Source organism: Mytilus edulis, chromosome 1 (assembly GCF_963676685.1).
Source record: "Mytilus edulis chromosome 1, xbMytEdul2.2, whole genome shotgun sequence".
NCBI lineage: Eukaryota > Metazoa > Mollusca > Bivalvia > Mytilida > Mytilidae > Mytilus > Mytilus edulis.
In genome coordinates, this window is record NC_092344.1 from 50827829 (window position 1) to 50972007 (window position 144179).

General features: G+C 32.4%; 5 protein-coding genes and 3 long non-coding RNA genes across 8 annotated transcripts in view; 3 read left to right on the forward strand and 5 right to left on the reverse strand.

Annotated features, from left to right (window-relative positions):
* Nucleotides 1-15433: 15433 nt before the first annotated feature.
* Nucleotides 15434-18390, forward strand: LOC139521155 (uncharacterized). The gene is made up of 2 exons (XM_071314497.1): nt 15434-15623; nt 17345-18390. Exons 1-2 carry the CDS (start codon nt 15434-15436, stop codon nt 18388-18390), a joined length of 1236 nt encoding a protein of 411 aa, XP_071170598.1.
* A 12890-nt stretch (nt 18391-31280) lies between these two features.
* On the reverse strand, nt 31281-44789 carry LOC139484686 (uncharacterized). Its single transcript, XM_071268553.1, has 4 exons — nt 44647-44789; nt 44310-44441; nt 32850-33707; nt 31281-32275 (listed from the first exon to the last, which is right to left on the reverse strand). The coding sequence occupies exons 1-4, from the start codon at nt 44756-44758 to the stop codon at nt 31302-31304; spliced, it is 2076 nt and encodes a 691-aa protein (XP_071124654.1). The 5' UTR covers nt 44759-44789; the 3' UTR covers nt 31281-31301.
* A 2600-nt stretch (nt 44790-47389) lies between these two features.
* On the reverse strand, nt 47390-52292 carry LOC139484693 (uncharacterized). The gene is made up of 3 exons (XR_011655138.1): nt 52029-52292; nt 48340-48427; nt 47390-47475 (listed from the first exon to the last, which is right to left on the reverse strand). It is a non-coding gene; the product is annotated as an uncharacterized lncRNA (long non-coding RNA).
* Nucleotides 52293-58675: 6383 nt separating this feature from the next.
* Nucleotides 58676-62947, forward strand: LOC139484697 (uncharacterized). The gene is made up of 3 exons (XR_011655139.1): nt 58676-58820; nt 61008-61206; nt 62561-62947. It is a non-coding gene; the product is annotated as an uncharacterized lncRNA (long non-coding RNA).
* Nucleotides 62948-66142: 3195 nt separating this feature from the next.
* LOC139484703 (uncharacterized) lies at nt 66143-70193 on the reverse strand. The gene is made up of 4 exons (XM_071268579.1): nt 69962-70193; nt 69198-69285; nt 67461-67618; nt 66143-67005 (listed from the first exon to the last, which is right to left on the reverse strand). The coding sequence occupies exons 1-4, from the start codon at nt 70011-70013 to the stop codon at nt 66689-66691; spliced, it is 615 nt and encodes a 204-aa protein (XP_071124680.1). The 5' UTR covers nt 70014-70193; the 3' UTR covers nt 66143-66688.
* An 18554-nt stretch (nt 70194-88747) lies between these two features.
* Nucleotides 88748-94119, reverse strand: LOC139484713 (uncharacterized). Its single transcript, XM_071268592.1, has 4 exons — nt 93460-94119; nt 92076-92160; nt 90083-90240; nt 88748-89599 (listed from the first exon to the last, which is right to left on the reverse strand). The coding sequence occupies exons 1-4, from the start codon at nt 93509-93511 to the stop codon at nt 89283-89285; spliced, it is 612 nt and encodes a 203-aa protein (XP_071124693.1). The 5' UTR covers nt 93512-94119; the 3' UTR covers nt 88748-89282.
* Nucleotides 94120-97015: 2896 nt separating this feature from the next.
* Nucleotides 97016-129242, reverse strand: LOC139521210 (uncharacterized). Its single transcript, XM_071314641.1, has 25 exons — nt 129205-129242; nt 124234-124443; nt 123407-123748; nt 122600-122965; nt 121687-122167; nt 121003-121170; nt 120201-120388; nt 119043-119202; nt 118242-118353; nt 117665-117818; nt 116959-117100; nt 116450-116627; nt 115897-116087; nt 115195-115248; nt 107312-107538; nt 104918-105173; nt 102679-102846; nt 102270-102457; nt 101319-101478; nt 101024-101135; nt 100448-100601; nt 99953-100094; nt 99225-99402; nt 98395-98585; nt 97016-97141 (listed from the first exon to the last, which is right to left on the reverse strand). The coding sequence occupies exons 2-25, from the start codon at nt 124435-124437 to the stop codon at nt 97083-97085; spliced, it is 4575 nt and encodes a 1524-aa protein (XP_071170742.1). The 5' UTR covers nt 124438-124443; nt 129205-129242; the 3' UTR covers nt 97016-97082.
* Nucleotides 129243-141616: 12374 nt separating this feature from the next.
* LOC139484729 (uncharacterized) overlaps nt 141617-144179 on the forward strand; it is a 3741-nt gene continuing 1178 nt past the window's right edge. Inside the window, exons 1-2 of the long non-coding RNA XR_011655143.1 lie at nt 141617-141689; nt 143120-143262. This is a non-coding gene — a long non-coding RNA (uncharacterized lncRNA). The remainder of the gene's footprint in view (nt 141690-143119; nt 143263-144179) is intronic.

The window sequence follows — 144179 nt, forward strand, 5'->3', positions numbered from 1 at the left end:
ACTTGAAATGGCCAATGCCGTATTGGACTACGATGCTGCAAAGTGTTTTTGAGGGTAAGGCAGCTGAAATATACTCCGCACTTCCATCAGAAAAAAGTTCTGATTATGACACTGTGAAACAGGAAATTTTGAAAGCCTATGAGCTAGTACCAGAAGCATATAGACAGAAATTTAGATCTTATAAAAAGTTTGATTCGCAAACCTATGTGGAATTTGCTCGGGAAAAAGAAGATCTATTTGATAAATGGCTTACTTCAAAGAAAACAAAAAACAATTTTGATCAACTAAGACAATTGATGTTATTAGAAGAGTTTAAACAATGTGTTCATTCAGAATTAAAAACACATTTAGACGACAAAACTGTTGAGTCAATACATGATGCGGCTGTAATTTCAGATAATTATACTCTTTCACATAAAAGAAGTTTCAAGAGTCAAAATGTTAATACTTCCAGTGGAAATTACAAAGCACTGAGCGTACTGATAGTAAGCCTGTTCCACAGAATAAGAGTCAGTCCAGTTATAATATGTCTAGTCCAAAATTTGATACTTTTGAGAAGAAGTCACTGACTTGTGCTTATTGTAAGAAGATTGGTCACCTGATGGCTGATTGTTTTAGACTCCAGAAGAAGAATGAACGAGATAATAAGCCGAATACCAGTGCTTGTACGACACCTTATATTACCAGTACATTGGAATGTCCTGCGAGTCAGGCTTTTAAGTCCAGTTTTTGTGATTATATGGAGGAATATAAACCCTTTATGTCTGATGGGTTTGTTGCTATTGTTGATGATACCACTCTTCAGCCTATTAAAATTTTACGGGACACTGGAGCTTCTCAGTCTTTATTGTTAGAAGGTGTGTTGCCTTTGTCCGAGAAGACTTCTGTTGGTGCCTCCGTTTTGTTACAAGGTGTAGAGTTGGGTTGTATAGATGTTCCTCTCCATCGTATTTATCTGAAGTCAGATTTAATAACTGGACCAGTTGTTGTAGGTGTTCGTCCTAATCTCCCTGTTGAGGGTGTTACCTTATTGCTATGAAATGATCTAGCTAGGAACAAAGTAGTTGCTGAACCAATTGTTACCAGTGAACCGGTGGTGGATGTTAAATCACCTGAAGATGATGATGAATTATATCCAGCTTGTGTTGTTACTAGGGCGATGGCTAGAAAACAACAAGATAAGAATTTGCAAACAGACAAGTTTGATTACATGGACCTTTCTGACACTTTCATAGCTGACATTGAAGGTCCTGGTAACTCAGAAAAGGCAATTATAAAACCACCTAGTGTTAACAAAAATGTTATTATGCCATGGCCAGATGTAAACAGCCATTCATTAGACCGAAAGAATTTATCTGAAGAACAACATAAAGACCCTGAGGTTCTTAAGCTCAGCCAGAGAGCTCAACCACAGGAGGAAGCAGACAAAGTGGCCGAATGCTATTACCATCAGGACGGCATTTTAATGAGAATGTGGAGGCCTCCTGATGCTACCCCAGAGGAGGAATGGAGAGTGGTGTACCAAGTGGTGGTGCCTAAAGTTTATAGACAAGAAATTATTGGTCTTGCCCATTACACCCCCTTGGCTGGACACTTAGGTATAAGGAAGACTTGCCTTAAGATCTTGCAGCATTTTTACTGGCCTAAACTTAGAAATGATGTTGCAGAATACTGCAAATCATGTCATACATGCCAGGTTGTTGGTAAACCTAACCAGAAAATACCACCAGCACCACTTCTGCCTATTCCAGCCTTTGACGAACCTTTCAGCAGAGTTCTAATTGACTGTGTTGGACCTTTACCAAAGACCAAGACTGGAAATACATATTTATTGACAATCATGTGTACATCTACCCGCTTTCCTGAAGCTATTCCGCTCAGAAATATCAAGACACCTACTATCGTCAAAGCTTTGATCAAATTTTTCACATTAGTAGGACTTCCTAAGTCTATACAGTCCGACCAGGGATCAAATTTCATGTCAGGTTTATTCCAGCAAGTCGTGTACCAGTTAGGGATTGCTCAGTATAGATCAAGTGCGTACCATCCAGAATCTCAAGGTGCCTTAGAACGTTTTCATCAAACATTGAAGAACATGATTAGAACTTTTTGTCTTCAATTTGACAGAGACTGGGATGATGGAGTTCACTTTCTACTTTTTGCAGTCCGAGAGGCTGTTCAAGAATCCCTTGGATTTAGTCCCTTTGAGTTGGTATTTGGCCATACTGTAAGGGGACCGTTAAAATTGATTAAGGAAAAGTGGCTTACTGAACATACTGACTTGAATCTTTTAGACTATGTATCTAGATTTAAAGAAAAATTGTATACTGCTTGTCAAATTGCTCAGAAAAACTTAAAAAATGTACAGAACAAGATGAAAATATGGTATGATAAAGATGCCAGGGACAGAGTTTTTGAGCCTGGTGATAAGGTACTTGTATTTCTGCCTGTCCCTGGACATCCTTTACAGGCTGAATATTGTGGTCCTTATACAATAGAGAGTAAAATTAATGATTTGAATTATATTGTAAAAACTCCAGGTCGGCGCAAACAATATAGAGTGTGTCATATTAATATGTTAAAACCATATTTTGAGCGTACTAATGTACTATGTGATAGTAAACCAGTTGCCACTTTAGGCATGGTTAAATTTGAGAACAATCATGACAAACCAGATGTAATTGAACCAACTTTTAGTTGTAAAACTATGGAAGAGACAGTTAGATTGAAAAATTCAGAAATTTTGTCAAATTTAGATTCAAAACTTGCACATCTGTCTTTTGATCGTAGAGAAGAAATAAAAACTTTGGTATTTTCTTTTAAAAATCTTTTTCCAGATGTGCGAAACAAAACCACTGCTGTTTGTCATGAAGTTGATGTAGGAGATGCTTCTCCAATTAAGCAACATCCTTACAGGCTCAATCCACTCAAACTTGAAGTTATGAGAAAAGAAATTAAATATATTCTTGACAATGATATTATTGAGCCGAGTAACAGTCAATGGAGCTCTCCTTGTCTCCTTGTGCCAAAACCAGATAAAACTTTTCGTTTCGTGACTGATTTCAGAAAAGTAAATTCAGTCTCAAAATCTGATTCCTAACCGATTCCAAGGATAGACGATTGTATTGACAATATTGGTCAAGCAAAATTTGTGAGCAAATTTGATTTATTGAAAGGTTATTGGCAAGTTCCATTGACACAGAGAGCTCGTGAAATATCAGCTTTTGTTACACCAGATGGCTTATTTCAATATACTGTAATGCCATTTGGCATGAAAAGTGCTCCAGCTACATTTCAAAGAATGATCAATAATGTTATAAAAGATTTAGACTGTTGTTATGCTTATATTGATGATCTTATTGTATGTAGTGATAGCTGGGAACAGCATTTAACACATTTATATGATACTTTTGATAGATTGTCAAAATCAAATTTGACTGTTAATCTTGGTAAAGGTGAATTTTGTCAGGCCACTGTAGATTATTTAGGGCATACAGTTGGCCAAGGTCAAGTAAAACCTATTATGGCTAAAATGGAAGCTATTTCCAAATTCCCACCTCCTACAAATAGAAAACAACTTATGAGATATTTAGGCATGATTGGATTTTACAGAAAATTTTGTTCAAATTTTGCTACTGTTGTTCAACCATTGACTCATCTTTTACGGAAAGATTCTAAATTTATCTGGAGCGGAAATTGTCAAAAAGCTTTTGAAAATAGCAAATCACTTTTAATTAATAGTCCAGTTCTGATTACTCCAGACTTTGAAAAACAATTTAAACTTGCCGTTGATGCAAGCGATGTAGGAATAGGAGCTGTTTTATATCAAGAGACAGATGATAATGTTGAAAAACCTATATCATATTTTTCTAAGAAATTAGATAAACATCAGAAAAATTATTCAACTATTGAAAAAGAGTGTTTTGCAATGTTGTCAGTACTTCAACATTTTGATGTATATTTGAATCCCACTGTATATCCTATTCTTGTTTATACTGATCATAATCCTCTCACCTTCATGCATAAAATGAGAAACAAGAATCAGAGGTTGACTAGGTGGAGTTTATTGTTACAGGAATATGATGTAATTGTAAAACATATTAAGAGTAAAGATAATGTAATAGCTGATGCTTTATCTAGAGCTTATTAAATCACTTTGTATATATTATGTATTTTTGTTCATATTATTCATGATAAGTTTTTGTTACACTAAAACTTCTTTTAAGGGGGGAGGTGTTATGATATTGTAATTATTATGTTTATTTATGTTGGCCTAATTTGTGTTGTATGGCCTGATAGTTGTTTACCAAATAATCTTATAACTGTGCAGTTTAGGAATCACTGGAACAATCACAGAATGATTGGAACTTTCTAGAATGATCCTTATAAAAGATGCGAAATTTAAACTTCTACGTTATTCCAGAAACTTCCGTTGTAACTTTCCAGGATTTTCCACAATGTTCCATTATAGAGTGTTCTAGAATTTTCCATGACAACACTATATATACAGACACTAAAGTTAAACTCTCATAATTAAACTTGGACTTAGACATTGATAGACATTAGTATTCACGGCATTTGGATTGACACTTTTATTCTACAAACAACATCATACTGGATTGTGACCTTAGTAGTGAACATAATATTCAGATTGGATTCCGAAAGATTTCCGGATACAGATAAAGATAAAAGAGTGGACTCATATTTTGACAGTTAAGTTATCAGTAATATTTGTAAAATACTTCTTGTAAACTTTTGTATAATAAATATTGTTAAATTTTAGTATTAATTTGTGTCTTTTGTTGGCTACAATTTAAAGGCGATTTCTGGCCGTAACAAGATTTAGATCCCCAAAATAGATCATGAAAATAGTATTCGTCAAAATAGTATGAATTGTGTAGCTCTTTCACTGCACTCACTCTCAAAAAATCTTTATATTATGACTCGAATCTGAAATCTAGAAAGGTAGGTATATTATCGATAAGTTCATTAAGCCAAAAAGTAATATATTACTGTACAACATTCCTTTATATACTAAAAGTGTTTTGAAGCGATGAATTAAATGAATCAAATATTTACTCTCACCTGGTTATTTTCTGCCGGCTTCCATGTTATAAGGCCCCCACGAAAGTGACTGCTCTCTGCTATGTAAAATATATAAGTACACCAAACTATCGAAGAAAAATACATCTTGTGAAAGGCTATATCTTTTATAATTTGGTATGTTGAATTAGCATCGAATACCTGGTGGTTTACTTCGATTGTGTTATATACTCTTTGTAATCATAATAACTTGTGTATTGCTCAATTGATTTGTTGAAATAAAACGGGTTAAAATGAGTCTTGACATCACAGACAAAGAAGTACTAAAGTTAAGTTAAAGTGGGTAAAACAAAAGATTCTTTTCAATATGCCAACAAAAAGTTCTAACAGAAAAGGGATCGATCTGTACTCAATTACATTTGCACAAGCTATTTGTTTCGCCGAAATCACACGAATAAGTTGCATACTAAAAATTTCTTTTTGTAATGTAAATTCGAACTTCAATTTTCAATTTACACTTATTTGCAAAAGTTCAGAGGTTTCGCATTTATTTATCTAATGATTTAAATTCGCTGTGAAATGAGATTCATTTTTTTTTTCAAATTAAAAACCCACGAAGTTGTAGTCATCTAATATTGTTTTCTTTACACTTGAGTTTTAAAAATTCTTCAAATCTAGATAAAGTGTGTATAAACATTCAATTTGTATACTTTATCATACTTGTTATTAGATGTAATGTATGTACCTATGGATTTATGCATCTATGAATATATCTACGACTGACATTCTCCATAGGATAACCTTCATGTAACACGATTATAATTATACAGGATTCCATTTAAGAATTGAATGCCTCTTTTATAAATACATTGGGGGTGTAAAAGCGTTGACCGAAGTACATTTTGTATGAAGCGCGGTTTCATTCTAAAACTGTACGCATGATCAACGCTTTTACAACCCCTTGTGAAATTACTAAAAGAAGCTTTCAACACTTATACTTACATTTTATTAGAACATATTACCCGTGATATCGCGGGTCCGTAACTGAAAATTGAAGTATATAACTATGCGTAAGCCTTATTTTAGTATTGGGATTGTCATCTGATAAATTCATGCCGATTATAAGATGCACAGTTTTTTTCTGCTTTCAAAATCTTTCTGTTTGAACCCGTCGACTGGAACTTTTCAATTATTTGGAACACTAAAGGGCCTGGAATGGAGTATTTTTTAATCAACAGCATTGTCCTATATTGGTTATAAATAAAGTTGAATTATTTGATTCACTGTTTTACGTCATGCCGGCTAACAAATTGAAAACTGTACCTGTACGCCTTATTTTAAGTCAAGATTTTTAGTATTCGTATTGTCATTTAAGAAAGTCATACTGAATAAAATACTAATATAGGGAACAATGTGACGATGATTGAATTAGTAGTGTCAACCCTGTGATTATGACCCGTGTATATAGCAAAATCATAAATACACCGTTTGGTGGTGCGCCTGTCAGATGCGGAACGTACAGATAAGGTAATAGGTAACAGGTGAATATACTATTGGTATCGGTATCGGATTCGACCCGGAACTTGTTAATTATTGGCAATATTGATTATGTGGAAAACAAAAGGGTCTGGAGTGGTGTAATTTTTAATCAACACCATTGTGCTATATAAAATTGAGAATGGAAACTATATAATAATGTTGAATTCTTTGATTTGTCGTTTTTACCCCAATGACGGCTGACAAATTGGACCTCGTTATTTTAGTATTATAGATTCGCCGTGATCATGAAAACACGATTACAATCAAGTCTTTGTTTTGTTTGCCTGTGCACTTTATTATGGAAACGTGAGTCATCATGAATGTAACAATTGATTTCGAAATAATTACATTAGATATATGTTTCATTATAATACGTTATTCTGATTGGCTACACTGCAGTCTCGCGTTATTCCTTAAGCAATTGCATTACACAATAAAATTTATCATTCATGATGACATGAGGTCCAACAATAAAGTGCACAGGTAAATCAAATAAAAATCGTGTTTTCGTGATCTAGCTAAAAACTGTAGTTATAAGTATTGAATGCTTCTTTTTGTAACTTCAAAGGGTTGTAAAAGCGTTGACCGTGTGCACATTTTTATAATGCAGGGCTTCCGCGCTTCAAATAAAATGTACTTCGGTCGACGCTTTAACACCAAAATGAGGTTACAAAAAAAGCATTCAATTCTTAATTGACTGTTAATTTCAGAATAAATCGTGATTGATGTTATCCCAATCAAAGTAACGTATACAATGAAACATAACTCTTATGTAATTATTGTATGACAGTCGCAGAGAATTCCATCATAATTATAATTATGTTAATTATAATTATTATAAAATAGGAATATGCCAGTAAACTGTTGTTTTCCATTTGTTTTATGTGTTTGAGCTACTGATTTTGTAATTTGATAAAGAACTTTCCGTCTTGAATTTTCCCTTAACTTGGAGTTCGCATTTTATTTTGTTCCTCTACTTTTTTATTTTCAAAATTCTAGATCTTTTTTTAAGATTTCATATGACCTATAAAGGGATGAAACTTCAAACAGAATAGCATTTAAAGTAGTTTTTGTGTTAATACTGGTACAAGAAAAACATGCCAAAGAAACCCAAACCGAATTATTATGTTGGTTAAGCAAATTTAAATATTCAGATAATATACTTTTTTAAATGTGGATATGTATACATCAGTAGTTAAAATTAAAGATTGTTTGATTGAATCCATCTTCGCTAGCCAAGGGTTACGATCCACTCCCGCTCTGAAGATGGATTGAATCAAGATCATAGTGTATTTATACACGAAAAACCCGATAAAGCATGTTAAAACCATACATCATAACAAAAAACAATAAATATGCCAGCTCCTTAAAAAGTGCTATTCAATACCCAAAACACAAACAGTGACATAATTTCACCAATTATACAGTATTAAAAAAAGATATAACAATTTCCGAAATTTTGCTAAAATAGACCAAATTTCAAACCGTCCTCCTTTAATAGTCCAATATAGCTGCCATATGTTTTACAAATTATTAAATGATTTGAAAAGTACTACCACCAGTACTTTTACACAATAATTAACACTTTAAACAAAAAGTGGACTCCTGCTAAATGCTAAATTGAGAGTTTGAACTAACCTTTTCCTGTAGCGGAATCACAGAATGCTCCACATGGATCTGCAAGACTGACAGTTTCTGTAAAAAAAAATTCAACATATTTCTCAAATTTCACAAATAATGTGTTTTAGTTCTATTTTTATCATCTTTAGAATATTAGGTAAACCGAAGAACAATTAATGTATCACGTACAACTATAGAAATTTTTATTTCACTCAGAGAGTGATTTTTCTTTGATTCTCAAATTTCACATTCTATAAGTAGACGGAAATACAATAAATACAACATGAACAAATATGGAAAGTTTTTCAGGTCAATGTTTCTTACCTTGAACGAAGATAACAGCAACAACAAGAAGAAGGGTAAATACTACGAAAATAGTCCGACCCATTCTAAAGACGTTATGTAAAGTTACTGATAGAAATGATGAATACACAAACTGTTACCTCTCAATGTGTGACAGATTCAAACATGAACATGTAGGATTCTGATGAAGGAAAAGAGGGTCCATATGATAAACACATCAATAGCGAGTATACTTTAATTTTTGTTTCTTAAAAGAGGGACAAAAGATACCAAAGGGACAGTCAAACTCATAAATCTAAAATAAACTGACAACGCCATGACTAAAAATAAAAAAGACAAACAGACAAACAACAGTACACATGACACAACATAGAAAACTAAAGAATAAACAACACGAACCCCACCACTTAAGCTACAATGTAGGAAAAGTAATTAAAAAATGGAAGATGAAGTTAAATCAGCGAATATTACAGTATACTTATACTATTATTGTCGTTCTAGCGAGTACACTTTAATTTTTGTTTCTTAGCTAGGAAATGTAATTAAAAAATGGAAAATGAATTTAAATCAGCACTTATACTATTATTGTCGTTTTTTTTTTTTTTTTTTTTTTTTTTTAAAATCGAAACAGCTAAACTGTCATTTCATCAAAATGTATATGAATTATAATACTATTGGGCACTAGTAGAACCTGGACTGCTGACCTTCAGAACACTAGAATAAATCCACTTTTTCGTAGGATTCGTGTTTTTTTTTTTTCTTCTTTTCATTTTTGTTGCCATGGTGTTACTTTTCTTTCTATGACCAACGCGGTTTCAGTTTTATTAATCATACATGTATGTTTACAATTAGAATATGATGAGCGTTTTAAGTGGAAGGCGCTTCTGATTTATCTGACTGAACCCGATCTATAAATTGTTGTTTCAGTATTTATTAACACGACCGGTCTTCCCTCATACATGTATGTGCCAGGCTCAAATCAAAGTCAACTAACAACATTATATGTCAGAATGATAATTTGTATTAATGTAGAAAAGATAAGGAATGCGTGGTCATCAATTAAATCAAAATACTCCTTTGCAGCATCAATGCTAAAGACATTTAGATGTAACATGTTGTAGCATCTGATTATCCCATATGCTTTATACAATCATTTACCTATTGTTTTAATCAACATTGATTTTTATTTACATTGTAAGATGTTTAAGAAGTTATCTTTTGATTTTTGTATATACTATACTCGGCATTCTTTTGGTAAAGCAATAGGGCACCGATAAATCTCGATTTTGAAAGTTTCCGCTGGTCACGATTTTAATAGCTATAAAGCAGAATTTTTAAGACAGCCATGAAAAATAGTATTATTAAAAAAATAATAAAATGGTATGGTAAGGCCAGGTTTTGCCATCATATATTGTTTGGGTCGGAAATATGTGCCAGTCGACGTCACACTTTACATAAAAAAAAAATGCAACCACTTAAATTCAATTATATTTTCAAACTGTTTTTACTTGTGACTTACACGTCTTGCATTATATGCAAAATTGTATAAACCATTAAAATAGACAATTTTACTATTTATATTTGACCTACTCCCATCCTTATTAAAAAAATAATGGAAGTTCATGGATTACTCGTTGTTCCTCAATCTCTATCAAAGTTTATTGTACAACATTGATAACGATTGAGAAATAGATTGGAATCATTCGTCACAACTCGGTCGATTCCGTACCCTCATCTAGATAGAAGGAGAGTAGCGGATTCTACCGAATATTGCCGAATGAGATTGAATAACCATATTTTGACAATGTCGAAGATTTTTTTTGCTTTTACAAAATGTGTATAAATAATGTCAGAACCAAAGCGTGATTGATACTACCCTATTTGATACTACCCTCTACACAGGCACTTGTCTCAGAAAAAAAACCTGAGACAAGTGCCTGTGACCCTCTACTCTGGGACTTGAACTTACCACCAGTGTTCTTTAAACAATTGATAAGTAGATTAGCGTTTAGGTCCACTTTCAGCACTTTTGTGCTATTTTTACGCAGTCATTCTTTATTGATGGAGAAAGCCGGAGTGTACGAGGAGAGTATTACAAAAATCCTTTTAAGGGAATGCAGCAATTTGAGACAGATTTCTTGTTCTATACAGTGTACTATATTGCTAAAAACTATTCAGCAAATGTCAAGATTAAGAACAGCAATAAGAGCTTATCTGCTTCCACATCAAATCATGTCTGATCTCAGAATATTTTTACGAGTATGGTATCATTGGTAAGAATACAACTCAATAAAACATGGTAAAAGACTGTCAATCTCTCTGTTTCTTAAAAAAACTTGTTAAATTACGTGTTTTGCACTAGCAAAAGGATCCATACGAAGATGTGGTAAAGGAGTAGGTCCGGTAAGGGCCGTTTTCGGCCTCAATTTTCAAGTTCACCTAACGAAAGATTTTAGACACTTTCTAAACACTTAAGTACCTATTTCAATTGATTCAATTAGTTAATGTGAAAGATTTTAACTTAGTAGGTCATTAAAAACGCTCCGATTCAAGCTTAAATATGAAAAATCTATCAAATATGCCAAAAATCGTCACTTTTCAGATGGTTTTTGTCAAATGAAAGTGGCCGCATCCGTGTTCATCCTCAACCTTTATATATATTATGTATTATCATCAAATACAACTTACATTTCAATATTATGAATGAACACGAATGCGGCCACTTTCATTTAAGACGGAAACCGTCTAAAATGTAACTAGAATGCTACAATTGTGAAGATTTCAGTAATTTAGCATGACTTAATGTTGCTAGTACCCGATATATGTCCATTGTATTGTCAAAAACAGCCCATATTTATGTAGCAGAAGCATTCTACTTTTCAATAAATATCTAAACGATTACATTTTCACAATTTTCTAAAACTGCTATATTTTGGGGCCAAAAAGGGGTCTTACTGAACCTACTCCTTTGTTAATTCAGAACTTACATTTAACCATCATCATCGATTACTTCTATTAAAAATTTTAAATAAGATTAACTTATTTACGGATTTCTGCAATGCCTTTTTAACCAATATTTTAAAAAACATAAATGTTCTCTTACTTTTTTTAAGTTTACGATCATTATGTTTACTTTTTTGTACACATTTAACTTTTAGCTGGTGTCTGTTGTCATTATTACATCTATTTCATACCTTATAATTAGCCTTGATCATCTCATATCTTAATTTTAAATTTCTTAGTATTATACCCCCAGGGTTACTTATTCCGATATTTCTTTTGGGATTGATGACCGCCCACAAATAATATTTTGCACATGTGTACTTGGTGTTGTATCAGACATCCCATCTTCGATAGTAAGAAAAAATCATTTCAAATACAATTTACAAAATTTTGCTGTTACTCAACACTATTAAAGTTTTCTATAAATGAACATATTTTTAGAATATGATATAGGAATTCGTGAAATTTGAAAGAATATTCCTGAAAGGAAATTTGTCAAACTGAGAAGGAAATATTATATCCACTTTTTCGACAGAAAAGGAGGGCCCTTTATTTTGATGTTCACCAACTAGTGCTATTTTAATTTTGTTCAATTTTCTACATTTATTTATTAAAGATTATCTTCAATGGTTCGTCTAATGATATGAAGTAAGTTTGATAAAAAAAAATATGTTAAAGAGACAACAACCTGACCAAACGAACAGCACAAGGCCACCAATGTATTCTAGATATGAAAAGAAAAAAACATCATCTATGTAGAAATCAAAAGTACAAACACGGAGAGTAAGTCTGTGTTCGACTGTCTTTCTTTTAGTAGAAAATCAACTTAGATAACTAAAGCACTCCCTTTTTTTGAGATAGAAAATTCTCTACAAAAACTGTTTTCACCTCAGGTGACAAAGAAAGGTCACTTGAACTTTCATGTAAGATTATTGGTGAAAGTTCCAAGTCTCCACGGCTTCTGGTTCTTAAAATATATTGTTTCAAAAGTTGTGTATAAAATATTTCAATCGAAATACTCTTAAAAGAGTTGATAACAAAATAATTGTTTATGTTTATTAACATTGTCATCTATTACTGTACATTCTGACATTTTGAACTGATTATATCTGTACTCTCAACTTTTAGAGGAGTGTAGCATATCACAACGTCAGAACTAAATGAGATTGCATATCCAATGATTTGTTTCAAGGGGACATAACTCTCAAAGGGGATTATAAATTCCTACGCAACCTCACCTGGTACATTATAATATATATATTATATATACTACATGATGACATCTACTTTTTTTCCAAAAAATCATGATATCCTCAAAAACATCGAACGGGCCATGTCGAAAAATAAACAAATAAAGGAGATAACTTCTAAAGAAGAGGATGAAATCTTACACAGGGTCATCTGGTAATAGTCTTTGATGCTGTCTATCCATGGTACAATTCTGGTTATCATAACTTCAAAAGAAATGAGGGATGTCATGTCAAAAAAATGTTGGAAGAGAAAAAAAAATTAGAAAAACAATACGGTATATCCTCACGTAGGCAAAAGACTCCTAACAGACGTAGTAATAGGCTATAAAATAACAGATAAAGAGTAAATTATATTTAACATAATACTGACAATTACATGATTTTCCAATCTACAAATCTTACAATGTGCCAAGATTTATAACTACTAAACGTCCTTGTATGTGTCAAACCAAAGAAATAAATCGACAAATGTCTTCTTTATCTTTAAATCGGAATTGGATGCATAATTTGTAAAATCGCTAATAAGTCGAGTGTTTCAAAGTGTAATCACAAAAATCAAATTAGGAAATATTCTTTTAATCTTATAAAATCTGGTAACATGGAAAGTACATGTACCTAGTAGATAAATATTCATGGTCTACCTTACAAATAATATGAGGTGGTCTTGAATCATAGACTCTGGGTGCTGAAAGTGTGTACCTTTTTATTCACCTTTCGCGTTTTCTGTAATCAAACCTGCTATCGAGTTTTTAATTTTAGACAATCCTGGTGTAGGTCGATCCTGAGGTTCGATTCGGACACAAGAGGGTTTGACAGTATTGTTTCAATGTTGTTTACCTAGGTATATTTATTAAACTTAATTTGTACTTTTCCGAGAACGTGTATTATATATTATTATATACGGTATGTATTATCAACTACATCTTTGTCAATATAATATCAAGTGAATTAACCTCTTTGCGTTTTATGTAAGATTTATTTGTATGTGGTTGAATAGTCAGTTGTTTTGTAATGTCTGTAGTGTATGTTTACATAGGTTTGGCAACCGGTTCTTAATTATTATCACATTAACCTATTATGTCTGCTTGGGTTCCTCACCAAAATTTGTTAATATAACAGAATTGTCATACAAGTGAGAATTTAGCAAGCTATGAAACCAGGTTTAAACAACCATTTTCTCCGAAAGATGCCTGTACCGTCAGGAATATGAATTTTTTCTCAATCAATCCGTTGATTGAAAACGATTAATTTTGACAGTTTACATTGAATAACCCCTGTTTAGCTCACCTGGCCTAAAAGGGCCCAGTGAGCTTTTCTCATCACTTGGCGTCCGTCGTTCATCATCGTAGTCGTCGTCCATCTGTCGTCGTCCGTTATCTTTAACAAAAATCTTCTCCCCTGAAATTAGTAGACCAAACGAAACAAACTTGGCCGTTTTTGGTTTTTATCTTGAATATATTATAAAGGGTTATTTATATAGGTTCACCTAAATAAATTGGTTTTATACACACAAAACTATTTTTCACGTGCACCTTATGGTGCCTCATGCATGAAGAGTGAAGTCATACAGCACGTGACCTATGCCATTATTAAATTGCAATGGAGTAGTGTGGTCGATTCTATGTAGACTAAACTCAATATCATTTCATTTTCATTCATGATTAACTTTATACACAAATTCATATTTACTGGACTATCAATATCTTTCCACAATGAGTAGTCGTAAGCGGCCAGCGCGGCATGATCCAAATGATCCAATGCATTGGACCAAAGAACAGTATGTTACCCATTTGAAAAGTATGGGAATTACAGTAAAATCTACTTGGAGATTAGACATGATTCGACAACTGTATTTTGTCAATCAAAAGGACGTTGCAAGTTCAACAGAAAGTGGTCAAAATGGTTCTATGGAATCAAGTATTAGGAATATTGATGAAGTGACAGTTGCTGCCGATGACCAACCTAACGTGGACACTGACCAACCAGTAAATGAAAACAATACAATGTCACGTACAGCAGACATGCTTAAGGATTCTACTTCCGCACTAAAGTCGGCAAATAAAGCTATGTCGGCTATGTCATCTATGGTTGTAGGACTTCTAGCCAATAAAGATGCTTCATCAAACAGTAGACTATGACTTTGCCTCGGCATATTAAGCCACATACGGACACATTACCCCAATCTCTTCTGTAAATGCGGAACAAACCTTCCAAAGACAAGTTGACACTTCGAAAGGGATTGTATTTGTAGAGGACTTACCAAAAATGGACTACGTGTCTACTTCTTTAAGAAAGCAAATTCTAGAAGGTAAGGGTATAAACCTTTCTCTTTTATTGTATCCAAAAAATGAGGTTCCCCAAACACGCACTATCTTTTCTGAAGGCTAACTGTAGAGTTATCTGCTCATAAGGATCCTCGTCTAGAGAAAACATTGACCCTTGATGAGTTCAATAAGGCCTTCAGGAAGTTCAGGAATATCATCTGTAAAGTATATCCTCAACGGCGAGATGAATTAGATCAATACGAGGCCGATATAAATGATATAACCTATAACTACGGACAAAGATTTTACAAATACCACAAATTGTTTTCGGCTAAGGCCGCCACTGCTATCATTGAACATAATATTGCAATTAACTGGGGAAAGGTAGACGACCGTCTATTACATCTAGTTATGAATGGGTTACAAAGTAGAGAATGTGAATTATGTGGAGATTACGACCACGCAACGAAATTCTGCCAAAAACAAGTTTATCAAGAAACTCCTCCATGCGCTCCACAAGCCACGGCGAACGGTCGTGTTGTAGATAAATCAAAAGATAGGCATGGGAGAAATATCATTCAAGCAGAGGGTCATGACCTTTGTAATAATTTCAATTATGGAACATGCAAATGGAAAGAATGCAAGTTTACACATGCGTGTCTTAAGTGTAAAAGTAGAGGTCACGGTTTTAAGACATATGGTAACAACAAGGATACCAGTACTAGTAATCAAAACAAAACTGCTGATAAGCCGAACGTAAAAACATCTAGGTGACTCGAAATGAATGATGATTATCAACTTTCTCACATAAATATAAATAACCTTGGAAAAGAATTAGAAAAACATCCGGATAGACATTTTGTAAAATATTTATTAGACGGTATAACAAACGGTTTTGATACCATGGTGTCGAAAACAGAATTACCAACAGTTGAATGTAAAAATCTACAATCAGCTTTCCGAAATCAGACAGCGTTGATATTATAATTAAACCAGAGGTCGATAAAGGTTATCTAGTTGGGCCATTTAAAAAGCTCCCTTTTGATAGGTATCGTGTGAGCCCAATAGGTATAGTGGAAGGCAAATATTCAGGAAAAAAGAGGTTAATAGTTGATCTGTCGTCTCCACATGAAAGTCAAGATAATTTTAGTATTAACGATTTAATCGATAAAGAGCAATGCTCGTTGTCATACGTTAAAATAGATGATGCAATCAACGCAATTAAAGAATTCGGACGATTATCAATACTAAATAAGGCGGACATTGCCGATGCATTCAAGCAATTAGGGATCAAAAGGGATCAGCATCATTTATACTGTATTTAATGGAGAAATTTATATTACTATTATGTGCGTCTTTGTTTTGGCTCACGATCATCACCTAAAATATTTGACAACTTGTCAGTGGCAATTTGTTGGATAGCCAAGAACAATTACAATATTCCAGTTATACTTCATCTGCTTGATGATTTTTTAACTGTTCAAGCATCAGACACTTCAGGAGACAGAACTATGGCACTTATCACTTTAATTTTTAATAGATTGAATATACCATTATCTAAGAAAAAGACTGTAGGTCCACATACCACACTAGAGTATCTCGGAATTACATTAGATACAGATACGATGGAAGCTAGACTTCCACAAGATAAAGTTGAACGCATTATTTATTTCATTGGAACATTTCTACGTCGACATTCTATTAAAAAACCAAAACTTTTACAACTCTTGGGACATTTCAATTTTGCCGCGAGAGTTATTATACCTGGACGGACTTTTGTAACTTATCTCATTAACCTATCGACTAAAGTTAACAATCTCAATTACTATGTGACACTGTCAGCCGAATGTCGAGATGATTTAAAGATGTGGTATATTTTTCTGAAACAGTGGAACTGCGTCTCCTTTTTCTATGATACTTTCACTACCAATGCAGCGGATTTCGAATTGTATACAGATGCTGCTTCAACACTTGGCTTTGGGGGGTACTTCAAGGGACATTGGTTTTGTAGTTCTTGGCCACCAGAGTTACAAAATATACTTGATTCGGATATGTCTATGGCTTTCCGAGAATTGTATCCAATTGTAGTGGCGGCAGTACTTTGGGGGCAAACATTGGACGAGAAAACGAATAGTTTTTCATTGTGATAATGAATCTACTGTTAATATTATAAACAAAGGACGATCAAAGGTGCAAGATATTATGAAACTATTGCGTAAACTCACTTGGTTAGCTGCAATTAACAAATTTACATTTTCAAGTAAGCATATCCCTGGTGTTAAAAATGTGATTGCAGATTCACTTTTTCGATTTGATTTTCAGACGTTCCGGAAAGAAGCGCCGGAAGCAGATGTACAAGCCATGATTTGTCCGCACTTCTCACTCGTAATGTGGAATTGACTAATAGTGTAAGTTGTTTACTCAAAACTTCTATAGCTCCCAGAACACGTTCACAGTATGAGTGTGGGTATTCTGCCTATGCAACCTTTTTACGAATGACTGGAGTGATTTGGCTTAATTCAGACATGCCTCCGTTAACTGAAGAATCTCTTATCCATTTCGCTACGCATTGTTTTAAAAACTTGCATTTGAAATGTTCAACTATTAAAATGTATATATGTGGGATACGATATAAATACTTAGAGAATGGGAAGACTTCAATATTTAGCGACAGTTCTGATAAACTTTATCGACTCGATGCGTTATATAGAGGAATAAAGAAAAATGAGAAAAAATCAACAAAACCTAGACTGCCAATTACCTTCACGATACTCAAGGACATCTGTCAGTTTTTGAGGAAAGGGTATTATACGCCGTATGTAGACATTCTTCTTGAAGCAGCGTGTGTCACGGCATATTTTGGATTTCTTCGATGTGGGGAATTTACAGTATTACATTCGTTTGATTCAGAATGCAATGTGAGTATCGAAGATATCCGGTTTCTTAAGGATAAAGTGACCTTTCATTCAAAAGCTTCGAAAACAGACCCATTTCGTGAAGGTGTTGATATTCATTTATTTGCGTCGGGAGCTTCTGTTTGTCCAGTCTTATCTCTGGAACGTTACTATCGTACTAGGAAATTCAAAGATAGTAAATCACAAGACGCTTTCTTTGTGATGGCAAATAGGAAAGCTTTAACACGAAACTACTTCATTGCTTCTCTAAAAAATATACTTGCCGTACTTGGATACAACTCAGACTTATATAATGGTCACAGCTTTCGCATTGGAGCAAGTACCACAGCAAGTTCAAAAATTGAAGATCACCTTATTCAGACACTCGGACGTTGGAGTTCACAGTGTTATACTCGCTATATCAGAACATCTTTATCAACGATACAGCAAGCTCAACAAGCATTAGTCGAGTGAAGATTTAGTGTTTATTGTACATAGGAATATTTCAATCGCATACGTTTTTATCTTGATTTAATATTGTTAGTGCCTTAGAGTATATATAAACTGTTTCATTACCACATGTCAGTTCATCGTGTTTATGAGGTCAACACAACGACATCAATTGCGTTTTTGATCAGTGTTTCAGGGACATAATAATCCCCATTGTTTAATCTAATATTGGTTTAAAGTGTGTTTCGATAGTGTTGGGGCATAATAATCCCCATATTATGTAAATATATTGACGTATCATTGTCTTCATTATGTCTACATTTATTATGTGTATATTAATTGCTAAACATATGCATTCGTTTATAATCGCTATCAGTGAAGTACCATTTTCAATGAATGAGACAGGGTTAAACATTTAAACCAAGTTGACTGTCCCTTTGGTATCTTTCGTCCCTCTTTTATAATAGATGGCTTTAGTACCGAATTAAAAGTTGAACAAAATTCAAAGGTAAGAAAGGGAAAAACATGGAATCAATGACAAACACAAACATAAGCAATGTACATCACAATCATTAAAAAAAACACACATAGTACTAAAAAAATAAAAGAACTGTCAGGGTTTCAAGATCTATATTGAAGTTCGTTTAACAACAGAATCACCACATTTTAAGGTCATGAAGAAGGTCAATCCATAGAATCATCTTCATTTCGTCAACGCCATCTACCGAATTATCATCACCATCATATTCATCATCTTCGTCGTCATCGTCAGCCATATCAACGATTTTGCTACAAGCATTCGTACGTTTGCAGCCATCTGTACAGGATAAATCTTGTCGAATAATAAAGGCAACAGTAGTATACCGCTGCTAAAAACTCGTAAATCTATGGACAAAAAACAAAATCGGGGTAATAAACCAAAACTGAGGGAAACGCATTAAATATAAGAAGAGAACAACAACACAACATTAAAATGTAACACACACAAAAACAGACTAAGCATTAGACAACATCGAACACATGAACATCTTTTGGTGGCACAACCAGCTTTACATAAACAGCTTATCAGTATCAATAAAGCATCTAACACTGGCGGTTGGTCTAGCCAATTGATGCTATTAAATCGTTCTTATCAATCTAACCATGGTTGTTTGGCGATGGAACAGTGTTGTGTTCAAGAGCAGATTTCCAAATCTTTGCCTGCAAGTTGGCTCGTTTCATGTGCTTTAACATTGCATCTTTTGTTGGAGACAGTAGATGATAATTGCACATTTATTAATCTGCATTTGGAATAATAATATTAGAACTGATATCATTCTGAAAATAGCAGGCAAATACTTCCACATCCGTGTCAGACGATTTTATACCAATGGAATCGTATCCTTTGTCAGCTACGTGTTTTGCATGAAGAAACATCTTTGTGTCGGCTTCTTCCTGTATGCTTAGAAGCTCAATGCATTCTATACTTGTCACTATTTCATTTTCAAAATATATTTTGTGGCACATACTTCCATATGATACAAATAAACTGGAACAATTATACTAATTGTATTAGTCTTAGTCTACCAACTGACAAAAATTTCTTCAATTGCCGAGGACAAGATTGTTTTGATCTAAACATTGTCGTAATGATTTTACCTCCCAAGGACCTGCGATCCTATTCTTAATTTTTTATGGATATTGTCGGATACTGATCAGTGACACAATCAATGCGGGGAGCTCTTATTGAAACTAAAAAGTCTTATTAAACAACAATTGCCAAATCAGAAAAAGTAATTGGTACCCTAGTAAAGGATTGAATAACTGCCGTACCATCAAATATCCACATGCTTTCCTCAGGAATGGCTTGCATCTGTTCAACGTCCTTTTCTTAAAGACCACCTAGGACAGATTTATTTGTTTTTACAGGTGTATCATCAACGTTTGCAAGAGACCATGGAAGAGGACATAATTCCAACTGGAGTACCTCTCGTATATCCAACTGTCTAGTCTGGGCTATGACATGCAGGCTACCAAAAAAGATTTTTATCTGCTTTCAATATGATACTGTTCTTATCACCCATTAACTGTTAACCTTTTATTTCCTTTGTTGAAAATGTAAGCAATGATTGTCTTTTGATTAGTTTGAAGATATTGGTTGACTTTTGAATAAGCCGTTCATTAATGACATTTTCTGATGCCGACTTTCCCTTTTCATACGCGTTTGGAAGGTCGCCTTAATTCCGAAGAAGCATTAGTACCCGAGTAAAAGCCAGATAACTGCTTAGTTCAATTTATGTTTGGAATCCACTGTTACAAACCCTCATTCAAACCAATACAAACTTCAAGCTATAATTTCGGATATTGCAAGTCACAGACTTTTCAAGCCAGTTCGCATTGGAAAAGATGAAAAAGAGAAAAGATCTTTTCTAAATCTTTCCTTTGCCAACAAAGGTCTCGATGGCGTCAACCTAGGCAATATCCTTCATCATAAATTAGTTCAATCGAAAATACCTCCTTATTTCAAAGACCAGTCTGTAGCAATAGTTTCTTATACCTATACCAAACCTATTGCAACTAAAATTTTCAATTACAAACGCGTTTTGCAGAATCTCGATATTGACGACTTCAAGTCTAAACCTCCTGATTGCACTTGTGCTAGTTCCCAATTCACATATAATCCTGCTGGCCACGTTATTACCGGTGACCTTAACATTGTTAATAACACTTCTCTACGAAATGTGTTATCGAAAGGTCCGAAATATCGTTAGCCTTAATCCATCAATTGGAAATACAACTTTAAAATTTTAATGGACTCAGTCGAGGATTATGCCAGGCAATGGGCTAAACGTGAAAAGGAAGACGTAGACACTCTATCCGAATGGATTAAGGCAGTGAGGTCGTCAATACAAATCAGAATTAAGAAACTGAATGGGTCCATCAATGCCCATGCTACGTCAATCTTTGTCCCCGCAGACAAAACCCCAAATAACATCGTTTTTGTCTGTACAAGTCACTACATTAATTGCTTGATAAACGAATTAGGTTTAGACAATTCACTTGGAAACTCAACATATACCCTCACGACACTTACCAAAGAGGAAATCCTGGATAATCATAGGTCTGTTCTTTGTTCCTTTGGTATTTCAACCAAAGATGAAGAACTGGATCTTTCATCACTGTATTGGATACCTAAACTACATAAGTGTCCTTACAAACAACGGTATATTGCTGGGTCTTCCAAGTGCTCCACGAAACATATTTCTAATTTATTAACATCTATTTTATCAGCAACCAAAGACGGGCTTCAAAGTTATTGTGAAACTGCCTATTCTAGAGGTGGCGTGAATCAGATGTGGATACTTAAAAATTCCAAAGATCTTTTAGAGTACATACAATCTAACTCTCTTTCATCTTGTAACAGATTTAAACATTTGACGTTTCTACTCTTAACACAAGTATTTCACATTCCAAACTAAAAGACAAACTGAAAGAGCTGGTATTACTTTGCTTCATAAAAAAGAATGGCCAACGTAGTATAAGTATCTTGTCTTAGGGAGGGATAAATCATACTTTGTAAAGAATCACTCTGATTCAAACAAAATATTCTCTGAAACCGATATTATCAAGATGCTTGATTTCTTGATTGACAACATATTTGTAACGTTCGGAGGACGTGTTTTTCAACAGACTGTCGGCATCCCAATGGGAACACTGTGCCCCTCTACTTGCCGACTTGTTTCCTTATTATTATGAGGCTGACTTCATGCAGGAACTTCTTAGGAAGAAAGATAAGAAGTTAGCAATATCCTTTAACTCTACTTGCCGCTATATAGATGACGTTCTTTCACTAAACAATTCAAAATTTGGTGACTATGTAGAACGCATCTATCCCATCGAATTGGAAATAAAGGATACTACAGATACAGTTAAGTCGGCTTCATATCTTGACTTACATCTAGAAATTGACAATGAGGGTCGGTTGAAAACAAAACTTTACGACAAAAGAGATGATTTCAGCTTTCCAATTGTGAACTTTTCATTTCTAAGTAGCAACATATCAGCAGCACCTGCATACGGGGTATATATCTCCCAATTGATACGATATTCCCGTGCTTGCATTTCCTATCATGATTTTTTTGATAGAGGGTTATTGCTCACAAGGAAGCTATTAAACCAAGAGTTTCAATAAAATTAACGGTATCAATTTTCTTGCACCAGATGCGCATTTCGACAATACATGTCTCTTCAGTGATGCTCGTGGCCATAATATTTGAAATCCAAAGCTTATATAAAAGATGAAGAGCTATTATCCAAAAGGTCAAAAAAGTATAGCCAAATCCGTGAAAGGAATCAGAGCTTTGCATGAGGGAGATACATTCCTTAATTTATAATAATTTCTATAATTTTGTAACAGCAAATTTTAATAACACAAAAAAAAATCCGTATTTTCATGCCAGTACCGAAGTACTGGCTACTGGGCTGGTGATACCCTCGGGGACTAATAGTCCACCAGCAGAGGCATCGACCCAGTGGTGAAGTTGAAATCATCCCTTCGTAAATTTTACGGACGCCATTACGAGTTGGTTGACCGTTATGGAATAACCGTTTCACAAATGATATCGGATATGTCCCTTACGTCGTAACTACAATCCCCTTCCCTTTGATGAATGTGACCTACCGAATTAGACTATTTAACGGATTTGTAATCACATAAGCAACACGACGGGTGCCACATGTGGAGCAGGATATGCTTACCCTTCCGGAGCACCTGAGATCACCCCTAGTTTTTGGTGGGGTTCGTGTTGTTTATTCTTTAGTTTTCTATGTTGTGTCATGTGTACTATTGTTTTTCTGTTTGTCTTTTTCATTTTTAGCCATGACGTTGTCAGTTTGTTTTGTGATTTATGATTTATGAGTTTGACTGTCCCTTTGGTATCTTTCGTCCCTCTTTTAGATGTTTCAAATGGATTTGTCCACCTTTGCAGTGTCTGAACCAATTTTAATAGTCAGTTTCTTCTCGCTTCATTTGAGTTTTTTTTCAAGTTCTTTTTGTGCGGATGTTTTGGGGTTAACAATTCCTGCCAAATCTCGACATTTTAATGATATTGTAGCTCTTTCATGTGCATTTAACAACCAACATTTAGTAAAACTTTGATTTAACTGAAACTAACAATGCCACCTCTTGTTTTTGTATCTCTGTTCAATGTTTGTTCGATTGTTTTGGTCAACTAGAAATCTAGAAAATCCATGAAAGCTTCTCTGAACACAAAAACAACCAGATGAAAGATATTCATGTGCATCAGGATGGATATTTTGCATATGAGGCAAATAGACTGACATGTATCGGGAATAGTTTTGACGGTCATATGCAAAAAACTGAATGCAAACAAAGTAACAAAATTATTTCACAATATGTACAAATTTAAAAAACAAGACTAAATTCATTGAACAGTGAAGCAATATATCCAAGCAAGAAGGACAGAAAATGGGAAAAAAAACACTATCAAATGAGGAACAATGTATACATTACGAAAAGCAAATAAATAGTAATACCAGACGGTATGTCAAATCGACATAGTGTTGTGCCAAAGAAAGTAAAAAGTCTTAACAAATTCCCCAACTGACTGTTTGACCTTCTTTCAAAGCAATGTTTGTCGATTAAATGACTTAACAATCTTTAAGTTAACTCAATCACAACATGAATTGTATAGCTAACTTGAACACAAAATGTAAACAAGCACACCTTTATTGAGTTCGATAGAGTGCACCCTTTCAGAACGCAAAAAAAATAACTTTTATTTGTCATTTTTTCATAAATACTTTTTTACACATTTACTTTATAAAATAATTTGTCTCACAAAAACAACATACTCGTCAATTTAATGTTTGTTTTCAGTTGCAAATTAATAAGCTAAAGTGCTTATGTGTGCACTCAGGTATGAATATATTATCGACTGAATCGAAGACGGTAATGTGATGATTTCCGGTATTTCACAAGTATTTGCACATACATATGTTTTATTGAATAATTCATATCTTAGACGATATATACAAACTGTAAATAGTTTAAACATTGCATACCGGTCAATTTTAAATTTCAATTCACAAAAACGGATAATTGCATTACGAATTTCTTTATGAAATGAAAAAATATGCCTTGATTTTAACCCAAAAAATCGGATTGTTTGTAATGTAAATAAACATTTTTTTTTAAACAAAAAATCTTCAGAGTTACATCAAATATGATAGTTTTATATCTTTTTCAGTTGCTTAAACCTATAATTTAATTTTTTTTAATCGCTTTATATTAAAAATTTTAATTAAAAATTGCTTAGTCGTGATAGCTAAATGAGGGGTCCATTGAAAGGGACGTTTTTAAATCTCTTTTGGACACTTTTTTTTTGTCTAACACCTTGTATTTTATTAATAAGATAATGAAGTTGAATTCTATCAAAAAAAAGTCGCGGTACCCTGGGGTGTAACACAAACTCCTTAACTAGAGCGCTTATGAAAACAAGCTGATGGACTAGGACGTTTTAATTGCTATTCATCTATTCGCATCTGATTCTAAGTTTATTTGTATATCAATTAACATATTCAGATATATTAACATAGTTACAAATCTTTGTTCAAAGATACTGTAAATTCAGAATTGATGCGTGCATTTATCATTGCGATTTTAGAAAATCTGTAGAATATAAGTATCATCTATTAATGCGAAATTTGTCATTGCCATACGCGCTCAGTACAATTTGAATTTACAGTAACCATCTTCATTTGGGGTTCAGTTGTCTCCTTTAAATACCAGTCATGACATCAACTGTATTTTGGCATATTTTCGTTATTATTAACTTAATTTCCCCAAATTTGATGCAGAGTTATTGATGTATAAGCTAAAGTTGCTTGTCACAGTTAATGGGACTTATAGCAGTAATTTGGTTAAATTTTAAATAGACCAGACACGTGCTAGAGGTTTCCGGACACTAACTAACAACAGATCCCTGTTCTAAGTCAGTCCTTACGTCAGTCCATGCATGGACTTCTATCACTGACGTTTTTGATCTACATGCTTGTAGTCATAAACAAGAACAGGTCCATCAGTAAGTTCAAGCATGAACTTAAAGTTAGTGTCCTATCGTTATCAGAAGTTCAAGCATGAACTCAGATCTTCCGATTGATATGATTCTCAAGCTTGGGAATTAATCAATCACTGTGACAACAACCGAGACGACTAAACGCCAAATGATGTTTATTTTATTGTATGTATATCATGTAGTATGTATCTTAGTTTATTATATCTTAATAAATATATATTCTATGTTTTGTTGTGTATAAAGGGTTATTTATATAGGTTCACCTAAATAAATTGGTTGTACACACACAAAACTATTTTTCACGTGCACCTTATGGTGCCTCATGCATGAAGAGTGAAGTCATACAGCACGTGACCTATGCCATTAATAATTTGCAATGGAGTAGTGTGGTCGATTCTATGTAGACTAACCACCACCTTCCCCACCGCCACCATTGTTTCATTATATTTAGAAATTTAAATGTGCTATTAAATTGCTGTCTCGGTATATAATATCATTTAGATCAGCATATTTTCGTTATTATTAACTCAATTTCCCCAAATTTGATGCAGAGTTATTGATGTATAAGTTGCTTGTCACAGTTAATGGGACTTATAGCAGTAATTTGGTTAAATTTTAAATAGACCAGACACGTGCTAGAAGTTTCTGGACACTAACTAACAACAGATCCCTGTTCTAAGTCAGTCCTTACGTCAGTCCATGCATGGACTTCTATCACTGACGTTTTTGATCTACATGCTTGTAGTCATAAACAAGAACAGGTCCATCAGTAAGTTCAAGCATGAACTTAAAGTTAGTGTCCTATCGTTATCAGAAGTTCAAGCATGAACTCAGATCTTCCGATTGATATGATTCTCAAGCTTGGGAATTAATCAATCACTGTGACAACAACCGAGACGGCTAAACGCCAAATGATGTTTATTTTATTGTATGTATATCATGTAGTATGTATCTTAGTTTATTATCTTAATAAATATATAGTCTATGTTTTGTTGTGTATAAATGTCTTTTTGTTTTTTGTTTTAATGTTTGATACCTTGCTATGCAAAATGTGTGAAAAATTATCAATATTTTTGAAGTTGCTGTTAGTTTTGATGTTTTGTTCTTGTTCTTGTCGTATTTGGCACCACTTTTTATAATTTTTGGTCATCAATGCTCTTCAACTTTGTACTTGTTTGGCTTTCTTTACTATTTTGATCTGAGCGTCACTGGTGAGTCTTATGTAGACGAAAATATTAATATAAATATTAGCCTGGTACTTTTGATAACTATTAGCATATCGAAATGTCCTATTGTAATGTTTATTTGTGTATTTCTATGTCCTGAATGTTCTTGCAGTTATTTGTACTGTAGTCCTGTCATGTTATGTTGTCATTTTAGTGTTATATTTAACATTGCCATTAAAGTGCGAGGTTTGATTAGCCACAAAACCAGGTTCAACCCATCATTTTTCTTAAAATGTCCTGTACCAAGTCAGGAAAATGGCAGTTGTTATCTTATAGTTCGTTTCTATGTGTGTTGCATTGTCGTTTTGTTTTTTTGTGTTTCATTTTTTGTTGCACTTCAGTGTTTCAGTTGTTTCGTTGTTTTCTTCTAGTTGATGTGTTTACTTCAGTTTTAGTTTGTAACCCGAATTTGTTTTCTCTCAATCAATTTATGACTTTAGAACTACTGTTGCCTTTATTTGTCCTCTTTCTTTTCTCATTTTGTTTTTGTGATATATAAAATAAACCAATATTGTGTGTAAAAGACAGTTTATAATTCGAAACCATTGAATGAAAAACCTGTTTGTAATTCAAAACCAATGTGTTTTAAAAAGGCAGTCAATTGTATTGAAAACCCTTGAATTTTGTAGAACTCCTGAGTCCCACTTTTCTTCAGAGTGATCTCTCCCTTATACAACCTTCACCTTCCTTTGTATCAGGAACGTTTTGAAGGATGTATTTTTCTGAGGTTTTATTCTCGATGAAATCTCGTTCGGAAATTATTCCATAAACATGCAATAAAAGTCGAAAATATAAATGAATATAAGACAATATAGCATGTTTTATACGGTAAAAGTTCAATCTTTGATTAGCATATTAGTGTCTTACTTGCTGTCTTTTGTACAGATTTTTCTACTGCATCTTTACATTTCACTTTTGTAAGTATGTTGTAGAATGATCCTGTTATGTGTCGTACCAGCCATTCAATGTCATTAAAAACCACCCAGTTAGTTATTAATGATAAAGACTTCACCACCAAATGTTCGTTGTCGTTCCTGTAAGTAATGTAAAACGAATCAAATAAGTGAAGTTCTGAACATCGGATGACCACAAGTTCTTGGGGATGGTCACAAACACTTGTCTCAGAACAAAATCACATCCCCAAGGGTGACTGGGGATTAGAAATATGGTCGCTTGTTCTTCTCCCGACCGGCAGTAAAACGCTTGCTAAGCGGGGCATCCGTTTGGCTGTGCGGGATGTATCAAGTTCACAGTCACGTCCGGTCGGAAAGGGGACGTTAAATTCGATGTCTCGTGAAAGGAGAGCGCCACGCTCTTTGCACGTAAAGAACCCTTTCAACAACTCTTTGAGGGTTCCGTAGGTGGCCTGTTGCAAGGCAAAATTTCTGTCCCTATCCAATAGACCCTCATTTTCCAGTGAAAGTCCAAATACCCCAGAACATCATCCCAGATGGCCTCCATTGTGACAAGACCTACCTATTGGATTTATTGTGAACTTGTTCTCATCCTGAATATGCATGAAATATTTGCCACTGGACGTTAAGGAACCAACGATCAATCAATTATCTCTATACCTGAAAGTGAGGTTAATGTACAGAGATCTGTTTTTTCTGAGACAAATTCGTGCGTGGATAATGAACAAATGACAGGGAATTCAACTTCCTCGTAATAGCTATTATATTGTAGTGATATAAATATGTGTACTCATCTGGGTTTGTTGTAATGTATCATGTATATTAATATATTTGTATATAAAAGAGGGACGAAAGATACCAAAGGGACAGTCAAACTAATAAATTGAAAATAAACTGACAACGCCATGGCCAAAAATGAAAAAGACAAACAGACAACAATAGCACACACAACATAGAAAACCAAAGAATAAGCAACACGACCCCCCCCCAAAAAAAAAACAACAAAAAAACAAAAAAAACTAGGGGTTTTATATGTATATAACAGTTACATGTATACATAATTTCCCTCCATTTCTATATCATTTATTCTACTATAATGATGATAGTGTAGGTCATGTGTATGGTGGACACTCTTCTGTAATATTCCGATTTTTAAAATTAATTGGATTTGAGTAGGCATTCATATTTTCCCGCAAAACGTTCTTGAATTATTCTTCCTAGTGCGTTAAAACAATTTTTCTGTATGTGTGCATAGATATTAATGATATATTTCTCACGACAAAACATTTTCATATCATTAATTTATGTTCTAAAAAAAATAGTTTTAATAAGTATTCATTGAAGAAATGAACATGCATATAACAAGCGATAAGGAATGTTATTTTGCACTCGATAATGTCCGCGTATTTATAGAATAATTAGTTACCAGTCAAAAACGAAAGTGCTGGCCCATATTTATTTTCCTTCTAAAAAAGATTTTGTTACATAGATAATACCAAGTTTTGTGTAGCTAATTGCTGCTTTAAATCCTAGTCTTGTCTTTTATGTGTTTGCAATCCACTTTTAGTATATACATATTTATATTTATATTTATGTAGTCTTGGGTTTGTTTTTGTTGTTGCTTAATTGACAGAATAAATAATAGCGGGATAAATAAAGATTATCGAGTCTTCGTATTGCGATATCGTAAAATATTATCCGCGAGCAACAATGTGAACCTTTTTGGCGAAACTGCTCTAGAATGTACGCCATCGGAATAAAACTTTCGTCTCGTCTTCAGAAAGCTCGCGAAATACTGACGACTTGTGAAACCCCAATAGGGGACATAATTAAAGCTATGCTTTAAGGAAAATAGAAATGAACAATATTTATCAATTTATCATATTCCTTATGTACTGCTGATGCTCATCGCTTTTCCTCAAATATGATGAAACAAAGTACAAAATACTTTAAAAGCATTCACAGCAAAAGCTCACCAAACATTTAAGGATGTACTTAGGTGAGGTTTTGGAATTTGTGTCAAATGTTCGGACTCCTTGGTGTTTTTCAATACAATACAATGTAAAATATTTTGCCCGATAACACCAATTTATTTTTTCATGTAAGACTTAATAGCTCATGAAAGGTCATTTACCAAAAATTCAGAAGATTCTTGATTTTCTTTCTTTTGTTTTCGGATCCAATAATACCAATGCAAATATAAGGTAAAAGTCCGAGTCAGCCTTTTCCCGCCATACTTAAAATCTCAAATATCTCGAAAAGGAGGTCCATGACCTAACAATATATTTAGCGTCTTTTTATCCTTAATTGATGCTCTACCAGCTTATAGTATCAAATTTAACTTCTTAATTTATTAATTTTCACCAAACCTCACCTAAGTACATCCTTAAACAGACTTATAGTTGTTAATTTTTGTGTTATTTTTTAGTCTCTTGTGGAGAGTTGTCTCATTGGCAATCATACCACATTTTCTTTCTTTTATATTATTCTGAAAGGATATAGTTACGATACTGTTGTCATTAAAGATGGCATATTTTGGTATTAATATAAATTCACTCGTAGGGTCTTTGCATCGGGAATAAACATATTTGGTCGAAAACTAGTTGTGGACATGATACAGGAATTTTTCTTCTAATATATGTTAGATGGTATGATACTTAAGGGATTGTGTTTGATTTTCAAATGATGAAGACATAATTTTTCAACCAGTTTAATTGAAGTATGGAGCTTGCATGTCAGTAACTGCTGGTTATCCTTTGTTGATTTATGTATCATTGTCATTTGCGTAGTTTCTTTTGTGACCTATTCTGCCATTGGACTTCTTTGACTGTGTGTATTGCTGTGTTTTGTTTGTTCTACATTGGCTAGAGGTATAGTGGATGTTCGAGACCTCATATAACATGTTTGACCCCACTGCATTTTTGCGACTGTCCTAAGTCAAGAGCCTCTGGCCATTGTAAGTCTTGTATGTTTTTTTTTCAATCTTTGTTCATTTATATGTTTTCGATTTTAGTATGACATCTATTTTCACTGAACAGGTATACATTTTCAATAGGGTTAGCTGAAGCCCGCCTTAGGATGCGGGATTTGTTTCGCTGCGGTGGTCTTCGGCTGTTTGTCTCTTTGACATATCCCCTATTTCCATTCTCAATTTTAAGGCAATATATTTTAGACAGGTTCACCTTAGAAAAACGCATTAACTAAAATCTCTGTATCATAGAGTGCATGTAACTTAAAAAATGACAACTTATTTTTTAAAGCTGATACTTAAAATGAAACCAAGTGACAAAAGTAAAGTGAGCAAACACTATCTCGTAAAGAAATTATATTATGTCGACTAGTCTATGAAATAGGTTCATGTCCAGCGACACATGCCAAATTGATATACATTGTAGACTCCTTCATACCTTTTTGGAAATTCCCCTAGAGAAAATTTACTCAACGACTTAAAGTACTTTTACGCCGATTTATCATAAATGTATGATATAGAACAACAAAAATATGGAAATGGCTCATTGATATATTACACTCGTATCATCCGGTACGACATAGTATCTACCGAATGTGGATATTTAAAATAGTACATATATAATGTATATCTATATCACACCAAAGCCGACAACGGTATCCTATAACATCAAAGTGCCTTGTAACACAGTTTAAAGAAGTTAACCGTGAATACAAAAAAGCTAAACTCGTTTTTAATTTATTTAAGTATTTTATAGGAAATATTCATCTACACCAAGCACTGATTCGTCATATTCATCACGTTGTGAATCACTGAGAAATGTTTGTAGAACATCGGCTTTTTTCAAAAATGATAAAATGGAGGACGGAATAGATTTTTCGTTATATCTTAGAAATCTAATATATTTGAATCCTTTATAATGTGAACACAAGACTCTCCTGCATATTTTCTGTAATGACCTTACATGACGATACCATTGTATATGTTTGTCAGGTGGAGTGTATGGAATCTTTTCTATTTCTAACCATTCCATTGTCGCTTCTGTTACAATATCTTGGACTGATGAAAGATCCATAATGTCAGGAAGTATTTCCAAAACTTCGTAATAGTTTAAAAGCCTGCAGGTTGTCCACCAATGCTTAACTGACAAAACTGAGTTCGATGTCACAACCAAATAAAAAAATAAGCGGCAACCTCTTCTGGCTGCATAATAGCCATGTTGAAGGGAATCGAAAGTTTCTTGAGGGTTTTCTCCTCGTAGAAGAAAGTATTTCATAAGGCGGTCATCTTTATTATTCCACGTGTGAGTCAGACTGGTATCGGAATCAAATAGCACGTGTCCGTTTTCATACAAAAGATGTACCACACGAACCTTATCAATCATATCGGTCCATGGGTGTTCAACGAAACCTATTGCTAAATCTATCATAGATTTTTTTTTCATCTTAAACTTTTTGTTTGGTACCCCTGCCTTTGACAATACCTCTGAAATTTCGTGCATGTTTAAACTCTCAACCCAAGAAAGCAAGCTTATTCCCAAATATTTTGCATTAATTTCAAAGCCGAATTCGATAAGAAGAGAAAGGTTCGTGACGTTTCCTTCAAACGCAGCAGCGGCTACAACTTCAGCCATTAAAAACCTTATACGTTCTTTCGGTCTTTTATTGATAAATTGGGCAAGAAAATCTGTTTTCTCAAGAATGATTCTCAGCTCTTTACTCCTTCCTGCAATTAAAACAAAACAGAAAGTTCTATAGCAATACATCATCGATTATCTATAAATAAACTATAAATTGGAAGATAGAGATAAAACAATTACTTCATTCCATCATCAAGTAAAAGTGTGGGTTTTTTAAATAATTAAGAATTGGATGCTTTGTTTTGTAATTTTATTGGAGTGTAAAAGCGTTCACCGAAGCACATTTTGTATGAAGAAACTTTCTTATGCATTGTTGTGATGCTGGCACAGGTTGTCATAATATTGCATTTTATTTGGAAATATAATCTAATTTTTGAATGCCTCTCTCCGCTAATCACATGAACTCAAAAAGGAGCGTTACCAGGTGCGTCTACAGGTTCAGGATCCTTTTCTATGCATGCATCAACCGCCGTTTAAAATACCAGTTTTTAATATACCTCTATAGGTCTAGTACGTTGAAAATGTATAGGGCAAAAAGAACGGACATCCTTACGGAGTGTAAACAAGACAACAACTCTTTGACCACAGGGGAAATCAAAATGATATGTTTCAAGTACCAGAATTGAAAAATTGCTTTTTATATGGTCTATTTAACCGTACCTGATTTCAGCAAGAACCCTATCAGAGTGTGATATCTATAAAAATCCACACCCCTCACACATGCAAGTGAGTTGATATCTCTGTCATTGCCACAAAGAATTGCATTTTTGATATCATGGATCCATATTGTCGAAACGTCTTCCCCTTCCAAACGATGATTGTCCACTAGGTTCAACAAATCATTCAATGTGTCATAATGCTTACATTTCATTGCCCATGTTATAGCATTGATTTTGACATGATTGATATTGTTTTCACTATTTAAAAAATTCATGTAAGTGCCATAATAATACTTCTGTTTCGTAGTCCATGTTAAACCATTGATTTTGATATCGTCCTCACTATTTTGGCCGAAGACGTCGATGTTTTCAGGAACAGACCACATTAAATTTGGATGAAATGTTGCTATAGATTTTGCTAAATAGGGTAGTTGATGTACGATGGCCAATAAAACTGGTGAAATTTTGTGTTTTAGAGAGATCAACAGATGATTCGGAATTTTTATATATGGACTTTCACAACAATATTGTATTAGTTTTTCTTTTCTAAATAATACTGCCAAATGAATCCAATAAAACCCAGCTGTGCTCTTTGTGGCATTACGCAAAGGATTGCTGTCTTCCAACTGTTGAGTATATTTATACAGTTCTGCCGTTAAAAATTCTTGATCATATTTCACAGACATGCCACAAAGCTGCATCAAAACATGTGGACACTTTCCATAACGAATACTCAATTCCAACCTTTCATTTATTTCCTTAAATGCGACATTTTGATTCCATGCAAGTTCCAGGTCGCTTGAACAAGAACATTCCCTTTGCTTTGAGCATCCATCATGTCCTTTCTCTTTAAATGTTTCTGAAATTTTCAAGCAAATTCTATGAATAACAAAGAAAATTTTAATATACATTATGACTTTTGTGTGTTGATATACATTTGTATATCTTATTAGAACAGATTATTGTGAAACGCATCAGCTGCCTTATTATAAGAATAACCATTATCATTAAGGTTAGAGATATATCATGAAGCAAATATTCTATACTATAACGACATTTGACTATAATACTCTGTCAATTTGCTATATCACTAATAGGATACATTTATATACTATAAAGACTTTGAAACAACATGGAGCTACCTTTTCATACTATTTTGTCATTTCACTTTGTTATGAAGATAATATTTCATACTATATTATATGATTGTATATAGTGATATGCATGTATAAAGACATCTTGATATAACACGAAGCTACATTTTCATACTGATTTGTCATTTTACTAAACTATTATGTGATATTGGTATGCCATAAAGATACATTTTATACTATATATATGTCTTTATGACATAGCAATATCACATAATAGTTTAGTTTAGTAAAATGACAAATCAGTATGAAAATGTAGCTCCGTGTTAGATCATAATGTCTTCCTAGTATGAAATATTATCTTCATAGCAATGTGAAATGACAAAATAGTATGAAAAGGTAGCTCCATGTTGTATCAAAGTGTCTTTATATAGTACATAAATGTATCTTAGTGATATAACAAATTGACAGAGTATTATAGTCAAATTAAATGTCGTTATACATGTAGTATATACAATTGCTTCATGATATATCTCTAACCTTAATGATATGGTTACCTGTATGAAATAGTCCATATGGAATGTACACGGAATATAGTAGGAATATTGCTCTGAATTCCTATTAAATAAGAGTGATATTCTAGTCGGATAGTGGTAGGAATCCACATGAAAAATAGCCGAAAAATTTAAATTAGCAGGAATTTCTTTAGTAGAAATATTGTATGTACAGTGGAGATCACTTCTAACCTCTCATTAGAACTGTCAGAATATTCTGTAATAGAACTGTTCTACCCTGTCCTAGAACAGTTCTACCTAGAACAGTTCTACCCTAGAACTGTTCTAAGTAGAACTGTCAGAATCCGTTCTAGGTAGAACTGACTAAATCAGTTCTAGGTAGAACTGTCAGGATCAGTTCTAGGGTAGAACTGTCTAAAATGATCAGTTCTAGGTAGAACTGTCCAAATCACTTCTAACCGTAGAACTGTCAGCAGAACTGACTAAATTAGTCAGGACTGTAGAACAGTTCTAAATGACGTCACTGCAGTAAGGGCACTTTAGAATTTAGAAGAAATAAATCACTTCCAATTACATTGGTATATATTAAATAGCAGATTTTCTATATTTTTTAACTGATCAAACGACTTTTATTACGTTATACATGTACAAATATCGAAGTGAATAGAAGGTTATCCAACTCATCGGAGAAATATTTTTATAAGATTGCATACGAAAACATCATTGTTTACGTTTCTTCGTTCCCCGTTTTTAACAGTCTCTTCCTAAATAAAACTCTGCATTTAATTCATGGAATTTTAATCGTAATTTACCTTGTTTGCCTTGGATTTACATTCATTTAAGATCCTGTTTTGACAAATGTTCAAACGAAATTTGTACAGTGGATGAATTATGGGATATTAATGAAAAAAGTGTTGTATAACGTAAAAAAACTATATATACATTTGCACCATCTCGTCAATTTAGCCAGACTTATCCATAACGATTATAAATGATATCTGGGAGTCTGGAACTCAGAAAAATATACTGGATCTGAACAAGAATGAAACATTTGCCCCTGGACGTTCGGCTACAAAAAAAAACATGCATTTTTCTTTGCCTTCTTCAAATTATATTAACAGTATACTATTCCAAGAAGAGAACTTCCCATACATGTACTTTTTATTCTATTTTTAAAATAAAGTATATGAATCAGTCATGTGAGTGTTGGATGATGCCATTAAATAGTTTTGATTAAAAAAAAACCATCACAAACTAACTGAATTAAACATGTTAAAAAGTCACTTTAGCATGTTTAATGATGGTTCATTATTATGGATACAGAGAGAAAATAACGGCGCGCTAAATTCTTAGATATGGTATAAATACATCTTGTCGCTATTTGTCTGCCATTACTGGATATCACACAGGTTCCCGTAAAATTTTGACGTCATAAAACAAAATATCTGACGCCACAATGGAAAAGTCATTGTTGTATGCTTCAAAAGTTTAAGAGGCCGGGTCAGCCAGGATTAGCGATAAGGTATATTGTGTTTCAAAGTTGGTGTCATTTTTATCATACGATCCGTCCTCACATAGAAATAATATTGGTTTACCATGTTTACAATGAGGTCATATATACATGTATATTTACATGATAAAGTGTAAATAAGTTCAGTTTTGGTTGATGCGGTCAAATAATTTTGTTAAAACAACTCTCACTCAGTCTGATATATCGAAACCACTGAAATTTGTTTACAATTCAATATTTTGAATAAAAAGAGGACTTGCTGATATTCTAAATTGATGTGGAAATTTTTTTGTAGCCAATGTGTTCCAATATTCATTGATATTACTGTCATTTGAATTAAAAAATCCATCGTAATATGTATTACTATAAATGATTTAGTATGCGGCTATATATATATATTAAGATTTACATAACAAAGTGTAATTATGGTCAGTTTTGTTGATGCTGTCACATATGGTCAGTTTTGGTTGATGCTGTCAAATATGGTCAGTTTTGTTTGATGCGGACAAATAATTTTGTTATATTCATGAGTCAGTCTGAGATATCAAAACTACTGAAATTAGTTTACGATTCAAAATTTTGATGAAAAAGAGGACATGCTGGCACTATAAACTGATGTGAGCATAATTTTATTTTCCAATATTGCTTTCATTTATATTAAACAATCCTTCATGATATAAAAATATACGTGATTTACTTTGCGGCTATTAAGATTGACATCATGTACATAATAAAGTGCAAATATGGTCAGTTTTGGTTGATGCGGACAAATTATTTTGTTATACCAGTCAGTCTGAGGTATGAAAACTACTGATATTTGTTTATGATGCAATATTTTGAATAAAAAGAGGACATGCTGGCATTCTAAATTGATGCAAATGAAATTAGGTAGCATTGTTTCCCAATATTTCTATCATTTGTATTTTCATGATTTTACAATCCATCCTTACATAAAAATATTACAGATTTACTATGCGACTATAAGAGTTACATAAAAAAGAGCAAATATGGTCAGTTTTGGTTGATGCAGTCAAATATGGTCAGTTTTGGTTGATGCTGTCAAATATGGTCAGTTTTGATTGATGCAGACAAATAATTTTGTTACATGATTACATGTTACTGTCAGTCTGAGGTATGAAAACTACTGATATTTGTTTCTGATGCGATATTTTGAATATAAATAGGAAATGGTGGCACTCTCAATGATGCGAGAGAAAAAAATTGTGGTCATTGATTTCCAATATTGTAGTTATTTATATACTACAGTCCCACTTGACCTAAAATTGTAACTGAACTACTGTGCAGCTATTTAGATTTACATAAAAAAAAAAAAGCAAATATGGTAAGTTTTGGTTGATGCGGTCAAAGGATTTTATGATACGACTCAGAAGTATGAAAACTACTGATATTTGTTTATGATTCAATATTTTGATAAAAAGAGGACATGCTGGCATTCTAAATTGATGCAAATGAAATTAGGTAGCATTGTGTCCCAATATTTCTATCATTTGTATTTTCATGATTTTACAATCCATCCTTACATAAAAAATATTACAGATTTACTATGCGACTATAAGAGTTACATAAAAAAAGAGCAAATATGGTCAGTTTTGGTTGATGCAGTCAAATATGGTCAGTTTTGGTTGATGCTGTCAAATATGGTCAGTTTTGATTGATGCAGACAAATAATTTTGTTACATGATTACATGTTACTGTCAGTCTGAGGTATGAAAACTACTGATATTTGTTTCTGATGCGATATTTTGAATATAAATAGGAAATGGTGGCACTCTCAATGATGCGAGAGAAAACAATTGTGGTCATTGATTTCCAATATTGTAGTTATTTATATACTACAGTCCCACTTGACCTAAAATTATAACCTGAACTACTGTGCAGCTATTTAGATTTACATTAAAAAAAAAAGCAAATATGGTAAGTTTTGGTTGATGCGGTCAAAGGATTTTATGATACGACTCAGAAGTATGAAAACTACTGATATTTGTTTATGATTCAATATTTTGAATAAAAAGAGGACATGGCAGATCAAAAGGGGGGGGGGTTCAGGAGTTGGAACCCCCTTTTTTTTGACGATCAATGCATTTGAATGGGAACATATAGTTGGAACCCCCCCCCCCCCCCCCCACCCCACCCCTTTTTAAAATGGCTGAATCTGCCCCTGCATGCTGGCACTATAAATTGATGCGAACAAAATTGTTTTCCAATATTGCTGTAACTTGTATAGTACAGTCCCTCTTGACATAAAATTAAAACTGAAGTACTGTGCAGCTATATAGATTTGCAGAAAGAAAGAGCAAATAATGTCAGTTTAGATTGATGTGGTCAACAGATTTTTGTTAAACAGGTCCGTCCAGGTATGAAAACTACTCGTAAACAGATATTACATTTGGTTAATGAGGTCAGATAATTTTTCAAAATTCCACCCAGAAAAAAATATTTTCTGGTAGGAATCTAAAAATATTCAAATGTAAGTGTATACTAACAAATACACAACTGGGTCAATGATTTAAGTTTTAATCTCAACAAGAAAGAACAAAGGAAATTCATGGAATACATTCATTTTTAAGAAAATGGACTTTTTAAATGTGTAAGGAAACTGCAATATATGCACTTGCTAGAAATCGTGTTATACATAAACATGAAGATAAGCCAAAAATATGCCTAGATGAAATTGAGAGTGAATTAATGAGTAAAATTATGCACTATAATTATTGTTGAATTAATTGATTACTAAATATTTTTGGCAGGCAGATAAAAAATCATTTTGAATGTATAAGAATTACCTTCAGTCTTCATAAGCCATATTTTCCGTTACATTTCTATATTGTAGTTGTGTGACCCTTGCTTGCAGCATTGTGTTCCAACACAACTTTTCATTCTTTCCCCTCCAACTTTTGTATTTGTGAACTGGAACTTGCTTGCATTTAACACTGCAAAATGTGTGTTATGAGCAAACAAGAATCCAGTTCAAGATAACTTCCAGGTAGAAACATTTTCTGGTAGGAATTTATAACTTAATTCTGGTAGGAATCTTGAACATGTAGGAAAATAAATAATCAAATCAGATTTTCAAAACAGAAAAAAATCCATACAGACTTTTAAAATTCCAACTAGATAGTAGGATATTTGTAGTAGGAATATAAAAAAAATCCAGTCAGAATTTTGTTGAATTTCCATGTCCGCCTACTTTCTATATGAAATCTTTGATGCTAGGTAGATTTCTACTTCATTCCTACTAGTGGCTAGGAGGAATCCTACTACTTATTTCGTACGAGTATTCTTATCATAAGGCAGCTGTGGCTTTCCATAGATTATCTCGATAATTAGAAAAATACTATGTTGAGTGCAGCATGACAAGACACAAATATGTCAGCGCATTTGAACATTGTATAAGGAGTACAAAACCGACTGTGATCGTAGTATACAATGTAGTTAGCCAATACTCAATACTCTTATTCGACGGAAACAAAATAAGCTACCAATTTCAGAACTCTGACTGATAAATGGTCTACCCTAATTTGATTCATTAAAACTCGGTTCCATAAATAAAAATAAACTCTGTTTAACACCGAGGACTGCGCGGGTAATGATATTATGGTCACCCGCACATCTTTTGTTCAATAGTATGGAACGTGCAGGAAGAATAAATACGAAACCACATCCGGTCAGAATTGAAATGTTTAATTCGATACACGTGTTTATACCCTTTCAACAAACTTTCGGATGTTCCGACGTTACGCCCGATGTTCGTACCTCATTAAAAAAAATTACGTGTTCAGCAAGATAGAGGTCTCAAAATTTCAATTTTGTTATTTAAAATAAATTTCTGTTGTACGTATTTTAAAATATATGTTTTCAAAAGAAAAACGAAGAAAATAATTGTATAAACTATGTTTTATGTTATATGCGACAAACTTCAATTAAATAGAAAAACGGGATTTTTTAGGGTGTCCCGCGTAACATGTTTCGTTTATTGTAACAACTGAACCTTGATTTTTATCTTAAAGTCATAAGAAACCTCAAAATAAAAAAATAATGCATATGGTTTTTTTTATAACTCAATGGATATTTTTTATTATAAAACTTATGTACATATGCTTTTTTCTAAAAAAAAAATCTTTAATTTGTTCATATTCAGAAGAAGTTTACTTTAAGTCAATTGCTACCTTCCAGGAATTCCTCCACATATTTTCCGTATGCAAAGTGACCTCAGTGTGACCCATCTCGTTAAATCCGGTGTCCTATAGCCATTCTTTCCCCATGCCAATTTTTTCGGGGGAAAAACTGGATCGATCCAATTATTCCCCCCGGAAAAATTGGCATGATCCAACTTTCCCCCCTCAGTGTTATGGGGAAAAACCAGGATCAAGCCATTTTCCCCCCTTATAGTACGAGAAGCTAATGTTTCCCCCTTGAATAATAACGTCGCCGACGTCAGCACCGTGTATCATCAGTACACCGGATATAGGTACTAACCAGGCGGGGATGATCGATTTTGACCTTACAAGGTAACGAAGATCTTTGTTTTGCTTTATCAATATTCAATGAACATCCGGTGATCGTAATACGCATGGATGTCCTTAAAATAACTATAATTATCTGATTGTACATGTTTAACACGTGCTCAATATCCATGCTTTTTGTTGTTGTTGACAAACAGGTGACAATAGTTAAACTTGGGCTTCAAAACACGAACTTTAATTACCTGCCATATTTTTACAACAACACTGATCGATTGAAAACAAAATTGACGATTATACGAAATTTATGCGAAAAAAATGATAAAATCGTTCACAGAAGAGTTTATATGCATTGGTAAAGAATTGGAATAACATTATTTTTCACCGGTCCCTCGTTTCATATGACTTTAACCATTAAATATTTAAAAAAAACGGATTTTTTCATTGTCTAACAGAAATGTTTCTTCAGTCGTTTACGCAATATTTTATGATGTAATATCATAATTCCATAAAAAAAAATGCATTCCATGCAACTAAGGCATTTCTGTCCCACTGGGAATTTTTAGGTTTTGAGAGTTCAAAAAAATTAATCTAAAATTGAAAAAAGTTGTTTTGCTTAATTTTCAAAATTTCTAGACAAATATCCTGAACAATATAAAATAATGATTTATGGGCGATTTTTCAACGGCTTACAATGTTGTCGCACTTCCATTTTTTGGCATAAAAACGAACTTAGTTTTATAATAACTCAAATTAACGGCAATATTTTCGTATCCGTGCTCTGATAAAATCGAATTTTATGATTTTTCAAAATGTAATTTTTTCTCAATTTTCAAAAAATCTAAAATACATCAATTTACTATAAGTAATTTAAAATCACCGTCGATCTTTCGGAGTCTTAATAGAATGTCACACTTGCGATAAAACGACGTTTCAGACTCAATTTTAACCAGAACGTTACAAACCATTTTTCTGATTATTTAAAAGATTTTGAAAACGGTTAAAATATATGACCTTTTTATATTCTACCACATGCCGTTGAATTTTAAAATATATAGTTTTGACCGAAACCCTGGCATATTTTAACCTAAACGATATGAAGTCTCATTATTGAAGGAAGCGAATATTCAGGTTTGTAGACACAACTGAAATCTTGATTCGGTTCACAATTTGAAACCTACTCGTGGATACAAACTTCACATTAATTTTTTACTTTACAACCGGACAAGCTAAATATTTATTTTATGTTATTTATGCGACGAATGTATAATTAAAAATTATGACATGTGTACTTACTAGTTAAAACACAATTGCATGGTAGCAATGATGTCGTGCCTTTATATATTGATATTTGACCTGATGAAACCACAAAACTGACACTAAATATGCAATGACTGACTTAATTGCAGAGAGACCCCTTCTGTCCCTATAAACAGATGAAGAAAATGCAAAGCACTATTTATTTTGCGCATTTACTTGCCCTGAATACCTAAGAAAAATTGAAGATGACGATTTCGCGGGGCGTTTTTTTTTTGTACAGAAAAAAAAAATCATTCATAGACCGTACTTCGAAGCATATTTGAAAAGATCCAAATAAAATTGTCGTTCTAATTGATTACCGGTAGACAAAAACATAACATCACGATACTAAACGAAATAGTCGTTATCATGCTACCACAGCAGTTAGTCCAGTATAAAAGAGTTAATTCCCGATTTTAACCTACTCGTCCCGAAACCGTCCGTTTGGAATTCGTACTAGAAATAATGGAATTTCAAGGTAGATTATGCAATAAATGTTGCTATGAAAAAATATGATTTATGATCAATACAGACATTAAAAACATCAAGATTAACATAGACTTATAGTTTCTAGTACATATCCTTAGGAATGTCACTGTCTCATAGGTGAAATAGAGATTGAAAATATATATGCGATATAAAGCAAATTACGTTCCAACAAATTAAAATACATTTATCAACCAAGCTCCAGATTCTTGGTATCGTTTTTGTTATACTGTAACGCAAATAAACAGTGAAGGAATTAAAAGAATTATTTAGTTATTGTTCCATGTACACACCAATAAAATGGAATGTATTGATCACAAACAAATGAGCAAACACACACTAATCATTTGTCAATAACATAAACGTTAGTAAAGTTTAACATTTTTAAAGATAAGCTCGATTACTGAAAAAGTCTCGACGTCGTGTTACACTTGTATGTACGAACATCGCGCGTAACGTCTCCATATGTTATCTATTGCAAAAATTATATCCATACCCGTACACCATATTCCTCTTTTGTAAGAAGTTACGGTCAGTCAACATTTCCCGCCCTTATCCTGGACGACTTATTTACAGAACAAATCTCATTTATTCCTATATATCTTTAACCTATCCTGAAAATACTGGAAATATCCCTACTGGACGTAAACCGCTAAAAAAACATGAAATATTACCCACTGGACATAAAGCGGTAAACAATACAAGAACTATTACCCACTGGACGTAAAGCGTTAAAGAATACATGAAATATTACCCACTGTACGTAAAGAGCTAAATAATACATGAAATATCCCCAACTGTGCGTAAAGCGCAAAAAATACATGAAATATTACCAACAGGACATAAATCGTTAAAGAATACATGAAATATCCGCCACTGTACGTTAACCGCTAAAAATACATATATATTACCAGCTGGACGTAAAAGCAACGTCAAAGGATGAATGAACAGCTGATTTTATTGAAGATTATCATTATAGCATACAATGGATTCATTTATATTCGTGGGTACCAATTTTCGTAGATAAAGAAAAACTTGAATGTTCTTATATATCTAATTTCGTTGTTTTGCCGAGGTCTGCATACAAGCATATAGAAAATTTGTGGTTTACCTGTACCCACGAAATCCACGAAAATTGGCATCCAGGGAATAATAATTAATCCACATTAATCACTTGTCTGTTTACTAGACATGAGTGGTACCACTAGTGGAAAAGAAACAGTTTCCCAGTGGAGAATCTGAGTTCACCCAGGTACATGTAGTCGCGGGGTTATTTTTGTTCAAATTCTAGTTTTCTGAATTTGATTTTTAATTTGATCGTGGATGTAAAAAGTATCGAATAATGTTAACCCGATTTGTGCATATGAGCATATAAAGCCGCTTGCACACAATACGTTCCAAAAAAAAATGATGATCGAAGAGTATACTAAGTTCGGCCATATAATATGTTTAAATATGAAATAATGGCAATGTGGCATAATTGTTGATGAGACACTTATTAGTACCAATTGACCAAAAAATGTGAGCTATAACTATCTGCTAACCTGTCCGGAGAATTTAAGATCAAACCCAGTTTTGGTTGGGTTCGTGATGCTTAGTCTTGAGTTCTTTGTGTTGTGTTTTGTGTACTTTTGTTTGTCTGCGGATCTTTTTTTTTCTAGTCATGGCGTTGTCCGTTTATTTTCGATTTATGAGTACATGTATCTTTGCCTCTCTTCTAACCAATTTGAAATGTGATTTAATGGCTTTTACCAGACTTTTAGACCACATGTAGACTGCAATTGGAGTTCAAATGATATTCTGCATAGACGTAAAACGATTAGAGTATTTGATGTTTCATATAAGGTTTGAGGTCATTTTTTAATATGAATTTCAAACCATCTGAAATAAAATATTGGTTATATAATGCTAAATTCTTAAAAGATTAATTTGCCAATGAAACAATTAAAAATTCACAACGAGATCATGCAACTTTTAAATGACGAGGATATTAGCAACCATACAATCTTCAACAATGCAATTATACATATTTTACACTCAAACACGTATATCAACTTTATGATAAAAAGAAATAATTACCGAACCAAAACATGCAAGAAAACATCCATGGATTTGTGTGCATTGTCTGATAAACTTCATCCTCGGGTTGGTCTCTAATAGCCAGAAAAAAATCATACTTTTCACTTCTTGTCAGCTGTTTACGTTGTAAATCTAGAAATATATAAAAGTTAATATATTTAACTTCAGAAACGTATATTATTTTGATTTGTAAATGCAGTTATTGCCCTTTGTGTGTTATTTAAAGCACGATTATGTTATATATTTCATATGTGTCATAACGAGACGTACAAATCAATAAACACAGCACCTAAGCTAAATATTTAAATGCATATTAAATGTATTATAAACAACCTACCGTTATAAGATATTTGGTCGATTTTCTTTTCTTTAATTTTATATTTGGATTTACATGAATTGATTCCCATTATCAACAAATGATATACATTTGTATATTTAATTAACAACATGTAAACAGATCGCTGCGCCACCTATACACCTAACAAGCAAGAGTTGAACAACCTTGCATATATAGCGGAATTCAATCTTCCTAATCCAAACGTTGGAATGTCCTATCATTCGCAAGAACCAACTACTTGGAAACCAACATATGATTTTATGATTCTTAATCATCTCCTTCCCCCCCTTTTTTCTTTTGTTACATTAAGTTGTCCCTCCCTAAACCAAATGAAGATTATGCAATACTTTTCACAGATTATCTTCAGAGATATAATATGCTTGTAGGAGAGTCTCTCCTTAAACCAATACAATTTTTAGTTCATAAAGTATATTCAGTTTCAGGACGAGAATAGTATATATAGAATAGGTAACGAATAGGGAATAGGGAATAGGTAACGAATAGGGAATAGGGAATAGGTAACCAACTTGACGTCCATAATATATACATTGTATAATCAAGTCAAACCAGGATTAAAAATTTATAAATGGATAATGTTTATATGGACTGTCACTGAAATAGGAGGTATGTTGGAATTTGGACGATTTTTTGCTTAGCAGCAAATCATCTGCATGATGCACTTCAATGAGTGAGTTGTTACAAAAGGTTTTTTTTCTTTTCATATGCTTCGAATTCGAAAGGGTCAGTAGTTCTTAATTTCTACAACTTTATCAAAAGCAAGCTTTGAAATTGGGGTTTGTCCTTTTAAAGCTTGGAAATCGTAAACATTGTACAAAATCCGTTAGCTTATAATAAGTTCTTTACACAAGTGTATTTGGAGGATGGGGGTCGTGTTGCTCAGTTATTTTTTTGTTTCTATGTTGTGTTTTGTTAACTGTTACAGTTGTTTTTCTTTTCGTCGTTTTACGTATATTTGCCATAGTTATTGTTATTTAGTTTTCGATTAATGTATTTGAATGTCATCTTATTAATAAGCTTTCGTCCCTCTTTTAATTCAATTAGAATATTGGTTCTAGAATCAAAACTGTATAAAACAAAACTATATGTTTAAGAACGTAAAGTATATGATGCTTGATTGTTTATCACCTTATACCCATTTGCAGCTGTGAAATGAAAAATAATTGTAACAAGAGTGCGCACACTGAAATATCTCGCCTTCTTTACTTATCATTGATATTAGGTTGATACATGTAGTTCTAAATATAAAGCTTTGTTACAACTGTCACATAAACTTAACATAAACTAAGAAAACTAAACATTGACCAATGAAACTTGAAAATGAGGTCAAGGTCAGATGAACCATGCCAGGCAGGCATATACAGCTAACAATTCTTCCATACAACAAATATAGTTGACCGATTGCTTATAGTTTAAGAAAAGCAGACCAAAACACAAAAACTTAACACTCAGCAATGAACCCTGAAAATAAGGTCAAGCTCAAAATAAAACCTGCACGACTGACATATAGTTCATGAAATATTTCCATACACCAAAAATAGTTGACCTATTGCATAAAGTATTAACACTGGACACTTTTAATTTGCAAAACACTCATTTGCAAATCCGCCGCCGCCTCAAACAAGAGCTACAATATCATGTATATAACCAAAATGTGCGGAATTACATGGGATTCAATAATTTCATTGGTTTTATACTGTTACTTTCATATTTATTTTGCAATTTGAATTATAAAAACATGGGATTTTCAATATCCCATGGGACAGGGCAAAATCCCATGGGATTTACCATTATCCCATGGGATTTTGGTTAAATCCCATGGGATTTTTTTTGGTCCCATGGGATTATTGTAGTCCCATGGGACAAAAAAAATCCCATGGGACTATAATTATCCCATGGGATTTTTAATATCCCATGGGACAAAATAAAATCCTATGGGATTAAAATTATAAATATATATATATAAATATAAAGTTATGTGTATGTTACAATGAATGCTGTTTGGTAGTAAAATGTTTTAAATGTATACGAGTTTTTTTTATATTTTTTATATATACATATATATAATTTTGTCACAAACATGTTTTTTATTTGTTTATATGACAATAAAGATTATTCTTATTTTGGAATGTATAATAATAATATTTTACAGTCAAAGAATAAAGTCCTTTCACTGAAACAAAATGATGAAATTTCTAAATAAATGAAAAAATATTGTTTTGAAATCTTTGTCTTGTTTATTCTATTATGAAAAATAGAACTGAAAAAATATTTCATATTCTGACTGAATAGTTCACTCTTTTCATGAGGTAAGATTTTCTTTGTTATAGGTTCATTGCAATACTTGTATAGGCAAACGATTTGAATTATATATAACTTTGTGGTGTACATAATAGTATGCTTATATTTGCAAATTTATAATATAAACACTTTTTGTTAAAGTTTTTGCTTTCTTTATTCACAACTTGCTATGTACAATTATTCAGTCCACTATATAAGAGTGAAGTCAATAAATAATTTCATTCACTAGAATATTCCAGCAATTCTTAGACAAAACATTTTTTCAATCTGTTCTTCAAAGATCTTCCTCTGTACATCTTTATTGAATCGAGAGATTCAAATGAGAAGACAAAGCAAGTTTATTTGGACAACACCATTCTAATATCTTGTTCATTCGTTCCATCTTTCAATTGATAATTACATTGTTGTATTTATATGATCAAGTTCACACTATGGAGAAAAATATCAGCTTTAAGTTTTCCGTTTAGTATTGATCTGTGAATGATGACCATGAAAATCCAGATTTCTGACCTACAAATACACAAACTCAAAAATTATCAGTGAAGAGATCAATAAAATGGCTATTTTATCATGTTTATGATTAATATGATAAACTTTCATTTAAATATTCAAATACTAAATTACAGAAATCGCTTAAATTTTATAATAGTTTAGTTAAAGTACAGCTTATTTAAAATTATAATAAAAAATATAGGCCACCGTTGAGTTAAATAAGATATTACATTTTTAATGCCAAAAAATGGCATTTTTGCACCAAAGGGAGATAATTTGGAGCTTTTTCAATGATATATGCATTTTAAAAGTCATCTGGGGCCAAACCGAATTGATTGTTTTGAATGATTTGGTGTACCATATGATAAAGATATAAATAAATTGAGTTATGAAAAAAAAATATTAAAACATTTTTCTGAAATTGTTATACCCTAGAGCCTCCTTAAATGTCATTTGATCTCTATTGGAGAAATGTCTCATTGGAAATCAGACTGCTAAGTGTTTCTTATTTTTATATCAACCCAGCCATATTATACCTGTCTAATATCAGGAGCTTGTACATAGTTCAGTGGTTGATGTTGGTTCATACCCGTCAGTTTTATTTTTTGTTTTTATAAATTAGTCTGGTATATTTGACGTTTGAATTGATGCTCTGTTTCAAATTTGGTTAGTGTTGACTTTTATAGATTACTATAACATGTATAGGGTATGGGTTTTCTCATTACTTACAGGTCATCAATGGCCTCTAATAAGTAATTACAATGCTTACATCCACTAAATTGAACTCTGATGGATAGTTTTCTCTTTAATCATACCACATCTTATTTTAATAAATATTTAATTATTATTCAAGGACAAAAATTTTTATAACAGTGGACTTACCATTTAGGCTTTGTTGACCTCTGTAAATCTTATTTTGTTGATAATTTCTTCTGTTTATAGTTTCCCCTTTATCTTTCATGTTCTTGCCCTACACATAAAAGGGTAAACATCATTTAATGACAAAAATAACTACTACATGTATTACATAATTAGTAGGCAACTGAAAATTTTGTCTTATTTGTATATAACATCAACTTACTCATCATTCTTGCTGTTCAATATCATGAATATTATCATTATTCTATGAATATGAGGTCACAGTAAAATTAACCTTGGCAGGCAGACATCTTTTTTTATTTGATACCTTGTAGTCATTCCATACAACAAGTAGACCTATGCTTAAAAAATCTAAGGCCAAAATTAAAAATATGTTTGTTTCCCCTCCCCCCACACGGGTCAAAAATAAGCGCCCGGGTCAAAAAATTATTTTCCACAAAAAAATTGAAATTATTTTTTTCCTGAAAATAATTTGTTTCCATTTTTGGAAAGTGCTTGAAAGCAGAAGGATTGATAATCTAAATAAATACACTCAAATTGAGCACAAACAACTGATAAGTGGCCTGGACTGGACAAGTCAAACCATTCATGTGACCATGCTATGACAATCACATCCAGTTAAAAAAAAACTAGAGGCTCTCAAGAGCCTGTGTCGCTCACCTGTTAATGTGTTTACTGATGTCGGCCATCTTCGTTGGTAGGCGGGGTCATTAGACACTTTTTTTTAAAATAGATACCCTAGTATTATGATTGTGGCCAAGTAGTTTTAGAAATGATTTTTATACAAGTTACAAAAATGACGAAAAGTTGTTCAATATTGACTATAAAGGGCAATAACTCCTTAAGGGGTCCTCTAACAATTTTCATCATGCTGACTTATTTGTAGATCTTACTTTGCTGAACATTATTGCTGTCTACAGTTTATCTCTATCTATAATAGTATTCAAGATAATAACCAAAAACTGCAAAATTACCTTAAAATCACCAATTTTAGGGCAGCAACCCAACAACAGGTTGTCCAATTCAACTGAAAATTTGTGAGGGGATATATCTTATTCTGATGGACATTTAAATCTTGAAAGATTTGCCCTAAATGTCTTAGTTTCAAAGATATAAAGCAAAACCTGCATTTTACCACTATGTTCTAATTTTAGCCATGTCGGCCATTTTGTTTGGTAGGCTGGGTCAGCGGACACATTTTTTAAACTACAAACCACAATGATAATTGTGGCCAAGTTTGGTTAAATTTGGCAAAGTAGTTTCAGAGAAGAAGATTTTTAAAAAAGTTACAAAAAATGATGAAAAGTTGTTAAAAATTGACTATAAAGGGCAATAACTCCTTAAGGGGTCGACTGACAATTTTGGTCATGTTGACTTATTTGTAGGTCTTACTTTGCTGAACATTATTGCTTTTACAGTTTATCTCTATCTATAATAGTATTCAAGATAATAACCAAAAACTGCAAAATTTCCTTAAAATAACCATTTCACAGGCAGCAACCCATCGACAGGTTGTCCGATTCGTCTGAAAATTTCAGGGCAGATAGATCTTGAACTGATCAACAATTTTACCCCATGTCAGATTTGCTCTAAATGCTTTGGTTTTTGAGTTATAAGCCAAAAACTGCATTTTACCCCTATGTTCTATTTTTAGCCATGGCGGCCATCTTGGTTGGTTTGACAGGTCACGCCACACATTTTTTAAACTAGATACCCCAAGGATGATTGTGGCCAAGTTTGGTAGAATTTGGCCAAGTAGTTTCAGAGGAGAAGATTTTTGTAAAAGTTTACGGACGACGGACGCAGGACGACAGACGACGAACGCCAAGTGATGAGAAAAGCTCACTTGACCTTTCAGGACAGGTGAGCTAAAAAAAACCTGCCTTCCTGGTCTGTTTACAAAGGGTAGACCCGGGGGAGGGGAAACAGACATTCTTTTAAATGTGGCCTGATAAAATGACAAAACCAAGAAAACTTATCATTGACCAAAGAACAATAAAATGGGGTCATGGTTTATATATGAATCTGCCATTCAGACATGCACACCTTACAATTGTTTCATATCTACCAAATATAATCTACCTGTAACTTTAAACATATGATAAACTGACAAAACAATGCAGTGTTTCATTGACCAATGAACCATGCATGAAAATGAGGTCAAGTTCATATAAAATATGACAGACAGCTAAGTGCATCTTACAATTATTTCATTCACTAAATAAACAATGATAAAGGGGCCTTATTGCTTACAGTATCCGGAAAATAGACCAAACCACAAAAACTTAATATTTTCAAAGTTCCTTATACCCTGCCAATTTGTTATGGTTGTGCCTGTTCCAAGTCAGGATCCGATAATTCAGTGATTGTCGTTTGTTTATGTGTAACATATCTGTTTTTCAATTTTTTTGTACATAAATTAGGTTGTTAGTTTTCAACTTTCAACTTGGCTAACATGTGTAAAATCATACAAGTGTTGGGAAAACAGGAAGTTGTCGAGTGATGAATCTGAAAATGCATCACACGGTATAGCTGACTTATTTAACCCTGAAACCAAATTTCAGAAATCCTTCTATTGTAGTTCCTAAGGAAAATGGGACGAAAAATATTCATCGGACGGACTGACTGACGCAAGGATGGATGGACAGACAGGGGTAAAACAGTATACCCCCCCTTTTTTTGAAGTGGGGGCATAATTTTAATACGGGGCTATAAAAACCCATGCAAGATGTCAAAACAAAAAGTAGTAACCTAATTCTTACTTGTTAGGGGCTATTTATTTATTGTCGGTTATACATATAACAATACAACATATTAAAGGTCTGTAGAGCTTTTATCCGACATACATATATGACAAGCACAATACAACATATTAAAGGTCTGTAGAGCTTTTATCCGACATACATATATGACAAGCACAATACATTTGTACATGAAACATAAAGCTCATCACTGAGATAGTAGTCTCTGATAGAGGGAGGCGGGGTCAACCAAACTCCCCTACTCAATCTGAATGCAGGACAGAAAGTCACAGTCAAAAAGTCACACACTGTCACAGGACAAAAAGTCACAATTTAGTTTTGAGATTATTTTTCTTTGAACAAGAAAACACTCTTTTTGAATTTTTCTTGAAGTTTTATACATGAACATGATGTAGCAACTTTAAATTAAAATTTATTAAAAACAAATAAATCAGTGCATTAGGTTTGCGCACATTACCATTACATTTGCACACAAAAATCATTACGTTTGTGTGCAGCTTTTGATTACATTTGCACGCATTTTTTAACATGTAATAAAAAAAAAAAAGATATAGTATGATTGCCTTTTACAGCTGACTATGCGGTATGGGCTTTACCTCGGGCTTTGCTCATTGTTGAAGGCTGTTTGGTGACCTATGGTTGTTAATGTCTGTGTCATTTTGGTCTCTTGTGGACAGTTGTCTCATTGGCAATCATACCACATCTTCTTTTTTATGTTATGAACAATTTCCTAAAATTAAAAATGAATATATGTAATAAAAAGAAGATATTTCAAAATCTTTTTTCATTTATATTCAATCAATTGTCAACAAATTGTTTGTGACTTTTTGTCCTATCAACTTTGTTACTTTATGCCTGAGTTTGACATGTGTTTGACTTTTTGTCCTGTGACTTTTTGTCGGAATGTCCTGTGACTTTCTGTTCGTTTACCTTCCATCTAAATCAGTGAACTGAATAATTGTTTTTTGCAGAAGTCCGGGGAGTGTTAAAAAATCACATGTGCAAGTTGAGAGTCAACACTTACACAGGGACTACACAATACTTTTTCAGAATGTCAGCAAAAAAGAATCACTGGTGACAGGGGAGTGTAACCGATGAATTGATCCTGAATCAGATAAGATTTTCCCGGTACGTCTAAACACCGCTCAGGAGGACCTCCTGGGTGCACACATGCAGGACATACAAAGTGCACTCATGGCCTCGCTCATGGCAGACCCTATATAGTCGCCGTCGTATCTGCACACATGATGGATGTATATATTCGTTATAGATCGTCATACACTTCTCATTTTAGAGTTAAATTTGCAAGCAACCTCTTAAGATTTTAAAATAATAATGCTACTAAAAATATATTATTTCCCCCAATTTTCGCAATTTTTTCGCCATATAAAATATTTAGGCGACTGTGCTTTTAGTGAATATAAACGATTACGAGGCCTCACGAATAAATATAAATATGAAATATACTGGAACATCGATTAGCATAGATCGAGCAGCAGAGTAAACTTCCACATAAATCTCGAAGTTATTTACGCCGGATAATATAGACTGTGCTCCTGAATACAGTTGTCAAATACATTAATTTGTGTTTTTTACTTCTACAAGAAATTTGATTCAAATGCTAATTACGCACCATTTGCTGAGCAGAGAATCATTCTAAGCCAGGAATCGTCTATACACGGGGGGGGGGGGGGTCTCAACATGGGATTTTGGGTACAGGTGTGCAGCTGGGATTTTAAAAACACCTCCCATTCATATATTGAATAATTGTGAAATCCCTACCCATACATATATTTCACAGCGAAATCATAACCCATTCATATATTTATCAGCTCAAATAGTACCTATATGCATATACAATCGGTCAATTACTACCTATTGATATATTTCCTCGGTAAAATTGCACCCCATTGATATATTTGACGGATCAAAAAAGGGACCCATTCCAGCGGCACATATGTATATACCTTTATATAGGAAGAGACCCCCCCCCCCGTGCGTCTATACTAACTGATAACAGTAAGAATAGAAAGTCTCTGTAAAAAGGCAGTCAATCCTAACAGAACTGTATTAACTTAATGATACATGTACATCAAGTTCCAGCACCTCACCAAGCACCCTTGCCTTGCATACTGAGATGGCAAACTGGTGTGTGTCAGTATTTTAATATAAAACTGCGTAGGTTCATATCGTTTGATTCAACGTTTGTTTGGTTATTTTTTAAGGATCGTTGTAAAATTATATCTAAATCTTTGTTAAAATACGATTTTAAATTGTTCAATTCTTTCTATTTCATAATTTTGTCAAAGTCTACTTTTTAAAGTTTTAAATTTTACAGAAAAAATGAATATTCCATTTTGATTTGAAGAAAATCTTTTTGAACTGTCATGACATGGTGTTGCAAAGTTGATTACAGGTAACTATAACATACAGTAATTTTCCATTTCGACAGTGCGTGTATTCTCGGGTGTGTATAACGTATAGTTTTCTAGAGAACATCCTGTCTACGTGTAATACAGATTGATGACATTATACAACATTTCTTTGGTTAAATGTGATAAGGTATCTGTGTCCATTCCCTATTTCAACACCACTAATTTTTCGAAAAAAAAAAAATCAAAAAAAAAAAATTATATGAAATTAAGAAGAAAAGTAGCAAATATAAACTTCAGTAATTGCGCATTGAGTAAACATAATTCCAATATTGCATGAACAAATCCGTGAGAAAACGTATATATACATGTATGAATAAAGATGTGTTTTAAAAGACCTATTGGCATTATTTCACACTAGGACCTAAGATAACTAGAACTAAGCAATGGTTGATCCAGAAATTTTCATAAGTTGGGACTCATTGACTGCCTTAGAGTGTTCACGTCTAGTCATGCTTCCGTGATTTCCTATATAATCTACCATTTGTTTCCAAAGATTTAGGAGGGGGGCTGGTACACACATATATATATAAATATACCTCTGCGGCGGAGCCAGCCATTTGAAAAGGAGGGGGGTCTCAACCCAGGACAAAAGGGGGAGGGGGTGGTTCCAACCATATGTCCCCATTCAAATGCATTGATCGTTCAAAAAAAGGGGAGGTTCCAACCCCCGAAACCCTCCCCCTGGATCCGCCACTGATACCTAGTATGCATATAATTAAGAACAGCTTTGAATATATGCATATAAAATAATGGTACGTTTAAAAACCGTTCAGGATCTCCTGGTTGCACACAGGACATTAAGTAACTTAGGACATGTATATATAATAGTAAGAGTTCAGGGTATACATTCGATAACTAACATATTTTATAATTTTGTAATTTTTGTTTTGATAAAATCAGAGACATATAATACATGTATTGAGACATACATATATAATACATGTGTCTCTGAAAAAATCAAACCATCTTTAAAGAAGTTATTTCAGTTTGAATCGACTGTCTTTTGCATTAGAATTCCAAAACGTTAATGTTATTTACAAATGCCTAAACCTGCAAGAAAGAAACATTTATATTCGGTGATTTTTACACTAAACGTTTTCGTAATTTGTTTTAAAAAATATTAAAAAGTACATGTACATCGTTTTTTCAAGATTTGTATAGTAACTGGTTTAATTAAGTCCCCTTGATGAAATTTAAATTGCGAGACGCTAATTAATAAACTATGATCTATCTATCGGCATGCGTCGTTATTTGGGATACGTCACGGATGACCGATGATCATATTCAATACGATATACCAATCATCATTTGAATTTGGTCAATTGATCTTTAATAATTAGGACTAATTGGTGATGGCAGAGAATAAGTCGCTGGTGATAGTTAAAAACACATAGAAGTAAACTTTGAAAAAAAAAAAAGGTTTCCTCGGAAAAAATTATGAAAATATATGAATATGCTAAATATTTTTTTTCCCCGAAATAATAATTAAAGACGTTTAGAAATAACAAATTTTCACAGTTGGGATATTTTCAATTCAAGTTATTTCATTTTGAAAACGTTGAGAAATATAGATCTTATTATATGTTAAATGTGGGCCGCTTGGAGATCAACTTGTGAAACCCTGCATAATTAGGGTTTGTCTACTTTCGTCTTTTTATATTGCCAAACATTCTATAATCAAGGATTTGTACAAGGCCTTGTTATAATGAATATTATCGCCAATATCACCATTATTAAATAAAGAACAGATACAATATTCGTCTAAAGAGTTTGCCATCTAACAATTCAAAATGAAATGTTGAGTCGAAACTGAGGTACCAAATCTATAAAAAGAAGCACTATTTTAGTCGAAATTAAACTGTATATATTCTTTTTTTCAAAACTCCTGAAATAATTTAACATTATCTATAGAGAGCTTACATATGCAAATCTGTTTAGAAGTATGTGAGCGTAAATAAAATTTGTTTATTACCCCCCCCCCCCCCTTTTTCCTTCTATAAAATTTAATTGTAAACGATTTTCGTTCTTAATTTGTGTTTGCTCATTAACTGGGGTTCATGCTGTCAAAAAACGAAAATGTCTCCTTGTGTAAAAGTTATTGATAAAAAAAAATTGAAGCTTCCAGAAGAATAACGGTACGTCTAAACACCGCTTGAAGGACCTCCTGATTGCACTCATGACATACGAAGTGCACTCAGGACCCTTTATAGTCATCGCACACAGGATGGATGCATATATTCTTTATACGCTTCTTATTTTAGAGTTAAATTTGGTAGAATTTGAAATCGAACTTAGATAGATATGTGATATGTTACATTTGTAATTCTTAGAAAATAATAAGGGCACGTGTCACTGATTACACAACTACTGAGCCATGAATTATCCAATCAACAAAATTAATTGGATTATCTTTATTGTTGTTTTATACATTGTGTTGTTAGTACAGTGTGACCATGCGGGAAGTAATATTGTGACGTCTAGAATGAATATCACGATGTTTTAAGATTTTCGTCTTTTATTAAGATTTCGTTCCATAAATTTTTAAGTTTTATTCTTAATTTTATTATCATGTCCTGGACCAGTAATTAATTCTTTGCACGAGTTTGAAAAGGGAAATAAATGTTCATACTTTAAAAGAATTTATATTAATTAAAGTTTTGTATATGGAATCCGTTCTAAACGGTAAAAGCCGTACTTTTCAAACAATCAAACTCATATACATGTTGTTAGATGTTATTTCTCATTTTTATCGAACTTGTCCAGGAATTTTATTTTTGAGTTATACGAATATTTTAAGAAATCCGTTTTTATTAAGTTTTTTTTCTCTAATTAAAGTCGTTTTGTCCAGTTTCACAAGCCTGAAACGAATTTCAATGTATATATATATATCTTTATTCTCATAAAGCCAATGCATTACATCGGTACAGAGATAACAGATACAACAATAAATATTTACAATATGTACAAAACAAGCGAGAGAGGTTACAAAAGTTACAAGCCAGGAGTACAAACACTAGTATTTATATTTTTTATAAAAGAACAAAGCTTCTTCAGAACTGGTTTTCTTGTACTTGACATAAGTTCAGAGAATTTAACTGTATTTTGCCGTTTTGTAAAATATTCAGTTAAAAACTCTGCGAAAATAAATTCTGAAAATGAACTTGTCTCCGTTTTCGTCTCCGTTTTTTAAAAATTATGATATTTTGGGTATAATTATTTCTAAAAAAATATGTAAGTTAGATTGTAGTAGCGAGAAATTATAAAAAAGAAGATGTGGTATGATTGCTAATGAGACAACTATCCACAACAGACCAAAATGACACAAACATTAACAAAGAAAGACTATTTCGAAGACAGTTTATTGACACGAAATCCGTTCAAACCACGACTAAGTCTTCGTGCACAGATTTCCGTTAAGGTTAAACTGAATATTGTACATATACAAATGTAATAAAATTTGATATTCAGTCAACATTGTGTTTGTTTAAAAACTTGATTTAGATAGAGAGAGAGAAAAGAATCACACTGAAAAACAAAAATCGAACTTGTTACAGAAAAAAAACGCAACTATAAAATAATTTTCTTTATTCGTGAACTGCAAAACACAACAAATTAATTTACCCGTCATCATGAAAAATAAACTGAAAAAGCACATCGAATGAGATATATATTTTATTTTTTCTATATGCAAATTCATGTTAAAGGTAAAACTGAACTAAACAATACAATTCCTAAAAAACAATAAAGATAATCCAATCAATTTTGTTGATTGGATAATTCATGGCTCAGTAGTTGTGTAATCAGTGACACGTGCCCTCATTATTTTATAAGAATTAACATATCTATCTAAGTTCGATTCAGGCGCGGATCCAGAGGGGGGGGGAGGGGTTCCGGGGGGGTTGGAACCCCTTTTTTTGGCCGATCAATGCATTTGAATGGGGACATGTAGTTGACCCCCCCCCCTTTTTTTTGCCCTGGGTTAGGACCCCCCCCCCCCTTTTTAAAATGGCTGGATCCGCCCCTGCGATTTCAACTTCTACCAAAATTTAACTCTAAAATAAGAAGCGTATAACGAATATAAACATCCATCATGTGTGCAGATATGATTACGGTAATGGGTCCTGAGTGCACTTTGTATGTCCTGAGCGGTTGTTTAGACGTACCCGAAGAATAAATCATTTCCTGAACCTAAAATACATTTATCTGTAATTAAAGAAAATTCGCCTAAAACATTCTCTCATATAAAAATTCGCCTAAAACATTCTCTCATATATTTAAACAATTAATTGTAAAATAATTAATTCAACGTCGGACTTTCTGTCTGTTTACTAATACTTTTCTTGTTCAGTTTAGTTTATACCCATAATAGATGAACGGAAATAAGTACTTTTTTAAGGAAAATTTACAACTAGATGAACGGAATTAAGTACTTTTTAGGAAAATTTACAACTCAAATTTTCAAAAACAAAATTCTACACTTTTTACCTGGATGTTTTTCTCTGTCTCGAAGCCGCAACCTTTGACCCCGTATCAAACGTAGCGACCAACACCTCACATGACGTATTCTCGTTGTTGAGGTATTGACAATATACAATCACATTTGATCAATATACAGCAAGTAAGTAATTTGGTGTTGAATGCCAGTAGATCAGAATTTGTTAATTGAACTTTACCTGTTAAGGGGCACTAGCTGCCAAATTCATGTTCTTCATCGATTTTAATAAAATTCACATTAAACGTGTATAATTATAGTGTTGAATTGTTTATTAAAATGTTGCGCACAATCTTGGCTGATATGCATAAAACCATTATATTTCATGACACTGCATGAAAAAGAAATTGACTTATCGTATAATACCAGAACCAGAGACATATATATTGTATCTAATATCTCTGCCAGAACTAAAAAATAAACTACCGTAAGTCCACATAAGAGGGTATGGATGTGAATTAACAAAATAGAGAACAAAGGACAAAGAAAAAAAAGGAATAAAGAATAGTGAAAGAAAGAGAATAATGGAAAAAAGTGTAAGTTATTAAAAATATAACTAAAAAAAGAAGACAGAAAAAAAGACACCCCTCCGAGACGAGCCTTACATGCACTGTTATTATCCAAGGTTAATTTTACGGCGGCTCATTTTATTTTGGCTTAGAAATAAACATAATTGACAAGTTTCCTTCCCCTGCATTCTCGATCCCACATGTAAATAGCACGGTGATTTTCAAAAAGACATTTATACATCATTACAACACTTGCCGTCAGTATTTGAATATATTGATTAAGAAGGTATAGAAGATTAATGCACGCACACTATTATCCACCACTGGCCTAAATAGTTAGTCCGCAAACAACGAGGGTAATAAAAACCCAGCACTTTGAACACAGCCACCGGCATGGTGTGAATCTGAAAGCTTCCCACTATCCATTTCTACCCATTGAAAACTTTTGCCTTTCATTTATCAAAAATGAAATATGTTGATATTAATGGTATATAAGAATTATTGGGGAATTCAAACCATTCCTATTGTAAGTGATAAAACTAAATTTATATCAGGGTGATTGAAATGAGAAAAAAAAAGGGGGGATCAGGAGTTCAGGGCCCCCTGTTTGGGAAAAGAATTGGTTGATTATATATGGAATCACTGAGTCATGGCAGGAGCAGGCCCCTCTTAGGCAGTCGGTGGGCCCCACTTATGAAAAATTCTGGATCCACCACTGTGGTCAGGGTGGTCTTCAGTTGTATTATCTTTTTAAAAAAAAATTACACCTGTATAGTGTATATTCTTTAGTGTAAATCAAGGGAAAATACTGTGAACTATCTGTGCATTGGGGCTTATTAAAAGGTATTTCGGGGGGGAAGAAAGAAGGGAGGGTGAGTCCATGGGAGGTAATCCCCACCCCTTTCAATTTGAGAATATGCTATTATCTTGTAAACGGTCCAGATCCCCATCCCTAAACCATATATATTCTTGAATGGGACGATAAAACAAATCAAATGAAATTAAAAGGAGGTCTTTGGGGGTTTCACCACTCTGTTCAATTTGAGAATGTGCTATTAAACATTACATTATCACTGGACTAGTATATATTTGTTTAGGGGCCAGCTGAAGGACGCCTCCGGGTGCGGGAATTTCTCGCTACATTGAAGACCTGTTGGTGACCCTCTGCTGTTGTTTTTTTTTTTTTTTTTTTTGATCGGGTTGTTGTCTCTTTGACACATTCCCCATTTCCATTCTCAATTTTATATATTATCTTGTTAACGATCCACATCCCCACCCCTAAACCATATATATTCTTGTCGGGGACAATAAAATTAATAATGAAATAAAATAAAAGTGAAGTCCCACCCCCTCTAGTTTGAAAACTTGTAAACGGTCAAGATCCCCACCCCTAAACCATATTTATATATTCTTGTATAGAACAATAAAACAAATAAAAGGAAATATAGGGAGAGTCCATGGGGTTCACCCCCACCCCCACATGTTTGAGAAACTTTTAAATGGTTGAGATCCCCTGTCATCCAGTGGTTAGGTGAAAAAATTTCAGGATCCCTGATCCCCACCGTCAAACCATATATATTCTTGTATGAGACAATAAAACAAATCAAATGAATATAGGATCATCCCCTTTGTCTTGGGTTGGGAACCCCCCTTTTTAAAATGGCTGGATCCCCCCCGGCATACCATCTAGCTAGCTATAAAGGCTTTAAAAATATGAAATCAAACAAGGAAATTAACAGTGTAGGCAACTGTTTTGAATTTAAAAAAAAGTCTTTTACATATATAACAATGTTAAATTTTTTGTGCATTTATTTTTGCTTATTGTATTTTCAATAATGGACAAAATTGCATGATTGAATATTGTAATTTAAGAAAAATCAGCATACATGATATAAAATGGGAAGTGGAAACTGGGAATTTGACAAAGAGACAACAACCCAATCAAAAAGCAGACAACGGCCGAAGGTCACCTATGGGTCTTCAATGCAGTGAGAAAAATTCGGCACTGGTCTTCAGCTCATAAATATGTATCAGAAATGAAAACGAGATACAGCTTTCAGTTGTATTAAAGTAAAAACCTCACAATAAGTTCTGAATATCAGAATATACAGTATTGCAAGATTCTCTCAAAATGTACACATAGAGCTGAAAAACTGTCAGTGACTGTAAAATTAATCATGCTTACATTAAAGTCCATGGAGTCCATCTTAATATGCATACTCTCGTACAAAGGAATATAAGTATGCAATAGACATCAAGTTTTCAAAAATAAGAGTATCTATGCCATTAATTTACGACAAGATCTTAATCAAGTAATAATTTCGGTTTGTTTAAATATTTCGGAGGTTAGTATGACCTCCTCTTTGGTGATGATGTTTTCGTTTTAAAGTTGGGAAAATTGTTTGTACATGTACCAACAAAAATAAAAACACAAAGTCAATCTAGAATTATGTTTTTATCATTTTATGTTTAGGTTGTCAGCAAGATGAAAAGGACAAGTATGCAGTTCAAAATTCAAAATGTGGATAAGTTGAGGTTCTAGATCTTACCTTTGCAGATTTTCATATTTTGCATGAATGAAATCAAAGGTTATATGATGGACAGCAGAGAAAGAAAAAAACAACTTTTCAATTATCCTGCTCCTGGATAAATGTAAAACATCTTGTTTTTCGGTAAGTTTTATGCTCTGTCTTTCCTCTAAATTGTAAGTTTTTGGTGAGTGTTCACCATGAATTTCAGTAAGTAACTTGTGGATTTACATGTATATACTCAAAATTTAGTACTAATATTAATGGGATTTTAGCATGACATCCTGCCAAATGCTTGTTAATCATGTTTATGTTCCAGAACAAACAAGTATTTGGACTGTACGCATATGGTTTGCCCAATTTTAAGAAGTTGGTCAAGTTTATTACAAACAAATGTACAGTACAGATCAACATAACTGAAATCTTTAATAGATTAATACAAAAAGTTTAATTGCAGTTAAAATAAAAACACAGGTTTGGTCGAGCTGGTACCAGACAGTACAAATATACTTAAATGGTCTGACTGTACACATATGGTGGGACTGTAAGTTCTGGACCGTAAAAGTAACATCCGAATACTGATATGGTCTGGAACATTTATACACGTCTTAAAATTAATATCAAACACATTGGTGTTTGATAGAACTATAATGTTTTGGGATATCAAAATCAAAAATATCCCATTTTTACTTTTAATAAAGAAGAAGATTATTGATGTATGTTTAAATGTATATTAAAATGAGACAGCAAGCCAACAACACAAAAAATAAGGATAAAACATACATATTTTTTTTTGTATCAATGTTATAATTTCCAATATGTTCAAGGTATTTTTTCATTGAAATAAAACACAAATTAAAATCTGTCTGAACTTCAAAAGCTTAAAGAAATATTGTTTCTGTTGTCTGCATTTTGTATAATATATTGCAAATTCTTGTGAATAATGGAATGTTATTATAGTTGTCTAAAGTTTTAACATTGATCTTTATACTGTAAATTCATAAATTATTACGTGCATTTATTATTGCGATTCTGTCATTTTAGACTTAAATGCGATTTTAAATTTTACGATTTTGAGAAAAATCCTGTTTAATCCATATAAAATATTTCATAATGCGAGTTTAAATTATTGCGTTTACAACTCCGTTGCATTTTTCGCAATAAAAAAAAACTCGCATTAATTCCGCATTTACAGTATATATATATATTATGTATATAACTTGGGAAAATACCCAAATGTTATAAAGAAGAATAAATTAATTGATTGTTATATGGTATTAGAATAGGAAGATGTGGTATATTGCTAATTTGACAACCCTCCATCAGAGACCAAAGGATGTAGGCCGTTAGCAACTGATGACACTGGACAACCTTTAACAATCAGTAAAATCCATATCGCATAGCTATTTTTATTGAAAATCATATTATTGCTACATGTACATGTATGAAAACAATTTTGTATAATCCATTACTTTAGATTTTATTGGTTCTTTTTCAGAAGGATTGAAATTCACCACCTAGAATAAATGGAGAAAACATAGAAACAAGACCAGAATAAATTCAAAGACAAAAGTTGGATCAGTTATTATTTTCATCACTCAGTAATGATTTGAAGTTCTTTTAAATTCAAAAAAATATTGAAACCACAATAATGTCAAAGTTCTGTGCTGAATGTCCAAAAAGTGGACTATACCATCAAACAATGCTGGATGATAAGAAACTATTAATGTTTTGTGTTGAGGGATATTGTGAAAAAAATAGATTTACTTAAATAGCTACTAGTATGTTAAGCCTAACAATAGAGTTTTTATTGATTTCAAATGGCAAATAATTGTGTTTCAAGAAAGTATTCTATAATTCATGAATAAACATATATTGATACTTACATTATCCGCTTTGTTGTTTAAAAGTTTAGTTTTGAACAGTTAAAGAACAATATGCTAAATAAACATTTCCCAAGAAAAAAAGATATTCAATTAAAAAGATTCATCTTATAATAATTTACTACCAAATAGAAAACATTGTAACATACACATTACTGTTTATTTATATCTATATATTTACAATTAGAATCCCATAGGATTTTAATTTGTCCCATGGGATATTAAAAATCCCATGGGATAATAAAAATCCCATGGGATTTTTTTTGTCCCATGGGACAACAAATATCCCATGGGACTACAATAATCCCATGGGACAAAAAAAAATCCCATGGGATTTAACCAAAATCCCATGGGATAATGGTAAATCCCATGGGATTTTGCCCTGTCCCATGGGATATTGAAAATCCCATGTTTTTATAATTCAAATTGCAAAATAAATATGAAAGTAACTGTAGAAAACCAAAGAAATTATTGAATCCCATGTAATTCTGCACATTTTGGTTATATACATGATATTGTAGCTCTTGTTTGAGGCGGCGGCGGATTTGCAAATGAGTGTTTTGCAAATTAAAAGTGTCCAGTGTTTATTATAAAAAAGACCAAAACTCAAAAACTTAACTATAACCACTGAACCATGAAATTGAGGTCAAGGTCAGATGACACCTGCCAGCTAGACATGTACACCTTACAATCATTCCATACACCAAATATAATAGACCTATTGCATACAGTATAAGAAAAACAGACCAAAACACAAAAACTTAACTATAACCACTGAACCATGAAAATGAGGTCAAGGTCAGATGACACATGCCAGTTTGACGTGTACACCTTACAGTGCTTCCATACACCGAATATACTAGACCTATGCTTATAGTATCTGAGATATGGATTTGACCACCAAAACTTAACCTTGTTCACTGATCCATGAAATGAGGTCGAGGTCAAGTGAAAACTGTCTGTCAGGCAAGAGGACCTTGCATACTTATAATAAGGGAGAATTTAACATTACAAAAAATCTTAACTTTTTTTTCAAGTAGTCATTGAACCATGGAAATGAGGTCAAGGACATTGGACATGTGACTGACGGAAACTTCGTAACATGAGTCATCCATATACAAAGTATGAAGCATTCAGGACTTCCACCTTCTAAAATATAAAGCTTCTAAGAAGTTAGCTAACACCGCCGCCGCCGGATCACAATCCCTATGTCGAGCTTTCTGCGACAAAAGTCACAGGGTCGACAAAAATCAAGAAAACAATTTTATCATGATTCGAAACAAAACCTTCACCAAGACCGATTTAAAATAGTACAGTTTAAGAATTTAGTCGATATACATGCAGTTTATATGGGCCGGCAACTTTCTTGATTGAAAGTAGCAATGAAATCGAACTCCAATATAAACTGTTTGAAATTTCTGGTCAACAAAAATATGCATGTCATTGATTATGGTTCGATCTGCAACAAATTCAATTAAAATTAAAAAGCAGGAATTTCGGAAAAATAAAAATTTACAGCTGAAAAAAATAGTGCTTCGATCCTGTTATCCGTTTAGAACGGTTCTGAATATTATATTCTATTGACATTTATTAGATATGCCATAGTAATACCAAGAAAACAGGGTAAGCATTCATACCACATAGCCAATTAAAAAGTCCGAAAAAACAACATAAGAACCAAAAGGAATTAGACTTAAAGAAAAAAAGTCTACAAAGAAAACTAAAGCTAGATGAACCCCCTCTTCTTATGTATCGGATTGGTTGTTTGTTGTTTTCTGATATTTGGTCGTTGCTGTGATCTGTTGAAATTGTCTAATATTTTTGATAATTGCGGTTATATTCTTCGAGCACTATATACATTTTATCCTTCGACATAAATTGATAAATAATACATAAAACATTTGTACACTGTAGACATACATTTTCTGACCTGCAAAAAATGGCATATTTGAAACGAAAGCACTAAGCATTAAACATTTATTTACCGCTAATACAACTTGAAAACCGAAAATTGAAATATCACTAAATGGAACATATAAAATGAAATTTAAAACTAGAAAAATATGCAATACCATAAACCCTTTGAAAAGAGTGACCTCATTGACATTTTCCAGAATAAAAAAAACTGTTTAACTAGTGTAATCCGCCATGTTGCTTGTGTCATGTAAATAATGTCTGCTGAAAAGGTGATTTGGGCTGACAGCCATAAACAAACAAAATCTATGTACCCCTATCCCCCCCCCCCCCACCCACCCCACCCCACCCCACTCGAAATGTATTTGTATTTTCACATCATTATTATTTCTTGAAATTAAGTTGTATTTAACAAATTAGAATAAATTACCTCATCCTTTTAAAGATAAATTGTTGCTGTATTATATTATGTATATTATGAAAGCAAACAGTAATCAATCAGTTATTCATAAAACAGATTATTAATGATCATTATTTATGCAAAATGAAAAATCAAGCAAGTTATTGTCAAAGTAAGTAAAATTGCAAGTCACCTATTTTGGGATCACATTTCACTGCACGTTTTAAATGTATCTAAATATAGTTACACTGTAAAAGGAGTATTTTACACACAGTTGTTCTAAATTTTGTTTTCATTGCCAAATAAAATAATAAAATGGTTTAATACGAAAGCTTTAAACAAACGAAAACAAAAAGCATATTGAATAATCAATTATGTACTAAGATAGAATATACAGAATGTTATTCAAATAAAATAAAATGGTTTTGCTTCTAAATATTTGCGCTGAGCACGATGGTAAACGGCAAAATATTTTTACCGTGGCATCATTTTTACTGAAGATTTTGAAACATATCAACACAACATTCTGTTATTCTTTTCTTTAATAAGATTTTCAACATATAAAGTATGGGTACATATTTGAAATGTGCTTTGTTTTGCTTCGTTTAATCTGAAATCTTTTTAGATTTAGAGATATATATATAATTCTGTTATTTATAGAACGTACTTAGAAGCGACATATTAAGTACTGTATATTTAATGCTTTCATGGTTTGAAACAAATTATATATTTATATATTTTTAACTGTCACACGCAATGGATATACAGCTACATGGATATTACTATTGAATGCATATAATTTGGATTTTTTTGTTGTTGAATGAAAATGATTACTTTTTTTTATATAATTTTACATTCAACTGATTTATGTATATATGAAGAATAAAAACGGTGATCTTTATTGCGTAAAAAGAGAAATAAGGTTTCAAAAGGTCATCATGGCACAACACATTCAAGTAGAATGACAAGAAGAAGACAGACAAAACCTTACAAAAACAACACAAAACTGTCTACAAAACACAACAAAAAAAACTAGATTAAAAAATTCAAACCCCTCCAAAATAGGAGGGATAAAGAACTACTGTGATATGGTAAAGTTACCAGTTCTAGTCTATAAGTGAATGTTTATCCATTGTTGACTACTAACTATCATTGTATATGTTAACATATTTTGTTATATTACTAACACAACACATTCTTGTATTCAACTAAATATACATTTTCTATTCAAATAGAATAATGATAATAATGAAAACTTCTGGTATATCTTAATTCATATATCGTGCGACCAGCTCTCTTAAAGTTTATACTCGGTTTAAAAAAAAAAAGGTTTTAACAGGAAACAACAATTTGCCAAAAAAAAATGTCTCTCTTTAACAGTTTTTTAATGCTGTCATTGTTCTTATACATACACATGTATATTGTTTTATTATTGCTTCATGCCATGGTTGTCATAAGACATTTTAGATTCATACAAATTTGACAGCGGCTGCGCGGGAAGATCCTGTGCCAGTGCAGTATCGTTTGAAGGATAGGATTGTGTTGGATAACTGTTGATTGTATCCGGATATGGTGGTGATGTTGGGTAAGGTGGCGATGTTGGGTAAGGAGGCGGTGGTTGTTCTGGTGTCGAGTTGGTAGTATATTGCATGTTTTGTGGATAGTTTGTTGAATCTTTGATATTGTAGTCAATTCCAGTCTTGTATGACGAGTCGTGTGCTGAATATGGCGGTGGTGCGTATGTTTCTGAAAAATTGAAATGATCATATTTTATTTCAGGTATTAGAAGTTATTCATATATTTTTTTTCAATTCGGAATAAACTTGAGAATTAATTTGGTTATTTAGAATTTATAATACAAATATTTGATACCAAGAACCATTGATTTGTTTAACCAATTTTTATCCATTTACTTTTGGTTTGAATAACCGTTACTATTAAGTATCAGGACACACTAATGAATATCATTTTCAGAAAAAAAAACAATATTAACTGTCTCTTCTTCTATAGTGAGTTCAATCAATATATTGCGCGAGTCCTTCGGTCGGAGGAATTCACTTAATATCTTTGCCACTAAACATTTCTATACAATGTTGAGCATCATTTATGAGAAATTTCTCTTTAATTGATTCTGATTTAAACCTTTTTCTTTTATACATCTTATAATTCAATACCAAAAAATCATTTTTTTTTTAACTTACGTGGCACATTTGAAGACCAAGTGGTCATTTGCCCAGTATTTCTTGGTCGTTGATTTGTTTTGCAGCACGCCGCTCTAATGACGCAGAAAATTATAATTAACCCAACTATGCCAACGATTCCGCCGATCACAGCTCCAACTATAGTTCCAGTCGACGTCCTGTAAAAAATTGATAATCAGAAAAATCATTTTGAAAAATATTCTTGCTTCAAACCATGGTACTATGATGACAGTATCTTCAAGGTTACCAACTTGCCATCCGCCAAAAAATAAAACTCCTGGGAAATAATGTTTAAAAAAAAAGGCTTTTGAAAGCATTAATACAAACAGATCTTAAAGTTTAATTTGTTCTTTTATTCTGGGCATTGCACAAGATCGTATTTTCTTGTACAATTTATGACTTGCTACATAAATTCTCTGAATTGCAGCCGCCAATCATAGAATGCAGGAAGGACTGATGTATGATCATCAGATTATTATTTTCAATCAGTAACTCATATCATTCTTTAATTCTTTTTTGCCAATTAATCTTGTTATTCATTAGTGATTTTCCTGGACCGATTTTAATTGTTTGTTCTTTTGTGATTGTTTATTATTTAAGATTGTATGATTTGTTTTTTTTTAATGTTGGTTGACATGTGTCTTTGTGTTACCAGTAGATTGGCGTTAACCCACTTGTATGTTTACCCTTATAACAGACAAAACCTTCCAGAAGGGATTTGCAACCTTAGTTTTAGCCTAACTACATGCAATTTATAATATACTATCTTTTTTTTATGATATCAGTACTGAAGAATGGTTTATAACACTTATGTTGTGTTACGTAGTTTTTTTTTTTAATTTATTGAAATAGCATTAAATTTCATGTACAAGTATATATACATGTAACTTTAAATGTACTTTCTGGGTCAATGTCATAATTTTCTTTAAGCTTTAAAACTTCACATTGATTACATGAGTAAATATAATCGGAAACTTGAGTTTGTTTATCATGGAAATGTAAATAATTTAAGTTCAAATGCGACACTTGAAAGGAACCATCTTTTAAGTTTGGAAAGTTGGAAGTTAATGATTTATAAGTCATATTTCAGATGGTGATTAGACATACTAATTCGAGAGAAGTAATTTAACTAAAATCTCATAACTATGCCATATTAAAAAGAAACCATAAACTATAATAATATATCAAAATTCATATTTTAAACTTTGACATTAAACATCTATAGTTGGGGCCCGATTTGTTCGCCTTTCATCCAAATTCTAGAGCTTACATATTCAATTTTATATTATGATGAGATAGTCCTTAATAAACATGACGTGTATTTTTGAAATATTTCTCACTGAACATTACCAAAAACTACAATCTTAAAAGATAATGAACAGGTCTGTCACAAAAGTCAACGATTAATGATTATGATTCAAGATAAAATATTTGAATACGATTTTTCTATGAAAATCACCCAACAAGTTTTAAAAGCGCTGAAAATCCTTTTTTTTATGAGGATTCATCTGCTCTGTCTCCATTAATGTGCTTTACTGACTTTTTCTTCAAATCACTGATTTTTGTTTTGCAAGTTTTTGTTGTTAATACAAGGGGGTTGCATGACAAAAATAATGTCTCCTGTTGAGACATACATAACATTTAGAAAGATTCTCCACCTCTAATTGTCGTTTTAACCAATTGAAAAGCTGACATTTTAATATGATGTAAAAGCAAAAAATATGGTATTACAATTACCCGCTGCCATAGGAACTGTAGTAGTATCCCCCTCTATAATGATAACCACTCCGAAATCTTCCTCTGAATCGTCCACAGCATGATGACACTAAACAACGAAGAAATAAACTTATTACGGAAAATGGTTTTGGCTCAACAAATAAATACTAAATGGTGTTTCATTTAGCTAAAACATCCTGTCATTTGATTTTTTGTTTGAAGAGTATGTCCAAAATCTTTCTAAACACTTTTATTAAAGAGTAGTTGATTGTCGAAACACGCATCTGGTGCAGCAACATTGGTACCGTTTATGTTATAATCATTTACACACATGTTTATAGACAACTTATATTATAATGGTCGATGACCGTATGTTAACCCCTAGATATATTTTCTAGTTGGTATTGATATGATTTTTCATAGACTTAGATAAATAAATGCCAAAAACAGTTGAACTGCAATTAGGGAGCTTCCATTTGATTTTTATGGGGGAAGCTAGGATAAAAAAAAAGTCCTGCATTTTTTTTCAGTTTTAATCTCTTTCCTGCCTTTTTTATTTTTCATTTTATTCGGTCCTGACTTTTTTATTAGTTTATCCTGACTTTTTCCCCATAAAGTGTCGTTCTGCCTTTTTGTTTTGCCAAGTTGCGCATCTTGCCTTTTATTTTTACTCAAAAGCTCCCCGAGATGAAGAAAAAAAGCACGTAGAAATCTACTTGAAGTTAATCTTATTTCGTAATTTTTTATAAAGAAAAGAGAAGCATAATGATTCTTTAAATTCTTACCTGCAATAGCGAATAGAACACAGAAAATTAACAATTTCTTGTCCTTTTCCATTTTGAAAATATTTACAACCTGTTTGATATATTATATTTGTTGACTTATATGTGTCATATTTAACGAAAGTCATGCATGATCCTTTATTTCTACAGTGTGAGGTTAAAACTTTAAACACAATAAAATATTTTTTTATAGAGTTTAAATGCACCCGATATCCGAGACACGCGGAAGAAGGACATTATATAGAACTGTTACGAAACTGTAGAAATTTACGCCATGGGATGGTTACGTTAGGGCTATATAGTTACGTTATTATTAACATTTTCGTTTTGAACCGTTCGTCTGCTTCAATGAATAAAAATAAATCCATGTTGGTACACGTAGGAAGCGGGTCGTGAAATTCTCGGTCTCTAACCTCGGAAATGTTTTAAATATATCATATTCTACATTTTTTTGTAATTATACAAAAAGAATTAAAACGCTAAAGAATATAAATGTGTGATTATGTTTTAAGGTGTTCGTGGTCGCTTTCTTCCGGTTTACAAAAAACGCCCTAAAAATGCATGAAGTATTTTCCACTGGACATTATACAAACATCAAAATCCTTCTATCTGGTTAGATTTAACTTACAAAACAAAAAGGTCACCTTCATAGCAAAAAACTAATACACATGCAATTATAGATAAAGAAAAGATACACATTCAATTCCGGCAGCCAAAAGGTGTCAGACCACCAATTAAAAATCCCTATCTGTTCAACCAAATTTTGCAATTTTCACAGCTTTCTAAATATTTTACCTTAAGTTTAACTTCAAGGAAACCAGGTATATCCTGAATTGTACATGTATCACCTTCCTACATGCCAATTTTCAACCAATGTTTAAAGTCTTGTAACAAATTTCTAATTTTGAAAAGACAGGTACTACCAAAATAACTCCCGGTTTTCTGGAAATCTTAAATTAGTGTACTATGTAGCGCATTAATCCTGAATTTTTAATGCAAACTCATAGACAAGTGAATTTTGGCTCAAAATGGTCTAAATATATTTCCCTTTCACCAAAAGTTTCATTTCTGCAAATTTGTTTGTTAGTTTAAGTAAACAATGACATCAAAAGCACTATTTTGTGTCAAAGTAGGACTACTTTTACATACGTTCTAAATTGGAGGGAGTAATTGGTGGTCTGACACCTAAAGAGCCAAAAAAGTTGCTCAGAAATCTTTGCTTTGCTTTATTCTTAATCCTTAGTCAATTTGAAGTCAGAAACATCCTATCTGAGCATAATGTGACTTATATTACAAATTTCACAGCTCAATTTAAACTGACTGTAATGTATGACTTTGATAGAAAATACTTGAAAATTTCATTTTGGACTACAGGAACATAAACTTTCAATATCAAGATCAGTTTTGTTGATTTTTTTCTTGTTTGTTCTACTTCTTAAAAGACTTTCCACAATTTTTACAATGGGTTAAGTAAAAAATTCAAGGTATTGAAGAGTCAAGGAATATTGACCCCCCTTTTTTACACCTGGTGTAAGTAATGGGACTATTAAATGATCAAAAGTGCAGTCATGGTCATTTAACTGTTTTTATTTTCTATCAGTTGATACAACTTAAGGCATAAAACTTTCATTTGAGATAATAAATGGGATTTTTGTGAGTTTTTGCAATGTTTACATCAGGCTATGTTATCTGCCAAATACATGCTATGACGCAATGATATAAGGGATAAAAATCAAATAATTTCATTAAATCTTGATGACAAGAACTTTTTTTGGTGGTAAAATAACCATGTTTTAATGTTAATACCACAGAAACATCTTGCTGTGCATTTATAACAATTTGGGACATTTTTTTTATGTGAAAGCATATTGTGACTATTGTCAGGGTGGGAAAAGCTAAAAATAGCACAAATTCAGGTCTAAGGCTCTAAATTTGTAATATGTGACTTTTTGCCCCCAAAAAGATTGAAATGTGACTACTATCACTCCATATGATCAGTTAAGTACAAAAAATCAATTGTTTTCTGAATTTGGGGTTTCACCGCATTTCCCTTAAAGAGCCAAAAAAGTTGCTCAGAAATCTTTGCTTTGCTTTATTCTTAATCCTTAGTCAATTTGAAGTCAGAAACATCCTATCTGAGCATAATGTGACTTATATTACAAATTTCACAGCTCAATTTAAACTGACTGTAATGTATGACTTTGATAGAAAATACTTGAAAATTTCATTTTGGACTACAGGAACATAAACTTTCAATATCAAGATCAGTTTTGTTGATTTTTTTCTTGTTTGTTCTACTTCTTAAAAGACTTTCCACAATTTTTACAATGGGTTAAGTAAAAAATTCAAGGTATTGAAGAGTCAAGGAATATTGACCCCCCTTTTTTACACCTGGTGTAAGTAATGGGACTATTAAATGATCAAAAGTGCAGTCATGGTCATTTAACTGTTTTTATTTTCTATCAGTTGATACAACTTAAGGCATAAAACTTTCATTTGAGATAATAAATGGGATTTTTGTGAGTTTTTGCAATGTTTACATCAGGCTATGTTATCTGCCAAATACATGCTATGACGCAATGATATAAGGGATAAAAATCAAATAATTTCATTAAATCTTGATGACAAGAACTTTTTTTGGTGGTAAAATAACCATGTTTTAATGTTAATACCACAGAAACATCTTGCTGTGCATTTATAACAATTTGGGACATTTTTTTTATGTGAAAGCATATTGTGACTATTGTCAGGGTGGGAAAAGCTAAAAATAGCACAAATTCAGGTCTAAGGCTCTAAATTTGTAATATGTGACTTTTTGCCCCCAAAAAGATTGAAATGTGACTACTATCACTCCATATGATCAGTTAAGTACAAAAAATCAATTGTTTTCTGAATTTGGGGTTTCACCGCATTTCCCTTAAAGAGCCAAAAAAGTTGCTCAGAAATCTTTGCTTTGCTTTATTCTTAATCCTTAGTCAATTTGAAGTCAGAAACATCCTATCTGAGCATAATGTGACTTATATTACAAATTTCACAGCTCAATTTAAACTGACTGTAATGTATGACTTTGATAGAAAATACTTGAAAATTTCATTTTGGACTACAGGAACATAAACTTTCAATATCAAGATCAGTTTTGTTGATTTTTTTCTTGTTTGTTCTACTTCTTAAAAGACTTTCCACAATTTTTACAATGGGTTAAGTAAAAAATTCAAGGTATTGAAGAGTCAAGGAATATTGACCCCCCTTTTTTACACCTGGTGTAAGTAATGGGACTATTAAATGATCAAAAGTGCAGTCATGGTCATTTAACTGTTTTTATTTTCTATCAGTTGATACAACTTAAGGCATAAAACTTTCATTTGAGATAATAAATGGGATTTTTGTGAGTTTTTGCAATGTTTACATCAGGCTATGTTATCTGCCAAATACATGCTATGACGCAATGATATAAGGGATAAAAATCAAATAATTTCATTAAATCTTGATGACAAGAACTTTTTTTGGTGGTAAAATAACCATGTTTTAATGTTAATACCACAGAAACATCTTGCTGTGCATTTATAACAATTTGGGACATTTTTTTTATGTGAAAGCATATTGTGACTATTGTCAGGGTGGGAAAAGCTAAAAATAGCACAAATTCAGGTCTAAGGCTCTAAATTTGTAATATGTGACTTTTTGCCCCCAAAAAGATTGAAATGTGACTACTATCACTCCATATGATCAGTTAAGTACAAAAAATCAATTGTTTTCTGAATTTGGGGTTTCACCGCATTTCCCTTAAAGGTGTCAGACCACCAATTAAAAATCCCTATCTGTTCAACCAAATTTTGCAATTTTCACAGCTTGTTAAATATTTTACCTTAAGTTTAACTTCAAGGAAACCAGGTATATCCTGAATTGTACATGTATCACCTTCCTACATGCCAATTTTCAACCAATGTTTAAAGTCTTGTAACAAATTTCTAATTTTGAAAAGACAGGTACTACCAAAATAACTCCCGGTTTTCTGGAAATCTTAAATTAGTGTACTATGTAGCGCATTAATCCTGAATTTTTAATGCAAACTCATAGACAAGTGAATTTTGGCTCAAAATGGTCTAAATATATTTCCCTTTCACCAAAAGTTTCATTTCTGCAAATTTGTTTGTTAGTTTAAGTAAACAATGACATCAAAAGCACTATTTTGTGTCAAAGTAGGACTACTTTTACATACGTTCTAAATTGGAGGGAGTAATTGGTGGTCTGACACCTAAAGAGCCAAAAAAGTTGCTCAGAAATCTTTGCTTTGCTTTATTCTTAATCCTTAGTCAATTTGAAGTCAGAAACATCCTATCTGAGCATAATGTGACTTATATTACAAATTTCACAGCTCAATTTAAACTGACTGTAATGTATGACTTTGATAGAAAATACTTGAAAATTTCATTTTGGACTACAGGAACATAAACTTTCAATATCAAGATCAGTTTTGTTGATTTTTTTCTTGTTTGTTCTACTTCTTAAAAGACTTTCCACAATTTTTACAATGGGTTAAGTAAAAAATTCAAGGTATTGAAGAGTCAAGGAATATTGACCCCCCTTTTTTACACCTGGTGTAAGTAATGGGACTATTAAATGATCAAAAGTGCAGTCATGGTCATTTAACTGTTTTTATTTTCTATCAGTTGATACAACTTAAGGCATAAAACTTTCATTTGAGATAATAAATGGGATTTTTGTGAGTTTTTGCAATGTTTACATCAGGCTATGTTATCTGCCAAATACATGCTATGACGCAATGATATAAGGGATAAAAATCAAATAATTTCATTAAATCTTGATGACAAGAACTTTTTTTGGTGGTAAAATAACCATGTTTTAATGTTAATACCACAGAAACATCTTGCTGTGCATTTATAACAATTTGGGACATTTTTTTTATGTGAAAGCATATTGTGACTATTGTCAGGGTGGGAAAAGCTAAAAATAGCACAAATTCAGGTCTAAGGCTCTAAATTTGTAATATGTGACTTTTTGCCCCCAAAAAGATTGAAATGTGACTACTATCACTCCATATGATCAGTTAAGTACAAAAAATCAATTGTTTTCTGAATTTGGGGTTTCACCGCATTTCCCTTAAAGGTGTCAGACCACCAATTAAAAATCCCTATCTGTTCAACCAAATTTTGCAATTTTCACAGCTTGTTAAATATTTTACCTTAAGTTTAACTTCAAGGAAACCAGGTATATCCTGAATTGTACATGTATCACCTTCCTACATGCCAATTTTCAACCAATGTTTAAAGTCTTGTAACAAATTTCTAATTTTGAAAAGACAGGTACTACCAAAATAACTCCCGGTTTTCTGGAAATCTTAAATTAGTGTACTATGTAGCGCATTAATCCTGAATTTTTAATGCAAACTCATAGACAAGTGAATTTTGGCTCAAAATGGTCTAAATATATTTCCCTTTCACCAAAAGTTTCATTTCTGCAAATTTGTTTGTTAGTTTAAGTAAACAATGACATCAAAAGCACTATTTTGTGTCAAAGTAGGACTACTTTTACATACGTTCTAAATTGGAGGGAGTAATTGGTGGTCTGACACCTAAAGAGCCAAAAAAGTTGCTCAGAAATCTTTGCTTTGCTTTATTCTTAATCCTTAGTCAATTTGAAGTCAGAAACATCCTATCTGAGCATAATGTGACTTATATTACAAATTTCACAGCTCAATTTAAACTGACTGTAATGTATGACTTTGATAGAAAATACTTGAAAATTTCATTTTGGACTACAGGAACATAAACTTTCAATATCAAGATCAGTTTTGTTGATTTTTTTCTTGTTTGTTCTACTTCTTAAAAGACTTTCCACAATTTTTACAATGGGTTAAGTAAAAAATTCAAGGTATTGAAGAGTCAAGGAATATTGACCCCCCTTTTTTACACCTGGTGTAAGTAATGGGACTATTAAATGATCAAAAGTGCAGTCATGGTCATTTAACTGTTTTTATTTTCTATCAGTTGATACAACTTAAGGCATAAAACTTTCATTTGAGATAATAAATGGGATTTTTGTGAGTTTTTGCAATGTTTACATCAGGCTATGTTATCTGCCAAATACATGCTATGACGCAATGATATAAGGGATAAAAATCAAATAATTTCATTAAATCTTGATGACAAGAACTTTTTTTGGTGGTAAAATAACCATGTTTTAATGTTAATACCACAGAAACATCTTGCTGTGCATTTATAACAATTTGGGACATTTTTTTTATGTGAAAGCATATTGTGACTATTGTCAGGGTGGGAAAAGCTAAAAATAGCACAAATTCAGGTCTAAGGCTCTAAATTTGTAATATGTGACTTTTTGCCCCCAAAAAGATTGAAATGTGACTACTATCACTCCATATGATCAGTTAAGTACAAAAAATCAATTGTTTTCTGAATTTGGGGTTTCACCGCATTTCCCTTAAAGAGCCAAAAAAGTTGCTCAGAAATCTTTGCTTTGCTTTATTCTTAATCCTTAGTCAATTTGAAGTCAGAAACATCCTATCTGAGCATAATGTGACTTATATTACAAATTTCACAGCTCAATTTAAACTGACTGTAATGTATGACTTTGATAGAAAATACTTGAAAATTTCATTTTGGACTACAGGAACATAAACTTTCAATATCAAGATCAGTTTTGTTGATTTTTTTCTTGTTTGTTCTACTTCTTAAAAGACTTTCCACAATTTTTACAATGGGTTAAGTAAAAAATTCAAGGTATTGAAGAGTCAAGGAATATTGACCCCCCTTTTTTACACCTGGTGTAAGTAATGGGACTATTAAATGATCAAAAGTGCAGTCATGGTCATTTAACTGTTTTTATTTTCTATCAGTTGATACAACTTAAGGCATAAAACTTTCATTTGAGATAATAAATGGGATTTTTGTGAGTTTTTGCAATGTTTACATCAGGCTATGTTATCTGCCAAATACATGCTATGACGCAATGATATAAGGGATAAAAATCAAATAATTTCATTAAATCTTGATGACAAGAACTTTTTTTGGTGGTAAAATAACCATGTTTTAATGTTAATACCACAGAAACATCTTGCTGTGCATTTATAACAATTTGGGACATTTTTTTTATGTGAAAGCATATTGTGACTATTGTCAGGGTGGGAAAAGCTAAAAATAGCACAAATTCAGGTCTAAGGCTCTAAATTTGTAATATGTGACTTTTTGCCCCCAAAAAGATTGAAATGTGACTACTATCACTCCATATGATCAGTTAAGTACAAAAAATCAATTGTTTTCTGAATTTGGGGTTTCACCGCATTTCCCTTAAAGAGCCAAAAAAGTTGCTCAGAAATCTTTGCTTTGCTTTATTCTTAATCCTTAGTCAATTTGAAGTCAGAAACATCCTATCTGAGCATAATGTGACTTATATTACAAATTTCACAGCTCAATTTAAACTGACTGTAATGTATGACTTTGATAGAAAATACTTGAAAATTTCATTTTGGACTACAGGAACATAAACTTTCAATATCAAGATCAGTTTTGTTGATTTTTTTCTTGTTTGTTCTACTTCTTAAAAGACTTTCCACAATTTTTACAATGGGTTAAGTAAAAAATTCAAGGTATTGAAGAGTCAAGGAATATTGACCCCCCTTTTTTACACCTGGTGTAAGTAATGGGACTATTAAATGATCAAAAGTGCAGTCATGGTCATTTAACTGTTTTTATTTTCTATCAGTTGATACAACTTAAGGCATAAAACTTTCATTTGAGATAATAAATGGGATTTTTGTGAGTTTTTGCAATGTTTACATCAGGCTATGTTATCTGCCAAATACATGCTATGACGCAATGATATAAGGGATAAAAATCAAATAATTTCATTAAATCTTGATGACAAGAACTTTTTTTGGTGGTAAAATAACCATGTTTTAATGTTAATACCACAGAAACATCTTGCTGTGCATTTATAACAATTTGGGACATTTTTTTTATGTGAAAGCATATTGTGACTATTGTCAGGGTGGGAAAAGCTAAAAATAGCACAAATTCAGGTCTAAGGCTCTAAATTTGTAATATGTGACTTTTTGCCCCCAAAAAGATTGAAATGTGACTACTATCACTCCATATGATCAGTTAAGTACAAAAAATCAATTGTTTTCTGAATTTGGGGTTTCACCGCATTTCCCTTAAAGGTGTCAGACCACCAATTAAAAATCCCTATCTGTTCAACCAAATTTTGCAATTTTCACAGCTTGTTAAATATTTTACCTTAAGTTTAACTTCAAGGAAACCAGGTATATCCTGAATTGTACATGTATCACCTTCCTACATGCCAATTTTCAACCAATGTTTAAAGTCTTGTAACAAATTTCTAATTTTGAAAAGACAGGTACTACCAAAATAACTCCCGGTTTTCTGGAAATCTTAAATTAGTGTACTATGTAGCGCATTAATCCTGAATTTTTAATGCAAACTCATAGACAAGTGAATTTTGGCTCAAAATGGTCTAAATATATTTCCCTTTCACCAAAAGTTTCATTTCTGCAAATTTGTTTGTTAGTTTAAGTAAACAATGACATCAAAAGCACTATTTTGTGTCAAAGTAGGACTACTTTTACATACGTTCTAAATTGGAGGGAGTAATTGGTGGTCTGACACCTAAAGAGCCAAAAAAGTTGCTCAGAAATCTTTGCTTTGCTTTATTCTTAATCCTTAGTCAATTTGAAGTCAGAAACATCCTATCTGAGCATAATGTGACTTATATTACAAATTTCACAGCTCAATTTAAACTGACTGTAATGTATGACTTTGATAGAAAATACTTGAAAATTTCATTTTGGACTACAGGAACATAAACTTTCAATATCAAGATCAGTTTTGTTGATTTTTTTCTTGTTTGTTCTACTTCTTAAAAGACTTTCCACAATTTTTACAATGGGTTAAGTAAAAAATTCAAGGTATTGAAGAGTCAAGGAATATTGACCCCCCTTTTTTACACCTGGTGTAAGTAATGGGACTATTAAATGATCAAAAGTGCAGTCATGGTCATTTAACTGTTTTTATTTTCTATCAGTTGATACAACTTAAGGCATAAAACTTTCATTTGAGATAATAAATGGGATTTTTGTGAGTTTTTGCAATGTTTACATCAGGCTATGTTATCTGCCAAATACATGCTATGACGCAATGATATAAGGGATAAAAATCAAATAATTTCATTAAATCTTGATGACAAGAACTTTTTTTGGTGGTAAAATAACCATGTTTTAATGTTAATACCACAGAAACATCTTGCTGTGCATTTATAACAATTTGGGACATTTTTTTTATGTGAAAGCATATTGTGACTATTGTCAGGGTGGGAAAAGCTAAAAATAGCACAAATTCAGGTCTAAGGCTCTAAATTTGTAATATGTGACTTTTTGCCCCCAAAAAGATTGAAATGTGACTACTATCACTCCATATGATCAGTTAAGTACAAAAAATCAATTGTTTTCTGAATTTGGGGTTTCACCGCATTTCCCTTAAAGGTGTCAGACCACCAATTAAAAATCCCTATCTGTTCAACCAAATTTTGCAATTTTCACAGCTTGTTAAATATTTTACCTTAAGTTTAACTTCAAGGAAACCAGGTATATCCTGAATTGTACATGTATCACCTTCCTACATGCCAATTTTCAACCAATGTTTAAAGTCTTGTAACAAATTTCTAATTTTGAAAAGACAGGTACTACCAAAATAACTCCCGGTTTTCTGGAAATCTTAAATTAGTGTACTATGTAGCGCATTAATCCTGAATTTTTAATGCAAACTCATAGACAAGTGAATTTTGGCTCAAAATGGTCTAAATATATTTCCCTTTCACCAAAAGTTTCATTTCTGCAAATTTGTTTGTTAGTTTAAGTAAACAATGACATCAAAAGCACTATTTTGTGTCAAAGTAGGACTACTTTTACATACGTTCTAAATTGGAGGGAGTAATTGGTGGTCTGACACCTAAAGAGCCAAAAAAGTTGCTCAGAAATCTTTGCTTTGCTTTATTCTTAATCCTTAGTCAATTTGAAGTCAGAAACATCCTATCTGAGCATAATGTGACTTATATTACAAATTTCACAGCTCAATTTAAACTGACTGTAATGTATGACTTTGATAGAAAATACTTGAAAATTTCATTTTGGACTACAGGAACATAAACTTTCAATATCAAGATCAGTTTTGTTGATTTTTTTCTTGTTTGTTCTACTTCTTAAAAGACTTTCCACAATTTTTACAATGGGTTAAGTAAAAAATTCAAGGTATTGAAGAGTCAAGGAATATTGACCCCCCTTTTTTACACCTGGTGTAAGTAATGGGACTATTAAATGATCAAAAGTGCAGTCATGGTCATTTAACTGTTTTTATTTTCTATCAGTTGATACAACTTAAGGCATAAAACTTTCATTTGAGATAATAAATGGGATTTTTGTGAGTTTTTGCAATGTTTACATCAGGCTATGTTATCTGCCAAATACATGCTATGACGCAATGATATAAGGGATAAAAATCAAATAATTTCATTAAATCTTGATGACAAGAACTTTTTTTGGTGGTAAAATAACCATGTTTTAATGTTAATACCACAGAAACATCTTGCTGTGCATTTATAACAATTTGGGACATTTTTTTTATGTGAAAGCATATTGTGACTATTGTCAGGGTGGGAAAAGCTAAAAATAGCACAAATTCAGGTCTAAGGCTCTAAATTTGTAATATGTGACTTTTTGCCCCCAAAAAGATTGAAATGTGACTACTATCACTCCATATGATCAGTTAAGTACAAAAAATCAATTGTTTTCTGAATTTGGGGTTTCACCGCATTTCCCTTAAAGAGCCAAAAAAGTTGCTCAGAAATCTTTGCTTTGCTTTATTCTTAATCCTTAGTCAATTTGAAGTCAGAAACATCCTATCTGAGCATAATGTGACTTATATTACAAATTTCACAGCTCAATTTAAACTGACTGTAATGTATGACTTTGATAGAAAATACTTGAAAATTTCATTTTGGACTACAGGAACATAAACTTTCAATATCAAGATCAGTTTTGTTGATTTTTTTCTTGTTTGTTCTACTTCTTAAAAGACTTTCCACAATTTTTACAATGGGTTAAGTAAAAAATTCAAGGTATTGAAGAGTCAAGGAATATTGACCCCCCTTTTTTACACCTGGTGTAAGTAATGGGACTATTAAATGATCAAAAGTGCAGTCATGGTCATTTAACTGTTTTTATTTTCTATCAGTTGATACAACTTAAGGCATAAAACTTTCATTTGAGATAATAAATGGGATTTTTGTGAGTTTTTGCAATGTTTACATCAGGCTATGTTATCTGCCAAATACATGCTATGACGCAATGATATAAGGGATAAAAATCAAATAATTTCATTAAATCTTGATGACAAGAACTTTTTTTGGTGGTAAAATAACCATGTTTTAATGTTAATACCACAGAAACATCTTGCTGTGCATTTATAACAATTTGGGACATTTTTTTTATGTGAAAGCATATTGTGACTATTGTCAGGGTGGGAAAAGCTAAAAATAGCACAAATTCAGGTCTAAGGCTCTAAATTTGTAATATGTGACTTTTTGCCCCCAAAAAGATTGAAATGTGACTACTATCACTCCATATGATCAGTTAAGTACAAAAAATCAATTGTTTTCTGAATTTGGGGTTTCACCGCATTTCCCTTAAAGGTGTCAGACCACCAATTAAAAATCCCTATCTGTTCAACCAAATTTTGCAATTTTCACAGCTTGTTAAATATTTTACCTTAAGTTTAACTTCAAGGAAACCAGGTATATCCTGAATTGTACATGTATCACCTTCCTACATGCCAATTTTCAACCAATGTTTAAAGTCTTGTAACAAATTTCTAATTTTGAAAAGACAGGTACTACCAAAATAACTCCCGGTTTTCTGGAAATCTTAAATTAGTGTACTATGTAGCGCATTAATCCTGAATTTTTAATGCAAACTCATAGACAAGTGAATTTTGGCTCAAAATGGTCTAAATATATTTCCCTTTCACCAAAAGTTTCATTTCTGCAAATTTGTTTGTTAGTTTAAGTAAACAATGACATCAAAAGCACTATTTTGTGTCAAAGTAGGACTACTTTTACATACGTTCTAAATTGGAGGGAGTAATTGGTGGTCTGACACCTAAAGAGCCAAAAAAGTTGCTCAGAAATCTTTGCTTTGCTTTATTCTTAATCCTTAGTCAATTTGAAGTCAGAAACATCCTATCTGAGCATAATGTGACTTATATTACAAATTTCACAGCTCAATTTAAACTGACTGTAATGTATGACTTTGATAGAAAATACTTGAAAATTTCATTTTGGACTACAGGAACATAAACTTTCAATATCAAGATCAGTTTTGTTGATTTTTTTCTTGTTTGTTCTACTTCTTAAAAGACTTTCCACAATTTTTACAATGGGTTAAGTAAAAAATTCAAGGTATTGAAGAGTCAAGGAATATTGACCCCCCTTTTTTACACCTGGTGTAAGTAATGGGACTATTAAATGATCAAAAGTGCAGTCATGGTCATTTAACTGTTTTTATTTTCTATCAGTTGATACAACTTAAGGCATAAAACTTTCATTTGAGATAATAAATGGGATTTTTGTGAGTTTTTGCAATGTTTACATCAGGCTATGTTATCTGCCAAATACATGCTATGACGCAATGATATAAGGGATAAAAATCAAATAATTTCATTAAATCTTGATGACAAGAACTTTTTTTGGTGGTAAAATAACCATGTTTTAATGTTAATACCACAGAAACATCTTGCTGTGCATTTATAACAATTTGGGACATTTTTTTTATGTGAAAGCATATTGTGACTATTGTCAGGGTGGGAAAAGCTAAAAATAGCACAAATTCAGGTCTAAGGCTCTAAATTTGTAATATGTGACTTTTTGCCCCCAAAAAGATTGAAATGTGACTACTATCACTCCATATGATCAGTTAAGTACAAAAAATCAATTGTTTTCTGAATTTGGGGTTTCACCGCATTTCCCTTAAAGGTGTCAGACCACCAATTAAAAATCCCTATCTGTTCAACCAAATTTTGCAATTTTCACAGCTTGTTAAATATTTTACCTTAAGTTTAACTTCAAGGAAACCAGGTATATCCTGAATTGTACATGTATCACCTTCCTACATGCCAATTTTCAACCAATGTTTAAAGTCTTGTAACAAATTTCTAATTTTGAAAAGACAGGTACTACCAAAATAACTCCCGGTTTTCTGGAAATCTTAAATTAGTGTACTATGTAGCGCATTAATCCTGAATTTTTAATGCAAACTCATAGACAAGTGAATTTTGGCTCAAAATGGTCTAAATATATTTCCCTTTCACCAAAAGTTTCATTTCTGCAAATTTGTTTGTTAGTTTAAGTAAACAATGACATCAAAAGCACTATTTTGTGTCAAAGTAGGACTACTTTTACATACGTTCTAAATTGGAGGGAGTAATTGGTGGTCTGACACCTAAAGAGCCAAAAAAGTTGCTCAGAAATCTTTGCTTTGCTTTATTCTTAATCCTTAGTCAATTTGAAGTCAGAAACATCCTATCTGAGCATAATGTGACTTATATTACAAATTTCACAGCTCAATTTAAACTGACTGTAATGTATGACTTTGATAGAAAATACTTGAAAATTTCATTTTGGACTACAGGAACATAAACTTTCAATATCAAGATCAGTTTTGTTGATTTTTTTCTTGTTTGTTCTACTTCTTAAAAGACTTTCCACAATTTTTACAATGGGTTAAGTAAAAAATTCAAGGTATTGAAGAGTCAAGGAATATTGACCCCCCTTTTTTACACCTGGTGTAAGTAATGGGACTATTAAATGATCAAAAGTGCAGTCATGGTCATTTAACTGTTTTTATTTTCTATCAGTTGATACAACTTAAGGCATAAAACTTTCATTTGAGATAATAAATGGGATTTTTGTGAGTTTTTGCAATGTTTACATCAGGCTATGTTATCTGCCAAATACATGCTATGACGCAATGATATAAGGGATAAAAATCAAATAATTTCATTAAATCTTGATGACAAGAACTTTTTTTGGTGGTAAAATAACCATGTTTTAATGTTAATACCACAGAAACATCTTGCTGTGCATTTATAACAATTTGGGACATTTTTTTTATGTGAAAGCATATTGTGACTATTGTCAGGGTGGGAAAAGCTAAAAATAGCACAAATTCAGGTCTAAGGCTCTAAATTTGTAATATGTGACTTTTTGCCCCCAAAAAGATTGAAATGTGACTACTATCACTCCATATGATCAGTTAAGTACAAAAAATCAATTGTTTTCTGAATTTGGGGTTTCACCGCATTTCCCTTAAAGGTGTCAGACCACCAATTAAAAATCCCTATCTGTTCAACCAAATTTTGCAATTTTCACAGCTTTCTAAATATTTTACCTTAAGTTTAACTTCAAGGAAACCAGGTATATCCTGAATTGTACATGTATCACCTTCCTACATGCCAATTTTCAACCAATGTTTAAAGTCTTGTAACAAATTTCTAATTTTGAAAAGACAGGTACTACCAAAATAACTCCCGGTTTTCTGGAAATCTTAAATTAGTGTACTATGTAGCGCATTAATCCTGAATTTTTAATGCAAACTCATAGACAAGTGAATTTTGGCTCAAAATGGTCTAAATATATTTCCCTTTCACCAAAAGTTTCATTTCTGCAAATTTGTTTGTTAGTTTAAGTAAACAATGACATCAAAAGCACTATTTTGTGTCAAAGTAGGACTACTTTTACATACGTTCTAAATTGGAGGGAGTAATTGGTGGTCTGACACCAAAAGTGCGTCTAATATAATAAACCTTTGATTTTAATTTCAGTGCACACATAAGTGTAAACGATCATCAATAACATTCTTTTTAAAGAATAAAAAAAAGAAATTGAGAGGAAAATATATCGAACGTTTATGAGTAATAAAACAAAAAGGACCTTGTACACAAAACTTTAAAAACCACCCAAACACAGACTGCATTGTAACCTTAGTTTGAACTGTGAATTGCCATAAGAATGTTTTCTCACTGAACATTTACCGAAAGAATGGTACAATGTATCATCACACAAAGGTGTGATGTTTAAGCTTGTTAACACAACATGTGTGCGTTGCTGAAATTCCCATCTTTGGGTATGTTGATCAATAGTAATAGACGTCACAACCTTAGTTTATTCGTTATATGACATAGTGTACCATGGGATATTTAACGGTCCAGCAGCAATTTTTAAGAACAAAACTCCAAATTATTACCTTATTATAGCTATGTTGCATGTTACATTTTTCTACATATAAACTACTACAGTACACATTTAATGAAAAGAGGAAACCAAAGGAATTATTTACTTGTAGCTGTAGATGTTATTAAAAAGGAAACAATTCGTGGTGACGATAAAAGAAAAACACCAAGCAGTGATATTTTAATAGAGTATTTGGCAACCCGTAACATAATTCAGGATGTGATCGCTTATTATCCAGGATGTAAACACAAAATTTATGCAACTGCGTGATAAAGTTTATAGAGGATTGAAATCGTATTCAAATTCTGTTTTCTTTTATTTATCTCCTTTATTTTCCATGTGAAATCAGTCAACCAGAACATATGTAAATTTTTATCGAGAATCTGCTTGTATCATTATCAGACGGTAACATACGTTTTCTGTTTCTTTTATCGTCTGAAAGAATGTTTAATTTTGTAAAATTATTATGAAACAATTAGTCTCGATCTTTTTTCTCATCATTCAAACTTTGCAAAAAAGCTGACATGCAAATAGCAACCGATTTTTTTCCCTCTCCATGATGAACGTCATATACATACACACAATAACATGTAAATTGAGAGTTGTCTCGTTGGCACTCATACCACATCTTCCTATATAATATCTATATAGAGCCAGCAAAATGTTACCGTGTATCTATAAAGAGAGGTAACTCTATTTTATTTTTAATAATTGGTGAAACAAAATTCACAATCATATTTTTATTAATCGTTTATGATTTATTGATTGTTGGTTGCTTAACGTTCAGTGGCAATATTTCATGAATTAATCGTCTATGTGGGTTGATAAAGATATCGACCAAAGCCTTCAACAGTATGCAAAATCACATTCTAGTTGATCATACAAATGTACAGTTACCTCTAGAGACAGCACCAAACACACATATCGAGACAATTCAGTACAAATCAGTGAAGGGCAATAAAACTTTGGATTACAAATGTACATGTGTGTTCAATTAAATTGATTTTATTTTATGTGTTTTAACGTCACGTTTAATTGTGCTTTCTCTTATGGTTGAGGCCTGCTATCTAACTCTAAGGTGAATAGATATTTTCGTATCACACCGTACGGAGTGTGATATGAAAAAGTGATATCAAAATTACGTTAATTTGATTGGCTTATCTCGTAAATTTCCAATATTTTCATTGGCCGTTGATCAGGTCATTATTCACTGGAAAAGGTCATGCCGGGACTACTTTTTTTTTCTTGACAACTGATTGTTTACTCCCGGTTTTCGCGATTTTCGTCTGCTTTATCGTCTGCATTATCTAATATAAATCTTATCATGGACGAAGAAATAAAGAAAGGAACCCGTGTACGGTTATGTAACGGAGCAAAGGGCATTATAACTGGCACAACTTCCAATTTCAATTTCCCTCTGTATGATATTCAGCTTCGATCAGGCAAAACAGTAACAGAAGCAAGATATCGCTTTGAAATAATTGAAAGTCAATCCCAGACTCCATTCACCAATTTCTATTCACAGCAAACAACTGTAAATTCGTTGTTAAATAGACCTGTTCTACAACAACCTAGAAATTCACAATTGGAATCAGATTTCCTTCTTGCTCAAATACTACAAAATGAAATTGAAAATGAAGGGCCTGAAATTGAAAATGTAGAGCCTGAAATTGAAAATGAAGCACCTGAAATTGAAACAGTTCAAACCACAAACATGATGATATTGAAATTTTTTTGTCAGGAACAAACAACTCAAAACACTAACAGAAAAACAGTTTCTGACATGAAAATTTTAAATGAGTTTATGAATTCTGCATTAGATGACACACGAGACATCTGTGTTATCAAACCCAGAGAATTGAATAGCATAATATGCAAATTTCTAATAAATGTACGCACAAAAAGTGGTACAGAGTATGAGCCAACATCAGTCAAGGGTATGAGAAGTAGTTTCGACCGTTATTTAAGAGCAAATAACTATGAAACATCCATAAAAAAGGGTGATATTTTTTACCAAGCTCGAAGGGTCCTGACAGCTAAAACCATGGATTTAAAAAAAATGGGAAAAAGCAACAAACCTAACAAGGCCCAAGCAGTTACAGATGAGGAAGTGGACAGACTGTTCAATACTGGACAAATAGGAATGGAACATCCAGATGCATTATTAAGAATGATGTGGTTCCAAAAAACATTGCATTTCGGCATGCGCACAGTGACCGAATTTGTGAATATGAAATGGGGGGGATATCAAATTATGTACCAGCAAGTCAGGAACACAGTTTTTGCAATATTCAGAAAGGGCAATAAAAACAAGAACAGGGGCCAACCCTGGAAATGTAAGAGACATTCCACCCAGATCTTGGAAAAACCTAGAAGACCCCAGCAGGTGCCATGTGCTTGCATACATTAAATATAAAGAACTGAGGCCTACAAAATATAGTACAGAGTCTGATCCTTTTTATGTATCGTCTGTTTCGGTACCAAATCCAGCAAATGGTTTAAATCCCAACCAGTGGGTATTAATAAAATCAGTAGCTTTATGAAGCTTATGATAACAAATGCAGGTACATACATTTAGCTATAAATATTACCAGATTTCTTATTAAGAAAAAGTTGAATATCCCTTATAATCATATTTTTAAAGTCATTTAATAACTTAGCAACTGATAGATGACGCCCGTAGCAACAACTCTCGCCACGAAAATAATCATAAAAACATTTGTTTTTTACCATACGTTTTACAGCTTGTGATAATTCAATATCGTTTGAATTAAACTGAGTCATCTCATTTTTAAATATATAAAATCAGCCTTAAGCGAATAAAATAAAACCATATTAGTTCAAAAAGTATACAGATCAGTACGCGTTCCAAAGAAAAACGGCCGTAGCATTTTCCCGTTTCGTGCCGAATACAAATAATTTTCATATTTCAAGACACTATACGTATATTGTTTTTAAACTGAAATCGATAAAAAAATTAAAAAATTAATAAAAATATGAAACAAATATTGTTAAAAAAAGTGTTTAGAATTTCCCTCTTGGGGTACCATTTTGGGGTATTTCCCTTTGAGCGTAGTCCAGGCGGTCAAAATTGACATTTTAAGGAAAAAGACAGGGAAAATGAACTAATTAATAACATTTGATAAATCATGGTATACAAATTACCAATTTGAAGACATAAAAAGTTTAAATTCATAAAAGTTTGACCATTGTTACTACACGTTGTCATGGTTGTGACGTGACGTTGTAAGTAGGCGGGGCTTATAAGTGAGTTGAGGTCATTGACATATAAAGCTAACGTTTATACGTATAGCTTTATCTGTATAGTAAAATAGCTGATTGCAGTATAAATTACTATTGAATGCATATAATTTGGATTTTTTTTGTTGTTGAATGAAAATGATTACTTTTTTTTATATAATTTTACATTCAACAGATTTATGTATATATGAAGAATAAAAACGGTGATCTTTATTGCGTAAAAAGAGAAATAAGGTCTCAAAAGGTCATCATGGCACAACACATTCAAGTAGAATGACAAGAAGAAGACAGACAAAACCTTACAAAAACAAAACAAAACTGTCTACAAAACACAACATAAAAAAACTAGATTAAAAAATTCAAACCCCTCCAAAATAGGAGGGATAAAGAGCTACAACTGTGATATGGAAAAGTTACCAGTTCTGGTCTATAAGTGAATGTTTATCCATTGTTGACTACTAACTATCATTGTATATGTTAACATATTTTGTTAGAGTACTAACACAACACACATTCTTGTATTCAACTAAATATACATTTTCTATTCAAATAGAATAATGATAATAATGAAAACTTCTGGTATATCTTAATTCATATATCGTGCGACCAGCTCTCTTAAAGTTAAAGAAAAGGTTTTAGTAGGAAACAACAATTTGCCCAAAAAATGTCTCTCTTTAACAGTTTTTTAATGCTGTCATTGTTCTTATACATAAACATGTATATTGTTTTATTATTGTTTCATGCCATGGTTGTCATAAGACATTTTAGATTCATACAAATTTGACAGCGGCTGCGCGGGAAGATCCTGTGCGAGTGCAGTATCGTTTAAATGATAGGATTGTGTTGGATAACTGTTGATTGTATCCGGATATGGTGGTGATGTTGGGTAAGGTGGCGATGTTGGGTAAGGAGGCGGTGGTTGTTCTGGTGTCGAGTTGGTAGTATATTGCATGTTTTGTGGATAGTTTGTTGAATCTTTGGTATTGTAGTCAATTCCAGTCTTGTATGACGAGTCGTGTGCTGAATATGGTGATGGTGCGTATGTTTCTGAAAAATTGAAATGATCATAATTTATTTCAGGTATTAGTAGAATACATAATTTTTTTTCAATTTGGAACTATCATTTGAAAGTTGTTTTCGTTGTTTTGAATTTACAATAAAAATATTTAATTATATCAAGAACAATTAATTTCTAACCAATATTAACCCACTAACTTAAATAACTATCAAATATCTGGACAAAGCAATGAAAATAATTTTAAAGAGAAATTATATTAATTGCCTCTTCTTCTACAGTAATTGCATTTCGGTAAATCAATATGAACAACCTAATTATTGCGCTAGTCTTTTGGTTGGTGCATTCACCTGGTATTTTTGTCGCTAAAATATTTCGGTACAATTTTATACTTTTTACTTGAATTCGTTTTAAGCATCATTTATGAGAATTTTCTTTTTTAGTTGATTCTGATTGAAACCTTTTTCTTTTATACATCTTGTAATTCAATACCAAAAATCATTTTTTTTACTTACGTGGCACATTTGAAGACCAAGTGATCACTTGCCCAGTATTTTTTGCTCGTGGATTTGTTTTGCAGCACACCGCTCTAATGACGTAGATAGCAACAATCAACCCCACTATGCCAACGATACCGCCGATCACAGCTCCAACTATAGTTCCAGTCGACGTCCTAAAAATTGATAATCAGAAAAACGATTTTGAAAAATATTCCTGCTTCATACTATGGTAAAATGACAATATCTGCAAGGTTACCAACTCTTGGAAAAATAAAATGTAAAAAAAGGCTTTTGAAAGCATTAATAAAAACATATCTTAAGTTTATTTTTTTTTTAATCTGGGCATTGTACAAGATCGTATTTTCTTGTACAATACATGACTTGCTACATAAGTTCTCTGAATTGCAAGAACTGATGTATCATCAGCTGATTATTTGCAATCAGTATCCTTCTTTAATTCTTTTTTGTCAATTAATTTTGTTATTCATTGATGATTTTCCTGAACCGAATTTAATTGTTTGTACTTTTGTGTTTGTCTATTATTGAAGATTGTTTGATTGTTGTTTTTTTAATGTTGTTTGACATGTGTCTTTGTGTTTCCTGTTGATTGACGTAAACCCACATGTATGTTTACCTATATAACATTAATTAATTAAACTTAGTTTAAGCCTAACTCCATACAATGTTTAATATATTTTTTTGTGATATCTGTACCGAAGAAGGGTGCATAACAATGTTTTCTTAGTACGTAGATTATTTTTGTTTATTGAAATAGCATTAAATTGCATGTATTTATATATAACTTTAAATGTACTTTGTGGGTCAATGTCATAATTTTCTTTAAGCTTTAAAAACTTCACAGTGATTACATGCGTAAATACAACCGGAAACTTGAGTTTGTTTATCATGGAAATTTAAATAATTTAAGTTCAAATGCGACACTTAAAAGAAACCATCTTTTAAGTTTTGAAAGTCTATGATTTATATAAATACGTCATATTTCAGATATGTCCGTTTGTTGATAAGACATATCTAGAGTGCATTTCTTTCTAACCAAACTTTTGTAACCGTTGTGTGGTGGTTGTTGTTGTTTTCTAAACGCTACAAATGTAGAAACAAATACATGATCGTTTAATCAGTGTTTACTGACCCTGTTTGAACTTTCAATAATGCATGCACATGTTGTTGGTAAACAGAATTTTTACAAACGTCAAAACAAATAAATCGTTTAATCAGAATGAAGTTAGAAAAATGTAGCGTTTGTTCTAAAAAAACGATGAACGACAACCCCATAAAACCCATTTTTCTGATCATAGATGACTTCAACAGCTCAAAAAAGGTCATGCACCAAAATTAAAGCAGATTCTAGATTTCTTTTTTTTCGATTTGAGACCCATATGCTATCAATGCTTTTCGGCTACATTTATAAGTACTTTCTAATGGATATATTATACACTATAATGTCTCAATTTAGTATGCTGATATTTCAAATTTTGACACAGTAGGGATTCCCATTTGTTAGCCCTTCATCCTGGTCAATCATGGCCAATTTTGTAGAGCTTACATATTTTTTTTAAACACTAACTCATAACGATCTCGTCATAAATATGAAAAGAAAAAATATTTTCCACTGAACGTTACCAATACAATTACTCTGAAAAGATTAGTTTACAAAATACAACAATACACAATACTATTTTTTTTTTATTAAAAACACACAACAAGTGACGTAGCGTTTACGATTATATGTTTTGCAAGTCAAACTCTTCCCTGTCTCATTAATTTACTATACTGAACGATCTGTTATTATTCTTTTTTTTTCCAAATCATTCATTTTTGTTTTGCAAGTTTTTGTTGGTTAATACAAAGGGGTACCATTAAAAGAAGTATGTCACATGCTGAGACATATTTAAATTTAGAAATTTATATACTCTAGCTCGTTTTAATCAATTGAAAAGCTGGCATTACAACATGAAGTTAAAACTAGTAATATGGTATTAGAAATTACCCGCTGCCATAGGAACTGTAGTAGTATCCCCCTCTATAATAACCACTCCGAAATCTTCCTCTGAATCGTCCACAGCATGATGAAACTAAGAAAATGAAGAAATAAACTTATTACGGAAAAAATGTTTTGGTTCAACAGTTTACTCATAAATACCAAGTGATGTTTTTAAAGCTTAACACCCTAACATTTGATTTTTTGTTTGAAGAGTATACATGTCCATAATCTTTATAAACACTTTTAATGAAGAGATATTGATTGTTGAAATACGCATCTGGTGCAGCAACATTGGTACCGTTTATGTTATCATTATTTTCACAGTTATTGCATATTTAATCTTTAGGCACTTATGTAAAATTGAGAAGGGCAATGGGGAATGTGTCAACAACCTGACCAAAGAGCAGAAAACAGCCGAAGGTCACCGATGGGTCTTAAACACCGCGAGAAAATCCTTGCTGACCATCAAAAAGCTTATTATAACGACCACCCGATGTTGCAAACCTGTGTATAAATTCGTATAGTTTTACAACAAAACGTGTTGCATTCATTGCGGATGAATAGAAATATAATTAGATAAAAGTTAGTTAGACAAGAAAAAAGTAACAAGACGAACTAGTGGTTCATAAACATCTGATCTTCAATGCTTGTGGTAGCTTAAAGCCTCTGTTTTGCCTGACAATTTTACAAGGGCGACTTATAAATATCTTTGTTTTTTCATATTTGTTTTGTATAATATAGGCTACTACGTTGAGGTTAAAGTTATATCGATATACTTTCAAATGGGCTTGAATAACTAAGCTGTGATTAATAGTTTAATCCCTTCACATGTTTTTTGTCTGTCCAACGACAGGGTCCTCATTATTAGTTTTATTTCATATAAGAAACTAGATTTTGATTGTCTTTGTTAAATGTATTCCCTTTTTTTCTAGAGTTGGGATATTGAAGAGCTCAACATATTTAAAAAAAAATGTTTATAGACAACTTATATTATCATGGTTGATGACCTATGTTAACCCCGAGATATCTTTTCTAGTTGGTGCTGGTACTACTTCAATAAATAAAGGTCCAAAAAAAAATTGAACTGCAATTAGGGAGCTGCCATTTGATTGTTATGGGGGAAAGCTAGGATAAAAGAATGTGTCCTGCATTATTTTTTATAGTTTTGATCTCTGTCCTGCCTTTTTATTTTTCACTTTATTCGGTCCTGTTTTTTTTATTAGACTATTTTCCCATTAATTGTCATTCTGTCTTTTTTTTTTTTGCCAAGTTCCTCATCCGGACTTTTTTTTACTCAAAAGCTCCCTTTGATGAAGAAAAATTAGCATGTAGAAAACTATTTGTAGTTCATCTTATTTCATTACTGTTTATAAAGAAAAAAAATTCTTACCTGCAATAGCGAACAGAACACAGAAAATTAACAATTTCTTGTCCTTCTCCATTTTGAAAATATTTACAACCTTTGTAATATATTATATTTGTTGACTTATATATGCGTCATAATTAACGAAAGTCATGCATGAGTGTGAGGTTAAAACTTTAAACGCAAAATTTTTTTTTTTTATAAAGTTTAAATGCACCCGATATCCGAGACACCCGGAAGACGGACATTATATAGAACTGTTACGAAACTGTGGAAATTTACACATCATCCGGATAGTTATTACGCCATGGGATGGTAATGTTGGGGCTACGTTATTATTAACATTTTCATTTTGCAACGTCCGTCTGCTTCAAATGAATAAAAATAAATCGATGTTGGTACATGTAGGAGGCGGATCGTGAAATTCTCGGTCTCTAACCTCGAAAAATATTATAAATGTATCATATTCTAATTATGCAAAAAGAATTCCAAACTTAAAGAATATATATGTGTAATTAGGTTTTAAGTTGTACGTGGTCGCTTTCTCCATTAAAAAGAACACCATGAATTAAAATGCCTGAAATATTTTCCACTGGACATTATACAAACATCCAAATCATTCTATCTGATTAAATTTAATTTAAAAAGGGATCACCTTCATCGCAAAAAAAAAATACACATGCAATTATTTATATATATAAAGAAAAGGTACACATTCAATGCAAAAAGAATCTGTGTGCGTGTGCCGTGCCGACTAATATAACAAACTTTTTATTTTAATTTCAGTGCGCACATTAGTGATCATGGTCATTGATTACCACTCTTTATAAAGAATCATAAACAAAAATGAAAGGAAAATATATCGAACGATTATGAGTAATAAAACAAAGCACACAAAACACACAAAAACCCAAAACACACAAAAAAAAAACACAAAATACTTGTTGCACTGTAACCTTAGTTTTAACTGTGAATTACCATAAGAAAATTTCTATACTGAACATTTACCGCTTAAATGGTACAATGTATCATCACAAAAAGGTGTGATGTTGGATTACACAACACGTGTTGCTGAAAGTACCATCTTCATGATCAGGTATGCTCAAGATCAATAGTAGTAGACGCCACAACCTTAGTATATTAAGACAATAGTTACCCAGGGAATTTAACGGTCCAGCAGCAATTTATAAGAACTAAACTCGAAATTTTTAACTAAAGGGAACTTCCAATTTTGTCACATAATTCATGGAGCTGTGTTGCCTGTTACACATACATTTTTATTAAGAGGCCAAATGATGTCCACCTCCGGGTGCGGGATTTGACATATTCGATCCCCATTTAAATTCTCAATTTTATACTACTACAGTCCAAATAAAAATGACAAGAGCTAATCAAAGGAATTATTTACTTATACATTGTACAGCATTACATGTAGCTATTGATAATATTAAAAAAGTAAACATCGCAATTCGTTGCGACGATACAAAAAAAAACCACCATGCAGTGATAACGCCATTTATTTTACAGTATTTTGAAAACCGTACAATAAGTCAGGATGTGATCGCTAATTATACAGGATGTAAACACACATTTATGTAATTGCGTGATAACATTTATAGACGATTCGTATTTAGTTACGTACTATTAATTATTGGGAAAAGCTTGTAACTGGGGAAAATAAGAAACTTCCAGTTATTCTATACAATCTTGTTACTGGTAGTTATAATGGACATATAGCTTGGTGTAAGAATGTAAAATCTGTGCTTGATAATTGTGGGCTATTAAATATATGGAACTCTAAATATTTTTATAAGTAAAAACTGGTTGTATGATACTGTTAAATTAAGATTAACTGACCAGTTCAGACAGACATGGTATGCTACTGTACAGAATTCTCCAAAAGCTCTAAATTATAAATTATTAAAAAATAGTATAAATTTCGAAACCTACTTTGATATTTTAGATGACAAAAATATTGCTTCTTTCTGTAGATTTAGAAAGTTGAACACAAAAATTCCTATCGAAATTGGAAGATGGCAAAACATTCAGAGAGAAAATCGTATTTGTACTTTGTGCAATTCCGGTGACATTGGCGACGAGTTCCATTACATTTTAGAATGCTCGGCAATAGACGATAGTAGACAACTGCTACTAAAGCATCATTTTATAAACAGACCAAATATTTTAAAATGTCAAGGTCTAATGAATAGTAGCAGTTCAGTTTCTTGTATATTCCTCCAATAATTGTGGAGCACTTCCCAAAGGGTATAGTTTTAGCAACCCGCCTGAACTAAACAATCTGTGCAAGATTATAAGAATTATTATCAAAAATGCCTAGAATCTCCTGGGTAATCACTTTATGTCTCTATTTTAAATTAAAAATTTTGTATTTAAAATTTATACTATGTTAATTTATTTGTATACATGTATGTCTCTGTACCATTGTACTTTGGTTTATGAGAATAAAGATACATTTGTATATATATTTATATATATTCCTATTAATTCTTTTTATCTCTTTTCCTTAAAGTTTGAAATCAGTCGACCAGAACATACAATGTATATCAATTTTAATCGTTTCCCGTTTGTATCATCATAAAGAATGGTTACTTTTGTACAATTTTTATGAAACAATTTGTCTCGATATTTTTTCTCATCATTCAAACTTTTCAAAAGCACTTAAATAAAAATAGAAATCGATTTTTATTTCTTTTCAATGATGAACAGTCATACAAGACACACGTTAACATGTAGAGCCAGGTAGCTGTATAAAGAGAGATATCATAACTCAAATTTATTCTGAATAATGTGTGAAACAAAAATCACAATCATATTTTTTTGAATTGTTTATGTATGTAGATACATATATCGATTAAAGCCTTCAACAGTAATAAAAATTGCATTCTAATCGTCCATACAAATGTACAACAAGCAGCACCAAACACATCAACCAAAACAATTCAGTACAAATCATTGAAGGAAAAAAAAAACTTGAATCGAAATCTAAACTTTCTAATACACGTCATGATGAGTCGTCAAGACTTTCAATGCTATATGTGACATGTTTAACCTAAATATTGCACTAATCAAATGAAAAATCGGTACAGAAATATTTTCCTCGGATATCTTTTGTTGCGCTAAGCCCTTAAAAGCTTATTTCGCGGCATTGTCTCTGTGAATATTCATATGAGAAAAATCTAACGCTTACACAACGATTTACATGTATATTCATGTTATTTTTCTACTTAAAAAAAGTTAAGCAAATAAATTGCCCTTGAATTTCAGCCAGAAAAATATACGCATTTGTGTGTCATATCAAGGGCAACTGAATTCCTGGAGTCAAATACAATTTTTAGCTTCATATTTCCTCTTTTTTCTTACTAATTAACCTTGTTGAGTTCTTTTGATCAGTATAGACTTGCGGATCAGGTAAATAATACTCATAGCTTGGAAATTACTAGTAAATACTGACTATTTGCATGTTATGTGTTGTTCCTTTAAAAAAACATAACAATTTTATGCATCTGGTGAATAAGTCAGTGTCCAAGTAGTTATACAAATCTGTATTCGTAAAAGTTAAGAAGACAATATTAAAATATTTATTCCATGTTATTTCCATATTCTAAACATCGCTATTACATTGGAAGGCATCAACATTTAGCTTGTGGTGCTGGAGGTAGAGTTCCTTGAAGGGCAAAATGAAGAAGACCTACAATATACATGTAATATCACAGATTAAAAAACATATCAATCACAAGTTAAAATCTTAATGTGAGAACAAAAGAACAAAAGAAGAAAAAAATACATGTATATTGATTAAAATTTATTACATACATAAATATAAAAAAGAAGATGTGGTATGATTGCCAATTAGACAACTCTACACAAGAGACCAAAATGACACAGAAATTAACAACTATAGGTCACCGTATATATATAAATATAAAGCATGTATATTCATGAATGTTTTTTTTTTCGTGATTGGAGATACGTGTATATACAAGTATTCAATTGATGTATCGAAAAACGTTTTACTACAAGACATACAAATATAAGACCTAAGCTTAATTTGGTTCAACTTTTTGAAATGTTTGGTTTTCAATGTTCTCCAACTTCGTTTATGGTTTGGTCTACATCTGTTTAGATTCGAACGACAATAATGAGTCTTGAGTTATGGTCCTGAATACATGGTATTAATATGCATGATTAAGACTGTGCAGGTATCTGAGGCGATTTATTTAAATCTGGTTTTCAACGGAAATCCAAGTTCAATTAATTGTCTGGAAGTGGAATTTTCTTTCTTTTGTTTAGATGAAACAATGGTTTTAGCATATTTGCATTTTCTACAAGATAATATGTAACTTTTACAAAACTTTGGTCACGAAAAATTGCTTTCAAGACCTTCAATGTAAAACTATTTTAAGGGTTTTGGTACAATTCGTATAAATTTGGTGGTAGAATGCATACAAGAGAAACATAAATCTCATCACCAGCCCAGTAGTCAACACTTCGGTGTTGACATGAATGTCAATAATGTGGTCATTTTTATAAATTTCCTGTTTACAAAAGTTTGAATTGTTCGAAAAACTAAGGATTTTCTTATCCCAGGCATAGATTACCTTAGCCGTATTTGGCACAACTTTTTGGAATTTTGGATCCTCAATGCTCTTTAACTTTGTACTTGTTTGGCTTTATACATATTTTGTTATGAGCGTCACTGATGAGTCTTATGTAGACGAAACGCGCGTCTGGCGTACTAAATTATAATCCTGGTACCTTTGATAACTATATTCAGCTAACTTATTTGACAACTGGAAAGCAACATTATTTTAAGTGCGAACAGACAGACGAACCCGTTTTAGTGACAGTGTGTTACACATGCACACATCTCTAAACAATTTGTACCTTTATAGTAAATACTTTTAATAAGTGATATTTAACCCTGAAAATATAATTTCATACCAGCGGCGGCAGACTGAAATCCTGCATTGTAGCTTACAGCCACCTCGTTTTGGACATAGTCTTCACGGTTGTCTTCATAAACATCATTTTCATCAGGTCCACCAACTAGGGCACCAAATAGAATTTGTGGATTGTCAGATGGTGAACTAAGTTGAGCCCAAGTACAAGGTTCTGGCATGTTCGGACATGAACTGAAAATATAGTGTTTTGGATAACTGCTTAGAAAACTAAGACTACTAAAAGTATTTTCATTATTTGTTTTCTATCTTAAGGTCATTAGTTATATTTTCTACCTATGAGCAATGGTGTTATATTTATTTATCAGCTGACCAAATCTGTGAGCATGTATCGTCGTTTTCTTTTTGGTTGGTGTCGCATTTTTTAGGGCAAAAAAATTAAGTTAGACAGAAGATACAAAAGTGACATTTAAAAAAAAACGATCAAAAGATTTTTATAGCATGTTTTGACCCTGTGACATTCTGTATGTTCCTGTCTGGAACATTTAGTTCAGTGCTTGTCGTTGTGTTGTTGATGTCTGTCATGTTTGATTTTCATAAACTGCTTAGTAATGTATTAGGCCGTTATTTTTTTCAGTTAAATTGTTTTATATTTTTTCATTTCGGGGTCTTTTGTAGCCGACTATACGGTATGGATATTTCTAATTGTTGAAGGCCTTACGGTTGCCTATAATTGCTTTCATTGAACATCTACTTCATTGTTTCTATGATGGATAGTTGTCTTATTGTCAATCATACCATACATGTATCTTCCTTTTCTATATTTCGCGGAGAAGCCCCTTTTATGAATACTTGAAGTTGATAAATATTTACCTTGCACGATGATGTGGCTTCCTTGGATAATTATTACCATACCCAATCTGGTAACTCATTTTGTAATTATTATCGCCGAGCATATAATGTATCTGTGACATGGCCCATGTTTTATATTCTTCAGCTTGAGAAAATCCTTGTGTATCAGCTGCCATCAAAGCAATAAATGCAGCATTTGCTAAAACAAAACGAGGTTTGTAAATTAAAACGCTTGTTTAAAGTTCCATTCTTCATATAAAAAAAGATCCGAGTCTTCAAACAGATTTCTGCTCCACTAAAATCATCTGCCCATTAAAGTATCGATTGAATGGTTGTCAAGATGTATTTTTCCTATTTTAATACAACATCCCTCATGACAATGTTTTTCCCTTCTCTGAACTTTAAAAACAGTCATATGTTATGGTAGATTACTTTCAAGACGATAACAACGTACATGTATAAACAGTCTGTTTACGTGATGCTTATAGGTTCATTCATATACCGGATAGCATACGTGATATTTGACAAAGAGTTATAATAGCCCGCAAAGCACATCTAAAGTTACATTGTATCTATAGCTGCTCAGACAAAACAATGGCGTCAAGGTGATCAATCATTTGAAACTGATATCGCCTGTGCAAACAGGTAGTTTTCTTTCCCAACGTGCTCATTTCTGTGTGTTTGAAATGGTATTTTGTCTGAATGCATACACTGCCGATTTGAAGAGTAATAATCAAAAATATATTTACCAGCATAGCTATTTGATCCCCATTTTTGTCTAAATGCTAAACCACAGTTGGTTTGTGGAACACTTCCACTCATAAACTCTTTCATAAAATTTACGACCGGAGTCTTGTACTTTAGGTCTCCAGTTTCTTGGAAAAGAATTAACTGCAATATAACAAGAAACTCATAAAACAAGAGACATTAGATATCAAGAATTGAACGGAATTTTTATCCGAATTTCCCGGTGCACTGAACATAAAAAATGAAGTGCGAATGGGGCATCCGTGTACTGTGGACAAATTCTTGTTAACACTATTCATATTGCATATCACACGATCCTACCCCCAACACTGTATACAGTTTGGTCTGAAATTCATGCTTATATAGTCAATCAACGGTAGAGTATATCGATACACATAAAGAATGTATTTTGAATTGATATTGAAACTATATATCAGTATTACACAATTTTGGAGATATACATGTACGTGTAGATAAATATAACAAAGAAAACATACCTGACAGGCAACAGTTTTTTCATCCCAAGATAATGACCATGCAGTATATGTGTATGCAAAGCTTTCAGCGTCATTCAAATACTGTTGTTCTTTTGTTGTTTTGTATAACATTGCCGCTGCGAGACAAAGTTCATCTTGGTATCCATTATGTGATCTGGAATTGAATAGTTAAAAAAGAATAACAAAAATACTGAACCCCATGAAAAATTCAAATCGGAAAATCCCATTTAAATGTCAAAATCAAAAGCTCAAACACATCAAACGACTTGAAACAACTCTTATATTCCTGACTCGGTATAGGTATTTCCTTATGTAGAAATGTTAAATTAAATCTCGTTTTATAGCTAGAAAAACATCTAATGGAGTGATTAATTGGTTTTTTTTGCACGACCTTCGGCAGGAGTGAGGAATATTCTCCTCATTAAGACTGCAGTGGAACTGACCTTGCAACAAGCGGGGATCAAACTTTCAACCTACGTCTCGACAGGTGAGGTATCCCTATAAATGTATTAATCCGAATTCGTACCCATCGGGATCCAATTTGATGAATGATGTTTTTTTAATCTAATTACTTACGTATAAAACGGATTTACTTCTGGTACAGAATCACTGTATTTGCTTCTGTATGTTTTCGCAAATGTATACAATGATTTTGCTCTTGACAGCAATTGAGCTGAATAGGCGGGATCTATAAAATATACAAAAAAGCATACTGTATGTTGTCTTCTTTATGATTTTATAGACACACAAAGTAGTTTAGGTTAAAGTTGAATCAATCAACAATTAAAGAAGGAATTTAAAAAAAAAAATTTGTACATTCTACATGTTCTAAGTGTCCGTAACAATACATCAGTTATTATTCGAAAATCACCTTTCTGTGCAAATGCAATAGATGCAGATGCAAATGCTGACACAGTTTCCCCGGCAACTTCACTTCCGGGTTTACTGGGTGTTACAGCAAATGCGTCTCTGGTATACGTCATTTGTTCAGGTCGTCCCCAAAAAGCGTGATCTTTATTGCCGTCTGCTACCTATAGTGAAAATGAAATGTGTTTCGAATACCTTTTTATAAAACTTTTTTTCAGTGAATTTATGTCCTTTTCATTCATTTTATTTTTATTTTCGAGTGAATGATTGAACCAGCTATCAAACTATCGCATGTGATGTCATAACCCGATTGATATTCTGTATCTTCTGCCGACTTCAAGACAAAAGAATCACAAAAAACGGACCATAGAATGATTCGAAAAATAGAGATCTTCAAAATATATACTCCAGTTTAAGCTACATATTATACTTTTCTATCTCTCACATGTTTAAACAGAAGCAAATAAAGTTTTCTAAACTAGTATGTTCTGATTATGATTTTTAAAAGCAAGTTATGCAATTGGATATACATTTCAGATGGATATTAAGCATAATGGTTTGTTGTCAATATAATACAATTTAATGCAACGGTCATACAAGTGAAACTTTAGCTAGCAATAAAAGCAGGTTTAATACGCTACATAAGAAAATATCTGTATTAAGTCAGGAACATGACAGTTGTTATCCATGTTGGGGTTTTGGATTTTGCCATTTGATTACGAACTTTCCGTTTTAAATTTTCCTGAGAATTCGGTATTTTGTTATTTTAATTTTTTCAAAGGTGTTTGTTTTTAATTGAAAAGTCTTTCACTCATACGACAACACGTTTGATGCAGTATTTATTTTTTTAATTGTACCAATGGTTAACTAAAGCAATCCGTTCATAGGAGAGTAACTCATTGTTTATTTTACACTGTCTGTAAATGTACAAACTATGACAATTTCATAATCATACCTGACAATAGTACAGATTTTTGCTTTCTATCCAACATTTTTGTAGGTAATCTAACGGCCATTTTATTGAATCATACATCAGTTCAAGTTGTCCGGCTGCTTCATAAGCATGTTGCCATTGACTCAGTCCCCAGGACAAAATAGTAGTCGCACTGGCCATTGGAAAGTTGAATTTTACACCGTCACCAGCTACAAATGTATAGCAAAGCAAATAAATAGTAGTGGTCAAGTTTTAATCATTTAGTTTCTTTTAAATTTTCTATTTTAAGAGACCGAACCCGATTTAACGTTTTATCCCATTGTGACATTTGACACATCTTTTTTGAAGATATTTTATATAACTTTCAGCACTTTTAAAAGAAGGCAAATAACAAATAGAATTTCAGATTTGTATAGCTACTATGTCTTACCGTCATACCAGCCACCGGTCAAATCTTCTCCCTTGAATCCTTTATCATTTAGGGCTGAGTCTCCTCTGTAAGGAATTCTATTATCTGGCGGAAGTTTTCCAGATCTTTGGGCCTCGTAAAATAGAATCGAAAGTTCTATAACCTTTGCATAGTCATATTTGGTTGTAACTGAAAAAATGAATTATCAGCATCTTATTAATGAAAATTCATACCAAGATATATGATAAAACGTTAACTTCATAATAAAAATTGACATATGTGTACCTAAAGTAAACTGTATAGTCATATGACATGTGTTTTATAACTATATGGCTAATTTTTTTATTATAAAACTTGTGTACATATGCTTTTTTCCTAAAGAAAACTCTTTAACTTGTCCCAATTTAGAAGAAATTTAGTTTTTTGTAATTGTTGGCTGCCAAACAACAATTCGTCGACATGTTTTCCATATTCAGTTACCTTAGAGTGACCTTTCTCGTAAAAATTCGGTGATCGCAATACGCAAGTGCGATAGGGAAAACCAAATTGACCAAGAGAGTCAACAAACGTAAACATTGCTCCGGCATCGAGTTAACTGTATCTTATTGTTCATGTTACATAAAAAAATAATAGTGTATTGACTTGAATTATCAACGATATAAGAATAGGATTTACAAATGGGGAATTGCGAGGCTCAAGTCAATACACTATTAATGTCTTTATACTGCAATTAGTTATAAAAGGTATCAGGATTATTATTTGGAACACCAGACACGCGTTTCGTCTTCATAAGACTCATCAGTGACGCGCAGATCTAAATATTTGTAAAGCCAAACAAGTACAAAGTTGAAGACCATTGAGGAACCAAAATTCCAAAAAGTTGTGCCAAATACGGCTAAGGCAATCTATTCCTGGGATAAGAAAATCCTTAGTTTTACGAAAAATTAAAAGTTTTGTCAACATAAAATTTAATAAATCGACCATATAATTGATTTTCATGTCAACACCGGAGTGCTGACTTCTGGGCTGGTGATACCCGCGGGGACGAAACGTCCACCAGCAGTGGCATCGACCCAGTAGTGTAAATCGTTATCAAAAGTACCAGAATTATAATTTGATACGTCAGAATCGCGGTTCGTCTTCATAAGCCTTATGATCAGCGAGGCTCAGATCTAAATAGTTATAAAGTCAAACAAGTACAAAGTTGAAGAGCATTGAGGTACCAAAATTTCAAAAGTTGTGCGAAATACGGTTAAGTAAATCTGATCCTGGGATACAAAAAAAAAGAAGTTTTACGAATCTAGAGAAAAAAAATTTAAGTGTTGCTTATTGGGATATTGTTAATTATTTGATATATTAATATTAGGTACAATACCCCTTTAAAAAGGCCTAACATCTGGCGGAGAAATATACAACACAATGAAATGTACTTACATGTACCTGTTAAAACCAATCAATAGTGAACGAATTTGTTTAAATATCAGCAAAAAGCAATAAGCATAAAACATAATGATTTATAGTGAAATATGTTTTTCTAAAAATTTTGATTTTGATTCGTTCACAATTGTAAAATAGGTAGTTTTTATTCTTCCACTGTAAGGTGTATAACAAGGACAGGTTAAAAAGGTCGTCATGGACCTTTAAATATAGTTCTGACTCTACTATTTAAATATTCATGAGGAAAAGTGAAATCGGGTCAGTGACAGTATATGACATAGAAATATACAATCAACGCATTTTGACTGCTCAAATAGAACGAGTGCAGTATAAACATGTTCTATTTGAGCATTCAAAATAAATTCATGCTTCTTTGTTGATTGTTTAACAAGGTGACAATCGGTTAATTTCGGTTTCAAAACACGACCATTAATTAGCTGACATATTTATACAACAATACTGACCGAGTGACATATTTTTTCGACGATTATATGATATGGATGCGTTAAAAATGATAACAATGTGCACAGAAGACAAAGTTTATGACATATGCATGCATTGGTTCAAGAATTGGATTTACATTATTTTTCACCATGCTCGTTTCAGATTACTTTAATACCAAAAGAGGGACAAAAGATACCAGAGGGACAGACAAACTCATAAATTGAAAATTACCTGACAACGCCATGGCTAAAAATACAAAATAACTAGATGACCATTCACTTTCAATTTATTGTAGATATTTGCTCTCGATATCAATTCGTTTCTTTTTCTAAAATAATCAAATGGACACATTTGATTGTTGTACATTAATTTGATTTACCTGGCTGTAAAGTTGATGTAGTCGGTGATGTTTGTTGTTGAGTAGTTGTAGCCGGTGATGTGTTTTGTTGTGTTGTCGTGTCTGGTTCTTCTGTTGGTTCGACATTACTTGTGCAGAATCCATTCAAAGGAATGTCTCCTTTTTTATATATTAATCTAAACTGAACATCTATAGTTTGTGGCCCGTAGTAGTATATGCTTTTCATCTGATAAGTCTTTCTATCTGCTGAATGTTCCACGACTTTCATTGCCCATATCTTCAAATACGAATCAGGGTTTAAAACATGTTATAAAGGTCATTTAAGCTGAGACCATACAATTGATGTACATGATATTTAAAATGAAATACAGGAAGTAGCAGTTTATCATGTTTTCTTGTATATCGAGCACCAAATGTTATACCCTTTTTTATGCCATTTTAGGAATGAGGATGCTCGAGGGTATAAAAATTTCAGCATTTTTTTTTATTTATTACGCTATGTGTTGTTACTTTATGATATGGTACAAAAACTAACTAACAAAAATTCAATTTGTTTTGACCGTAGATCACTTTGTATCATCGACAAAGGTCCAAATTGTCTCCCTTTGGTCCCAAAATGCCATGTTTTTTGGCATTAAAATTGAAATATCTTTCTTAAATCATCGGTGACCTTTATTCTTTTTTTTTCATAAGCTGTGCTTAAACTGTAAATTGTAAAATTTTAGTGATGTCTGTAATTTAGTTCTTTTTTTATTTCGATATTATCTCTATGTCTCCTATTAGTTTAAAGTCATAAGAAACCTCAAATTAAAAAAAAATATACATATGTTTTTTTATCTAACTAAATGGATAGTTTTCCTTATACAACTTATGTACATACACTTTTTTCTGAGGAAAATTCTTTAATTTGTCTGAATTTAGAAGAAGGTTACTTATTTTTAATTGCTTCCATCCAGGAAGCAATTCGCCGACATTTTTTCCGTATGCATAGTGACCTGAGCGTAACCCTCCTCGTAAAAATCCGGTGATTGCAATACGCATGGATCTGTCATTAAAATAAACAATTATCTGATTGTACATGTTAAACACGTGCTCAAAACACATGCTTTTTGTTATTTGTTTACTTTAATGTGACAATCGGTAAATTTCGGCTTCAAAACACGGCATTTAATGAGCAGTCATATTTGTTAAATCATAACAGACAGAAAGAAAAGAAAATTGACAATTATACGATATATTTGCGTAAAAAATGAGAAAATCGTGCATAGAAGACTAAGTTTATGATATATACATGCATTGGATCAAGAATTTGATAAACATTATTTTTCACCACTCACTCGTTTCATATGACTTTAACAGAAAAAAGTACCTTAACATAAATGCATGCTTCTTTCGAAAGCAGATTGTGAGCTTAAATGAACGCGTACAGAGAGTCAGTGACCCAATATGTTTATTTTATTTTAAGTATATGATAAAGTTTATTTATAGAATAAAATAGCGAAATCCTATATACAATTTAAAAAAAAATGGATTTATACCTTAATCGTTACTTAACGCAAGTTATAAGTGAGTTTTTAATACAATAACTTTAAAATCCGACAACTATTTCCAGAGTGTATTTAAATATGACGATATGCTATATGGAGTTGAAATTTAAAATATTCGACTGAAGCCACTTGAGGTGTAATACCACCATTGATTTTCCTCTATTAGTGAAATTTGCACTTTGCAAAACAGTGTAAAGAATTTATCTTTGTGTCAAATAAAAAGATACTTGGCATGAGTAAAGTTTTAACCTGTACAGTACTATAGACAAACTTTTATAACTTTTCATTGTATAAAAAAATAATCATCACTGGAATTTAACCAATCAAAGTTTATCTCGTTTATTTATCTTTGTATAAGCTTTAGTAACCATGTAACCTAAAGTTTTCAAAATATTCTTTAGAAAAAAAAGGAAAAAAAATAATGCTGCTTTGAAGCACCTAACATATATCTTTCAGACCCAGTAATTAATTCCTGCAACGGATGTACTAGGATTAATTTCCTTCAACTGTCAAATTCAAGGAAAATTTGTCTCTTTTTTCAAATGCAACCGGATGTGACGTACTATGATTTGGTGGTATTTCACTTTTAACAAAAATTCAAAGAATCTTTAAAAACATCATTTTGAATTCACAGGATCACTTCTTGAAGTGGTACACACATGTTTTCAATTTATATAAAAAAAAATATAATACCACCGAAAAACAAGATTTGTTTATAACGGCTTTAATGTACAAAAGTGGATATCTTTTTCCAAAAAATTTTAAATTTCAAATTGATTTAATGTACTATCATTTATTTGACATAATTTCATGTAAAGTCTTCGAGTTCATTAAACAACGATTATTTAACCTTATTATGATAACTCACCACAACCCTTTTTGTTGGAATATTTGTATTTATTGTCATTTCCCAAGCACCTAGATTCATCTGTTTCTTTATAGTGAACGTGCAATATGCATTCTGTCTCGTCCAGCCATTCTTCTCCCAAGTTTCCATTTTAATCATCGGAACTACTGCGTATGTTAATGATGTCCAAATTGTTGTAAGAGTAATAACATTTACCGAAGAGTACATGTTTGTCTGTTGAAAAATTACTAAAATGTAATAAAAAAGGACATACCAGTTTCTACTGAATTTATTATTTTGACAATACAGCAATAGTCATTTTAAAAAAAATAAAGAAACCTTTTGGAATTGAATACAGAAGAATCTAAATGATACAGTGAACATTTTTTTTTATATTTTTATAAATATCAGAAACTGCATACTCCGTCGGATCACATGAGTTCAGAACCAACGGCAATCACTAAAATAAAGGCTCCATCAACCACCTCACAACCGGCATTTGGAACAAGGATAATCTCCGTTTCTATTTCGCATTCATCCAATTGCCTTGTAAAATTAGTCATACAGTGAAAGGATCTTTTCTTCAACATTTTATAAGTATCAGAAACTATATACTCCTCCGAATCACGAGTTCAGAACCAACGTCATACATACTCCATACTGAATTTGGTATTTGAAAAATGTGTTTTCTTCTCCTTTTGTTTGGATTTAAGATCACAATTTTGGTCCTTTAGTTAACACATTTTCCTGTATGGTAGTCCTGTCATGAACGGACCTTTTTAAATGTTATATTTAACATTACCATAAAAGCGGGAGATTTAGAATGCCATAAAACCATCATTTTATTCTTTAAATGTCCTGTACCAAGGCAAGAACATGGCCATTCTTATATTATAGTTTGTTTCTGTGTGTGTTTCATTTTAGTGTTTCTGTTGTGTTGTTGTTCTCCTCTTATATTTTATTTGTTTTTGTAACCCGATTTTTGTTCTCAATGTAAAAATCTTTGAAAGTATCACATCTGTTGTGCTGTACAATAGAGATATTCACACAATAAACGCATGTCCGAGCCTTAAAACTTATTAAATAAGCGTTTAATTCTTATAATAAAATAAGTGATCCAACCAGCTAATACTTTGGCAAATCAAGGTATACGCTAGCGTTGTTTTAGATAACTCAACACCTTGTTGAATTGTCTCTTTGGATTTCGCGGTTTTTGCTGACTCTTAACATAAGTTGTCTTTCATTGAAAATAATAGAACATTATAGTACATGTACGGTAGTAAAGCACATATATGAGTAGTGTATTTTGGTGACGTGGAAGGTAGCAATAGTTATCAAAGGTACCAGGCTTATAATTTGATACGCCAGACTCCCGTTTCGTCTACACAAGACTCATCATTTACGCTCAAATAAAATAAAATTAAGAAAGTCAAACATGTATAAAATTGAAGAGCATATAAGTTACCAAACATGTTATATTTAAGTATATCTTTACTTACATCGCTTATAATCTTTCCCAAAACAAGAGAAACCTATTAATCAAATAATCTTCTATGTGTGAACACTTGAAGGAAGAACTTTAAATTAACGAACTAAAGCACTCCGGATCCATATAAATTAGAGGAGTTGAGTTTACGGAAGATGTTACATATCCTGTACACTACGGTTCGTTACCTGCAAAAAAATGTTTAAAAAGCTAAAAATAACAAAATTGTGAATAAAAAAATGTGTTTTAGTAACATATTGCAAATATTGTAACTCTGATGAGGAAGTATCTACAATGTAAATCGATTTGATTTTTATGAATAACTTAATGTTAAACTAGTTGTTTTATGATATACATGTACATAGAACAAATTATATTGTACAACTAAAGTTTTTTTTCTAAAATTGACAAAATTGACAAAAAAGCTACAAAATACCATTTCATGAAAAAAAAAAAGATATGTTATTCAAAGAACGAACAAAAATATGGCAGACAATAAATTTTTCAAATGAAGAACCACTAACTCGGGTCCAGTCGTAAAGAATATAAAAGGGAGTAGTGCATATTCTAAACAAAATAATATATACTAGTCAACAAAAGAAACGATACACGACTTTGAAATAAAATTCATCAAAAAGTGTTACATGTAAAACAAAATGATATACACTATTTTAAAAAGCTTTCATTTGCAATGTATGCACATGTGATAATGAAAATCAAAACTTTTCGAAAAGTATCTAAATTCCGTGTAAACGATCATAGGGTGTAAATTAATTTTGCGGAAAGTTGAATAAAAAATCAACACATAATTTTCTAAGTACTAAATAAAATTTCAAATTTGTTTAAAAATATTCAATAGGCTAATCAAGTTATGTTCATGTTGTATCTAATGGGTTGAAATATTGTTTTTTTTTTAATTTTTGGGAAAAAATGTGTTTTTTGAAATCTCAAAAATTGCAAAAAAAAATTTTTTTATTTTCGTCTCAAATCTATGCTTTAGATATGAAAATAATACACAGTAAATTTGGAACCTTTCGGATTAGTTTTAAGATTGTTACCGATTTTTGAATATCACTTTACACATACTGTCTATGGTAAATCAGTTGATAATGTATACATTTTAACGATTTCTCGTGGGGCCGAACTTTGCTTAACTAATAAACGAAGAAACTGTATGATTTTTAAAATCAAATTGATGGCAAACACTGTCTTTACCTTTAAATGAGAGGTTGTCATCATTTGTTGGAACTTCTGTTTTTAAAATTGTCGTTTTATGTAAATTTTGTAAAAAAAAAAAAAAATCGCGAAAAAACGTCACAAAAGCAAAAAAATATTTTTTTTAAAACGGATTTATATTTCCATAATGATTAAGTATTAATTCCTTCAATATTGGTCCAATAAACGGAAAACTTTATCTTTAATTTGAAAAAAAGTCTTGTATCGTTTCTTTTGTTGACTAGTATAATATTGGTATCAAATGAAAGCTTGGGGCCTTGGAATCACTGTAGAACCCTTGTTGAAAAATTCCCTTTTTGAATAATAAAAAAAGTTTAAATGATTATAATATGAGGGCACATTTGCTCCGTTTTTTCAGATGAAAAGTACCGGTTTTGTAATCTAAAAACACTATAATATGCAATTTCAAAAGATATGCTGATTTATTTTGCATTAGTCAAAGTAAGGTATAGTTTGACATGAAATATTGCATCATTATTTGATCTTTAGACAAAGTAGTCAATAATGCTTTAAATTGCAGAATTTGATAGAGAAAGCAACAGACTATGATTCGGTGGTTTTATACCTTCATACAACCGATTATAACATATTGCCACTTATACATAAAATGTATTATTAAAGCTATGTTGTTTAAGAAAGGGATCAAATTATTCTTCATCAAAAACTGCATTGTCTCAAAAATAAATTTCTCTAAGACTGATATTATCAATATTTCATATTTTTGTGCATGGTAACATTTACTTTATGATAGATGGACATGGTATTTAAACGTCTTAGCCTTTAAAACATTTCATTCGTTTCAGACAGACTTATCTCTGAGAACACCATCACGATGTGGCTTTTATTTTATTGCTCTATAACAACCTTTTATCTTTAAATACATGTATTCTTAAAATAAGGTGGTGCCTCTATGAATTAGTCGTGGCGGGAGGGACTATTTTCTAATGGCCTGCATTAAAACAAAATCAATTTTCACATTCGGAATTTTTGTTTTCAATGAAACATCTGGAAACATCTGGAAATAGTTAGTTTCTATGTATGTTGGTGTTTGTTTTTGTTGCTCTTCAATGTGCCTGTTGTTCCTTCGTTTTTCTCTTATAGTTAATGTGTTTCCTTCAGTTTTGTTTTGTAGCCCGGATTTGTTTTCTTTGAATCAATTTATGACGTTTCAAAACCGGTATACTACTGTTGCCTTATATATATTACGAGGAAAGGTAACACACGGCCACTGAAAGCTTTATTTTTGTGAAGCCCAAGTGGTCGTGTGGTCTAGCGGGACGGCTATAGTGCAGGCGATTTGGTGTCACGATATCTCAGTAGCATGGGTTCGAATCCCGGCGAGGGAAGAACAAAACTTTTGCGAAAGCAAATTTACAGATCTAACATTGTTGGGTTGATGTTTAGACGAATTGTATATACATCATTGCTGGTGATCCGATGGATACATCTGGTGTAGAGTTGTCACTGACTTAGACGTACTTATTAATATAACTATTTTCTGTGACTGTATCTTGCATTAATTTGTAGGATCCTTTACTATAGATAATTGAGCTGATCTGCAACAATAACATCTCCATGCCTTATATATCATGTACTGTAGTACGCCGCTAGATTAAAACTGACGAGGAAAGGTAACACACGTCCACTGAAAGCTATATTTTTGTGAAGCCCAGGTGGTCGTGTGGTCTAGCGGGACGGCTACAGTGCAGGCAATTTGGTGTCACGATATCTCAGTAGCATGGGTTCGAATCCCGGCGAGGGAAGAACAAACAATTTTGCGAAAGCAAATTTACATATCTAACATTGTTGGGTTGATGTTAAGACGAGTTGTATATACATAATGTACACAGCCATGTATCACCATCATTGCTGGTGGTCCGATGGATACATCTGTTGTAGAGTTGTCACTGACTCAGACGTACTTATTAATATAATTATTTTCTGTGATTGTATCTTGCATTAATTTGTAGGATCCTTTACTATAGATAATTGAGCTGATCTGTAACAATAACATCTCCATGTCTTATATATCATGTACTGTAGTACGCCGCTAGATTAAAACTGACGAGGAAAGGTAACACACGGCCACTGAAAGCTATATTTTTGTGAAGCCCAGGTGGTCGTGTGGTCTAGCGGGACGGCTACAGTGCAGGCGATTTTGTGTCACGATATCTCAGTAGCATGGGTTCGAATCCCGGCGAGGGAAGAACAAACAATTTTGCGAAAGCAAATTTACAGATCAAACATTGTTGGGTTGATGTTTAGACGAGTCTAAATTGAAAACTACGTTTAAACCTATGATTGCGTTGGATAAAAACCGCAATTTTTATATGTGTGCATGTAAAACAAATTTCGTTGTAGGAGGGTCTAAATACAGCACAAACAACATTTTCCAAAAGACCAAAAAAGTGAAAAAGTATATTTAAACAGAACGCATTTGACTAACAGGTCGAACAACTGATGTTCTTCAACCCTGCTGACTGCCATTGGCGATTGCCAAATAAAATTGATCACAAGATGTAACAAAATGGATCTTAATATAAATTTAATACTAAACAGAAAACAAGTAACGTGTTGCCACGATGTTATGCCACAAACATAAGGTGTCAATATTTTTTTTGTACACCAGATCCGGATTTCGACAATAAATGTCTCCTCAGTGATGTTAGGGATCGAAACGGTATTTGGAAGGCCATATAAAAAGTACCCTCATTTTTAGAAAAAGTACCCTCATTTTTAGATAAACTCTTGAATTTTAAGTGTCAATATAGGATGAACGGATCATATAAACCGGAGGGAAAATATGAAACAAGTCCAAACGAAAAAATATAAACGAGTCTAAATTGAAAACTACGTTTAAACCTATGATTGCGTTGGATAAAAACCGCAATTTTTATACGTGTGCATGTAAAACAGATTTCGTTGTAGAAGGGGTAAATACAGCACAAACAACATTTTCCAAAAGACCAAAAAAGTGAAAAAGTATATTTAAAAAAAACGCATTTGACTAACAGGTCGAACAACTGATGTTCTTTAACCCTGCTGACTGCCATTGGCGATTGCCAAATAAAATTGATCACAAGATGTAACATCACAAGATATATATATAAATATTGTTGATATTATGTATGTCCTACCTTGATTTCATTAATGGAGGTAACTGCTTACATGACCCTTTTTGAACTTAGGGTTCTTGAAAGTTAGATTAGTAAAATTCCAGGAACCTCGTCGGTAGTTATCGTATGTCATATCAGTGGAAGATATAGTTGAAGAAAAAGCTTTTAAGATGTTGAGCTTCTCAATATGTTAGACATTTCCACGAGGACACTACTGCTTATAGGTTGACAAGAAAACATTATAAGAAATAAAACTAATGGAATAAATTGAAATAAAACCAAAAGTTCCACATTTATATTAAAATGAAATTATGCGAATACATAGAGAAGATCGCGCAGACATGTACAAAAGTGAGACAACCTTTTCGTTAAAATAATAAAAAAAATAAAGTAAAATCATTAAACGAATAAATATTCTTGTAAAATATTTTCGGTCATTTTAGACTGAAAACATAATTCTGCAATTGTTTTAATCACACCAAGACACTTTTTCGTATTGAAAGTTTCTGTGACAATTTACTTGCAGAAAATATGTAGATTTCCGAAAAGTGTACCATTCTAATAACTACATACGTGGCACACTCTGACAGTTCGTGTATGGGAAGAATCTTAGTTTCTGTGTGTATTTAAAATTTTTTAATCATTTGTTGCAACTATTACTTTGAAACCCCTTTTTTATTCTTAAGTTTTCTAAAAAAAAAATCCTGTACTATTGTTTTTCTTTTAGTTGTTTTCCTTCGTTTTTCTAAAGCTATGGCGTGGTCAGTTTGTTTTCGACTGATGCGTTTGAATCTCCCTTTAGTATCTCTCACCCTCTTTTAAAAGTCAGTAAAACCAGCATATCACGCATTTATCTCAGTAGATAATTAAAATATGGAATTTTGAATGTGCAGGATAATTTCAAATGACAAACTTTAACAGATAATGTTTCAAAACGAACGATTGTAGTTTAGAATTTTTTTTAAATAGTTTGGTAACCAATGTATTGATATTGTCACAATAATCATAATACTTATTTTTCTTTATTCCAATTTATCAGATCAGCCACAGATTATTGGGATTTGATGCTTTTGCCGTTCAGTTGCTGTTACCCTTATCTCCTTTAATTTACATTGAAAAACTTGAGATTACATACAAATGAATTTTATATGAAATATATACTGTATAATTAGTAGTTAACTGTACTCTTCCGTATAAGTAAACTTAATAGTTAATGATCAGCGGTATACTACTATTGCTTTTCGATAATGTTTGCTAAATTATGATTGTTTTGCGAGTGGAGAAATAAGCGTTTAAGGGATGTTCCTTCTAGCGATTTACATTTAAATATTTTTCTTCGAAAGTTGTTTTTCTTTAAACAAATGAAAAATAAGCTTCGGCATCTTTATACAGTAAAATGCAGTTCCAGGGAATTAAAATTTAGTGAATATAAATTTTAATAAAAATGATAATCATTGTGAGACCATTTTATAATTACGGAGTATGAAATCAATTACCGGGTCGGCTACACTGTTTTCCTTATTTTTGGAAAACAAATGTCGGAGATAAGGATTAAAAAAAGTTATTGTCAAACACTAAAAAAGTCAGTGCATAAAAATACAATCCGTCGCTTGGTTATGACATAATCATAATTTGCATTGTGTACGCTGTTCTTGAGAACATATCAATTCACGTGCATAATGTAATGTTGTATTGTATATTATTGAGAGATGAGACTTAAATAAAATAATGAATTGAATTGAATTGCATTATGTAAAGCAGGCCTTTATGTGACTTTTGTATCTTGTTGATCAAGTGCATGCTTGTGTAATTTTAGAGTCATAAACATAGGAAAACGAAAACTGTACGGTAACATTTATTATTTCCATAACTAGATACTAATTAATAGTTCCCTTTGAAGTCATTTAGAACTTTTTCCACCATAAGATAACAATGATACATTGTAGTTACATGTAATAGTCCCCTGATAGGTCAACGAAACCATTTCCATAATTATATTATAGTTGTAAGATCCATTGAAAGTCATCAAAAACTTGTAACTTCGCTTCCACTCGGAATTCGTTAACATTTTGATGGTGTTGCTTGAGGCAGGGTTTCTTCAATGGCAAAATGAAGTAGACCTACAATCAGATATACAAAAATATTAAATCACAAGTAAAATCTAAAACAAAAATGATAATCGAGAAAGAAAAAACAGAATATAAAAAAAAATAAGCATACATTCTTCCAGTCCATTTATAATCTGTAGTAGTGAACACATTTCTATATATATATGTGTTAGTCTAGTTTTAAAAAATGTATAAAAAACCACCGCACGTCTGCTAAAAAATATTACAAAAAGAAATATATTTTCTGTGTAAAGATATAAACAACAATTTTAACAAGAGTTGTAACTTTACAATTGTTGGTCACGAATCATCGTTTTTGTGATTTTCAATTTAAAATTAGTGTGTGATTATTGCACAAATAGGTTTGTAAAAAAAATGCAAGAATACATATAAGATATAAGATTAGCATTGTGTGATGTATCTGGAATGAATTAATCATAACAGTTACCATTATAAACAAAAATGTTAAATTTACCACAAAGGTTTTGACCAATAAGACGACAACAAACAAAGAACACCAACAAACGACAGATTTTGAACTCGGAGTTTAGCTGTATGATCTAACATGTAAATTGTTCCAAAAATAAGACGCCTACAAGGCGTTTCCTGCAGACTGTTATATTTTTTGTTATGTGAATAAGTAGCAATTTATTTTCATACCTGCGGCAGCAGACTGAAATCCAGCATTATAGTCGACGGCAACCTCGTTTTTGATGTAATCGTCACGCTTGTCTTCATAAAAGTCATTTTCATCAGGACCACCAACTAGGGCACCATAAAGAATTTGCGGATTATCAGATGGTGAATACTGTTGTGCATTGTTGCAAGGTGCTGGCATGTCAGGACATGAACTGAAAAGATTTACATGATACTGTATTTCTTATGAATACTTTGGAAAAAAAACAAATCAAATGTAAATATGATAAGTGTAGACCCGCTGACTTTATTTAAAGTATTCCTTTACGCTTTTCTTTCTAATGACTATTCTGAAATCGTGTAAACAATGTCGGCAAAGAATCAGTTAATAAATAGGCAGTAGTAGGATGTTGTTTTCTGTTTTCCTTTTGTTCAATGGTACCTTTTTGTATAGCAACAAAATTACAAACATATGCCAAAGCAGTCCCTTTCATAGACTGGTTCCCTGTCCCTAATCTGTCAAGTACGTATGTTGCAAGGGAGAGAACCAGTCGCCCTCTTTCATTCATATATTTACCTGGCACGGTGATGTGGCTTCCGGGGATAATTATTACCATACCCAATCTGGTAACTCATTTTGTAATTATTATCACCGAGCATATAATGTATCTGTGACATGGCCCAAGTTTTATATTCTTCAGCTTGGGAAAATCCTGGTGTATCGGCCGCCATTAAAGCAATGAATGCAGCATTTGCTAAAAAGAACAAAAAGTTGAGTTTAAATAACGCATATAACAAAAATTGACGATAAGCAGTTTGAAACCTTGTAGATATGTTAGTTATGATATTAATTTTTAAATAATATTAGTAAAGTTCTGCCTACGCATGAATAGAAAGACATAGTGTGAAAAAATTATTTTAAGAAAAAGATTTATGGTGTGCAAATTGTGACTTGGATAGAGAGTTGGCTATTGGATCATACCATCGCTTGTACAAACAATAAGTTTTACATAAAATATTATTTGGTTTAAAAGCACATGTTTTAAAGTATAATAAAAATGCAGATTTCGAAAAATAGATATTTACCAGCATATCTATTCGATCCCCATTTCAGTCTGAATGCTAAACCACAGTTGGTATTTTTAACACTTCCACTCATAAAATCTTTCATAAAATTTATGACAGGAGTCTTGTACTTCAGGTCACCAGTTTCTTGGAAAATTAGTAACTGCAAAAGAATAGAACAAACTTTTAAGGTTAAAATAACTAACGCAAGGAGAGTTCACAGATTTAGAGAGGGATTCAAATAAATCACAGGATTTAGACGGTAAACATCTTTTAATGATTATTCATGTAGTTAATTTCTGTAGTGTAATAGTACTAATTAAAGTAGTTGTTTTTAATTATTTTAAAATTTCAACTATGACATCTTTATAAACGTCAAAAGCTTCCATAAATATTGTTCCTCTATTAAGAATCTACATTTATTTAGTTAATATCAATACTGGTCAATCTTTCTCTTATTATACATTATATCTTCCACTGAAAACCGCAGTTTAGTATTATCTCAAATTAATTCATAGTGTTAATCAAAATGAAAATTAATGGCTGACATTAGAGTGCGTGTTTTTTTTAGAACAGTCTTAACAATTTTGAATAGGTACCTTTATATGTATATCAATATAATCTAACTTAAAGGCCCATGACCGACTGAGTGAGCGTAAAATCCCTGTTGTTGATAGACGGTTACAAACAATACGCTGTTATGAAAATGATTCTAATATAAACGTACCTGACAAGCGACAATTTTTTCGTCCCAAGAAAATGCCCATCCTGCGTTTGTGGTTGCAAAGCCTTCGGCGTCATTCAAATACTTTTGTTCTTTCGTTGCTTTATATAACATTGCCGCTGACAAACAAAGTTCGTCTTCATACCCACTATACGATCTGAAATTTAAAAATCATATCTGATTTTAACCAGCAACATTTGAATGATAAGCTTAACTTCAATTTTATTCAAAACCTTTATCTCGGGAATTCCTATGTATCTTTTGTTCCTGATTTTGAAAATGTATCATTTAATACTAAACACTTTATTAGCTGTAAACGACATTTTAGGTCACATACGATAGTTGTATTTAGAGACGTATATATATGATAAACGAGTTAATCGTCTTTATGCAATTTAACATAGTACATGTAGTTAGAAAACAGATTGCTGTTGTCTTTTTTTTTAAATCAAATGTTATGTAGAGATGAAGTATATATACATTAACGCTACAGATACATCATCGGCTAAAAGTTACTTCCCCACTTTGATATATGTAATCTAAGTATTAATCTTTGAAAAATAATTTTAGAATTACTTACGTGTAAAACGGATTTGCTTCTGGTACCGAATCACTGTATTTGCCTCTGTATGTTTTAGCAAATGTATACAATGTTTTTGCTTTTGACAGCAATTCAGCAGAATAAGCTGGATCTGAAAATGGAAAATTAAACATTGTCTTTGCTTTGTCTTCTTGATATTTTGTAATATTTAAGATACATAAAACAATTTCGATTAAGGAATGGTTTGATATTTCATCATTTAGAAAGAAAAACAAGAATGTGTCCATAGTACACGAATGCCCCACTCGCACTATCATTTTCTATGTTTAGTGGACCGTGAAATTGGGGTCAAAACTTTAATTTGGAATTAAAATTAGAAAGATCATATCATAGGGAACATGTGTACTAAGTTTGAAGTTGATGTAACTTTAACTTCATCAAAAACTACCTTGACCAAAAACTTTAACCTGAACTTCGCACTATCATTTTCTATGTTCAGTGGACCATGAAATTGGGGTCAAAACTATAATTTGGCATTAAAAATTAGAAAGATCATATCATGGGGAACAAGTGTACTAAGTTTCAAGTTGATTGGACTTCAACCTCTTCAAATCTACCTTGACCAAAAACTTTAACCTGAAGCGGACGGACGAACGGAGGCACAGACCAGAAAACATAATGCCCCTCTACTATCGTAGGTGGGGCATAAAAAACACGGGAAAACAGACCGCAATTGGAAATAACACTAATGCGTTTTGATCTCATATCGGTTCATTCTCATGGACAGCCATGTACAGGACAATAAAAGACAACAACTAAGCATAAGTAACAAACTATTACCTTTTATTGCAAATGCAATCGATGCAGATGCAAATGCTGACACAGTTTCTCCGACAACGTCACTTCCGGGTTTACTAGTTGAAACAGCAAATGCGTCTCTGGTATACGTCATATCTTCAGGTCGTCCCCAAAAAGCATGGTCTTTATTGCCATCTGCTACCTACAATACATGCTATTAGTATTGCATAAAGTAAGGAAAACAAATGTTTCTTACCACATAATTTTCATTGGGATTTATGTCCCTTTTTATTCTAATAAAGAAAATTTTAGAATCCACTAAAATGCTAGAAGATTTAAGATGGAGTTATTTAACAGACTTAATTCAGATGGTTGTCGTTATAAATCGATTATAAAGAAAATGCTAGAGAGGAGCCTTGTCGAAAAGGGAAATACAGTTCTTTTATAAAAGAAATATTAATTATAGATACCGCATCTTTAGCTACCTAAATTATTTTGTTCAAAAAGTAAGATGTTTAAACGAAAGCAAACAAAATACTTGTAATCAAAATTATACCAAGTCTGTAGACAGTTTTCAAACTATCACACGAAAAGAGACGAGAAAAATAACAAAGAGACATCCAAACTCATTAGACCATAGCAAACGGATAAAGCCAAAAACTACAAAAGATTTAGACAAACAATCGTAAACAAAACACAAATAGAACACCAAAGACTGAACAACACGAGCACGATAACAAGGGTGATCTCAGGTGCTTTGCTAGGGTAAACAGATTCTGCTTTATATTTGTGACCCAGTGTGTTGCTTATGTGAGTACAAAAACCATCACGATATTTCTTATAACACATATCACTAACAACATAAACTGCACAAAGATGTTTTTTGTAAAAGAACAGAGAACAATCAAAAGGTAAAATGTATTTTATGCTCTGTTATTTATTTTTGACTGCAATTTCTGCAATTTGAATTATCAAACATTGTACGAGGGATTACAACGATCTTTTCCAAATGTTTTCCCTGATGTATCAAGTGATGATCAGAGTGAGACCTGAGATTTCTTTTAAAAAAGATACAAATAACCCAATTGATGCAGATACTTTTCAGTTGATTACTTGAGCAAAGTTCCTTAACCGTTTATACGGTGCAATAAACTAATGTTGACTGTAAATGTCCCAAAACAAAATAATGTTCTACCATACCTGACAATAGTACAGATTCTTGCTTTCTATCCAACATTTTTGTAAGTAATCCAACGGCCATTTAATTGAATCATACATCAGTTCAAGTTGTCCGGCTGCTTCATAAGCATCTTGCCATTGACTCAGTCCCCAGGACAAAATGGTAGTCGCGCTTGCCATTGGTAAATTAAATTTTACACCATCACCAGCTGTAATAAAAGAGATAGATAATAGTCAAATGACGTGTTTCAATCCTTAAATTTCTCAAAAAACGTTTAACTTTTTCTTTTTAGACATCATATCTGATTATAAAATTTTCATAATGTTTTAAGAGAGTAACAAATTAATTTCGAGACTGTTACTTCGAAACAAACTGGCATGAAAATACGGATGCTGTTTTCTGTAAAGTTGTTGTACTCTAATTTCGCAATCATTTTGAATTTTGGAATCATGTATCTCCTTCATCCAAAGCTCTTATCACGTGTCCAAATTTGGACTTCCTTTTGGTATTTTTTTTAAGATTTATCAGCGTTTATATCAGATATATGTTTTGGGTTTTCGCATATTTTGGCCACACTAAAGATATATTAATTGTCTTAAACTGGTCAAATTATTGGGTTTTACTGGCAATAAATTGATACCTCTATTTGCGAACTAAATGTTCCCATTGGTCTATCTTAACTCTTTGTCATTTTTTTGTTTTGTCAACACTTCACCAATTGTATTCTGTTTTGTAATTTTTGATAATTTGGCCTCGAGCCTCACTGAATTGTCGAAATGCGCATATGGTGCAATACACTTGTTACCATTTATGTTTTCTTACCGTCATACCAGCCACCGGTTAAATCTTCGCCTGAGAATCCTTTATCACCAAGCGCTGAATCACCTCTGAACGGGATTCTGTTATTAAACGGGAGTTTACCAGACCTTTGAGCCTCATAGAATAAAATAGATAATTCTAAAACTTTGGGATAGTCATATTTGGTCGCAACTGAAAAAAAAATGTATAAATACATATATATATATATTTGTATGATACTTAATGCTCTTCAACTTTGTACTTGTTTGGCTTTATAAATATTTTGATATGAGCGTCACTGATGCGTCTTATGTAGACGAAACGCGCGTCTGGCGTACTAAATTATAGTCCTGGTACTTTTGATAAATATATATATATACGGATTGATTAATAATTACAGTATATTATATATATTCACGATAATATATTAAATATTTACATAAATATCTAGATACATTCTGTACCTCAACTATACTTAATGACTTTTGCAACAATCGGCTAACCTCTGGCGATCCCGCTTTTTTCTAACTTAGGGTACTGAATCGACCGAGTTGGGACAAATGTGAGTGTAACATTAGCAAACCAAAAAAGATGACAAACAGCATTGAATACACGTAAAGTTTGATATTAATTTAGTCATTTTGTATTCGTCACAGCCACATCAAAACCTTTCCGTTTCTTACATTTTATATTAATGTGTTATTTTACCTGACTGTTTTGTTGTGGTTGCCTCTGGTGTTGTTGTTGTTGTTGTTGCCTCTGGTGTTGTTGTTGTTGTTGCTGCTGCTGGTGTCGTTGATGCAGTTGTTTGTTGAGAAGTTTGCTGTTGAGTTGTTGTAGTTGTCGAAGTTGGTGGCCTAGTAGTAATTACAGTCGGAGGTTGAGTAGCTGTAGTCGGTCTTGTTGGTGGCCTAGTTGTAAATGTAATCGGTGAAGATCGTTGTTGAGTTGTTGTACTCGGCAAAGTTGTTGTAGTTTGTGGCTCAGTTGAAGTTGTTGGTGAGGTTGGTTTTAATATGATTGGCTCCAAATCTTCGCTATAAAGTTTGCAAATCCCGGAAGGCTCCTGTGAACCAGAGTAACGAACGTGAAACGGAAAACTAATTGAAGGTAGATTGGCGTTGTGGTTGTTTTTCACCAAATACCATCGACCATCGGGGTCTGCTTGTTCTTCTTTTCCTACCCATATCTGTAAAAAAAAATACAATTAGTTGTATTAAAAAAAGAAGAAGTTTGGATTGATCTCTTTTTAATTTTTGTTTAGAAACAAATTAGGAGTTTACTAGTCCAAAATGAAAAACATATATATGTATATTGTGCTTACTCCGACCATCTCTGATAATGATAGTTTGTTTCTTTATGGACAACCAAGTCGTTTATACATTGTATTATGCGGACCAATGAGGTACTTTTCAATGATGAGTGTACTTGTAAACTAATATTATAAAGAGCAGATTATATCTTATCATCACTGAAAAGCCTCAACTAGATATGTGTACGTGATTGGTGTTTAAAAAAAAATTTAAGATACTTTTAAGTAGGGCTATTATTCAAAATATGATTTTAATTGAAGATTTAAAAAAAAGACATTGAGGTAAAATAAACAAATTTATAAAGATACCTCCAAATCCGACGTGTCTTCTGTAAAAAACAACAGTATGTAAAAACTTTCGAGAGGCATATCAATTGGTAGGTCACATGTCGCCTGCATCTTCATTTTGCCATTGTCTTGGTAACTGTTTACTACAACAATGTTTGCTGTTGTCGTTTCTGTTGAGGGTATTGTAGGGGCAGGTGGTGTACTTTGTGTAGATGGAGGTTCTGGATTGCCTCCTGTTAAAATTGCACAATTTCCATTTGGCATTGTGTCGGAATCAAAAGTAATTATAAAATTAAATTGTAATTCAGGTGGATGCGTGGTCCACTTATTTTTCAATATATACCATCGTCCATTAGAATCTTCAGAAAATGTAGTTCCAACCCAATTCTATAAATGAAAAATAAAATGATGTGTACATGTACATGAACAAAAAAGAAAGTACAATTGTATATTTTAAACATTACTTGTATCTATAAAATCTAATACTAAGTTTGATATCAACTTGTTCATTTACCTTTGATCTCGAGCATATGTTGATGACGAATATTCCAGAATATTCGTCATCATTATTTGTGCATACGGAATTATTATTATTATGAGTAAGTGTGTTTCATGCACATGCATGCTACACCAAATGTTTATTTCGATATCAAAACAGTTTTAGATAGCATTTATGTATTGGGTTAAAACTTCTGTTTTTGGAAAAGGAAAACCATACTGATGAAGTTAACCTATGAGGGGACGTCATTATTGTTATGCTCTATAAAAAGGTACAAGGGGGTGCACTTAACAATTTTGGTAAAAATAATACATAAACGAGAGACTTACTTTAATTCCAGATGTATCTTGGTCTAAGGTAATGGCAATGTAAAAATCGTCCAACCTTTCAGCAATTGGTAAAACACATTTCCCATTCATATACTTTTTTCCATCTTTTTCCCATTCGTGTCTCTCTATTATGTTTGTCAATGAAAGAATTGTGGCAGGGGCTGATGCTATTTCTTCTATTGGTTCGACATTACTTGAACAAGATCCGTCCAATGGAACGTCACCTTTTTCATACGTTAATCTAAATTGAACATCAATTGTCTGTGGCCAGTACTCGTATTTGCTTTTCAGTTGATAAGTTTTACCGTCTGCTGAGTGTTCCACGACTTTCATTACCCATAACTTCAAATAAAGATTTTAATATATTTTGATTGTGATACAAAGTAATTTTAACGTAAACATCGTATAAATAAAATTATACATTTAAAACAAATGAAATACATGAAGCCGAATAATATAAGTATATAAATAAGTGAATATTACCGGTTACTTATATTTAATATTTTTTTGTTTGCTTTAAGTCCAGTGGCGAATATATCATGCATGTATATTCTGAATGAACGATACTTATGAACATAAACTTATGATACCGATATTTTATGTCGTATCTTGCGTCGTAAAAAAACTTTTGATTCCGTTCATTTCGATCTCATTCTTGCTGAGCTCTAAGTAATAATTTTTTTTATAGAAACAGCTAGTAAAAAACAGGTTTTGAAAACTTATACACACCAAAATTCTTTTCTCTCTCTCTCTCTTTTTGATAAGTACATTTGTGCATGCAAGTTACGATTAGTGTGCGGGAAGATTGTTTCCACCTATAGTCTTACCTTAATATTTTCCGTTGGAATATTTGTATTTATAGTCATTCTCCAAGCACCTTTATTCATCTTTTCCGTTAAATTAAATGTGCAGTATGCATGTTGTCTCGTCAAGCCATCTTTAGTCCACGCTTGCGCCTTGATTATTGGAACTGTTGCATATGTTAATGTCCATAGCGTTGTAAGATAGATTAAAATCAAAGACGAATGCATTGTTATCTGTTGAAGAAATAATAAAAACATATATATATTACCCAGGTGGTCGTGTGGTCTAGCGGGACGGCTGCAGTGCAGGCGATTTGGTGTCACGATATCACAGTAGCATGGGTTCGAATCCCGGCGAGGGAAGAACCAAAAATTTGCGAAAGCAAATTTACAGATCTAACATTGTTGGGTTGATGTTTAGACGAGTTATATATATATATTATACTAGAACACACCCGTGATATCGCGGGTCCGTGACTGAATTAAAGTATATAACTATGCGCAAGCCTTATTTTAGTATTAGTATTGTCATCTGATAAAGTCATGCCGATTATAAGATACACAGTTTTCTCTGCTTTCAAATCTTTCTGTTTGAACCCGTCGAACTGGAACTTATCAATTATTGATAATATTAATTAGTTGGAAAACAAAAGGTCCTGGAATGGAATATTTTTTAATCAACAGCATTGTCCTATATTAGTTATAAATAGAATGCATTCTAAAGTTGAATTCTTTGATTCGCTGTTTTACGTCATGCCCGCTAACAAATTGAAAACTGTACCTATACGCCTTTTTTTAGTCCAGATTTTTAGTATTCGTATTGTTATCTTAGAAAGTCTAACTGATTAAAATACTACAATAGGTAACAATTTGACAATTAAGTAGTGTCAACCCTGTGATTATGACCCGTGTAATACTATATAGCATATTAATCCTGAATATACCGTTTGGTGGTGCGCCTGTCAGATGCGGAACGTACAGATAAGGTAATCGGTAACAGGTGAACATACTATTGGTATCGGTATCGGACTCGACCCGGAACTTCTTAATTATTGGCAATATTAATTACGTGGAAAACAAAAGGGCCTGGAGTGATGTAATTGTTAATCTACACCTTTGTACTATATTAGTTATATATAAAGTTGAATTCTTTGATTCGTCGTTTTTACGTGATGACGGCTGACAAATTGGACCTCGTAATTTTAGTATTACTAGAACACACCCGCGAAATCGCGGGCATATACAGCTTGTCTCTATATATTAAAGTAGTTTCATCGTAGTTTACATGTAGATAAACGCGAAAAATAATTGTCCTCTATAAGGAGGTATAATAGTTGTGGTTCTTGCGATCTAAACACCATGATATGGAGAACGCTCTGATTGGCTTATTTATTCTTCATTTTTGTCATCTATCATACGATTGGTTGTATTTGTGCATCTTTAAAACCGGAAGTCTTATCTATGACTAAAAGTCAGTCCGATGACGGATTCATATCCGAACTCCTTTTTTGTCGTTTTTCTCCCAAAATAACTCAATCTGAATAATCATAAGAATGGATGACAAATGCGACTATGCATGTTACCTATAAGACACAGAGGCATGATGATTGATTTATTGTGGAAGGAAGAGAAGCGACACCCAAAATGAGGTCTTCTCGTTTAATAGTATAGATAGATATACATGTATATGTACAGGAAATGTTGAAACGAATACTGAAGAGTCTAATGATAATTTAAAACAAATATCGGAAATATATGTTTAGTAATTTGGATCACATGTATTCAACAACAATATTTGGTGGGACATATATTGCTGAATCATTATTATATTCGAATTACTGCTTTTAATTTTCCTTGGTTACATTTTTGTTTTGGCCTGCATTATTTGTCGCGCTTCAAATGCTTCAAATATAGAGATGGTTCGTGGATCTGGACTAATAGTCGTCAACAGTTTTGTAGTTTAGACTACAAAATAAAGACTGTATAAAAAAATAAAAGCGATGATTTGGAATGTAAGAAATGAAAAATTGTATTAGGAAAATATTAAAGTAGCGTTTTTATGTTATTTTTAGGGGATAGAAATATGTATCTGTTGTTTTTTTTACACCCAGTGACAATTATTACAGGAAAATCCAGGATAAGATTTTTTCTTTTTTAAATTAAAAAAAATCAAAGGGGATGTTCTCCGATGTAGGTAGACGCGAATGGACATATCTTACTAGAAAAAAATTATCGACGGTCCCATTTGACGTGGGAATTAATAATTCTTTTCCTTACAATCCTCCTCCTTTTGACTACCACTGCATGAATATGTGACAGCTATATTTTCCTCTTTGTTTTATTTTAAAACAAGTCTCGGTTATTGTATAGAAAGGTATATACTATGAAAATTAGAGCGAGGGGCTTTGCCCAAGATCTTATTTTCATAGTATATACCTTTCTATACAATATCCAATTTAGCACATATTTACAACTTGAGTAATCCTGTAATTAGTCTATTGATATGTTTTGGCTGACTGGGTGTAGCTCATTTACGTAGTTTTGTAAATCTACTCACTATAATATCATTGTAAAAAATGGGATTTCAAAAGGCCCTTGACTTTAGAATGTAAAGAAGGTAGCTGCTGGTGTAATTATGTTTATTGATATGAACGAAGCGTTGTTTTACTATACATGTACTTATTTACATGGTAAGATGACAAAGTGAATTGACCAAGAGCAGACAATTCTTAAATTGCAGTGAAAGCTTTACATTCTTGAAAACATTTTTTTTATTTCACATAAAACCTAAAACTATCACAAACAGTTGGATCCCCCTCCCACATCTTTGATTGAAACACCTTTTAAAAATGGCTAGATCTGCCCCTGGTATGTATCCATATGTAGTCTAGTGGATAGTTCATATGCATGAAATATTTGTCACTGGACATTAGGCAACCAATTATCGACCAATTTATGACTAAATATATCAAATTGCTTTATTAATAATTTCCCTTCAAAAGATTCATGGTTGACTCTTTTTGTGTACAAAGTAATTGCATGGAAGATAAAGGATTACACATTTTAGATTGAGTTGTACTTTAATCAAGGTATAAAGCACCATTATTATTACTCTTTATTTAAATGAAAGAAACTTTTTTACTTGTCAAAACAAAATTTAGATCAAAAGATTGATTAGTAGGATGTTAAAAATCTGTTTGAAAACTAATTACAAACTATTTAGTTAAATTTGGAACACATCATTTATTTCAAAATAGCCAGTAGCAATTTTTGTTCTAATATCTTGATTACAATACAATGAAATCTTACCCTTGTGGTCATTCATGCGTAGTTACTTAGTACACGGAAAAAGTATGTACTATGAAAATTAGAAGGCAAATTCAAGCAATCTGATTGGACGAGAAGTTGTAAGTATGTGCTAATTCAAACTTTATCTAAAAGCAAGCGAGTATTACTCTCCAAACTGTTAGCTTACACGTTGAGAAGTAATCCATTTTAATCCTAGCATTGTTCATTTCTTGTAATTGCATATATGTTTTTAATCGTATTATCTGTTTTTGGGCATTACGTGACAAATTTCATTATTGCATGTAGCATGATTAAGTAAGATTGTAATAGATATTATAATGTTTCTATGCATTTGCTCAGTTGGATACCAGCGGTCAAGCTGTACGGTACGGACGCCTTGCACTTACAGTGACATTCAATGTGTTTAGTATAGAAAAGTTATTGGAATTACCATTTGTTTTATCTTTTAGGAATACATGTATTTACCGTTGAACTTTTTTTGTAATTAATAAAATTGAGAATGGAAATAGGGAATGTGTCAAAGAGACAACAACCCGACCATAGAGCAGACAACAGCAGAAAGTCACCAACAGGTCTTCAATGCAGCGAGGAATTCCCTTACCCGGAGGCGTCCTTCAGCTGGCCCCTAAACAATTATATATACTAGTTCGGTGATAATGAACGCCATACTAAACTCCAAATTGTACACAAGAAACTAAAAGTTAAAAGAATACAAAACTAACAAAGGCCAGAGCCTCCTGACTTGGGACAGGCGCAAAAATGCGGCGGTGTTAAACATGTTTTTGAGATCTCAACCCTCCCCCTATACCTCTAGCCAATGCAGAAAAGTAAACGCATAACAATACGCACATTAAAATGTATTGCACTATTGAGGAACTTATATATAAACCATCGTTAAGCTTATCTTATATTTGTTGACTTTAGCCATGCAGTGACTTTCCCCCCGAATTCTTATTATAACCGGAACAACGAAAACCCCTGTTTTAAATAGAACAGTGAGGTACTCACCCACACGGATGATATAATAGTATACAGTAAAATCTTTCATATAAATGATAATATACAATTAAATCTTTCATTGTTGAAGGCCGTACCTTGACCTATAATTGTTTACTTTAATAAATTGTTTTTTGGATGGAGGGTTGTCATCATTGGCACTCAAACCACATCTCCCTATACTTATATAAAGAATTATTGGAAATTAATTCGATTTAAAAAAAAAAAAAAGAATAGAACACTCTGTATCTGCCAAAAATCAAACCATAGAATAAGGTTACATAATATCTAAATATAAATTATAAAAATATTATGAAAATTATGTATATAACCTTTTTTTAAGTTATCGGCTTTCAGTAAAGTATATATTGCCCATTCTGTGTTATTATGTAAGTCTTTAATCAGACCCTGAAACAGTCAATCATCAGTGAGTTTAATTTAAAACTTAAAGACAGGTCTCAACTTCTTCATAATTTTCACCGTAACGGACAAAATGATCAAGAAGCTGAGATACAAAAAAGGGGGGGGGGACACTTGAAAATAAAGCTTTAAAAAAAAAAAACATAAAAAAAGTTGCCATTCTATAATTAAATATCAGCCAATAGATGTCTCAAAAAGAATATTAAATATTTAGGTAGTGAAGCTTTTTTAAATGACTAAATGGACACAAAAATTAAAAGTCTACATTACCTTAAAGAATCACCAAGTTAGTTTTAAAGTTTTTGTCTGATATCGGTCCGGTAGGTCAGACTTTTATAGTATCTCGACAAGTTAAATCAATAAACAAGATTTTTTAAAAATAACGTCAATGTAACTTATTAACGTCTGGTCAAGCAGATAATATCATTTATGTCAAGGTCATGGATGACCTAAACTTTATTTTGTTGACATTGAATCTTTGTAATAATATTCTAAAGTAAAAATTCATATTTTGATTTGTTAGAAAACCGTTGAGAAAAACAACGCGTCACAAATTTTGTTTTCTTCATGTGAGAAGCGGGGAAATGTCAAACGTCAGCAGAATATTACAGTACATAAAGTTTAACCATGTTCTCAAAAATATGTAGAATATGAAAAATATAAACATCATGATTGAATTAAATTTGAACTTATTGTAAATTGCTAAAACTTAAAATATTACTAAACCCCACATCTCACAGTCAAATTAAACAGTTTCCTTTATAAGACAGTCATTAGATCATGTTTTTGATTTATATGGCAATTAAAGTATTTGATTTGATTTGATTTTGTAAAACTGTTGGAATAATTAAAATTGAGAATGGAAACAAGGAATGTGTTAACGAAACAACAACCCGACCAAAGAGCAGATAACAACCGAAATCCAGCAATGGGTCTTTAATGCAGCGAGAAATCCCGCATCTTAATCTTCTTAAAAGTTAACCAATCATTGAAATATTTTGAGTAGGTATTTATTATACTGTCACAAAGCAAACACAATTTAAGGCATACATGTATTATGTTTCAAATACAGCAACTTTCAATTTACAAAATGTACTAGATGTATTTCGAATAAACTGATAGCTTCATCTGCCACATTAAATTAATTGTTAAATAATAGTCATACGCGAAGACAAATTCATCTAGTCTTATTTTGACTTTTCAATATTTAAAAGTACATGACTAATTTGTTATAGGATTTGATGTTGATATTATTCTCACATTTTGAACCTAGGAGTAAAACACGTGAGGTCTTGTTTTTATCTTATATCAACTGAAAATTTCGTTCGAAAATATTATGGTCATAAAGCACGTCAGTTTAATTATGAAAAGGTCTAACAATCAATGTTATTAAAGTTGAATCAGATTATTTTAAATGTTTTCTTAAGCCAGTGGCTATTTCTAAATAGCCAAGCTTTGTTATACAAAATTATTTCGTTATGAAATCCGAAAGAAATAACAAAAATGGATAATGTGTCTATGGGCCAATGATGTAAATATGAAGAAGTCAACTTCCATATACAGATACAGGATTCGCGTAATTAATCTTTTCTTTAGTTATAAGCATTCATTTGTATAGAAATTTATATAGAACATTTGGTTTGGGCCTAAGATGGGAACATGTTCAGTGATTGTCATTTGTTAATGAGATTCATAAATGCCTCTCGTTTTTTCGTTTTTTTGGGGGGGTATTTTGTTTTTATATAGATAAGACCGTTGAACTTCTTGTTTGAATTATTCTAAGCTCCCCTATAACGGCCCCTTTGGTTTAAAAAGAGCTTAATTCTAGAACAGTAAAAGTCTCGAGGTAAAAGTATAACTACCCAATTTCGAACCCAATCTGTGGTTTGTGGTAATATATATAATAATGTGTGTAAGTTTTGTTATTTGAAAAGGGAAAAAGAAACCTTTTTGGGGACGGTTGTTCGCGACGGACGAACTGGGAGAAAGAACGTACTAAGATACATGTACATGTAATTCTAAATGCTCCCTCTGCTACGACGGGGGATAGTTATAACGTTGGTCACCTCCACTTTCTCCTTGTCGCTCTTTACAAATATTCCTAGATCCAAAACTAGTTATAAGATAAAATATAAAAGGAAATTCAGATTCAGATGAAATGTTGTATGTTTTTAGAACTCGATAAACTGCATCTAATATATATGCGGGTCGTTAAATATTTCAATACCCAATTGTTGACAGTGGCGGATCCAGGGGGGGGGGTTCCGGGGGTGCGCACCCCCCCCCCCTTTATTTTTGCCGATCAATGCATTTGTATCGGGACATATGTTTTGCACCCCCTGCACCCCCCCTTTGCCCTGGGTTAGCACCCCCCCTTTCGAAAATTCCTGCATCCGCCCCTGGTTGATCAAAAAGGTTAAACTTCTTCACTGTGAGTCGACCCTGATGGAAAGTGGCATATTACAAGGTTCACTTATGCAAAAAATATAGCCTTGACTTCCATTATAAATAATACTATGGTCCTTAATGGATACATTTTCAAAGCTTTATCGCTTATTAAAAGAATCCTCTTGTATAAGTACAGGTATGTTGTAAACTTCAAAGTCAGCACATTTGCTGAAATCTACCCATGATTTTGTCAACCTTTCGGACCCTTGAAACTTTTTTCGCGAGCTAGGATCTAGAATATTATGTTAACAAAAGGTTTTTTGAATAACTATTCACTATTAACCTTTTAGTTTCAGACCATTTTGAACTATAGGTCGCAGCTTAAATTTTTAAAAAACGTATTTACGTCCGAAAAAAAAACATAGTTTTTTGACACGATATCTTTAAGTGCAAATTTAAAAAAAAATCACAGCCAAATTTGCTTACATTGGAACTTGTCCTCCCGCCTTGAAGCTGTTTGTGTTGGCATTGAAAAATGTATAAGGCATATATCATTAGTTAATTTGATATTGACTGCTTTAACCATCTCATTTGCCAATTTATTAGTTTTGCTGGACCATTATAATGCCAAAAGTATGAACACCCCCCTTTTCCTTTTCGTAACATGAAGCTTTCAAGATGATCATTTGTATCGGAAAAACTTGTTTGATCTTCCATTGACTGAAACAGTTTATTATACTTCTTTTGTTTTTAGATCCCATAGAAAATGCTCCTGTATGCATAGTATATTTGAGCTATAATATGAAGATATGAAAAATTGTTTTTAATTCCTCCATATTGCCTGATATGATGTCAGTATTCTTAGTTAAATTTCCTGGTTACGTATGGTTTCTGAGGAACAATTTCTCAACTGAGATAAGTCTGTTTGGATAGTGTTGTTGATTTTTACCTATCAATGGTCATTTTTCTAAGGATTTTATGGTATAGCGCGGACAATCCCCGCTCACCTTATTATTTCAATAATAAAAATGAATTTTGATATACACTAGATGACTGTTTGGTTTTGCACCGACAACTCCTACTGACAAATCTTTCTAAGAGTGTAGTTATTACAGGTTTTATTGGTTTAGTGCGGACAACCTTACCTGAGGAGGGATAGGAGGGGTCCTGATCCCGAAATCCCGGGCTTAAAAACACGAAATCCAAATCCCGGGCTTAAAATAAAGAAATCCCGAGGTCCCGAAATTCGAATAAATAATTCCCGGATCCCGAGAGGGTCAATCCCGAAATACCGAGCTTAAAAACATGCGATCCCAGAGTCCCGATAAAATTCCCATCCCCCTCTTACCTATATCACGGTGGGTATGGTTGTCCTGCGAGAGAACGTTCTGTGCTGGTGATTCGGTCCTGACGGGTGCTGGTGATCAATGAAAAAATGTAAACAAAGACGAAAATGATGATTTTTGACGTTTTCACTCATAAAAAATGGAAGAAAACAGTTGAGATTTTTCAATTTTGTTTCTTATGGGTTCCTATGTAAACCATTAAAAAGTTGACCCTCTAAACTGTTTCAGTAAGCGTAACACAAAAATGCTCATTTTCAGAAAATCTCGAACTGAAAAAATTAAACAAAAATGCTCATAGAGTCCGCTTTCTATACCGCAATCCACACGACAAAACTATTTTGTGAAAAAAACATTGCAATGAATTAAAATTTAGCATTTTCTCAATTTATTCATGTCCTGATACTGTGCTGGTGGGTCCTGTCATTGTGCTGGTGGGTCCTGATACGGTGCTGGTGATTTTGGATAAGAAGTTGGTCATATTTGAAACAAATGTTACAAAATCAATAAAATTGGGCAGATAATTGTTGTCAATAGGATCTATGACTCCTATTTTAGCTCTTGTGCATCCATTTGGATGTTTAATATGTGTTTTCAAATGATCGTAACTTGTATTACATAATTACATAAAAGGACAACATCTTTCGTCCAATATCAGATAACAATATATAGTATCTAAAATAAGAATAGTTTTATTAAGATATTAAATGCCCCTTCTTACATTGATGCTTCAACAATGATCAAAGCCCATGCCGCATAGACATGTTTGTTAGCGCTCCGCATACCCCTCCCCACTTCTACCCAACCAACCCTTCTCATTTCCTCCTTCATTGTTACAGTGGTGTACTAACACAACAATTTATCACATAAAATAATAACACAAAGACACACATTATTGAACAACGAATGCTCGCAGGTACTGAAAGCTAGTTCAAAGCCGCATTTTCAACACAATGAATTGAACACAAGTTAAAAATTCCACAATACTATATAATTCATTTTATGTGGCAATTTGTTCGAAAAAAGTCGAAAAGAAGAGAGTTTTTTTAATGTCATGATTATCTGTCGCTTTCTAGATCTATGTTTAGCATTTATTTCAGATGACATGGACTCCTCACCCTGGTGACCCTGCTGCCTTTCATAACTTTATCCGTTTACATATATTAATAGATAAACAAAAGGCTGCAACTGGTATTTTTGTATTTTTAAAAAATGATTCGTTGTAACGAGAATATTTGTGGTGAATGGAAACTGTGAGGGTCAAAATCTTAAATTGCTTATAAATGTTGCTGGACCCAGTTTCGTTATCTGATCTGAATTTTTTGAAATGTGCAAGATAGATAGGCATTTTGATTTTTTTAACTCGGTAAGTTTTGTCCTAATTGCTTGAACTTTTGCCATATTAAAGCCAATTTCAATGAGTGTGAAGACAAAGGGAATATCTTTGGTTATCTTGCTTGCTGAACAGAAAAGTCATTGTTAGGTCATGTAAACTACCCTACTTTAAGAGTAGACTAGTCCGACAAATGACACATCTTTCTGTCTGTAGGACCAGGCTACTTCGAAAGGAGGGTAGTATACCTCGCCTAACAATGACTTCACGGTTTAGCTAACAAGCAAGCTAACCAAAGATATTACCTTTGCCTACATACTCAATGGAATCGGCTGTAACTAAAAACTCGAATACATTTTAACAGACAGTGGTCATGTTTGTTGATGAATATTGTATTTCCTAGATTCACTCTTGATAAATCATTTGGTAACATTTGGTCAAGTAATTTCAGAAAAGATCTTTTTTGTAATTGCGGACGCCAAGACAATAAATGAACCTCACACGACCCCTCGACACAGGTGAGCTTATATACATGTATGATCTTATAGCGATTCGGGTTGGTAACCAGTTGAAATTAAGCCAGTTTTTTGTGTGTGTAGATTTGTATTGTTTTAAACTGTTCAGGCCACAGAAGGGGTCATAAACCATACACGACAAATATTAGTTTAAACATATTTATTTATAGTGGATTGGGAAACAAGTTTTGCAACTTATATTAATTTCCTTTCCACTTGGCAGGTGCGAGTGCTGCCTTGTAGCGGCATTAGCCTACTCTTTTTCGAAATCTTCAAGGGTGTCTTTAACGTGCAAGAGATGTGGCTCTCTCTTAACACGGGTCAGCCATTTATCGTCCCCTTCCGACGGACTATCATAGTTTCCTCAAGATCATACTCGCCAATGGTGTCAAGGGATAAAATATTGATCTAAGTACTTAATTTACCCTTCTGAACCCCCAACCCCCGCTTGTTTTTTTAGGAGGGTGTCTAAAAATGGTAGATTACAGATAGCCGAGTACGCATTTTACTTTCCAGGCGTGTTTACGTTTATTGTTAAAGTCCTGAAAATGGATAGATGGAAACAAAAATGTTTGATATATCTGGCTTTAGATTCAGTTTTTTTAAATATAAATTAAGGCTACATTTTAATATAATAATACTTAGAATTCACAATATAAAAAAATGCAGAAAAAAATGGATGAAGTGAAATATCTTAGTAAGGAGTCATTACTACAGAGATGGTGTGTTTGACACACAAAACTTAAAAGCTTAGTGATATTATCAATATTACAATAAAAGTGTATTTTAGTTGGGTATTTTTTCCATTTACTCATTTTCAATTATAATTAAGGCACATTTGATTTTTATTCATAAAAATATTTAAATATAGAAAAGTAAGACACATTGTTCACTTCCTCCCCCATAATTCTTTATCAAAAATATTTATTTATTTTGGAATTTTGAAATGAAAAAGCGAAGATATCTTAGTTTTGTTAGTGTTCTCTAGGTTATCTCGTCTTCATTCTCTGACATATTCTAGTCTGCCCTTTCATAAAATAGTGAATTTGTTTTAGTGTTCTATCGAACTTTCGAAAAAAAATACCTGATAACCGTTCAGACAAAAACATTATGTTGAAAAAACCTTACAGATACAGCAAGTGATTCTTAATAGCTATAAGATACATTTTTCTTTTAAAATACAACTTTTAAATCTTATGGGAAACTATTCCAAGCTTAAAACTTTCACTGTAACCTCGCTCTAACTTATACCCCCCCCCCCCCCCCCCCCCAAAAAAAAAGCAAACCCTAAACAAACAAACCCGCAATACTATTGTCATTCTTATAGTGAGCACTCAAATTCACAAACAAATGTGTTTTAAGCTGCTAAAGACATATGATTCAAACTCTCAGAAAGTCCTTTGTTCAGTCTATATTTTTGCTCTCCATTTTTATGCAAAACCTTTTACATTTTTATTTTATGGGTTATTGTTGAAGGTCGTACGATGACGACGTATAGTTGTTAACACATACTTCCATTGGTTTCTTATGGAAATTTGTCCATTGACAACAAACATACCACATCATCTACTTTATAGAAGTATTGTATAAATAACAACGTATTTTGGTGATCTTGCAAAATGATCGTAATCCCGAAAATCGTAAACATATTTTCTTATCTTAAAAGGGGGCAAGAAGGGTTCCATTAAAAGGCCAATAAATAAGATTACAGTAATTTAAAAAAAAAATAAAAAAAATAGGGGTATTTTTTCTCTCATAATAACAGTAAACAGATTCACAACAATGTCAATTTCAAGAAAGCAGACAACAGTTAATTAGTCAATAACAGTACAGCATCAATGATCTTGAATAAATGCCACTTGTAACTAAAATATAAAGGCACAGAACCAGGACATAGGAGCACAGAACCAGGACCGTTTTTCTTATCACCAGCACAGCGTCAGGACAATTCCGTTTAACGAACTTGCACGACTTTTGCAATATAATATTGTTGTAATATACTTTGCATGGTACTTATGACGCATCAGAGAAAAATTAAGCAAGAAAACAGTCGTTTTATTGCCGTTCTGATACAATGTAAACAAACCCACCAGCACAGAATCAGGACCCACCAGCACCTGACAGGATCAAATCACCAGCACAGAACGTTCTCTCGCAGGACAACCATACCCACCGTGTATATATTTCAAAAAAAAGAAAATAAGTTGTATTATACACTAGATCGATGTTTGGTACAGCGCGGACAATCCACAATGACCTATCTTAGCTTTCTGAGTGTATTGTTACTACAGATGATTAATTGTAATACGCTGAAAACCAACTCTGAATTAGCCTATCTCTTTATAGTTTTTAATTATGTTTTATAGTCACTACCTACTTATCAATATCTATGTCTATTTCTTCTGGTTCTTTGTTTTTCGACCAACAGTCTCTCGAAATTTGGTTAGTTAGTTTTCTGAGCCACAATTTAGAGAGTTGGATAATTGGATGATTTCCATCGCTTAAATGGCTTATATTTATAGTCTTTTGATCTTACCCTTGCCTACAACTGCATGAAGTCTCTGTTTGATACATTCTTTATTGCCCTCTAGTTATTCTGTGAAGGTCTATATTGAAATTTGGTGATCAGTTTTCTTGATTTAATTTCCTAACGGGTTTATAAACATGTAATGTTTCTTGCTTACGCTGAATGTCTTGGTCATAAAATACTTCTGGGTATGTATGTTTATGAAGTTTATTCCAGGCTTGTGTAGAGAAGAAGGGTATTTCTAAAATAGTAAGTTGGATTTCTAGTCAGAGATCCTTCAGTGTTTTGATTGTTCCTCTATACCTTTTGATGAGATGTTTCAATAATTAGGTAGTGTTTAAAATTTCAGTGATATGTAAAGTCGCAGGTTCTTATAAGAATACATAGCTATTTTTTCTGAAATAAGCTGTACTTTTGTATCAAGATTTTATTTGACCCAGTCTAAAGCTTTAGTTGATCTTCTATCTCCCTGACACTACCAGTATATTTCTTGATGCAAAGGTAGAGTTGTTTTAGCCTTTCTCCTATACTGTTTCCTAATGCTGCCGGAGTTTTAGGTGTTGAAATAGTTGGTTTATGAAATGGTTTTCGAATAATCTTCCTTAGCTTGGCAACGAAATAAATATACTATTTCATTTAACACTTTTTTCAGTTCAAATATGTATGTAGGTATGATCTATATATCCAACGATAGTAATATAAAGGACACGAGAGTCTGGCAAAAGAAAATTACCGAAAAGATTCATTTGCTTGATAGTTTAGTACAAAAAAAGAGGATTTATATAAAATAAAAGTGAGAATGGAAATGGGGAATGTGTCAAAGTGACAACAACCCGACCAAATAAAAAAACAACAGCAGAAGGTCACCAACAGGTCTTCAATGTAGCGAGAAATTCCCGCACCCGGAGGCGTCCTTCAGCTGGCCCCTAAACAAATATATACTAGTTCAGTGATAATGAACGCCATACTAATTTCCAAATTGTACACACGAAACTAAAATTAAAATAATACAAGACTAACAAAGGCCAGAGGCTCCTGACTTGGTACAGGCGCAAAAATGCGGCGGGGTTAAACATGTTTGTGAGATCTCAACCCTCCCCCTATACCTCAAAACATATATATTTGTTTTCATTTCTTTAATATAGTTATCAAAGGTACCAGGATTATAATTGAGTACGCCAGACGTGCGTTTCGTCTTCATAAGACTCATCATTGACGATCATATCAAAATATTTATAAAGCCAAACATGTACAAAGTTGAAGAGCATTATGATCCAAAATTCCAAAAAGTTGTGCCAAATACGGCTAAAGTAATTTATGCCTGGGATAAGAAAGTCCTTAGTTTTTCGAAAAAAATCAAAGTTTTCTAACAGGAAATCATATTGCTGCTATAGTTTTATTTAGTGGTCTAGCGTGGATAACCAACACTTACCTTGAAAACCTAATAAATAAAATTGAGAATGGAAATGGGGAATGTGTCACAGAGACAACAACCCGACCATAGAACAGACAACATCGGAAGGTCACCAACAGGTCTTCAATGCAGCGAGGGCTAGTTTTAATATATTCATCAGTTTAAATATTTTTATATATAAGTAATCGAATAAACAAAAAAATAAGCTTGGCATTTACAATTTAGATATCATTTTTATAGCTTTATTTGAATTATTATAATTAATTTCTAAATGATCAACAAAAACAACAAACAGGTGACAGTAATAGCGGATAATCTAAAAATGTCAGGGGCAAGTAATAAAAAACGGAGACAATTTTACAAAAAAATGGAATGAATGCAATTGACTATGTACATGTATGTTTTGTACACTTATTTACAAACGTGCCAATTGTTTGGTGTGAAAACAGTGAAACAAAAAATATATCTATGCAATGAATGAACTTCAACATTGATTTCATTGCTGCCTCTATTTTAAAATTCAACTTTGCCACAGATGTGATTTATTTTTTTCTGATTAAATCTCCTTTTTTTTTATTACATTTTAAAATTCAACCAGCATAGTTTTAAGGGTCTATTAACTCTAAATTTATCTTTAACAAATATTCTACTGTTATAAATGTTTTAAGTAGTAATGTTATAAAATTGTTTCCGCTAAGGCCAAATTTGTGTTTTTTCTGTGTTTTGCGTCTGGTAAATAAACTCATCATAGATACCAGGACTAAATTTAGTATATACGCCAGACGCGTTTCGTCTACAAAAGACTCATCAGTGACGCTCGAATCCAAAAAAGTTAAAAAGGTCAAAAATAGTACGAAGTTGAAGAGCATTAGACCAAAATTCCTAAAAGTGTTGCCAAATACAGCTAAGGTAATCAGCTAAGGTAATCTAAGGTAATCTATGCCTAAGTTTCAGGTTTTGTAAGGTACGAAATGTATTAGTACACACAAATATTTTACATAAATTTATTAATAATCTAACTTTATTGAATGTAAGAGGTACTTTGAACTTCAAATTTATAAAGTTTTCAAAATCATAATTTGGTTTAAACCAAAACATTTCATACATTTTGGGGATTTCCTGTCTAGTTTAATTTAAGGTCTTTTACTGCACTTTAAAATGTCAAGCAGACGTAAAATTTTCATTGTACAAACATAGGCGCGAATTGATTTAATAATAAAATATGGTGACACGATTTTTAAGAGGAACTACTTTGGATTTCCATAATTTGCATATAATTTCTTATTGTTTTTCTGTCTCCCTTTTAAAATTTTAAGTTTCGATATTGACAATCTAGTTTTAGGTGTCAATCTGAAATGAAAATGGTTATTTTTCATTTCAAAATTTTGCTTTTGATATCAGGTAAGATTTTACAATTCTATCAAAAAGTCAAAAAGAAAATACTATATGAGAAGATCAATATTCGAGATTTATTTTATTGTGAATGGTTTAAATTGTAACAGTTGATTTACCATGTTTTATGTGGAGGATCAATTGAGTTACATAATAGAGAATAATGCGGATAAAAAGTACAGAGTTTAGGGGGAAAATAAAAGAAGAAAAAAGACTTAAAAAAATAACTAATAAAGGGAATATGGGTCATGCAATTTAAAGCATAAAGTTTAACGCTGATTTGAATTGAAAACAAAAGAATGAATAAAAATGGCAAAAACAAAATCAGAAGTGGAGGACCAAATATACCTCCTATATGCTCAATTTATATGACGATACTTGTTATCAAAACAACTAGAAATTGTGTACTGCAGTTAGTCAACATCACCATCAGAAACTAGATTACTCTTCAAACTATCCTTACGGACTGACCGAAACTACTGATGGCAAGTACCTCGTCTGAATTTCTGGCAAATAACAAAAAAAAAGAGATTAAAAAAAGAGAAAAGATCGAACGATAGTCATGCAGGGGTAGAACACATATTCTTCCATTTTCATATCAAGATTTGTTTTAAATACATAATTTGGATAGACTTTAATGTAAACGTAACGCTTTTTTATTTCAACTACGTCACTCTGGTAGTTTTCGATTATCCTCGAACAGTTAACTGACATTTGGTTCTGCGATTTTCTATTTAATTACCCCTTAAAATCATAATGTTTTTTTTCAACACTCTCAAGTAAATCAAAATTAAAACAATTCTAATTCTTCGACTTGCTATGTCAATATTATTAAAGAAGCATTCACAGCTCACGCAAGATAATCAAAACACCGCAAAATCAAAGGAAGATTTGATGCATTTTAAAATTAATGTTTAGCTACAAACATGTTTTTCGGGTTGATAGTTGAATTGTTTGGTTTAAAGCCAAGTGGGCTTTATTTCAGCTATATAATTGAGAGCAAGTTAGGTAATTATTCCATTCAAATGTTAAATGGACATATCAAGACTTGGCAGACTGACAATAATTTGATTTCTTGATACTAAGAATTGTCTTAGAGTATAAAGGGACTATTTAAGGCGGCTTGCAAAAAAGACAACTAGCTTAGACACAGTAAATGTGTCTAGAAAGTAGTAATTTTGTATTTTTTATTGATTCGGGTGTTGTATATTTAGCAAACCAAATTGATTATTCAATTTCAAGAAAGTAGTCAAACGATGGGAAGTACAAGAAAAGTCGAACTAGCATTCACAGACAGTGAAAATGAACCACTCTTTTGGCTCTATTATAGTGTTTTTGGACATTTGTTATTTTTAATGAAGCGTTGACCACACAGACTTAGCCCGGTTATTTTACAATCAAGCATGTACCCTGCTGTATACATATTTGATGCAAGTATTTGTCAGCCGGTTCTAATAGACTTTATACGGTATATACGAAACAAAATCGGTCGACATGACACAACACAGATGAAACACTTAAAATTACATGTTTTGGAAGGGGTTTCCTCCAATACTTAGAGGCTTCACTCAGTGGCCCCTACAACCATGTCTCGTCTATTTTGGATTCATAGTTATAGACACGAGTCGGTAGATCAAAGGTGCACAGGAACATGACTTTTTTCTTTGTTTGCAACACTTTACCTTATAATGTGTCTAAACTTATCTTTGATGAATTATCCAATCTGATTAACTACTAGTATCTTATTTTACTAAAAACATTATTAGATTATTTGAATTTCAGTTTTACCGTCCTTATCAGCAAAAGGATATATAGTGAGACCACCTAGTTCAGTCGATAATAAGTAAGTAAATTAAAATTGTTTTAAGCCCTTATAATTAATTTTTCAATTAAAATCAATGTTACATCAAAAATGACACAGACCTAATACTCTTTTTATTGCTTAATAATGATACATGTACGGTCATCACAACGCCAATTTTCATTCAAGCACACAACTGTGGTTTAATGCCATATCAAACGATGTCCTAGCTATTTTGATTTAAGGAAAATATTTTAAAATGCATGCATATATATACTAAACTATTTTTTTATTTCGAGATTTTAACTGCATATAACAATCGCAAAATAATGTAGCACGTGAAGAATAAATGAGATGTAGAGCGATTGTAATTTTTTTCTCATAATTTCTATATGTCCAATATGTGTAGATGAAACTTAATCATAACATTTGTTAAAGGGGCACTGGCTTTCAAATTCGTTTTTGCTGATTTGACTTAAATTTTCATATTTGATTTACAACAAACTGAAACGTATTAAAACTATAAAAAGTATAAAACAATCAATTTAGAAGGCATAGCACCACCAATTTTTATCATGGTTTCGTATATATTTCAATCTAGGCGCAATCTAAGTAACTACCTTCGAAAACTCCCGACAGTCATATAAGTGATTTAAACATAAATAGTGATATACACAGATAGTTAAATCGTGCAAATGGATTTTTCTATGTCTGTTTAATTTCATATTATTGGTTAAAAAATGTATGGTAATCATCGTTTTACCTCTGAAAGAATGAGTTCTTGTGCATCGAATCAATAATCAAATAATTTACATTTGTTTCACTTTCAATGTTTTCATGTTTTCCCTTCAAATAGCTGAACACGCATAATTCAAAGTCCATCTCTAGCTAACTTGAATGTTATATGAAAACGGATTCAATGAGGTCGATTTATTCACTTGCAATCATCGATGCGGTTTAACTTATTTTGTCAAAATTGAACCAGACTGACTGCTAAAAGCGAATTATAATTATTTCACTATTTCACTTTCGTTAATGATTGAACCAAAACAAATCATAGTTTTTTTTAATATATATAATATATCTCTAAGCTCGTCCCCTTTAAATGAATGAATGTATATTTTGTTTTCTTTCCGATTTGATTAAGTCTCTTTGTATCATGTTTCTTTACCTTTTCGTTCATCAAAATTCTTCTCCCTTCCTTTATCCTCTATTAATATTCAATTATGTATTATGTTTTGATAATGAACTGACAAATTGATATCTTGATATGCATCCTTTCTGCATTAAACATTTTTTCAAACCAAAACGAAACAGAAGCGTTTCAAAAACTTTTTCTCTTTAACAGATAGTCGATATCATTAAACGATGTTTAACACTTCTTAGTATTAGAAACGGGCATATTTGAAAGCTATTTTTTATGAATCATGTGTGTCGCTAAATAAGTTCAATACTATTTTTTTGTATTTCAGCAATGTAGGGATTTACATAGTTGTAGCAGTTCTGACCTTCGTTTTGACATTCTGCTTGGGAAAATATTGCTGTAATAACAAACGAAACAAACCAGAGAATTCGCGGAAGCCTGATGTTTCTCCTGTTTATATCATCGAAAACGGTACATAGATTTATTCAAATGAGCGACTATGGTACTGGTAACTAAAAACGAAAATAACATAAATTATTGTCATCTGAGTTGTCATCATAACTTGTTTCTGATTAAATGGAAAACAAAGTCAAAACAAACACAGCGTTCAAAACTTAATGCGTAATAAGTGCTTTTCATGCTTACCGGTCATTCCATTATTGAGTAAAGTCTGGGAATTTAACCAATCAAATTGTACTGGACTAACTTGCATCAGGAATGCTCCATACATAAAAAGACAACAATGTAATAGTACTTCAGAATCTATTTGACCGAAGCAACCTTAAACGAAGAGCTAAATAAAATGTTAAGGTATTATTTTATCAATTATGTTTGTGCCGAATAACGTACTAATGCCGATGATCCCCTGCAACTGAGGTAGTGACTCAATGCAAGATAATGACGATTATAAGACTTCAAGAATATAATGTTTTTGATTCCCCCCCCCCCCCCCCTCAAATTCACTTAATTAGGAACGCACAACTCTACACAAAGCAAGTAAAAGAACTAAGAATGTGCTTCAAACTAATCATATCACCGAATTCTATATATATCAACTAAAAAACACAGAAATGTAAGTTAACTAATAGACTAAACTTTGATTCACTTTGATTCACCATTCTAATTTGTTTGAATCATTCTAAAACGTTATCTCCTCCAATGCAACAAGATTTTAGAGAATGACGAGGGTAAAACCATCTGATTTGAAATTTATTCGAAGTTATCTTCCTTTGGACAATAAGGGTTTGCATTGTCAATGCATCTTGAGGACAAATTAGATGAATAGTTTTGCTATCAACAATGCTTTTTTTTCTTCCGAAAATACATTTTTCAATAGCAAAGATTGTGCAACACCGAGTCATTACTTCGTTAACCCGTTAACCATAAAG

Coding starts and splice junctions, on each gene's coding strand:
- LOC139521210 (XM_071314641.1), bottom strand. CDS start 124,437: ATGCATTCGTCTTTGATTTTAATCTATCTTACAACGCTATGGACATTA. Junction 123,749..124,233: donor TTCCAACGGAAAATATTAAG/GTAAGACTATAG, acceptor CTTTATTTGAAG/TTATGGGTAATGAAAGTCGT. Junction 121,171..121,686: donor AACCACAACAAAACAGTCAG/GTAAAATAACAC, acceptor TTTTTTTTTCAG/TTGCGACCAAATATGACTAT.
- LOC139521155 (XM_071314497.1), top strand. CDS start 15,434: ATGAATGGGTTACAAAGTAGAGAATGTGAATTATGTGGAGATTACGAC. Junction 15,624..17,344: donor AGCAGAGGGTCATGACCTTT/GTAATAATTTCA, acceptor TTTGATTTTCAG/ACGTTCCGGAAAGAAGCGCC.
- LOC139484686 (XM_071268553.1), bottom strand. CDS start 44,758: ATGTTGTTAATTAAATATACAAATGTATATCATTTGTTGATAATGGGA. Junction 44,442..44,646: donor CGACCAAATATCTTATAACG/GTAGGTTGTTTA, acceptor ATATATTTCTAG/ATTTACAACGTAAACAGCTG. Junction 33,708..44,309: donor TTCTTGCATGTTTTGGTTCG/GTAATTATTTCT, acceptor TGAAAATTTCAG/AAACATTTAAAGAGAAAGGA.
- LOC139484713 (XM_071268592.1), bottom strand. CDS start 93,511: ATGGAGAAGGACAAGAAATTGTTAATTTTCTGTGTTCTGTTCGCTATT. Junction 90,241..92,075: donor TACAGTTCCTATGGCAGCGG/GTAATTTCTAAT, acceptor ATCAATTTTTAG/GACGTCGACTGGAACTATAG. Junction 89,600..90,082: donor TTGGTCTTCAAATGTGCCAC/GTAAGTAAAAAA, acceptor TCAATTTTTCAG/AAACATACGCACCATCACCA.
- LOC139484703 (XM_071268579.1), bottom strand. CDS start 70,013: ATGGAAAAGGACAAGAAATTGTTAATTTTCTGTGTTCTATTCGCTATT. Junction 69,286..69,961: donor TGTTCTATTCGCTATTGCAG/GTAAGAATTTAA, acceptor TTCGTTGTTTAG/TGTCATCATGCTGTGGACGA. Junction 67,619..69,197: donor TACAGTTCCTATGGCAGCGG/GTAATTGTAATA, acceptor AATTTTTTACAG/GACGTCGACTGGAACTATAG.